The sequence below is a fragment of the Xiphophorus maculatus genome, chromosome 2, assembly GCF_002775205.1.
Source record: "Xiphophorus maculatus strain JP 163 A chromosome 2, X_maculatus-5.0-male, whole genome shotgun sequence".
NCBI lineage: Eukaryota > Metazoa > Chordata > Actinopteri > Cyprinodontiformes > Poeciliidae > Xiphophorus > Xiphophorus maculatus.
Window position 1 is genome coordinate 6,009,225 of NC_036444.1, and position 121,896 is coordinate 6,131,120.

The 121,896-nt window shown below is 38.2% G+C and overlaps 2 protein-coding genes across 2 annotated transcripts; one reads left to right on the forward strand and one right to left on the reverse strand.

Annotated features, from left to right (window-relative positions):
- Positions 1 to 9,856: 9,856 nt before the first annotated feature.
- Positions 9,857 to 72,027, forward strand: tspan18 (tetraspanin 18). Its single transcript, XM_005795827.3, has 9 exons — positions 9,857 to 10,068; positions 44,060 to 44,148; positions 60,128 to 60,223; positions 62,785 to 62,979; positions 63,230 to 63,304; positions 67,138 to 67,236; positions 67,444 to 67,620; positions 68,316 to 68,399; positions 70,345 to 72,027. Exons 2-9 carry the CDS (start codon positions 44,146 to 44,148, stop codon positions 70,390 to 70,392), a joined length of 777 nt encoding a protein of 258 aa, XP_005795884.1. The 5' UTR covers positions 9,857 to 10,068; positions 44,060 to 44,145; the 3' UTR covers positions 70,393 to 72,027.
- A 15,548-nt stretch (positions 72,028 to 87,575) lies between these two features.
- alx4 (ALX homeobox 4) lies at positions 87,576 to 120,664 on the reverse strand. The gene is made up of 4 exons (XM_005795828.2): positions 120,033 to 120,664; positions 103,631 to 103,944; positions 90,626 to 90,754; positions 87,576 to 88,564 (listed from the first exon to the last, which is right to left on the reverse strand). The coding sequence occupies exons 1-4, from the start codon at positions 120,355 to 120,357 to the stop codon at positions 88,244 to 88,246; spliced, it is 1,089 nt and encodes a 362-aa protein (XP_005795885.1). The 5' UTR covers positions 120,358 to 120,664; the 3' UTR covers positions 87,576 to 88,243.
- Positions 120,665 to 121,896: the final 1,232 nt, after the last annotated feature.

Below are 121,896 nucleotides of genomic sequence, written 5' to 3' on the forward strand. Positions count from 1 at the left end.
GGATAGGTAATGAATTCATCCTTCAGATATATTGTTAAATTGATTACGCTCCTGATTATCAATTCATGTTAATGCAATTTAATGCATGACACCAGCTGGAGTTAATCTGGGAGGTTTTGTTTTTCTTACAGTCTCATAAATTTATTTCTATCTAGTAGCTTTGACTTGATTGTCTTTTCCGGAAAGGAGAGACATCCAAAAAAACAAAACCAAACATGTTGAGACGTATCATTTAGCAGGATTTTATTTTTTCCCATTTCAGAGATTTTATTTATGCATACAGAAACAAAACCAACACGGAGTGGCTGAGCTTCGGCACGCATCAGGTATAATAGGTATTTGTGCCTGAAGTTTCTCAGCATGTCGAAACATCGCAGCAAACACAGCCATCATAAGATGGGGGTCCTAATTTGTGTTTTATGATCTCAAATAAAATTATGCATGCAAGTTCTGGCGCTTTGAACATGTCTAAGCGGTTTCCCTCTGGGAGGCGTGTTTACAGACGTATCTGATGACATCTGGAGTGTTAACTGAGGAAAAAAAGCTCTGTGTGTCAGCTCAAATTTCTGCTCAGAGGACCCGACAGGTGTCTCCGAGCTGCACGCCTGTTCTCCTTCTTGGCCATGCTGTGCAAACACATGCGTAATTCTCTGATGGCTGCCCCGTGTCCTGGTAAATCTCACATAGAGCAGGCAGTAATGAGAAAAAGGATAACTGTGTTCCATCAACAGCTGAGCCCTGCTGTTCCCGTCAGCATTTAATGCACACGTATAGCTGCTGGCATGGCAGTTGCTACGGAAATGATGGTATCCAAGCAGAAGTTGGCAGGAAAACACTGCTAAAGTTGATTCAATGGATCGGATGCCGCTGGAGTTGATTTCAGGCTACATCTATAGTTCATTTGTCCGTAATAGTTTTCTGAGTGGAGATGGAAAATTGGCTTGATGTCTGTCAAAATGTTGCAGGGTTGAAGGTTGCAGATCCAAAGTGGAGTCTGGGAATGTCATTTATGGTTCACGGGACATGAGGAAAGACCTGGAGGACAGCAGAAAAGAGTTATGGTCTCTGGCTTTGATTCATACATGATTAAAAGGGAACATATGATGGAAAATTCACATTCGGCACATTTTTGTGTTTCCATTTGGGTCTCATCTGCTTCTAAAAAATAAAATAAAATAAAAAAAACACCCAAATTTGGCAATAAGTTAATATTTTTTTGTTTTTTTAAATCTTGGACAGGTTAGGATAACTCTATTGGTTATACAAAAACATGTCCTTTACATTTTCTTTTTGCACAAATTCTTTGTCAGATAATGAGATTTCAGTCTGGTCACTTCTGCCTATTTTGAGCTCCTTTCAGATAGTGAGCAAGTGGTTTTTCCAGCAGCCATTGTACAGCACATATAGCGGTAATGTTCACTCTGAACGTGATTTGAGCATCAAGAGCGCCTGGTTTAAATCCAAAGCCTACGTGGACGCGCGTCCAGGGTGTGTCGCCATGCAGTCTTGAGCGTTTGAAGCGTGTCCAGCGCTGGAGTTGGAAAATCTGAACCACTAGATGCGGAATGTCAACCAATCAGAGCGACTTTGCTACATGACATATTGGCACCCATGCGGGTTAGCAGATCATCAAACTGGGCTGGGTTGAGATGAAAGCAGATCTGATGGCCACCCTTGTTAGTGCCCAGCTACTTTGTGAAACTCACAACATCTCTGAATTATCTGGTGAATTCAAACACACGTCCGACGGCAACATTCTGTTGATTTCAGTAAACAAAACCAAGACACTCAGTATTTCGTCTGGCGTTGTTCAAAGTAACTGGGAGAGGAAAAGAAGGCAAGAAGCTCCGAAGCACGTCGGGCCGTTATCAGCTGTCGGCGTTGAATGTTCAATAGAAACTGAACACAAATTATTCAGCAAAGACATCTGAGCCTCCATTATGATTGCAGAAGCTTTCACCACATAATATTTTAGTGTCACTTTCTCAATTTCATCCGCCATAGTACAAAGAGACAGGCAACGGAAAACAATGGCTCATCCCGACGCTCGCATAGAACGATTTTGACGCATCTGACGCATGTCAAGCTTCTGACTTCAGAGTGCGCTTTTGAAACGCGTTTGGTGTAAACGCAGCATAAAACCAGCTGGCCAAATGTGCTGGAACTCTGTTTGGGTTGCTAGGTAACGGACTTGGCCTCCCTGGGGTTGCCAGGTAACGGGCAGTTCCTGCTTTTTTCTGACTCATTTTCCAGACACCTAAAAACCTAAATTTAGAGCCAAAATTGCCAAGATATTTGTTTTGAGCAAATGGAAGTACAAAAACATCCAAAATGTGAATTTTGCATAGTAAAATTACAGTTATTTTTAAATTAAAACAATTTTAAGCAAATATCCTCAAATTAATGGCTGGATTTTTTTCTAAAATCTTTAAATGTGCAACTCCAATGAATGAAGCTTTATTTTTTTATACTTGTTTTAGTAGCATCTGTCAAAAACACAGAATATGAGGAGGAGAGTTTGTTCTGAGTCAGTTCCAAGATAAACAAAATCACTTTAGGAAAACAATGAAACTGGAATATTTCGCTGGACATGCAAATAGATTGTTGGCTCCCAGTGAACCAAATTTCTAGATATGAAGGAGAAGGAGAGGAGGAAGAGGAGGAGGAGGAGGAGGGGACGCAGTGGTGAATTTCCTGGCCTACTTTCCTCCATTCATCAGCGAGTTTCTTCCTCCTGGGAACTCTGGGATGTACAGTATGCAGAGAGAGTTCAGCCACGCTTGGCCAGCCACCATAAGACAAAACCCTGAAATGGCTGCACCCTCTGTGGGTTGGGGGGTTGGTGGAGAATCAGCAGATGACGATTGGTCCAGGTCCAGTCATTCCTCGTTTCCATCTTCGCACTCTATTTCCTCTCCTCTTGCTCCCCCGGTGCATTGTGTGTGACTCGGTGCATGTGTGTGTTTGCGCTTGGTTAAGATTAGACCTTGCAGATGTTTCTGCTGTGTGGATTCCTGACAGAGGCGGTGTATAATATATCTGGAAAGATTGACACTCAGTTCACCCCCTCCTGCTGCCTCTCCCTCACTCGTACCCGTATCCCCGGGCTGCTGTCACTGAGCTGCAGCAGGTAGACATCTGTAATTATTAAGGTGGAGGAAAAGATCGCCCTGGATTGCCTACAGGTGTTTTGTTTTTAATGCCTAGGAATGCACACAAAAACAGAGCGAAAACAAGCCGCCTTATTGCAGCTTTCTAATTCCATTTTAAATCTATGTTTTTATTTTCCTGCAGATTTGCCTGATTATTCCTCTAAAAAGTGCTTGAGGCTCATTGCTAGGTTACAGACAGGTAGCGCTGCTGCAAATCTGTTTAAGTCGAGGTGTTTCCGAGTAAAGATGACTTGTTAGCTGCTGGCTGAAGAGTGAAAATATCACGCTGTAGTGTCACCGCTGCCTGGCTCTCCTCTCGGTTAAAATGACAGATGCAGACAGGCTCTGTAAGCCAGATGGAGCTGCATGAATTCACACATCACTTCCAGTGAAAGCTCACTGATTTTAAATAGTGTCTTAACAAAAGTCTTTGAGGGGTTTGGGGTGTTGGTTCACCAGAAACTACATGAAAACACCAAAATATCACACAAAAGTTTCCCCCTCAAGACAAAGACATGGGCGACGTCAAAGTCTGGAAAACTGGATTATGACTCATGCTTTACAGTGGAAAATTAAAACAGCAGCTCTTATTCAGAGGCAATGTCTCTGTACGGGTGTTACAGGCTCCCCACAAGGTATTTAGAGAACAACTAATGCCAACATGCAACCCCGTTTTTACGGATTGATCTTCCAGTTGTGGAGTCACAGAGGGGGCCGGGTGCACGGCGCGTCTCCTCCGGGCGCCGGATGATGTCCCCTGACAGATTGAGGCTGCAAGCTCGTCTTTACCGCCTATCTGTAGGTTCATGTTTGAGGATTTTATGAGAATCAAAATAATGGGGAAACGAAGTGCAGAGCTCTGGAGACACACGCTTCAGCTTCATTTGTTTGTTCAAGCAAAAAAAAAAAAAAAGCCAAGAAAACAAGTTCCATAAACCAGATCATCATTTTGTGAGATTTTATTTATTTTTACTGCAAAGCCACAAAATCTGACCGAGTATTTTTGGTCTAGTTTCTGGTGCAAATATCTCAGTACACTTGAAATGAGACAAAACTAACTCACAATTAACTTTTCAGCAAGATATTATTGTTTTAAGTATATAATTTCTTATTATTGATGAAAAGTACTGGTTCTATTGGCAGATTATTTCATCTATAACAAAATGTTATAATTGAAATAATCTGCCTTTGGAACTAGTACTTCTCATCAATGTTAAGAAATATCTTGCTGAAGTTTAGTTTTGTCTTATTTCAAGTGTGCTGAGATATTTGCACCAGACACTAGACCAAAAAGGCTTCACTGTTTTTGCAGTGAAGCTTTTGCAAAGGTTTCACATTTTGTTAAATTTCATGGCAACACTTTATTTGACGTGTTGTGAATAAAACTGTCATGACGCCGTCATAAACACGACATAACACCTGTCATGAACATGAGTAAGTCTTCATGAATATTTATGACTGTTGTCATAAAAAGTATTAATCAGTAATACTTTTACAACAAATTTATGTCAGATCATGATGTCTTGGTTAATGTCAAGTTGTCATAACGAAGACATTTTAAATAATGTCAACTTTGTATTAAAAGTGTCATGATTTACCTAATGACACTTTATGACAACAGTCATAAATATTCATGAAGACTTACTCATGTTCATGACAGGCGTTATGTCGTGTTTATGACGGTGTCATGACTGTCTTATTCACAACCCGTCAAATAAAATGTTACCAATTTCAAACAGAATCTTTAATGAATTTTATTGGGATTTTATGTGATATATATAGGTGTATCAGGATAACAAATTTTGATGAATGATAAATTGTCCCAGAAGTTACCGCGATAAACGATAATATTGCTGTTTTGAGACCATTTTCCAGTGATATATTGGTAATAATGGCATAAAAATGCAAGAACACATTTCCAGGTCAGTAAGCCTTAAATTCTAACAAACATTTAACACTGGAGCTGTAAGACATTCTAAATATCCAAAATAAACAAAACAACAAATAAAATGAATTATGAAGACTTTGAAAACAAAATTGTCCTTCCAAAAAAAGATAAATAAATGAGGAAACACCTTTTAACACGTCTAAAATCTGAATAAAATACATTAAATGTTGTGATTGGACTTTATCAAAATGTGGAAAAGTTCAAGTTGAATGAAAACTGTAGATGATTTTTGCTGTAGTCTTCAAAGTCACATTAGCTATGGAGTTATTAAAAAGATGAAGGACATTTAATAATTCATAGAACAAGAAAGACTCCAAATTAAATAAATCCAGGCTTGTTTTTCCTGTTTTCACATCCTAAGCATCTCACTAAATTGACACTTTTTGTGGGGTTTTTGAACCTTTCCATCGTTTAAACTTATATCACCAAGGATAAAACATTTATGCTTTTACAAAAAATAAAAAGCATTTAAACATAAAGCAGATCACCATCTCTTTTCCACAGAAATGTTTTGTATTAAAATATTCTGCTGCTCCTGCCAGGGGAAATCTTCATTTGTGTTTCTGTGTGTATTTCTCTCTCTCTTTGTTGGTGTGTGTGTGTGTGTGTGCGTGCGTGTGCGTGCGTGTGTGCACAACAACAAGGAGCACTGTGTGAAAACTTGTGAGGCATGACCATGGCCTATTTAATGAGACAGCATGTGGTCCAATACTGTGTGTGTGAAAATAAAGCGCTCATAGTGCAAATTAAATTAAGCAGGTTAGTGTGCCAGAAGAATGTGAGTCTGAGGAAGACTCTGCGAGAGAGCGTGGGCCGTCTGGGATTGTGTGCATCATGTGGTTAGCGCGGACAAAGAACAAAATGGACATTATACTGACCGCTGCTTTATGGGGGACAAACAAGACGACCACACAGCAGCCGAAAACAGGACACACTGAATCCGATTTAGAGAAGCTGCAGTTCCTCTAAACTTCCTGCCACCTAATTAGATTATTTTCAATTAAAAAAGAAGAATTATGAACAAAGAAACTAGTACATTTATTGAATCTGGGTTTCTGATATGTTAGATTGCGACATTTGAAAACCTTCGCTAACCGTTTCAAGACAACATCTCAAACACGTTCGTTTTAAGACCAAATATCAGGAAGAGACTTTGGATCCCTAGGAGTGTTTTATAGATGCTGGGAAGTGCCACATTTATCTGTTTAAATGATTATTTGCAAGTAGAAACGGCATCAGAAAGGAGATGGCTTCAGTGTCCCAGAGATCAACTGGATTTGGTGAGTCGGAAAAATCGACTCCAGAACTAGAGCAAAACACCTTGAATCTGTTACCAAACAGTGAAATGAAACAGTAAAAAGTTTGCAAATGCACTTATGAAGACATTTATGTTTTTCTGTTCACGTTAAACTTAAGAGGAGAAATGAAAATAAAAAAAACCTGACTTGGTAACAGATGTTCTGACTGGAAGAGAGACAAAATTTTAGCAGACAAATGTCTGAATCTTGTGTCCCTCCAATTTAAAGGCAACCGGTGTTGCTCGATGAGAGGAGTGAGTAAAAACTGTTTGTTTTCTATGGTCTGTAAAGGCAGCATCAGAAACACCAAAATATAATCTACCAGTTATTGACTGGACCAGGTTTCTACAGGTGCACTGCAAAAACACAAAAACTTACCAAGTACTTTTGGTCTAGTTTCTAGTGCAAATATCTTAGTTTACTTGAAATAAGACAAAACTGACTTATAAGTAACTTTTCATCCAGATATAGGAGCTACAATTCCTTAATATTATTTACTCGCAGATTATTTCACTTATGTCACTATGAATGGGCACTTTGTCGTTACCTAGCAACCCCAGCCAAGACCGGGACGTCACCTAGCAACCAAGTAATAGTTCCACTGGCAGATTTGTTAGCTTGTTTTAAGCCAATAATTAGTTAATATTAATTTTAAAAAATACTATTCCCATTGGCAGATTCACTTATGACATTTTTCTCATAAGTGAAATAATCTGCCAATGGAAATAGTATTTTTTCATTAACATAAAAAAAAATATTGACTTAAAACAAGCTCCTATTTCTTGTATTTTCATATTTCTTGCTGAAAAGTTACTTGTCAGTTAGTTTTGTGTCATTTCAAGTCAACTAAGACATTTTCACTAGAAACTAAACCAGAATTACTTGGTAGGATTTTGTGTTTTTGCACTGTGTGCAGTCAGAGCAGAGTATCGCTCTTTGCTGGTTGTTAATAGGTTACATTTCATGAGTTTTGTGTGAAACTGAACTGCATTTTATCTTAACCCAATTTATGTAAAAACCACCACGACTGGAGACAATCTTTTATTTCTGGCTATTAGCACCAGCAGTTTATTTTTTGCCGGTGAAATGTTGGATTTAAAATTGAAAATTAATTCAGATTTTTTTTATATTCTTACCTTGAAATTAATGTGCATTTGTTAAGTCTTAAAAAATTTTGCTATTTTATCAGTGGGTACAAGCTGCATTTGTTGATCAATCACTGATTAGCCAAAGACAACAAACAGTTTCTTTACTTAACAAGAGACTTGGAGAGGTCTCCTCCCCTAACCAGTGATCCATGCGAGCGCTCAGATGGTAGAAGGGGCTTTTTTACTCACCTTTCTTAGCCTTTCTTTACTCTCTAATTCCTCTGAAAATACCCAAGGAGCCAAAAAGAAAACACCTCGCAGCTGTTCCTTCTGCTGCCAACTCACTCCTGTGATACCTCACTTTACTCAGCCGCACTTCTCAATCCTGACAACATTCTCAAACTCTCCAAGCTAATCTTTGTCCAGTTTTGACATCGCATTTTGCTTTCAGAATGCGTTTTAAATCGCAGAGCTCCCAAGGGGCAATAAGGACGAGATGAAAAGAAAACACGAGGAGACGGGGGGTTGAAAGTATCACGTTTGCCAGGGAGAATGTCAGTGTCACGACCTCGGAGGAGAAGGCAAAAAGATCAGCCTCTGGAGCGCTTATCTTGCTCTCCATCTGCAGTAGATTCTGTGACACGAGGAGCACAGAGGGAGAGAAAACACTTCAAGCCCACTCCAAACGTGGAACAAAAGCCCTTCTCCTGTTTTTCTGGCTGGAGCGACAGGCACACAGCATGAATAATTAACAGGGACAAACAACAGCTATCAGGTGGTAGATCTGAAAAGTTGGGGCTGGTCGTCAACAGGGGAACTAATTTGTTTCTTATTTTTGCCACTTTTACGGAAAAATGAACGATATCTACATGCTAAGTATCCATCTTTGCATTTGGCTATGAATGCTGCCTGTGAACATTATGATGTGTGTTATCGGTTTTACTTTTCATTTTGTGTTTGGGTCGGTTCTGGAGTTCAGATGCTGCAGCCCTCTGCAGACGATGAGTAGCTGATTTATACAGTAAGAGCTTCGCTCCGTCCATTACATTATTGGTATAAGGGAGTAAAACATAATATGTTGTCCTTCCACACTGCAAAAACACAAAATATTACCAAGTATTTTTGGTCTAGTAGTGATAGTCAGCTCTACATTATGATGTCACCAGGTGATTCAGAATCCATCCAATCACTGAACAGACTTTTTCCAGCTAAACACAAACGAAACTGAAGTTATTATATTTGGACCTAAGGAGGAGCTTTCTAGGGGCAACACACAGCTTCAGTTATTACAGCTGGAAACTAGAGATCAGACTGAACTCTGACCTGAACCTTCAGAGCCACATAAAGACGGTTACAAAGTCGGCCTTCTATCACCTGAAGAACATTTCCAGGATTAGAGGACTAATGTCCCAGCCAGATCTAGAGAAACTCATCCATGGGTTTCTCTTTAGTCACATTGATTACTGCAACAATGTCTTAACAAGTCTGCCTAAAAAAATCTATCAGATCCAGAACGCTGCTGCTGGAGTTCTGACTAAAACCAGGAAGATAGAGAACATCACCCAGTCCTAAAGTCCTTCCACTGGATCCCTGTAGCTCAGAGGATAGACTTTAAAATTCTGTTGTTAGTTTATAAATCACAGAACGGCTCAGTACCACAATACATTAAAAATCTGCTGTTGTCATAGCAACCTTCCAGTCCTCTCAGGTCTTCTGGTTCTGGTTCTGCTCTGCATCCCCAGAACCAAACATGGAGAAGCAGGATTCAGCTTCTATACACAATAAATCTGGAGCAAACTTCCAGAAAACTGCTAAACATCTGAAACACTTGAGTACTTTTAAATCTACACTAAAAAACCCACCTGGTTGCAGTTGCTTTTGAAACATTATTACCTAAATTACATAATTAGACGTACCAAAATATAAAATTAAGTGAAAAATGTTGGTATTTTAAGGTTGAAATTTGAAATAATTGATAAACTTAATAAAAATAACAAAATCAGGCAAAAGTAATTATTCCAAATCAGTTTCTTTCAATAAAAAAAAATTATGAAACTTTAACAGAAACTGCAGGCTTTTTGTGGCTTTCTGGTTAAAACATGTCTGCTTTTCATTCAGTTGGTATAGAATCTAGTCAAAGTAGAGATACTTTTTATGAAAAGTACTCTAGTAAAAGTACTTCAAAAAAAGTTACATAAGTAAAAGTAGCTAAGTAAATGTAACTGCTAGTCACACCTACCCAGCTCTGCTAACGTAAAGTGTGCGGTTCGGCTGAAGGCGTGTCCGCCGCCGCAGAGTCTCCGCCCTCCGGATCCGGACCGGCTGCTCCTGGATCAGCCGCTCAGCCTCCACTGGCTCCAACAAACTGTTTGCTTCCTCCAGTCGCAGCTCGCAGGAGTGGAGCGGTGGATTTTGGTTTAGCTGGGCGCTGCTGGGCATGACTCTCTCCGGCGGACAGCCACTCTGACCGGCGCTTTGTGTTTGGCGAACAGGAGCATCCAGAACCACGTCGCGTCTTTACTGAGGTTTTCTGAGGAGAAGCGGGTCGCCAGAGATAGACTGAGGTTCGGCTGCGCCTTGAGGTAAGAAACAGCTCCCTGTTTCTGAGTTTAAAGTTTAATGTTTCTGGGGAATCTAAAGGGGATTCTGTCTCATACTTTGTTGGGACAAGTTGCATCTTTCCCCCACCTTTAATGACTTGCTGAAAAAAGTAACGAAATGAATAGTTGGTTAATAAAAAAAAGAAAAAAAAAAGCTCTACATTCATGTTTCGGGTCCGTGCAGACTCAGTTCAAATCGCATTTCTTCTGTTTTTTATTGCGAGTCTTTCCTATTTCCCCGTAAACTCGGTGTTTTTGCGTGGTGAGAAGCCGGGCAGGAGGCGCTCGGTCCGGTCCGGTCCGGAGCGCCGTGCGTCCGTCTCCTCTCCAAGCTGGCACCCTTCCCACGGCGGATCAGCCCCAACCCGAAGAGGCTGTCTGCCGGGACGTGGGGGGTCACCAGATGGATGTCTCTGACGGCACTACCTTTGCTGCAGGGCAGAACTTCACTGTCAGTTTGCATTAATCGGAGAGATGCATCATCCAAAAACCTCCGCAGCCTCTTCCCCTCTGTCTTGTCAGATCTCCGCTGAAGCGAGCGCAATGCGTCCTGTGAGGAAAGAGAGAGAGAAAGTCAATACTTTTAAGGACAGAGTCACTTCTTATACATCAGACATGTGACTTATCCAAGTGTCCGGGCTCAGAAAGCTGCTCTATTGTGAGGAAAAGGGCTAAAGTTCAAATTCAGAATACATTGTATGAATACAAAGTATGAAAATAATTTCAGCATTTTAGCATCCATTAGCTAATGGTTTAGTCAACAATTAGCTATTCTGTGTCTAACAGAGAACATTAAGGGTGGTATGAATCATATCAACTTATTCAGAGTTTATATTTAATTCGGAAAGCTTTTGAATTTAAATTTGTATCATGTTACTTGGACCGAGCTCACTCAAAGCATGTCTATCCCAACACACTTTGATACACAGGTCAATATATGCTAATTTTGGGTTTAGTACCTTAATATCAACATGTCAAGAGAGGAAGCTGGAATCAAACTTACAACCTTCCAATTACACGACCACTATACCACCACTGGTCCACATTCACCACAAGTTTCCACTACTTTAGCAACAATGCTAACACTAATAGTACAGTTTAAATCTGGTTTTCAGGGGATAGAAAAAGTTTAATAACTTGTAAGAATTGATTTAAAAAACTTGCATCCAGCTTGAAGTGGGTTAGCAACAATGCTAACACTAAAGCAAAATATCTAGCCAGCTGTGGTTGTCAACCCTTAGGCAATTATTACCAATGAACAGAATCTAATCTGCTGTTATGTTAGGATAGTTGAAAGGCCTTCATGCCATCTTGTTAAAATAGATTTAATGTATTAGTATTAAGCTTTAACTTGCAGTTAATGACAATGCAAATTCTAACATTAAATTTGCTAGGAACCTTTACATGCCATCTTAGGACAAATTTAGAAACGTTCACCAGCATTTTATGAAATAATCATGGCCCAATTCTTATATACGTTTCTTTTTAAGGTGATGCTGAGTGTAATGATCTTGATAATTACCTACAATTTAACCAGTTTTGTTCAAAATTGGTTGAATTTAATTTATTCAAGTACCTATCAGCTGTTTTATTTTATGTAATTTATGACCAAAATGCTGATCAAAATTCCAACTATTACTCCAATTTTATTGATTAAATTCTCCCTGTTTTCGTCAGGGTAAAAAAGTGATATTTCTATATTCCACTCAAGCATTTATTCTGGTTACAGTAACTGCTAGGAATCTGGATCTAATCACATTTTGCCCCAGGAAATTGTCTCCGAGGGACTCATTAACACACAGCGGTGTCCATGTGAGTGTGCCTGGAGTTGGGGCCCTGCAGCTCCCTGACGTTTGCATGTCAGAGGAGAGGAAAATCACATCACAGCCAGTCAGTTTGGACACGCTGACAGACAGACAGACTGTCAACGCTGCTGCATTATACTGAGAGAAGAGCTCTGCTTCCTTCTGTTCTCTGGTATTCTTTAGTCTAATATCATTACTCCTAACCAAGTACAAAGAGGTTGGTGGAGACAGAAAGAAAACAGAGATCTGTTTGTTCACCATGTTGCTGGAGAACAATTGCTTTGTCAAAAAAAGGCGGAAAAAGATAAAGAAACAGTTGAATTGATGTGTTTGGAGGAGCTGCCAACACAGATGACTAGACTTTGCCTGCAGCTTTTCACTCCTCCGTTTGTTAAAAGAATATATACGGAAAAAGAAATAGTTTTTACACAATAAACATCAACAGCTGCATTAGTGAACTGGTAGTGAAATTTATAAATGCGACAAATTAAACGGTTCAGCATTTCAGTTGATTCCAGTGGGTTTTTTCTCTCCACCCGCCCACACACAACACCTAGGGTGTTAATAGTATCCCTGTTGATATGCTGCTTTTGATTTACCGTCTACATTACAATGAAGCAAAAACGCGCCTCAGGATGTGACGGAGTGATAAGTTCAAAGCTGCCGTTTCATCCAGGTCTTTGCAAAATCTATGAGCTAGCCTGGCAGAATCCGCTGAAAAATAGGTGACACCGCCTGACCTGGCACAGCATTAAAGGCCTGACGTTAATCAGCCACTGGTCTCTCCGTTCTGTCATTTTCCCACTTTTTTCCTTCTTGATCTCAGCTGGCATCATTGCAGATGAGGTGGATCTCTTTTTGGCAGGACATTTAATACGACTTAACCAGATCCTCTCTCAGCTTTTGTTTCCACTTTGTCTTAAACTCCATTGCAAAAACGCAAAATCTTACCAAGTGCTTTTGGTCTACAGTGTAAAGAAAAAAGTCTCTAATTTATAGTAAAATACCGGCAGCTGTGGTTGATGAAATCTTACCGTATTAAAATGGTAAAATTCTGAGAAATTTGGTAAAATTCTCTTCTGTAAAATATACAAAAGAGAGCATTTTACCAAATATAAAATATTTTACCATTTTATATATGGTAAAAATTCTGCCTGTATTTTACCAGCATAAATTAGAGACTAATTTACCATAAATAAACAGTTTTTTTTAACAGTGTAGTTTTTAGTTCAAATATCTTAGTTCACTTGAAATAAGACAACATTCAATGCCTGCTGATTTTGTGACGTTTCACTCAGGAGGTTTTAGAAACGACTCGTTTTCCAGACACCAAAAACATGAACTAATAGCAAAAAACAAGCCTGGTGTTTTTTAAGCTCTTTAAGTAAGTTAGTTTGGCAAACTAAGACATTTGCACTAGAAACTTGCACATCCTCTCTCATCCAACTTGCAGAGCACGTCTATATTTATACCGAAGCCTTTGGAGCACCAGAAATGTGTAGGGAAAACAAGACGGGGTCAGCGCTCTATGTTCGCTTTCTCTTTGAATCATCCTCTCTACTCTACAGCAGCAGTAATCCACAGAGAGCCACAACTAAATGGAGTATATATTGGCTAAATGAGAAAATAGCTTTTTTTTTCTCAATTGCAAGAGGACCCTTCATTTAATGTGTGTGATGCACGCGCCTTGGCCCGTAATGGGTTCAGCATCTTTGTTGTCGAGAGACAGGAGAAAATGAAATTTGCTTTTCAGCTGGCAGAAATAATTTACTCTCTGAAAGGTGTGTTTTTCATCAGCTGTGCAGGAGCCAAGAGATGAGCAAGGTCTGATACTACAGCCTGAGCGCCTCGATGCAGCAGCGCTTTTCTTTATTTATCAAAGCTTTGGCGTTGTCGGGCAACTGCCTAAGAAGTTGATTTAAGTTGTTTGTTTTTGTTCACCCTTTGGTCCAAAGCATGCACACAGCAGAGCTACGCATTAAGGGTTTGTGTCTGAAATAGTCCAAAGAATGTTTTTAGAGGAAAAAACTTTGCTGCTTTGATTTAAATGGTGTCTGTTTTTTATGTTGCATGTTGTCATGCATCTTCCATCAAACAAAAAGGAAACAAGATTTTCAGATCATACAGCAGACTAATAGATCTTGTAAGCACATAAACAATAGCGACAAAACCTCAAATTATAGTAGAAAGGGTAAAAAAATTAATGGAAGAAATTAAATAACGGCAAGTTCAGCTTATTTATTTACACTGGAAGCAGATCTCTATTTTAATGTTGTAGTACTTTAGCAGTTCAAAAGGTTTGAGGGTTTGACAGAAGGTAGGGACTCTAATGAGCTTTTCAGCTCCCCTCACTGTCCCCTGCAGGACCCTCTGGGCTGCCATATTGGAGCCAGAACAGTTTGTCAACATGCTAGAGTTTCCCTGAGAACACTGCAAAAACACCAAATCTTACCTCCCTTAGTTTAGTTTCTAGTGCAAATGTCTTAGTCGACTTGAAGTAAGACAAAACTAACTTACAAGTAACTTTTCAGCAAAATACAGGAGCTTGTTTTAAGTCAATAATTTCTAAATATTGATGACAAAATACTTGTTCCATTGGCAGATTAGTTCACTTATAATAAATGGAAAATGTGGAACTAGTATTTGGTTGCTAGGTGACGTCCTGGGCTTGGCTGGGGTTGCTAGGTAACCACAGCGTGCCCGTTGATAGTAGCATTAGTGAAATAATCTGCAAGTGGAAGTATTTTTTCATCAATATTAAGACGTTATTGACTTAAAACTTGTATTTTGCTGAAAAGTTACTTTGAAGTTAGTTTTGTCCATTAGTTTTTTGTTTTTGCAGTGAAGTCGTCTAGTTACTGGAAAGGTGTGATTTTTAGCTTCATTGACAGACTGAAAACTCAAAAACTTGAGAATACACCACAACTAAACTTCATTAAAATTGTAAGAAGCAATTTACAAGGAAAATGTATTTTTATGACATGTATGCATGTTTGTGGTTGAGAGAAGGCAAGAGAGAACAAGACTGAGTCATAATCACTAGTTAACGGCTCTCCTACTCACACAGTGTGACTTTGCCTCTTCTTCTAGTACAAATTATTACTGATACCTCAAATTAAACACGTTGAACTTTTAAATCTGCATCAACATGTAAAATCATCCACCAAACTCTACCGCTCTGCCACAGTCGCTCTACTGTAAACCAGCCTGTGCGTTTGCCTCCATTACCCTCATTAGCTGACATGCCTGAAATAATAGTCTTCCATAAAACGTGTCAGTGCTTCACTCATGCATTTATCAACCGTGTGAGTATAGATCATTTTCATTGCTGCCTTTGTGTGTTTGGCTGAAATGTGAGCACATCTCAAATGAGATCGACCACAAACGTTATCCTGGCACCATCTTATCTGTAAGCTTTTCATTTACTTGCTTTGGCTCAGAGCTCAGAGAGACTTTCTCCCAGCTCCTGTTCTCCCTCACATGTTTTGTCCTCCGTTCGCAGAAACCTCCTTAAGGTCTTCCTTCCTGTTTTTAACTTCCTCCTAAAATATTTAATTGCAAACTTTGCGGAAGATTTTAATGACAGACTTATTCAAATAATTTTAGGAAGAATGTAAACAGAAGAAAGTCCGTCTACCTAGAGGTTTTACTGGTTAAATGATTCAGATGTTTCTTGTTTTTTTGACATAATTAGGAGGTTACAGAGTGAAAAGTAGCATTTTATTTCCCTATTTTTGGAATCTTATTCCTGGAAATTCATAAACCCTCCCTGTTTGTGAACGATTACTCAGTTAAACAGTCTATGTTTAGCTTGATGCTACTTGGTCAATTTAATTCTGCTGTAACATTAACAGACAGGCAACATTATTAATGTTAGACATGACCTGGTTACCTGTTACCCTGGTTACATCTAAGTTTTCAAAACAACAACAAATTTTAATCAGTCTATACTGAGGCTGGACAATAAACCAATAACAATATGTATCATGATAAACACATGATCAATTGATAACACATTTGTTAGAATATTTAATATATAGAATATTCAATATATAGAATATTCACTGAACTTTGATCCAGAACCGCACAGCATTCTGGGAGATGTAGGCAGAGAAAATAGAAACGCTCAACTTCGCTAAGTAAGGTTGGTGGAATCAACTGACTCACTCACTCTTTGGTTACCTAGCAACTCACTCACTCTTTGGTTACCTAGCAACTCACTCATTCTTTGGTTACCTAGCAACAAACTGTTCCGTAACTTGTGCAGCAGCAGTTTAAGGTTTGTCCACTATGCCTCAGAACTGCTTAAAAATAAAAAAACAGCTTTGAGTGAAAACTGTGGAAAAAACAGGAAAAGTCAGGCCATCAGTTTGTCAGTATTTCAGATGTTTAAAACAAAAAACTAATCAATAACTGAAGATATTGACCTATATGAAACCCATACGTCGTGATATGCTTTTATCTAAACTTTGGACTGCCTTGTTGTTGAAATGTGCTTTCAAATAAACTTGATTGATTAATGAACTGACAAATAATGTGTCAGAGTCACAGGAGTTTTCCCCAGCTGTGCACTGGCAGTTGTAACAAAATATGAAAAAATGCTGCTTTGGCAATTATCAAAAATAAATAAAGTCACGTAAATAGAAAAAAATAAATGCAGCATATAAATATCAGGTTTCATCTGTACATGAAGGATTTTATTTTTGACTTAATGTAATCTAAAGTCCTTATAAGCACCCAAAAACACACCCAGTATTTCTGATTTTGAAGCCTTTCGCAGTTGATATATGAAGCATTTTGAACAAATCTTACACACTGCAGGACTTCTGCTTTTGTAATCTGTTTTAGAATATATCTACGCTTCCACGGAAATCTTTATTCGCTGCTTGTCTCCATGAGGGTCTGGAAGTTGTGAGTGACCCCAACACGGGGCAGCTCCAGAGTTCACAGAGGGCAGGAAGCTGAGGGGCCTCGCTTCCTTTTTATCAGGAGGAAGCAGGATGGCTGTTTGTGCTCAACCCAAGAATTCCTTGTGCTTATCTCGCATTCACGCCTTTTCCCCTTAATAACGGCTGTGCTGAGCAGGTAATGAGGTAAAAGGTATGTATTCGACAAGCTGCGGCGGGAGATAGCGGACCCTCCAATAGGCTTAGGATTCGGCTCCAGTGGGGGGAGGAACTCTCAGCTTCATCTCAGGATGCGACAAATGTTCTCGACGTTTCCCCACAGCCATATTTTCCTTTACGTATTTTTTCCAGAACTAATAAACCAGTTTACACAGGTATCCATTAAAGGCTGAGGTCATTGCACAGAGCGAGCACACTCGGTAAATCTCAGGGTTTTTTCCCCGTAAGGATTCCTCATCACCTCCTGCTCTTTTCATCCCCAAGATGTATTCAAAGCTCTGCGAGGGGCTTAAAGCGGGCCAGCTGTCGGGATTCGTGACACGGGTCTGACGTGTGGGGGGAATTACCTCAGGAGCTCTGATCAGAGAGGGCCCAAAAATTATACTCCAGGAACAATAGCAAACATATTTTTACTCAAGTAAAAAGTAGCTATCCCAAACATTACTCAAAAAGCATTTGGTAAAAAGTCTATTCAAGTACTAAGTAATTAATCAAATTATCAATCATTTAATATTTAAAAATTACATCATCAGATGGGCCAGAATAAAAAGTTAAGTGGAAATTTTGGTATTTTATGGACAAAAATGACAATAATTCTTATAGGTAGCAAAAAATAACAAAATTAAGCAAAATAATTTTTTTTCCAAATCAATTCTTTCCAATAAAAAAACTTAGGAAACTTTAACAAAAACTGCAGGTGTGTGTCTGGTGAATTTTTGCTTAAAACATGTTTGTTTTTCATTCAGTGGGTAGAAAATCCAGAAATTTACTCATAATAAAATTACTCAAGTAAAAGTAAATAGTACATCATGGAAAAAAAAATACTCCTAAAAGTACATCTTGTTTTCAAAAACGTTACTCAGCACTAGTTATGCATTACTATTTTTTAATTATGATTTTTTTCTTCTTTCTGTTTTCACCAACTTAATCTTGTGTGTTTTCCTTTTTGAACTTTGGTGCAGTTTTTAAAGTGGTATATAAATACATTTGACATTCACATTGACTGAAGTAAATGTAACTAGTTGCTACCCAGCTCTGGCTCTGATGCGCTGAATGATGCTGAAGTTTGGGCGCCACAGAGAGCGCCGCATAAACCATGTTCCATCTGGTCACTTCAGTGATTTAAAGCAGTCTTTCTCAAACTGGTCCCTGGACCACTGGTGGTCCGCGAGCTACTGCATGTAAACAACCGTTTGTTTGCCAGGATGTGAGCTCAAAGTGCGACGCTACAGTTGGCTTACCAGAGGACTGTGTTTAAAAATAAAAATGCATAAATAGCTTACTAAAAAGAAAACCTGAAGTGGAAAGTTTCTCAGGGTGAGCTGCAGAATCGTTGTTTTTGAACAGCATTACGATACAAAGCAGACTGCTACGTATCGTAACAGGCTGTGCTGAGTTCAATAGGCGGTGAACAGAGCAGCGCCTCGCGCTGACTAACTGCATCTAAACACCTCAAATAAAATTATTTATGTTGGACTAGCTACGAGCTGAAGGATAATGTTTGTTTTTTCCAAAGCAACTTAAGTCTCTGTTCTTTTTATTATGCTTCTAAATTAAAAATAGCAGTAACAGTTATGGTAAGAAACCTTTTTGATTTCCATGCGTTTTCATCGGAAAGCTTAGAATCCATATTGTGAATAACTCAAAACACTGCATAGACGTGTTCATGGTTTCATTGTGGCTAGTCACGTTTACATAACAGCACCACCCTTCACATTAGGAGGAACAAGACAACACGTTAAGAGACTAATACTTTAATTTGTTGTGTTATTGTTGGGGCAATTTCAAGCTGAGTGTTTGTTAAATGGGGTAAGTTTGAGATTTAAAGGTAGAAACTTGTTTTCATTACAAAATCTTGAATGATTTTGCTAAAGTTTGCATCCTTCTAAACCCAGAGGTGAAATAATGTGCAGGAACTCCATGAAAAAGCTTCTCATCTCATTGTTCTTATTTGTTTTCTGCACTGCTTAACACTCAGCCTTCAATATTCGATGCCCTGTTAGGAGTTGCTTCTTGCTTGTGTTTGTTGCATACATTAACTGGTTTCCATTGTCACATGATTTATTTATTACCCAATATGGAGGCTTGTGCTCTGCTTATGAACTGACTGGGAAGGGGAAAGTCTGTTTGCAGAATGAATAATGTAGTTTCCTGGATTCATCAAGTAAACAGTCTCAATAGATTAGTTCTTGGTTATTAACACATGTCTGTGACTAAGCTAAAACCATTTAGAGCAACTCTGTAAAACACCGCATGCAGATTTTTTCCTTCTATTTTTTGGTGACGGTAAAGAAGATAAATCGTAACTGTTATTTCGTTGGACTCTGGATCTTAGAAAGCCCAGTCCAATGAGATTAAAAAAGAAAAGGCTGGGAGTTGGGTTTTTAGCTTCTTTACTGTGAAATTCTGTATGCACATACCTTTGTTTGGAGTGTTTAAACAAACAATGCAACATAAATAGAGTTTTAAGCTTTTCTGGGCATGAAAATCTCCCTTTTTGGATGTTTTCTTTAGTCTCTTTTCATTGTTGCCCTGCCAAAAAAGAAACGTTAGAAACTGTGATGCTGCATCGATGCTTAACTTGACTGGTTTCCTTCACAAGGCGAGTCTTTGCTGGCATTAATGTGATCTCAAGCTTCTGTTTCCTGTCCAATATGTTTCAAATTTACCCTGCAGCTGAACTCAAGCAGCTAACCGCTAATTCACCATGAAATGATCTCTAACCGTTTATGATTTAAATAGTTTTAATCAGATATTATAAACAGTTTTTCACTTATGGGGTGTTTGCAGCAGTATGTTGGCTAACTTCCTGTCCAACCAGATGCTGCTGCTGGAGAGGCAGCTAGATCTTTGGAAGCTAAATTCAGAGATTTAAGGTGTTGTTTAGCGATCTGGATAAAAAAGTTATCAAAACTTTTATGATGATCCTTGTCATAAATTCATACTGGAAGATTTATGCAATTCATCGCTTCTTTAAGTCCTTATAAACTCGTATCATTTCATATCAGGGTCAAAATCTGCTGACAAGAGCATAGTGTCTGTTGTTGAGAAATATGTCTTAGCACATGCATATATTTGTAAAAAAGTATCGTATTCAGTTTATTTCAATACAAAGATCCTTTATTAATCCAAATTAAGCTCTCTGTACTCAGCTTCTTGTCCGTCTCTGATGACTTTCAGACTCTTATTTTTGTAAACTTCTTGCTTTGAACAAATGAACGTTGCCTTTTTTTGTTTTCTGTTTTGTTGCTTTACAGTCTGTAAATCCCACATTTGGATAAAGAAAATATGGAAAGATCGACTTTATAGTGTATTGTAAATGTAAGCACAAAAACCTGGATCAAAATAATAATCATATATATTATAATTCAATAAGATGGGGATTCTCTGAGGAGGGAAAAGGTTTGTGAGGTTTATGGATGAATAAAATTGATGAAAATTTAGCTCTTTCTTTTGTCACAAGAACAACAACCTTTTGTTGATGCTGTTTGTGAGGGATGACGCCGGCGCGCTGCTTGGCTTTGAGCCGTTTCTACTCTCGCTGTGACTCACCAGGCCCAGAGCTTTTCTCCTCTCCTGACTCAAGCATTTTCCAGATAAATTGGGACTCTCTCCAGTCTTCTGGCTTTTTACGGTTGCATCAGCCGTAACTGGGTCCAACATTTTCTCTTTGTCCCTCCCTGCGCCTGGACTCTCCTCCACATTCCTATCTGAAATAACACTAAATGTGAATACAGAAGTGCTGTAGTAACTATTTACATTTACTTGAGTAACTTTTTGAAAACATTTTCTTTTATGTGTATTTTTGCTACCCTCTACTTTTAATTTTACTTGAGTAATTTTTATTATGAAGTATCTCTACTCTTACTTGAGTAAAAGTTCTGGATTTTCTACCCTCCGAATGAAAAACAAACAAAATTCACCAAAAACAGACACACCTGCAGTTTTGGTTAAAGTTTAATACGTTTTATATCGAAAGAAACAGATTTTGGAAAAACTTTCTTTTGCCTGATTTTGTTATATTTTTGTTACTTTTATGAATTATTTTCACTTTGGTGGTTAAAATACAAAAATTTCCACATAACTTTATATTTTGGTCCATCTGATGATGTAATTTTTAAATATTAAATGATTGATACTTTAATCCGTTACTCAGTACTCAAGTAGATTTTTTTACCAAATACTTTTTACTCTTACTTGAGTACAATTTCTGAATTTTCAATCAAACATGTTTTAACCAAAACTTCACCAAATGCTGTATCTGTGTCTGATTTTGTTAAAGTTTAATAAGTTTTATATTGAAAAAACTGATTTGGAAACATTTTTGTCTTCCTGATTTTATTATTTTTTGTCATTTCTATGAATTATTGCAATTTTGTCTTTAAAATACAAAAATGTCCACATAACTTTATAATTTGGTTCTTCTGATTATGTAACTTTTAAATATTAAATGATTGCTATTTTGGTTAGACTTTTTACTAAATACTTTTTTACTCTTACTTGAGTCACACCTTGGCTACTTTTTACTTTACTCGAGTAGAAATATGTTGAAGTATCGCCACTCTTACAGATTTTGTGTACTCTGTCTGGTCATCAGATAAATTCATAAAATGATGAATTTTACTTCATGTCTCACTTTTTGCTCCAGTTTGGGATCTGGACTCTTTAAAATATCCTGTTGATTTCCATCCACTGACGATCGCGTACTCAGGATGACTCTTGCTCCTGACACAAACTGATTGGGTCATTTGGACTGAACATATTGTCGGGCCGGGTTTACTAATGGTGACACCGGTAATGAGGTCGTTATCTTCGTGTACCAATAAAATGCAGGTTGATGCTGGATGTTTACCCATTATTTTGTTTCTGATATGAATCAGCTGCGGACGTATCGACGCAGGGAGGACAGTCGCTGTGAATAAATGATGCAGCTTTATTAGCTTTCTCCACTTGTCCTTCTGAGGGATTTTTTCCAGGATGACTCGCGGTGCATCCTGCCTGGTTAATAGCACTTTAATGTCTCAGGCAGTGATAATGATCCCCCCCCTGCCTCTCCTTACAGCCTGCGGGTGAAACACAACTGGAACCGGCGTGCTTTTCTATTTAAAACTCCCAATCTATGCTGCATGTTTTAAGACATGATCGTTTTTACTTGAAAGTGAATATTTCAAACCTCAGCAGATGTAATTGGGCTAATTTTATTCTAACTTATTATGTGCGTTTGTGTTTGTGTGTCTTGCCGGTATGTGTTGAAGCCGGTAAGCAGCTATAAAAAGGCTCTGAATTTTCCTTCCTCTAGGCCTGCTGCGTTTTTCTGCTGCCTTTGTAGCCCGCACACCTCGTCCACAGCGCGGCTCCCTGCAGCTCCGCTGGGATCGCAGCAAAGCCGCGGTCCCTCCCACAAAGTGAGACTTGCCACAGGTCTGATGCGCACATGGGCTGCTTTGTTGGATCAACAAAATCAGAGGAAAAGATCAGAGTTGGTCCCTCATCAGATTGCCACCTTGATCTGGAGAATCTGGCGGAGAGAAGGACACTAATGATCCCACTTAGACTTTGTTCAAGAACTTTTGAAGTTGACATTGTTACCTAATACCTTAAAAACAAGCCCTCAGAGTAGATGTGCTCAGAGAATAGACTTTAAATAGTGTTAGTTAACATATTGCTCAATGACTTGGCACCACAACACTTTAAAATCAAACCAGTTTTGTTTGTGTAGCACATTTCAGCAGTAAGGTCTCTCAAAGGGAATAGTTTAAACATTTTGCCTTCGTTGAACATCTGAATGTTGATTGATGTTTCTAAACAGGTGGGTTTTTAGTCTGGATTTAAAGGAACTCAGTGTTTCGGCTGTTTTGCAGTTTTCTGGAGGTCTGTTCCTGATTTCTGGTGCATAGAAGCTGAATGCTGTTTGGTTCTGGTTCTGGGGATGCAGAGCAGAACCAGAAGACCTGAGAGGTTCTGGAAGGTTGATACGACAATCAGTTTAGAGATTATTTTTTTCTCCCCTCCAGGGGGTCTTTTGTGGGCTCTAGTGTCCCTTATATGACAGCAAAGGGGGAAAGACATGCGGTAAATGTTGCCGGGTCCGGGAATCGAACCCGCGACGGCCGCGTCGAGGACTCAAGGCCTCGTGGGTCACGCTATCCCCTACGCCACCACAGCACGCCCCAGTTTAGAGAATATTTTGAATGTTTTTTTAACGTTCCTGTGGAGCCGTAATAGTCTGTAGAATTAGACTTAGTCTCTTTGTGTTGTCTTGTTTTTTCATTTCTGTTCACTTGATTAAGTTAGTAGGAATTGGAGGCTAATGTTGTTTGTAAGAATTCAGTCTTTTATGTACAGTAAATTTGATCAGAGGTAAAAAAAAAGATTTGGATGAGAGTATAAAATGCCTCCTTCTCAGAAATGAAAATGTAAAATGATGAATTCACTGCAAAAACATAAAATGTTACCAAGTATTTTTGGTCTAGTTTCCAGTGCAAATATCTCAGTTCACTTGAAATAAGACAAACTAACTTAAAAGTAACTTAGGCTGGATACATCAGCTTGTTTTTCATCAATGTTAAATTCTTAATATTGATGAAAAAGCACCAGGTCTACAGATTATTTCACTTATAACAATACATTTTCTCCCTGTTTTAAGTAAAAAGTGAAATTAAAATTTTCTTAATTTTAAGACACTGATAAATTTGCGACTTTATTCTTCCTTAGAATAGAAGATTGAAATAAAATAAACTTTTTAAAAAGTCATTTGTAATTTCTTTTTTTAGAAAAGAAATGGAGAAAAATCCTTTGAAATCAGAAATCAGCTCTGGTTTGATCCACACTTATAAATATGTTCAACTTGCTTTTAAAGCTACACCAACGTCTCTCTTCACTGCAAAAACACAAAATCTTACCAAGTATTTTTGGTCTAGTTTCTGGTGTAAATATCTTAGTTCACTTGAAATAAAACAAAACTAACTAACTTCAGCAGATAAATAAACGCATTTTGGGTCAATAATTGCTTAATATTGATTAAAAAATACTAGCTCCACTGGCAGATTACTTCACTTTCAATTATTTAGTTAAAACAAGCTCCTATTTGTTGCTGAAAAGTTACTAATAAGTTAGTTTTGTTTTATTTCAAGTGAACTAAGATATTTGCAGTAGAGATTTTAGATTTTATGTTTTTGCAGTGTTCTTCAGTTAAAACCCTTAAGGATCAGAACTGAGGATTTTTAATGGATATGAACTGGTAGCTGTGCATGTAGGCGTGTGTGTGAAGGGGTGTGTGTGTGTGTGTGTGTGCGTGTGTGTGCGTGCGTGCGTGAATGTCTCCGCTGTTTTCCATTTTTTCCAGCGCTTCGCCTCAGATTGCATGTGATGAGGAACTTGCAGGGTCATGGAGGAGTCAGATGAGACTCCCCATGTGACCCAGCATCCTCCAGTGATGCTGGGAGGTTTTTGTTCAGATTACTGAGAGCATTCTGGGACAAACTCAGGACATGCTTTTAAAAGTTCAAGAATCATTTTATCTGAATAATCTGATTAAATAAGAGCCTTTTAACAAAAGATGCTCTGTTTTATGTTTTTTTTTTGTTTTTTTTCCTCTCCGCTTCTCACAGGGGAAAACAATTCGACAGAAAGACAGAGTGGCACGCTGCTTCATGCTTTTTTGATAGTGGCTTATGAAATTTTTAACCTTCCGCTCGTTCTGAAAGCGTGGCACTCCAGACGGCGTTCGCGGGCCAGCGCACTAAAACACGGCCTCAGTCCTTTGGGCAAACAGTCGGTCAGCGCCAGCCGAAGTGTTACAGCCACAAGCAAACCATGCCATTAGCGTGCAAGGAGGGAGCGTGCTCACATTGTAGCTCCCTCTGTCAAACTTCCTTAAGGAACTGTGGTTTTCCAAGAAGAGATGCAGTTCATTTTCTTTCTTAATAGCTTTTGGAGGAAATGCATTCGAACTGTGAAGTCGGTTCCCTTTTTTCACTTAATCCACAATTCTCTGGGCGCTCTTTCCTTTGAAGTGCGCAGTAAATAGAATCCACTGCACTGGAAACGCATCCAGCCTTTAATAAACCGTTTGATGTTTATTAACGGAGTTTGGTTTTATCACGAAACGCTTTAGAGCCCAGAAATTTGCTCCAGCGCGTGTTTATCAGGGGCTGCACAGCACCGACAGGTGTCCCTACTCGCTGAATTTAATTTGGCTGCCGTGACGATTGATTTAAGTTGATAATAAAAATGAAAGGAAGGTAAAAAAAAAAAAATAACAGCAGAACATCAGGTGATCCTGGCCGCCTTCCTGCTGATTTCTCACCTGCACCAGGTGTCGAGTCGTCCAGCTTCCCGCCGGCGGCCACCTGTCTCCGCTTCTCGGAAGTGTTTCCCGAAGCAAAAGCTCGCTTTGGGAATGCCTCCAAAAGCGTGCGCCTGTAAGAAATGGGCTCAGATTATGTTTCCCAATAACACTTGGCAGGACGCAGATCCCAGATGAAATGCTCGGATGCTGAAGCCAAAGTAATTTTGTTGCTGATTTCTTTTTGAAAACCCACCCCCCTCAGCTGAGTTGATGTTCTTTTGGCTTCACAACTATGAAGAGACGCATTAAAAAAATCATCCAGCTCGTTCATCCAAGCTGCTGTTTGAACGAGACAAATGACAGAACAGACATTTACTCAGATGGATCTGTTTGATTCCTAAACCTGGAGCTGATTTCTTCCACAAAGAGAAACCATAACACAAGGAAACCAATCCAAGCTGGAAACGCAGCTTTACTCCAGTTTGAAAAATGAACACCTCACTATTTATTTAATAAAGAGCACATGTCTGCAGTTTCTGAAGCTGTATCTAGAGGAGCGTCTCAAACATCCGTGCAGTCGGTGCTGTGAGCTTGTTAAAACACCCACTTCAAGTATTCAGCCCGCTCTCCAGTTCTCTGCACTTATTCTGTTGCTTTTGGCTCAAACTGCCGGTCTGTTGTTCTTCCAAGAAGCTGGAGACGTTACTGACAGCTGGAGATTTTAAAAGAAACAAAAGAAAGAAAGACGTATCTCCCACTGCAGTTCTTCAGCCTGTGGTACCAAAAACATACCGGTTTTTATTTAAACATTCATCATCTAGGAGGAAAAATTATCTAACATTTTATATCGTAATCATTTTAACCCTTCCATGCATGAATTATGATTCATTATTTTTTACTAAATGTTTTTGATTTTCATAAGGCATACAAAAAGGTGGAAAAAATATTTTGTAAAATAATTTTTTTTTTCTAGGGGATCGGTTGTAATTTTCTCTAAGCACAAGTAATTTGGAAAATACATCAGTAGTATTAGAGGTTACATGATGTCACGATATTTTTTTACCTGCTACTGTGGAAGGAGGGACTGGATGTTTCTGAGTTGAGTTTGTCTGCCATATTGGATTTAACAAAACTTTTCTTGCACTTGCAGTGGATGGCCAGTTGTTGGCAGTGTATTGTGGTCCGTGTGCATTTATAACACAAAAATCCACAAGAAACACAAGAAAATGTCTTTTAATTAGCTGCACTGCAGTGACCGCTATACGTGAAAGGGTTAAAACTTATTTACAAACTTAAAGCATTATGTTTACATCAACTGAATTATCTAAATTTGTGTGGAGTTGTGGAAAAGTTGCATTTCTTCTGGGAAAATATAAATAGTTTTTGATGTTTGAGACTAAGATTGTTTGTTTTTGTTTTTTCCCCACTTGCGATTGTCGACTCGGAAAAGCAATTTCTTTTCAAATACCAGAAGTCGTGTTCGTTTTTGTTGCCTTTGCATGTGAATACAGATCAGCGGGATCAATTTCATTTTTGCTTTGTCTTTATGGTAATCCGTCTGTTTTCCCTTCCTCTGACATCAATAATACACCCGCTGCATTAGAGTAATGCTCTCCTATAGAATAGCTATAAAACAGTCTGGATGAACGTCTTTTGGGGCTGAAGCTTTACAAGCAGCCTTAAACAATACACCAGGTCAAATTTAAACCTTTACATAAAAACTTACTTCATTATGAAAATCCCAGGTCTTTGTTTTATGGCCATGCGGCGCTACATGGCTTGTTTATTCTGAACTTTATGTTTGTGGTGAGGCTGATTGAATTATTTACCCCCCGAGTAAAGCTGCAGCTCAACCTTTTGGAGCGTTTGCTCACAGTTTCATCACCGGCCCAATAATTACTAAAGTTGTCATCAGCAGGATCTGCTCAGGCAAGAACTGTCATCATTTCCCTCCTATATCTGCTGAGACAACCTCAAGAAAATCAACAGAGATGATCTTGTGTTTATTCTAGTTTATTACACGCTTTTATCGCCTTACTTTAAATCCTAAAGGCACCTTTTTAGACCGTTTTCTCATCGTACTGCCAATGTATCTCTGACCCTCAAACTGCCTCAGATCCATCATGTTTTGTGGCCTGAATCTATTGACTTGTGTTTCTGTAGGGACTTCATTTTGGAGCCGCTCCAAGCAGCTCGGTTTTCATCCTCTCCCCATCGTTTCTCTGGCCCCCGTAAATCAATGTGATGTAATTGTATAAACTCCCTTTTCCCACAGCTCTGAACTGGAGGCACAACGTTCTCAGGGAGAAAGTGATTCAGCGTGACCCGCTAACCTCAGCCTGTTGATTCCCACAGTGTTGTTGTCCCCGTCTTGTGAAACACAGACTTTGCTCTTTAAATATCTGTTTAAGAACAAGTGTGTTTGCTCCAGCGGTGTTTAGCATTTGTTCAGTTTGTCAGGGAGGTCCTCAGGGCCAAGCACGCACCTCATGACATCATGAGGTGCCGTAACAGGATCTGCTCGAACTTTTCACATGTTGTACGCGAGAGGATTAGGAAACACTGACGAAAAAATTATTCTGACTTTAATTTGTCGATATTAAAAGTCAGAATTCTGAGTAAAAAGTTTTAAATTATCGAAAATTTTAGAATTCTAAGAATTCTGACTTTAATCTCAGAATTCTTAAAGTCTGATTAAGAATTCAAAAACATTTTGAAAAATTTTCTGTTTTGTTAGAAAATTCTAACAAAAAGTCAGAATTCTGAGAAAAAATGTGAAATTTAAAAAATTGTAGAATTATGAAATTCTAAAAGTCAGGATTCTGAGGAAAACATCAAAAATGCTAAAAAAAAAAAAAAAAAAAAGTCAATTCTGAGAAAAAGTTTTTGTTTTCCTCAGGGAAAAAATAAAGAAGAGTGGCTGTAATCCACTTCTCTACATTTTTTCCACACTAAAACCAAATTTTATTTTAACAAGATTGTTTGAGGTGAACTAACAGAAATGTTTTCAACAAGGTTAATAAAATCTGACCGGTTTGTATTTACCCACATTTACTCTGATGCCCCTAAACAAAATCCAAAGCAACCAAATACCTTAAACTAAATATTAAATAGATCAGAGTTTTATTTAATTTAACCTTGAGAATAAATATAACCGTTAGTCGTCCACCTGAACTGACAGGTCAGCCAAGCAGAGCGTTCATCACAGAACCATCCAAGAGGCTCATGGGAAATCTGACAGAGCGGCAGGTCATGCTGGAGAAAATGCTAATATGACATCTATTAATCATCCGCTGCACTAATCTGGTCGAAGACGGCTGTTAAAGGAAAGGAGTTCTGCTCAAAACAGAACAAGATTAAATGTTTTTACTGTTTCTAAACTCATGCATTTCTTTTGATTGTTTTTACTCAGGATGCAGTGCGGTGAAATTCACTTCTGCTTTTGGAGCAGACTTTGGTCTGCTTGGCATTCACATATCCATGCGAACTGCATCAGAGTTTGATTAGGGATTCATACCTCCGAAACGAACCGGACTTTGGCGGAAAACAAACTAGAGTTATATTGGTGTGAATTTATCCTTATCGGCCTAGTCAAAGTCCAGCTATAAATCCGTCTAAGAATATGTGCCAAACGTTAAAATGGTCCTCTGTCTTAACTGATGAAGCTTGAGCTGTTTTTAGAAGGTCAGAGGTGATAAATGAACCCTGCAGGATTTGCAGATATAAAAGATTTAAGATGGATGAAAATAAATGGATTTCACACTTTTAGATTATTATGTGTAAAAATGTTAGAAAGCCATTCGTCCTTGATATTTTTGAGATTTGTTTTGCCTTGCTGGTGATTTTCCTGTGAAAATAGTCGTTCAAATCATTGAGCAGCCGTGTTAACGCGCTCCGTTTTTATACGTTGCTTTAAACTGTGTGACTAAAGGAATAATTTACAGTTGTAAACGAGAGGTTTTTTTATTTTTTACCCAGTTTCGTAAACCATGCTGGAGTAAAAACACTCCCACACCTCAGTTCACCGCCAGACAGTCTCCTTTTTATTTATTTATTTTAAAAATGGCTGACAGCTGAGTGACGGGTGGATGGGAGGAAAGTGCAGGTGTGGATCCTCACAGCTCTCCTCTCTCGCTGCCTACCAGCTTTTCCTCAAAAAGATGCTTTTTTTTTTTTTACTTGTTTCTATGACAACATGATCCTGACAACTCATCCCCACTTTAACCACAGGTTTTTGATAAACCAATATTACCTGTTTGCTTTCTGGGAGAGTGTAGCAATTTCCTAAACCTTTAATTCACAAATCGCCTTTTGTCTCCAGATGTTTAAAACTTGATCTTGTTCCCATGGCAACCGTTAAGATAGTAATATTGCCAGTACAATCACCTTTAAATTAAACAATTAGGAAAGCAGGAAAGCAAAGAAAGAAACTGCAGGAACCAAATTTCTGATCTGATAATGAATTTTATTAAACATCCCAATGAATTCAGCTCAGAAACATTTAGTGTGAACAGGACATTATCCTCAAGCTTTGCTAACTGAGAATTGCATTAAAATGAACATTTGCCTTAATAAAACACAAGAGTCAGATCAATGTAACGCACTTCCATCTCAGGAGACAAAAACATGCCGCTAAGCATTCTGGGAAATAGTTCCCACTCCTGTCTTTCTCTTCTTTCAGTTTTTTAAGTGCTAACCTAAAAACTCTAGTTTATTCAACTCTTGGAGGTTTGACTAAATTAATAAAAAGTTAACACAACTTACTGCTGTAAGTTTATCTTTCACAAACTCACATTTAGGTTCAAAGTTTAAAACTGGATAAATTTATTTGACTTGAAGAGTAAAAGATAGTAGACACAACTAAATGCAGCTCAAATGTTTTACAGTGTATTCCAACCGACTTTGTTGCCTTGTGATATTATTTTATATCTTATATCTTATCATTAGGTTTGGGTTTAAATCATTTCCACTGATTCTCTTCTTGGAGTTTAAAATCATCTTATTGAGATGCTTTTTAAAAAATTTGCATTTTACATTTCAAGCCTGCAAAACACAAAATCTTACCAAATATTTTGGGTCTAGTTTTTACAGCAAATATCTAATTTCACTAGAAATTAGACAAAACTAACTTACAACTAACTTTTCAGTAACGAATAGAAGCTTTTTTTTAAATCAATAGTTTTTTAGTATTGATGAAAAAGTACAAGTTCCACTGCCAGATAAATTCACTTATAACATGGGAAAATGTTTTGTTATAAGTATTTATCTGCCAGTGGAACTTTTTAATCAAAATTAATGACCGTTTAACTTAAAACAAGCTCCTGTATTTTGTTGAAAAGTTGCTTGCAAGTTAGTTTTGTCTTATTTAAGGTGTGCACAGATATTTGCTCTAGAAAGTTCACAGAAATACTTGGTAAGATTTTGTGTTTTGCAGTGATTAATCGTTATTAGTCTCATAAAACCTTTTAATCAGCACAACGAAACGATTCATTTAGCAATTTGGAAATATCATTCTGTTGAGGTTTTCGAACTGCTACAGTGGACTCCTGTGGATCACAACAGCCCACAAGCTGCTTGAGATTCCCGTTAAAAAGCACCAAAAGCATCTTAAACCAACGGTGTCCAAACCTTTTGCAACAAGTTCAGGTTTGTGTGTTTGTTGGTCGTCCCTCACTGACTCCATGATATTTTTAGAAGGTCATCATGTTGTTAGATTTGCATAATCACGTTCATCTGTGAAAGTATTTCCTCCTCTGTAAACGGACTGTCTGTGGGTTTTTGTGGCTGCGCTGACTGTGCGCACCAACAGCAACAATAAAAACTCAAACACAAATGTCGGCTCTGTAAATCGGCTGCAATTAGTGACCAAACCAGAAGGTTTTGTCAGCTAGTTTCCTTACATTCTCCAGATGATGTCACATTTTTGCATCCACACACAACGCAGCCCATCCACTTCAATTTAAAACCGCGACACCCCCACGTCCTCGCGTTTCAGATTCCCATTTAACCCCTGATGTTTTATGCATTGTGTTTTTCAGGCAGCACAGCTGAGGAAGTGAACTTTCTCACAGCCAGCACTGACTGTTTACAGGCAGCTAATACGTTCTAAGCTCCGCAGATTAAATCTCATTTCTCTGAGTGCTTTTTGTGTCGAGCCAAGCCTGATTTCTCCTGACGTCTCCTTGCTTGCGGCTCCCTTGGCTGTTTGAACAAATGTTTCTTAAAGTACTCCTGCATTTTCACAAGATTAAAACCCCCACCCTCCCCTCGCTCCTCCAGTTTTCCCCCCATATTTCAGCGTCTTCCTGGCTCGCTCTGGGGACTAACTAGAGGCAGGATATCTCGTCAAAGAAAATCTTTCAACTCTTTCTCCAGTGCGGAGCTTACTGGTAGAGGGAAGGAGTGTATCCTGAGGTTTTGGACTGAGCAAAGTTCATGCTTTCACAGTTTAGAGTACGTCTTTGTCCAGAATTCATTTTTCTTCCTCTCCACATCCTTTCACACCCTGACCAAGTGATAAATCCAGTTTATTCCCTCATGTCGCTGAAGCATATTATTGAATTTTTGGCTATTATTGTACATACATTTGACAGGGTAAGGGACCAAAAAATAAACATTCATTTAGTTCTCCCTTTTTCTGTTAAGTTGAACCTGCAGCCTGTGAACTTTTTCACATTTTATTACCATTTATGATTAACCAACACAAAGTAGTGTGCATGCTTTTGTTTTCAGCCAACTTAAATCCAGTGCAATCAATTCTTTTCATGAAAGTATAACCGTTGTGTGCTTGGGTATTATATTTTCAGTGAAATCAAATAATTATTTTTCTATTTAAATTATTCTAGAGTAAAATAAGTTTTTTTTTTAACTTTATATTGTGAGTAAAATAATAGAGAAATGTGGCTCTTTAACTCGGTGAGGGCAGATTTTTTTTTCTTATTGTGAAATAATTATTTGGTTTAAATTGCAGCATTAAGTTAAAACTCACAATTCAAGATGAATGAACTTAAAGAACAACGTTTAAACAACTTGTCTCTTGTTGTTAAATCAACTTTAATTTCTAAGTTAAAATCAAACAATTTTCTTGTTGACGTAAATTGCATTTTCAAGGCAGCAGGTGGACTTTCATTGTCAACTTAAACCACCTTCAAATGTTTTACCGTGTAAAAAATAATATTTACATACGTACTTAGTTTTTGGCTGTAATTTAACTGTGTCTGCAAGCTGCTGCGTCATCTGACAGCGCTTGCAGATTCTGAGGGATTTTGGGGTTTTAGAAAAGGTGCAGCTTTATGAGGAGGTCCCAGTGTGGCGTCTTTGTGCCGAGGAAATGATCCAGATGCAGAGCTGCTGGCTCTTGTAACCCACTGGGACGTCTGCTCTGCTGCTCCTGTGCTGCCGCAGGATAAATCCACACAGTCAAACACCTTGCTGCTCTCAGCGAGGCGCTCTTAGGTTCAGTTTGATTTTCTGTGAAGCATCTGTGGTGTTTGTGTACCGGCTTTCCTCTTAGCACTGATTGAAGATTTTCAGTAGAACTTAATTACTGCTCAGCGACATAAAGTTTCCATATGTTGTTGTCTTGGCATGTTTTTGGAAACCATCAAGACGTAAACACGCAAATAGTTCTTAGACATCAAGATTATGGAAAGCTGTTGTAAAAACTTTGGAGACCAAAATGTATATTTTGACCAGAAATGTTAACATTTCCTCGTCTTTGTTCCCCTTCCAGTCTTGGGGATGAGGAATGTTGCATGTAAAACTTCCTCTAAACAAACGCTAAGCAATGCTACAGCATTGAACTGAATGAGAGATGAAGTATATATCGGCTGATGTCGGGTGATGTGAGTCAATTTTTAACTCACATTTTGTGTGTGGTTTGGGGGGAGAGAGAGTATTTAAGGCTACGTTCACACTGCAGCCTGAAGTAACCCAATTTCGATATTTTCGCCTTAATCCTCCTTGTATCTGATCTTTCCATGACAGTCTGAACAACACAGATTAGACTTTTTTCAAATATGACCCAGGTCAATTGGACATCCGATACGTATCTGATCTTCATGTGACCCGAATCTGAACGTCCAGAACGTCACCATTCTGCGTCCTGATGGGCGCAAGCGGGAAGAAAAACAACAACTATGGCGGACGATAATGATGATTAAGAGGTTAATGTGTTGTTGGACAACAACTTCAGAATCGTAAGATGTGCTCCACCGTTGGCATCCACGTTTATTTCCGTAAACACTGAGCACTTCTTCTTTATGCACGCTTTCTACTTGTGACGTTGTTGCGCCCTCTGCTGCACATGCGACACACTTCAGGTCGTTTACAGTTCACACTGGATCACAAGTCGCATATATTTGGAAATGTGAACGACCACGCCAAAAAACAGAAAGAAAGAAAAAAAAATTGGATTTGGGTCACTTACGTGTGAACGTAGGATAAGAATGGTTTTGTGCAAAAAATGTCATAAATATGTTTTGTATGAACCTATCCTGACCTGCTCAGGGAAACATAATTGGTCACCTTAAAAACAAACACACACACACCCCCACATACAACCTAACACTGTTTTCTTGTGATGGCAGCCAGTTGTAGCTTCAACCACTGTTTTGAAGTTCTTGTATTTTTTGGCATTTTTAGGATGAATATGGTGTAAAGTTGTTTTGCGTTTCTGTCAGCCACAGCTGTGAGTCGTACTCGTTGCTAACCAGCTGATTTCAGAGGGATTTGTGAACATTGTTGTATCACTGGATGTTCTCGGCAACAAACTCAGAATGTAAACCATTAGGATTTAGACCCCAGCCTGCAATTTGGGCCGGACTCATTCTGTAACCACCGGGCAGCCGTCCAAGTATCTTTATTCCTTTTTTATGTTGAGTCCTTTGTGTCAGGATTTATATTTTATACTCCCCATTCATTCCCTTCATGCACTGTTATTTAATATACAGTCTGTTGGAAAGTGGCCTTGGAGCCTCGGCAATATAAAAACAAATCAAACATCAGAGCTTTGGCTCGTGTTGTTCAGCCCATAAACATTTCAGAGAAACTTATGCAGGAGCCCAGACTCAATGGCTTATAGTAGTTTTTAATAATAAAAAATAGCTTTAATCTGGTGGCATTTTGCTAATTGTCTCTTTCTACTTCTTATGCACACAACTCCACTGTTTATTGTTGTCAGCACACTAAGCAGCTTTGTAGATTGTGTGATGACATAACAGTTGTTTTGCAGTTTAAGTTGCAGACAAAGAACACTTTATTTCCTGCTAAAATGTTTTTCCTTAAAATTTAATGCTACAGTGTTCTTTTTTTTCTAAGCAATCTGATTTCAGCAACTGTACAGGAAACCCAACCGCTCTATGGTATTTTAGCATCATTTAAATGAGAGCTAGAAATTGTTACCAGATGTGCTCTTAACACATGTTTAAGTGGCTGGCACGGCTTACAGAATAGCGCAGACCACATATCTCTACATCTGATGTGTTTGGAAAAATGTCCCATAGTTAGCCATGTCGGTATTTTTGGATTTAATGGCTGCTGGTTTGTGCTAAATCTCTTCATACAATCATCACTTGTGTAAGAGGTAATTTTCTGGAAACTCTTTCATATCTGAGTTGAAAATGACTGATTATTCTGGCAGCTATTTTTTATAAATACATTATTTTGACACTATCTATAAAACCTAAAAGTCTGTCAGCCTTGCAGGTATTCAAACAGCTCTGACTTTCAGACATTTTGATAGTTTGGTTAGATTGTGATTTATTTATTTCAAACCGGGTTTTGAAAACAAACACTCAGTAGGACAGAGAAAACCTAACCAAGAATAAAATAATTTGTCTACCACACCTTTTCTGTTTATGTTCTAACTCATAAACTTTTTATTTCTGATTTAAAATCAAAACAGTTTTCTTGCTGACTTAAATTGCATTTTCAAGGCAGCAGGTGGACTTTCATTTTCAAGTTAAACCACCTTCAAATGTTTTACAGTGCATAGTACTGATTGCAGGGCGTTGAATTGAACAGTTTTCATGTATTTTTGTATGTTAAACAGCACTTATCATTTGCCTTCTGCATACATTTTATGCCTTACTCAACTCTTTAAATAAACGTGGAATTCAGTTCATTTTTCACTGTAAGGTTTAATTTCAAGACATATGTTGACCTACATGATGAATAAGGGATATTTTTTAGGTGGTTTTCTTATTTTCAGGAATACATCACATTTTCTCTTTATTTGCTTATTATTACAGAATACAAAACATTTTGTTGTGTTTGAGATGCAGACAGGCCGGATGGGATCTTTATCCCCGTTGAATTCGCCGGCAGCTCTCAAGCTTTCCTGGCTTCAGGATTTGACAGAGATGGAAATTGTTATCGTGCGTCTGTTGGACAGCTTGCGGGGCGTGTGGGCGGGAGGGAACAAACCAGGTTTAACAGCCCCCTCCGTGTGTGTAGTAATGAACTCTTACCTTGGCTTGGAAGGCAGCGGCGCTGATATCCTCGCTGTGTTTTCGTAACCCTCGCTAAAAAAGGCCTTGCTCTTAATTGCGTCCCTCGGGTTCGGAGCGCTTGGTATTCACAGCCTTTCCTGTCCCTCACGTTGATCCTCCTCCTCTCCCGATCTTAACCCCATCATCCCTATTCGACAGGTCTTTCCTCTTTAATCGCCTGACTTCAAAGCGGCATTGTGATGCCCCCAGGGCGCTGAGCTCTTCAGAGACTCGGGGCGAATCTTACGGGCCTGGGAAGTTGGCTGAAGGTGTGATGCTACATGAGGCCACAGCCAAAGTTATTAGCAGAAAGTTGCTTGGTTGCATCATGTTGTCACAACACTGCAAAAACACAAAATTTACAGAGTAATATCGATCTAGTTTGTTGTGCAAATATCTTAGCTTTATCTTATTTCAAGTGTACTAACATGCAAGTAACTTTTCAGTAAGAAATCTGAGCTTGTTTTAGTTCCAATGGCAGCTTATTTCACTTATAATATGGGAAAAATGTCTCATTTTAAGTGAAACAATCTGCCAGTGGAACTATTACTTGGTTGCTAGGCGATGTCCTGGGCTTGGCTGGGGTTGCTAGGTAACGATGAAGCGCCCGTTGATAGTGACATAAGTGAAATAATCTGCCAGAAAATAATATTAAGGAATTGCACTAAAAACAAGCTCCTATATCTTGCTGAAAAGTTACTTGTAAGTTAGTTCTGTCTTATTTCAAGCATTGTAAGATATTTACACTAGAAACTAGACCAAAAATACTTGGTGAGATTTTGTGTTTTTGCAGTGAAGAGAGACGTTGGTGTAGGTTTAGAAGCAAGTTGAACATATTTACGAGACTCTTTAAGTGTGGATCAAACCAGAGCTGATTTCTGAATTCACTGGATATTTTTTTCTCTATTTCTTTTCAAAAAAAGAAATTACAAATGACAGAAAATATTTTTGAAAAGTGTTTTTATTTCACCCTGTATGATGAAGTGTCAGGGCCAGACTGCAGGAATTTCTCTTTAATTATGAGTCATAATATTAGATGAAAATTTACCTGAACGTCTTAAAGTTGAGACGAAAACAGCTTGGATAATTTTTTTATTTTTATTTTTTGTGTTGGAGTTTTCATAAAATTACTCCTTCATTCTTCTAATATCATATGATTTTAAGACCTTATTCTCATATTGCCACGTCTGTATTAGGTTTTGTTGTAGAGTTGACCTGAATAAGAAATGCTTCTCAAGCAAGATGGCGGCCAGAACAATGGAAACCCAAGGAGTGACTTGATGGGGGGGGGAAAAATCCAGATTTTCCAAAAATAAAATATTCAAAAACCAAAGATTCAATGAGTCGATTAAATTGATTTATCACCCATATCTTCTCTGAGTGCTGGGCTTTAATGAAGGCATCTTTTGCAGAGGTGAGAGACAATCTGCTGCATGAAGAACCTGCCAGCCAGACGAGCGATCTGGCCAACGTTCACCACAAAGGGGTCGACACAACAACGTCCTTTCATTTGCATCACAGTACCTAACTCGCAACACAACCTCCTCAACATTTCATTCAGCCCAATATGATTAATGCCTAGAAAACAGTGGAAACTGCTTAACGAGTCCAACTTCCACCTTTTAGCTGAAGTGATTCTGTATGCTATTTGTGTGGAACCCCCCAGAGTCTGCAGTGGAGCAAAGAACAAAGAAAACAGTGGGGAGCGAAGGCCAGAGAGGGAAGAATGAGTGATTATCAGTGTAGTGCCCTCTGATCAGTGTGGGGATTGTTTCTCCATCGTGGTAGTTTATCTTTATCTCCTGTGGCTGACTTACACTGTTGGATCAATAAATCCAGATGGAGTTGGGCGATAATTCTGCCTCAGCATTGCCCTCATTAAAGCGGACATTCAGGAGATATATAGCTGCCGGCATGTGCCATTTTTCCCATTTCTATAATACAGCAGTTGGATAGATATGAACTGCTGGGGGTTGGTGAGACCAGACTGAAGAAAAATGACATCCAAATGGCTACAGACTCTTTTCTTTGTTGAGGTGTTTAATAAGATTTTATTGAACACTGTAAAACATTTACAGGTGGTTTAACCTGAAAATGAAAGTCCACCTGCTGCCTCGAAAATGCAATTTAAGTCAACAAGAAAATAGTTTTTGTTTTAACTCAGAAATTAAAGTTCATGAAGTTCTTGTTTCAAACTGCAGGAACAAAATTTCTGATCTGATAATGAATTTTATTAAACATCCCAATGAATTCAGCTCAGAAACATTTAGTGTGAACAGGACATTATCCTCAAGCTTTGCTAACTGAGAATTGCATTAAAATGAACATTTGCCTTAATAAAACACAAGAGTCAGATCAATGTAACGCACTTCCATCTCAGGAGACAAAAACATGCCGCTAAGCATTCTGGGAAATAGTTCCCACTCCTGTCTTTCTCCTCTTTCAGTTTTTTAAGTGCTAACCTAAAAACTAGTTTATTCAACTCTTGGAGGTTTGACTAAATTAATAAAAAGTTAACACAACTTACTGCTGTAAGTTTATCTTTCACAAACTCACATTTAGGTTCAAAATCTAAAACTGGATAAATGTATTTGACTTGACTTAAAAGGTAAAAGATGGTAGATGCAACTAAATGCTGCTCAAATGTTTTACAGTGAAGGTGCATTACACCCCAGGGGAAGCGTCTGTTTAGTTTGTATAGAAAGGACAACTTTACCTTGTGTGTAAACAACGTCGGGTTAATTAAATAGATGAAATATAGCCTAATTTTCAACACATTTTTCCAGGCTAGAACTGTTCAGCCTTCAATAACCATAAAAATAAATCCATGGATGTGAAGTGGAAAAATTTAAGAGGTTTGTTTTTGACTAGAGAGAAGCTGATTCCAGACCAAACATCCATCACTTCCTGCCTGTTTCCTTGCCACTTCCTGTCCTCAGAGGAAGAGAACTGACCTAACTACCTGCTGTTGTGTGACCTTTGACATTTCCGACAAAGCTTCCTGCCTGATCAGAGTGAGACCCAGAGAAAATACAACCACTATGAATGGGCACACAGATTTAAATTAACTTCATTCTTTTTGCTAAAAACCGATGTTATAAATGTCTGTTGGAGAATTTCTCAGTGGAAACGATCTGTTAGGTGGCAGCTAATATAAAGACAGAGTGGCAGAATACTGGGTCAACTGGAAATACATCTTCATCTTTAAGTAAGCATTTTTTTTATCTGCTTTTATCAACTGTTGTTATACCTGCAGCTGACAGTTTTGGAAATTGGATGGTCCGAAACTAATGATGACTGGCCACAAATGAAAAGCTCTATCTGAAGCCGAATTGATTTTCTCCTTGTCACGATGTTGTTAATCTTTGGAGGGATCTGGCTGTCTTACTTAGTGATTACAGTGCTGTGTTGTTCCTTCTGCTGTCAAGAATTTATTTTAAATAACTTCGACTGATGAGACTAATGAAACTTTCAAGAAAAACCTCTGTGCTTAAATTAGTTTGAAGTTCTTGGTCCAGTCCCAAAATATACAGAAAAGGTCATGATATGGTTTAAACAACACTTTAATGTAACTATGTTTAATATTTTATAACTTACTACACTCAGCAGCAGAAACATTTTTGTACCTCTTAAGAAAAACTGCAGGTGGTATAAAAAAACCTTTATAGCTTTATAGTATTCATGTTTACTATGTGAAACAAATAGATTTGTTTTACAAATAAAATAAGATTTTATTTGAAGCATAAAAATTGTCTCTCATTGATGTAGTCAGCTGTAGTTGTCATGCCAGGCCACCAGATGGCGCTGTGAGTTTATCAAGTCACTGGCGTCTTTTGACCGTTGGCTTCAACCTCTTTGTAAACAATAACCAGTCGACATGAATACCTTTGCGGAGGATTTATCAGATATGGTGAGGAATTACATTTGTATAATTCTTCATAAAATACCTACAAAGATCGTGAAATGTCTCACCGTGTGAGTGAAAAATGTGTGTGAATACGAACTTCCTGCAACCACGTGATCGATGGCGCATTGACTGTCGGTTTTGGGTGAAGTACAGGAGAACTTTTAGCCGTTAGCATGGAGATGTAAAGTCACAATCACATTCCCTGTCAAACAAAAAGCATGAAGGTCCTTATAATTTCTGTTTTGAGCCAGTAATATGGCGCCCAGGCTGTTAAAGTGAGTGCTATAAGTTTGTAAATATTTTTGAGACTTCTATTTTGAAATACAGACGTAATTTTAGAGTTGTTTCATTAAAAACGGTCTGTTACTATTTGGTCTGGCTGATAATAAGGTGAACAAGCCTCTTTCTCTTTTAAATAGTTTGTGTTGCAGTGTTTTAGTGACCTGGAGGAGAGATTTTAGAGCTTTGTTCCCACAAAACCTCTTATAGGTGAGCACCACTTGGAGTTAGACAAGCATAAAAACATAACATAAAAAGACAAGCATAAAAACATAACACAAAAAACACATAATTTACCTCAAGGTCTGTTGAGCAACTGCTTCAACATTCTGCCTTCAAAAGTATGTTTTTATTATTGACTAGTTTAAAAAAAAAGATGTATCTTCCTATATGAAATATTTCTAAGCGAACAAATAAATTTTTCCTTTAACTAGGAGAAATTCTTATTTCTCCATTTAAAATCAAGGAAAAATCCCAATACATTTCATGACAAAACATATATTTCTGCACAAGTTCTTTAAAAGGAACAATCCTTATTCTTCTTGCCAAAATTGTTAAAGTTTTTTCTAGTTTTACTCAACTGCAACCCCCTGATTACTGCACACATCAGCATGCATCCCTGACCTTCATGCTTGTTAAAGGAGATCAGCAGCAAACATGATACTTATAAAAACAAGCAAAAAATGCAGCTCAACAATAGACTTACTGACTCTCAATCACTTCCAAGACGTCAAACAGGTGGTTGTGCCAAAGAAACTGTTTTTATTGTCTTCATGCTGTTAGATTAGCTCCAGTATAGGGTTTTTATTCCGTAGGGTTTATTATAATAGGGTTTTATAGGCCTGGCCACCAGGCTTTACTTCTGCCCCCACCAGTCTAAGCATTGCTTATTTATTTCAGGTTTTTTTTATGTTTGCATTTTTTGGAGTTTACATTTGGTGTTCTGGTATTAATATTCCAATAAGACATAATTGTCAAGTGATATTTTCAAATTTCCTGTAAACTTTGAACATTTTTAACTCAAAAACACAGTAGGCTGCTGGATGAATGACTGCCTTTGCGTCCCAACCACCGGGGGAAACCCTGCATAATGAAAATTAATGGGATTTTGAGGGCGGCACATATTTTGGTGGGAGAATGGTAGTGGGAGCTAGGATGAATTATTTTAATTTCCAATGTTTTCAGTGGAGAAACAAGATAAAAACTGCTTTAAGCAAATAAAATCTCTATTCAGACGCCACAGCGTAATGATGGCACAGAGGGTTGATCCTGTTTGCTTATAAAGATTGATGGAATATAATCACTACCGTGACAATAAAAGGATATTTTCTTGATTTGTTGGGAATAAAAATATGCGGAAGCTCCTGCTTTTAACCACGTTGACAGACAGACACTAATGATGCAATACTTTTGTCAGAACCTGAAATATCAGCAGACTCTAATCAATTACTGCCTGCCTTGGTGTTTCAATCGCCCACAATACTCCTGAGCTTAAATGTCATTGGCAAATTGGCGAGAGTGATTTGTTCAGAAGCGACGCCATTGGGGTGGATGTAGACGAAACCTTTGTTGGCGCCCCGGGCGGCCTGGCCTTTCCCCCCCCAGAGACTCCGTCCTATTGTTGTGCTTTCTCAGCCGTCTGCGCCGATCTCCGTTCGCACCCCCATAACCGGTTCAATGAGGGCTGCCGCATCTCATCGGCGCTCCTCTTTCATATGAAGGGGTTTCCATGGAAACCGGGAAAATATTGCAGGGCCCTCCGCACTGGTGCTCTCCACCCACTAATAGTCCTCCTAAACAGAGGGTTCAAGAGAGCCTACCTCTGCAACAGGCTTCAGGGTAAAATCTGATCATGCGGTGGCATCAGTGCCATTACAGACCGAGATAATGACAATTACTTACTCATCTGCTGCTTTTGTAATGTCTGAAACAAGCTGGCACTGGGATTACTGCGCTCCACTACCTGGGGATATGATAGCTGGGCCATATGGTGATTTAAAGACAGTTGTTTTTTTGTAAATGACTCTTTCAGCGTACAGAGTACATCCTCACCCTCCCTGCATGTGTGAAGCCGGTGTTATTGATTCTCTCAGCGTGGGCGCTTTCAAGCTCCCACGATAAGAGACTGTATCATTCCAGTGCATCTCCCCACTTCTGAGATTTGTCCCTCTTCGTCACTCTCGCTTTGATTGCCTCTTCCAGATGCAATCAGAGTCACATATTCTACATGGGAGGAGAGGACGTGATGCTTTCACTGTCGCTCGGGTTTAGTGTCCTGCCGAATATGATGTCAGCTGGAAATGGACCCTTGGAGAGAAACGTCAAGCGAGCACCTCCCTGCTGGAGGACAAAAAGCTGCTGGCTACCAATGATTAGCATTGGTTTTAGCTGTCAAGTTGTCAATATAAAGTGCTAAATCTTAAATGTACGCCTGATATATAAAAGAAAAAGGGACACAGTGCTGCTTTGCAACTAATTGTCAACACTAAGATTACTAGATAACGTCAGTATAAAATTTTAATTTAAAAAAATTGTGAGGAAGAGGGAAGTAGTTCAGTTAGGCTAGCTTGACTTTAACAATCATATCATGTAGATGTGATGTGGAATTCGGTGTGTTTAGGTTTAGATAACAGATTTAAAAAAAGATGATCTAAACAACAACTCTGATGTATCATCAGTAGAGCAGGCGTTTAAGTTAGCTAACCAACCACCGCAGTGTTAGCTTAGCTAATAGCACCGGAAGCTAATCTGCCACAACGTTCACTTTTTAATAATCGCAAAATAAACACAAAGCCTAAAAATATAAAACTAACGGACTTAATGTTCTGTTCTTTGTGTGAGAAACGTCTGAGTGTTTTTTGGTGTCTTCCTGATCTGTAGAGTGGCGTTGCTGTCAGTTGCTATGACAACAAACCTGCGTGCAGCGTAAAGAGCGAGAAAAAAGTGGTTTTGAGTTGTTCTTTAACGGTTTTTCTTCATTATTTTCCCTTTGCTGTCTCACTGTGATAAATTAATAATACCAATATCTCCAGGTTTCATTTAGTTAACGGAGCTTTTCTAACCTGGCAGCGCGGCTATGGACAGCATATGTAAGAGAATCGTCTCTTTGCCCTCTGGCGTTGTGCGCATGTGCGACATTTCCAGATGTAAACAATAACTCCATCTGCAGGAATACTCCAGGGATCTTCTCCCGTCCTGTTCCTCGTCAGGATGAAAATGCCCTGCCAGCTGGTTGCACCAGCTAACTGCGCGCTGCTTCGTGTCTTTCAGAAAGACAGGCAGCACTCTCCATTATTGGGTACCAGCTTGTCAGTGCCAGCGCTTTGAAACTGGCTCCAAAGAGTACTCAGTCAAAAAATCGGGCTGCCGACTATTTTTGCACACAGAGGCTGGAGGAGCAGCGGTTTAATTGGCGCTCATTGCCGTATCGTTATTTTCAGCTGGGAGACAGTTGTGGCAAAAAAAAGCAATTTAAAGACAAGAAAAAGTTTAAAGCGTTTATGCTCATTAGACACACATGGCTGGAGACACTTGCATTGACAGTTAAAGTCAGCAACGTGTGCTTAGGAAGGAAAGTGAATAATGCATGAGTTCAGACGCTCCTCAAGGTCAAGCCAGAAGCTGCATGGCGATAGTTTGGTGTGCTGGGTTTACTAATAATGGACAATTAACCTTACCCTTACTTTAGTACCGCAAAACCGTTAATAGCCTTTTATTTGGAAGCAACATTAGTCTGAACTGTTGCTATTAAAGTTGTCTTTTATTCCTTCTAATGCTGTTAACATTGGTGAGTAGTGAAGTATTCACACAGATGAAGCACTTCTGCCTCATATTAGAGCAGCGCTCGGGTCTAAAGCTTCATACATAATAAATGCAAACTCTGTCATTTTAAGTGGCCCAGAATTTCCCTTTCTGTGTTTTTTTTCTCTCCCACTTTCATTCTGCTCAGATCGATTATAAGAAAGAATTACCACATTTATTTCTGCTTTCCACCCCTTTGCTATTTATTCACCTCGTTAGCTCGGTCCTAACCTGTGGTTCTTTTTTTTTTTTTGTCTTGTGTTTCTGTTCTACAGCCCATGAAAACGGGAGCTGGGGGAGAAAAGCAGGACAAGTCACAATCAGTTTCACCTGAACAAAGACGAGCAACAAAGGGATCCGCATGGTATGGCTGAGTTTCATCTTCAAATGCTGCGCATGTGACGTTTAAAAAAAAGAAAATCCACCACTTTCATCTCCAACACACATTTGTGTTTCAAACATACTGGTGCCCTTTGGTTTTCTGCAGTAATGCATAGCTGCTGCCTTGAGGGATTCCAGCCTCTGCACACATGTGTAAAATCAGTGAGAATCACAGCAGAAAGAGCTTGTTGACAGACTCTTTTCAGCAAGATGCTGACAGCACAAGCGAAAAGCCATTGTTACCAACGACAGGAGGCAGAGCGCCGGAGCGAGAGCTGCTGCTGCGGCTGCAAAACAGACAGAAAGGCTTTCGTCCTTTAACCATCACAGCAGGCTTGTGCTGCTTTATTGTTAGGCTCTGATTTGCATTGACATTTGCAACATTAGTATTCCAGGCATGGCTGAGCAGCAGACATGTAAAGACTGAGAGGTTAAAGGGGAGTTCAGGTCCGGATGGATCAGCTGTTAACAGCCGTAAGACATAACAGACAAATGCTACATGCATTAAGGCATGTAAATTTATTGACATTATTCAGCTGATGATAATATAAACTACAAACAATGCTGGTCTTTTCAATGTTTACTTTTGTTACAGACGCCTGACTAAACATTGACTTTTCACACCTGACAATCTGGTGGACTCAGTTTAATTGGGGACCAAAATTGCAACATCTGTTAAATTTTTAGCTGGTGTGGTTTGGATTCACACTGCACTGTCAAACAAACTAAACAAATTTAAAATCTGTTCCCCTCCTCGCCTGTGGTGGCGCTGCACCAAGAACCACTGAAGGAAATGAGACAAAAACACCTGAAGAAGACATGGGACCAACCTCCTTCTTTATGAAATGTAACCAAAAATGGAGTAGTGTCAGATTTTGGCGGTTGTAGGATTTCTTTTTTGTTTTCGGTAAAAAGTGACGAGCCATTTCTCTTACTAACTCTAGACTCTTGCATTTGTTTTTACCCAGAATGCCCTGCACTGTAGTCCACTTCCTGCTTTTAGAGTGGTGTCCGATCCACTTGGTGTTCACATATGCAGTCGAACCGCACCAGAATTTACTTCCAACTGAATCGAAACCTACGTTTGTAGCTTTTTTTGGTTTGCATCAGAGTTTGATTGTGGATTCACACCTTCCCAAACAAATCAGACTTTCTATGAAGAAACTAAAGTTTGATCAAAACGGACTAAACGGGGACGGTGAAAATGCATTAAAGTTAAAACATTAAAGTTCTGTTGAATTATTGATGGTTTTTTGTCATTTAGCTCTCAGGAATCCTTTTAAAAGGTTTTCTTTTATTTAATGTCATTTTTTTTCTTAAAATTGCAATGTATAATCCATGATTTACTGATTCGTGAAAATATAAGTAGATATGATTAGTGCGGTTTTTCAGAATTAACCCAAAAACTTACAAAGCTGTGGTCTAGTGGTGTCCAAAATCAGTGCTCAAGGGCTGATTTCCTGCAGACTTTAGTTATTTTCTGGTTCAACACACCTGTATCAAATGACGGTTCATTACTTGGCCTCTGCAGAACCTTAACATGCTCAGATCGTAGTTGGACCATTTAAATCAGCTGGGTTGGAGCAGAGATGCATCTAAAATTGGCAAGACACCGGCCTTCGAGGACTGGAGCTGGACACCCATCCATCCCTTTCGACTGCATCTCAACATCTGGAACGCCATGAGATAAATTCTTTTTTTGGATTTTAAAATCTCTGGATAACTTGACACTGGAAACCCACTTGTGGATTTTCCAGTTCAGCACTTCTCTCCTGCACTTTCTGGTCTCTCATTAGATAGAAATCATTAACATACTGCGGCACTAAAGTTTTAGCAGTTTTGAAACTGCAACTTTTTAAAAACTGGTAAAAGCGGTAACCTTGTTCTAAAAGATTGGATCTTCAGACTGTTTCTGTCTAAATCAGCTGGATTTTCGTTATTTAAACGTCCCTTTGCTGCTTTTAAAGTTTTAGCCATCACTTGTTGGCGTACTGGGAACCTTCAGGGATCCAGTCCCAGGTGGTGGATCGGGTTTTATGTCACTGTTCTGGTTTTGAAAACTACAAGCAGAACACACACTACAAACAGTGTACTGGACAATAAATCCTTACCATTAAAACTTAATTGAGCGATTGTCATTTTCTTTGAAATTAATACATTCAGACTTGCTTTGAAATTCCAATAAAACACTGAATTAAAGCCTAAATTACCACCTAAGATTCAAAAGAACAAGCTTCACTCGACACAGATAAATCAGGTTGGAGTTGGCTTCTCTTTGACGCAGTTCATCATTTCCCCTCAGTCAGTGCCTTTCTTGACACGTTTGAAGTTTAATATATTCAAAGTGTGAAAAAAGTGAGAGAAGTGGAAGGGAATCATAATGACAGCTCCGCTGTTCTGATGATTTCATGCAGAAAGTAAAAGGAAGCACTCAGGAGGAAGGTCGCTCCTTCAGGGATTTAAATGAGTATTTGTTTGTCATTTCTATAGGAATACACTGTTAACGCTACAAAAACACAGAATCTTACCAAGTAATTTTGGTCGAGTTTCCTCTGCAATATCCTGGCACCTGAAATAAGATGAAAGTAACTTACAAGTAACTTCAACAAGAAACGGTGGTTTGTTTTAAGTCAATAATTAAAAAAAAATACGAGATCCACTCGCAGATTATTTATTTAACTTATAATACAGGATAAATGTCTTTTTCAGTTTAACCAGTACTTTTTGTCAATATTAAGGAATTGTTGACTTAAAACAAGCTCTTATTTCTTGTTAAAAAGTTAGTTGTGGGCGTACTGAGATATTTGCACCAGACTTTATAATTCATTTTATTTGTTCTTTCTTTTGTTTAGTTTATTTTGGATATTTAAAATGTCTTAGTTCCAGTGTTAAAAGTTAGTTAGAATTTAAAGTTTATTGGTGTTTGAGAATGTGTTCTTGCATTATTATGCCCTTACCATTATATCACTTGAAAATGGTCTCAAAACAATATCATCATTTATCACGATAACTTCTGGGACAATTTATCGTCCAGTAAAATTTGTAATCATGACAGACCTAATTACGTCCCCGTCTTTGAAGCTGCCAAGCTTGTTGTCGTAGGTAGACACCAGACATCTGCGTAACCACAAAGGCATCTGAAACTTCTCCTGTCATTTCCATATTCTATGAGGCTTAATCAGCGGCAGCAGAACCGCCCCGTGCAACAATATGGACCTATAATCACACGGGGCAGAGAAATGTCTGATACAGTGCTGAGAGACGCGTTAATGCTCCAGGCTTCAGACCAGTGGGTCGAACATAAGGAATAAAACTGTGAACATAAAATGCACAAACCAACAAACTTGAATTATTCATCAAATGCTGTTATACAGGAAATAATAATTACCCCAACCAGTTGCTCTGTTATCACACTGTCTCAGCATTATAGTAATAAGCACTGACAGTACAAGCTGTCAGTGCTTATTAACCCACCCAGAGACATTAACCCACTTTGTTTTCTTCTGCAAACATTAGCAGCAGAGACTGGTTTTTATACGGTTATCTCTTTCATCTCCCACTAAACCACATTCAGAACCGTTACCCTCCAGGCTTTGTTTTGATCGCTTTAAACTCCAACTCGTATCAGAAACTGGGTTACGTCGTTGCTCTATTCCCCTCTCCCTTATCTTGTTGAACCTTCACTAACTTTCATTCTCAAGGTTTTGGATATGTGTGCGCGGCACGCAGCCATCTGTGAGTGATGAAACAGGTTTCAGTCTCTCTACACAAGGGAGCAAGCTGTATCCAAACTAACATATGGCCTTGTACCAAAGTGTGACTGATTGTTCATTAGACAAATGGCGGGCCAAACTGTGCTCCCCCCCACTGTTGTAAAGTGCTCCCCTGTGCTCCCTTTTGTTTTCTAACAGGAACTAGCGTTAGGAGGAGATGCCAAACACAGTCCTGCAGACAAAGGCCACTTTAACAGCATGACTGGGTGGCCTTAGAGATTACTTTTTATAGAGAGCAACATGGAAGTTGAGAAAGCAAGCATTTGAAGGTGAGCAAATGTTGCCAGGGAAGTGATAGCTACAGTTTTTAGAGGACTTGGTTGCATGATACAGCAACTCAGGTTGAGAAAAAGGAGAAAATTTCAAATATTGAAGCGTTGAGGAGGAAGAGGAGCAACTCACTCACAATCATTTGGCAACATCTTGAGTCCAGCAAAGATGTTGGAAGTTGGGTTAGCTTGCACTTCTAAAATCTTATCGTATCTTATGATACACTTTTCTGTATTTCTTAGTATGGGTGTTACTCAGGTGGTTTCTGTAATATGGGTAATTAATATAATACAAGTTCCACCTGCAATCATCCACACTCTGCCAGTGATCTTATAATGGTAGACTGGGAAAAACTGAAGTGGCAGCACTTTTCCTCAGCCATTCACTAGATAATGAGAGCCTGCATTGTGTTGTTGCAGAGCTCAGCTATCAGAAGCCTTCCCTGCTTGTGAGAAAGTCGGTCTGCTGTGAGGATATGCTCACCAGCCACTTTTATTGCTGGTATCGTGTTAAACCCCCTGTTGCTTTCAGAACTGCCTCTGTTTTTCAGAGGCAGTTCTGAACAACATGTCAGAAACATTCCTCCAGAGGTTTTGTTTCATATCGACATGATGGCAACACAGTTGCTGCTGTTGGCTCATGGTGAAGCTATTATCATGTTCGAAAGCCAGTGTTGGATGATTTGAGCTTCGTGACATGGTGGATTGTTCTGCTGGTAGAAGATGTGCTCAAAGATGGTCTGTTCAGAAATGACTCTGACGTCACCGGATCATTTTATTCTCACAAATGTTGCTTATTGGATATTTTCTCTTTTCTTGCACCAATCTTTGCAAACCTGAGAGTTTTTTTTTTTATTTTTTGTTTTTTTGCGGAAGTCCCTTTAGATTAGAGTTGGGTAATTACTAATTGCATTTACTCAAATGCATTTACTTGCGTATTTTTTTTTTAAAAAAAAGCGTACTCTAAGGAGAATTTATTATGTTTTACTTTTATTTGATTAATTTTATCATGATGTATCTTTACTCTTACTTGAGTAAAATTTCTGTATTTTCTACCCACTGAATGAAAAACAAACCAAAAAAAATAAATCAACAAATACAGACACACACGTCCAGTTTTTGTCAACTTTTCATGTCTTTTTAGTTAAAGAAACTTATTTGGAAACATTTTCTTTTACATGATTTTGTTATTTTTATGAATTATTGTCATCTTCATTTTTAAAATACCAAAAATTCCACTTAACTTTACATTTTGGTCCATTTCATAATGTAATATTGAAATATTAAATTATTGATAATTTCATTAGTCAGTCAGTACTTCAGTAGACTTTTTACCAAATACATTTTTACTTTTACTTCAGTAATAATATTTTTACAAAGTGCTACTCTGACGTGAGTTCAATTTGTCGGTAAGATTAGCAGTTTCTGAAAGAGGACATATGCAAAATAGTTACAGTCCATTATCAGTTTAGCGAGTAACAAAAAGTCACAATTAACATCATACATAAGTGGAAATATTACAAAGTTCCTTGCAAGTATTTCTGAAGTAGCACCACAAAAAAATGTAAAAATAATCACAAGATCCTGTGAACAGATGTTCAATACTAATTATAAGAAGCGCTTATCGAATCCAGAGACAGCTATTTATTAATATTTGAACTGGTTGTTAATGGGTTCATCAATACATTCTGGCACAATCGACATTTGATAGCATTGGTGATCTTGACGTGCTTGATATGGAGGGGAAAAATGCATAATACCAGGAACTCGAAGAATAAGCTACTGAAAGTAGTATTTGGCAAAAAAGAAAGAGCAGATCTGCAGAGAAATAATTCCCATGTTGTGTAATTATGAATCACTTCATTTTGAATTGAGTTATAACCCAGTTTTCTGGAAATCCCCCAGGATCATGTGTCATCCTCCCCCTCTATTAAAAAAGGAAAAAAAAACTGTAAAAGCGTTCAGAAGTGTCAGAGTGGAAGTGTTTATGTGGAGCATTACATGCCCTCACTGCTGCAGGACCAGCGGACGACTCGGAGCTGCAGCTCCAGGCGATCAATGCATCAATGACCAGCTGTTATCGATCCCAGCTTGTGTCTTCACTCACCCAGATAGAGGCGGTGAAGCAATTAAATAAAAGTCTTTGGTAAGACAAAGTGAGGATCACAAACACATGTTCAGTGCAGACGAAAAAATCAGTTTGTTTACCTCACAAATCAACCACTTATGTTAAATATCAAGAAGAAATCAATGTCTTTTACGTTGGCCCTATCTTTCTAATCCAAGGATCTGGGAAATCGATTCGCTGAGTCTTAGCAACAGCTTGGCCTGCACTAACAGCTGGATCCGCGCCCAGTTGGGATGTCAGGAATGTGGCCGGCGGTAATGTTGACTTCCGTGGCCCTTCTGTTTCTGCCTGTGCATTTGTTCGTTCTGAATGTGCTTTCTGGTTAATCAGCCGGTAATTCAGGAGAGCATCAGCTGCCTGGTCAGAGGACTTCAGCCCTCAGGGTTTCTATAACATCATTCCCATGTGAATGGATGGGGTGTGTGCCGCTCAGCTCTTACAGGAGCAACAGTATTAAATAATAAATGATCTGGTGGATTGGAGCTAATTCATTATAGCCAATTAGTTACACTACTCTTATATTATGCATACTGTAAAAAGACTCATTAGGCAAAGGTTCACTGAGAATGAACTATTGATATGTGTCCCTTAGCTGTTAATCAGCATAAGAAATATTCATATAGCCTGGCAGATTCCTGAACTCTCAGACCCAAGGGTGGTTCTTTTGTGGTATTTGCTTGTCAATTATGCTAAATAACAAAGACAGAAAAGCAAAGCCTACCCGTGTGATCCACAGAGGAGGATGGAGATTCTCAGATTCAGGTGGTGTGTCTGAAATCCAGAGGAGGAGAAGGTGAAGCAACAGTATTTGCTTTTTCTACTCTCTTGGCAAACATTTTGACTAGATCTAACAGTTTAACCCGCACTATTAGCGCGACGCTCATAGAAGAGTGCGGCAGATGTCACGGTCGACCAACTGGGTGACCCATCAGCTCTTCAGTTTGCGAAACCACAAAAAAAAAAGTTCATAAACCGGCGACCCGCTCAGGCGGGATCCAAACAACCCTCTTAGAACTACGGGAGGGATCAAACCCCAGTTATTCATTTTTAGCTCACAGAAAACTCTCACAGCTGCTTTACCTTCAGTGAACTTCAAAGCACTTCGGTGCGACGGCCCCGCCCAGGGCTCATTCCCTCCTAATTGGAGGTTCATTAAGGGACATGCTGGTCCTTAGGGAAGCTCGTTGCTAGAGGATTTCGGGTGTTTACTTGTGGATGATTTAGGAAGTCACGGAGAAATGGGAAAATGGGTTTTTAATTGAGATAAAGGGTGATGCGGCATGCGTGCGGTCCCTCAGTGTCGTCTGAGGGTATTAGCGCAGGGAGCATTAGCGTGCCCCGCCACATCGAGGCGCCTGGGACCCCAGGGCGGACCCCAGGGTTCAATTACAGGTGATCATTTAGAGGGTCAATGGAATTAGAGCAGGTCAAGTTTTCCTCTTACATTTTCAAGAGGGTTTCATTGTTAATGATTATCTGTTATGCAGACCTGCGCCCAAGATGAAGTAGACTGGCTGAACATGTGGTTGGTGGAGGTGCAGACAGGATGTCCTTGTCAATGTAATCCATTTATCCAGGGGGGAGCCTGCTGGAGCAGAGGCATATGGATTCAGCTTATTAATTGTACCAAATGAGACATTTGTGACCATTTTTAAGGTTTTGACCTGCAAATGGCTGATTAAGCCAGGTGTGATTTCTCTTTAAAACCTATTACGGCTTTCAGAATATTTTTTTTCCAGCTCTTTTCTGTGAGCAGACATTAAATTATTTATGTCAGGCGCTCAGGTGACCGCACACTATGTGAGAGAGGGAGCAGTCACTGTAAAACAGAGAATTGGTCTTTAAACAAAGACAAAATTATTTGTAATTTTAAAGTCGATTAACCATCTTATGTTAGCAATTAGCACAATTATTGCAGCTTGCATTAAACCTTGGTTTTTATGTTTGGTCGCCATGGATCTCAAAGGTGCCGCATTTATTATACTCAGAAGAAATCTTGGTTTTATTTGCACCTAAATAAAAACAAATTGCAGCTCTGGAGGCTCCATTTATTGTATTTGATTAAAATTTGGATCTTGGATCTGCAAATGAGCTCAAACCCAATTGAACAGAAATCATTTGGATCTTCTAAATCTACTCTGCAACATCTAAGCTTATTATTGTTAGCAATAATTAACAGTAATTAAACTAATGCAGTATTTCTGTACGTTGCGTTTGAGCAACATACTAAATATACTCTGAAAAATTTACTGTAGTGACATACAAATCATTAAAAATGCATGTAAACTATTATTTAATGCAGGCATCCCTACATTTTTAAGCAAGGCAGCCATATTGGATGTTGTGGACGGTATTAGTGAGAAGCCTTTGACGATTATAGATTTTTCTCAATTTCAATCTTGAAAATGTTATCTCTGAGTAAAGACGTAAGTCATTGCTACATTGCAATCAGTACCAATATTTTCCATTTTCTAATTCCTCTTGTGTTTGTGTTTTTGAAATGTCAGACAGTATTGTTGTGTTTGAAAAATTCAGTATTTACCCAGGTGATACTTCATGTAAAAAGTTTATGAAACATTACCCTAATGAATATAAACCCTTACTTAGACACAGACATTTCGAAAAGAGTGCCAATTTTTCCCAAATCCTGCATATTTCATGACAGATAAAGACTAGAAACAAAAAAATAAATAAATAAACCAGAAAATTTTTCCATGTACACTTAATTTCAACATGAGTTAATAACAAAGAATTGTGTTTTTTGTTTATGTTTAAACCAACTAGTGCCTGGTCTAAAAGTCTAAAAAATGTCAAAAACAATGAACCAAAATTAATTTAGGTTATTTTTTTCAGTTGTAATATTGCAGTAATATTTAAAATGTGTATTTGAGTGGAATAATGTATTAAAAATGGGTAAATATGATTAGATATTTAATATTTCTTGCTGTGGGTGGCATATTTAAAAAAGACATACTTTATATCTAATCTAATCAGATTTTCTAGTAATCTCAGCAAGATACTTCCTGGGTACCACCAGAGGCAACACTCAGATTGTTTGCATAAAATATAAATGAATAATGCTACTCAATTGAAAAAACACTGGATTTGTAATCTAGAGGTCTTAAGTTCTAGACCAGTGTTTTCCAATGTCTGCTTAAAAACATCTTTGTTTTGACTTGTAACAAAACTCCAGTTTTAAACATAAAAAATGTTTAACGTTTAAACCAAATTTGCTGTAAAAGTAGCCTAGAGATCTATTCACCACCAGACAATCTTTTCACGTTTTCTTGTTGAAACGTTACTTTTACGTTCGCTTGTCTCGTTTCCAGTGTAATAAGATATTTGCACCAGAAACTAGACCACAGATTTTGAGATTTTGTGTTTTTGCAGTGTACGCTTAACTGCATCCATAAAGGGATTGTCAAGATAAACAACCAACCACCTTTTATGTGTTTTTCCTGTCGTCATAGATTTTTTTTTATCTTTGTCTTTTTCAGCCATAGTTGTTGATCTTGTGGGTGCAAAGAAAATGGAGCTCTTGGTATCTAAGATCGGCTTGGAAAAACGCTCAAGGCATCGCTTCAAAACGCTCCCACTGGGAGGAATGTAGGTCGGATGGGTTTGTCCTCATTACAGAGCACTGGCTTCTGCTGGTATCATAAAGTTGATTTGGGTTTCGGATCTCATTAATCCGCCATCAAACACCACCATTCTGAGGTCCGCAGCCGGGGATCTCCAGGAGTAAACAAAGGGATTCTTCGAGCCGCGCGGCATTTAATGATGTCAGTAACGTAAGAAGCAGTTGATGTAAATTGAGTTGGGTTGTGCAGGATACCTCAGGGCATAGACTGTTGTTACATTGTCACATCAATGACATGCAGTGTTTCTCTCTAAGAAAATATTTCTCTAATCTCATCAGCACAGCATTTCTTTCTGCATCTGTGTTGGTTAATTATAATATCTGCGTTTTGTCATACCAACATAAATTCATGCATTTTTGCAAAGCAGCACAAACTTTGGCTGCGTTCACTCTGCAGCCTGAAGTGACTACATTTTTTTTTTACCTTTATTTGACCTATATCTGATCTTTTCATTACAGTCTGAACAACACAGATCAAACTTTTATTCACTTGGATATCCGACACGTATCTGATCTTTACAAATGTGACCTGAGTCTGAACGGCTTGAATGGTTCATCTGACCTGAACATCATTGATGCTAAACAAACGTCACTGTTCTGCGTCCTGATAAACGCAAGCGAGGAGAAAAACAGCAACCATGGTGGACAGAAATGAGGAATAAGTTGTTAGTGTGCTGGCTCCGCTTGGAGATAACATCTTTAAAATCGTAAAATATGCTCTACTGTTAGTATCCATGTTTACTTGCGCAAACACTGAGCGCTGCTTCTTCTTTTTTACGATGCGTTCACACCAAACGCTTTTGCATGTCAGACGCGTCTGGTTTACATTCAAAGTCTGTGTTGAGGGCCCATCGCGCCGCGTATCGCATGTCTAGCGCAGTGCGATTTGGAGCACTTTCAGTGTTTGACGTTTTAAGTGCGTCCAACGTGTCCGACAAATAGGCCGGCAGCAGAAAACAATGGCAGAGCGATTTTGATGCATCTGACGCGCCTCCGCATAGACTCTGAATGTAAACCGGATGTGTGAAGTGCTAAGGGTGGAGCAAAAGGTCAAGCGTCTGCATTCAAAGTGCTTCCAAATGGAAGCATCGGACGCATTTTTGATGGGCATAATGCGTTTGGTGTGAACGCACCATGATGGCGGTTGGCTAAACACTGAGCACCTTCTCTGTGTGACATTATTGCGCCCCCTACTGTGCATGTGGGATACTTTCAGTTTCTTTGCAGTGCACACTGGAGATCACATACAAGCCACATATTTGGAAGTATGAATGACGATGCCAAAAAGATCCGATTTGAAAAAAAATCCAAATTGCATCTCTTCAGGCTGCAGTGTGAACATAGCCTCTGTGTTGTTGCCCTTTTCCAGATAACAGAATCTGCAGACTTGGGTGTCTGATCTGTGAGGCTGAACTGTGATCGATGAGGGCCAGCAGTCTTATGGGAGTCATGGGAAAGGCCAGTTTGTTTACTCTGCACTTTCGCTGTGGCAGTTTGATTTATACGGTGCTGGTTTCCACCTTTTTCTGGGAGCCTCGCTAGGCAAATACAGTAAAAGCGAACTTAAGCAATGAATTTTAATGCACAGAAGAGAACTGGCCCCACATCTGACAGCTGGGCCGACCCTGAGATGGGAGAGCAGAGAGAAAGGGTGAGGCTGGAAAAGAGATCAGACATTTTTGTTTGTGGTTATAAAAACTGAGAGGTTTTCCAGCAGCCCGTCTCCTCATCCCCTGCTGTGGAAAATACTGTTTGCTCTCTTAAGGCCCAGGGATTGACAGAACGGACCGTTTCACTTGCTTTTCTGCGAGACAGTAATTTATGCAGATCTCAATTAAAACCTACTGTGACCTCATTAGGCCTTTCAGTTGGATCTAGGAAAGGATGGAGTTAATTAAAACCCCTCTCAGGCAATGAGGTGGTTGGTAGCTCAGAGTACCACTCCGAGGGTAATCAATACGAAAGCATATTATTATGATTTACAGAAAGTATTTAACCGTCACTCTAAGTCAGTTTCCTAAATCATGGAAAAAACATAATACACCCTCTGGCTGCTGAGGAAAGTAATAGTTCTCATTATATTTTAAATCATCCCCAAACCCGACAGAGACACGCAGTATCTTTAGATTGGTTCAATTTGATTGTCACAGCAACTTACACAAGCTGGCAGTGAGACAAAGAAAAAGCTTTCTCTGTGGCTCAAAACACATCAATACTCTGCAGCAAGTTAAAAACAAACCAACACAAGCATGCAATATTAAAAGACAAAAAGATAAGGCTTTTGTTCTGCTTAATTATTCATGCAGTTTCGATTCTCCGTGAGTGCTGGACTTGAGGCAAATGTTTGGCAAATGTTTTTGGTTTGTATCACCTCAAAGGTGAATTTCTGTGTGTAAAGTGAGATCATATTTGACAGGAATCAGACCAGCATTGATCATAACCCAGGTGTCGGTTCTGCAGAGAGATTTAGCCAGAGCAGTGGAAAGCCTGCCCAACAAAAGGGAATGAAAGAAGACGTGTTTTGTTTTCTTTCTTCTGCTGAGAGGCTTCCAATGGGTGGTTATTAAATCTATTACAACTCCTTTGAGAAGCTGCTTTTTGATCTGGTTGTCACCAAGTTTAAACCCCAACAAAACAACAGATTAATAAAGCAGGGAGTCGTTTAGATTCTGACAAATTATTAATTGTGTTCCCTTAAAGTCACAGCAATTACAGCTGCCCCACAGATCGCTTCTCATCCAGTCCTAGCAGAATACATAGAGAGAAATCCTTGGAGGAGAAGAAAATACGTTTGTTTAATTGCTAAAATTTAGCATCAATAAAATGTACTGGAGTTACTCAGAAACACAAATCTAATTCAACCTCAGATGGAAAGTGGTTTAAAATGAAACTAATTGTTATTTTCACACACTATATTTAACTCCAACATCAGCGCAGGAACTGGAAGCTAACACTCCCCCTAGTGGTGGCTGCATTCAAGCATTGTTTGATTATTTTCACACCATGCACAAAGAAAAACAAGTAATATAGATTTCTGCTTTTATTTTTAATCATGTCAGTTTTGTTCCTCCAAACTTTGGCGAGGTAACGCAAAATGAATTTATAGCCCATGACTCCTATGGGACTCCGTACAAATTAACTCAACACATGGAATCACAAAGACGTTTTTTCACATTTAGGGATGCTGACCAAATGAAATAAACTTTTATAAACAACTTGCAGAGACCGTTTTCTGTGGGCTCATTTGAATGCCGTTTTGTGCCAAACAAATTCGCGGATGCTGCTTTCTTTAGGCTTAATTGCAGATGGACGAACAGCGCAGATCAAAAGGCAGCATCTGGGACGCTGGTGTGAGGCGTGACGGGAGCATTAGAGCACACACGGTGTGAAACCCACTCAGATGTGAAGATGTAATTAACACTGACTGACACATGCAGGGTTTGAAGCAAATTGTTCTGTCATTCGGACAACAACCACTTCAATTAAGATTTGTTTATTTCAGCAAGACGAACTCATTTAGCTCATGTTGGAAACAGCAAGATTAAGCTGTAAAAGAAGCTTACAGATTTATGACTAACAATACTAGATGTGTTCTGGTAGTATAGTAAAAAACTGAATTAGTGAGATAAATAAACTTAATTAGTTGATTTCTATTTATAAAGATCATTTTTACCCATCTAGTTGTCACTCATATTTTTAAAGAAACTAAATAGAAACAGTATTTTTGACTAAAGCATAGAACATTGCTGAAATGTACTGATAACTTATCAATATATTGCAACAGGATGTAATATAAACCTTTTCCCTGATAACCAAAGTTATCAGGGAATAACAGGGAATATCAGGGATAACCGGTTCTGTTGTAGCATCAGTTATATTACAAAATTATCCACTTTACTGAAACAAATGTCTTAAATTTATGCAAGCAAGATGATGATGAACATTATTTCATGTTAATCAAAACTAAAATTTCCCATTTCCCCAGCAACAACTTACTTCATGTATTTATTTATGTTGTAAAGCGGCTTGTCGGTTTCAAGAACATCCACATCAACGTGGGACTGATTCCAGAAATTATTTCAAAAACATCTGAACACAGGATGGACCGAAATGCTGTTTTTACTCCCCCAAACCTGTAAGTGGCGCTGTTGCTAAAGTAGTTAAACCAGAATACAAACCAATTTCTGCTCCAACACAGAAATTTCCTCAACCTCGTCTATGATAGTTCTTACTTTCAACAACTTTACTTGCTTGGTAAATATCTTACTGCACAGTTACCAATGTGTAGTAAGATATTTCTAGTGCAAATATCTTACTACGCATGAAATAAGACAAAACTAACTTACTAGTAATGTTTCAGCAAAATATAGGATCTTGTTTTAAGTCAGTAATTCCTTAATATTGATTTTAAAAAGTTCTAGTTCCTTTGGCAAATTATTTAACTTATAACAAGACATTTTTTCCATGTTGTAAGTGAATTTATCTGCCGAAAGAACAGGAACTTTTTCATCAATATCAAGGAATTATTGACTTATAACAAGCTCACATATCTTGCTGATAAGTTACTTTTAAATTAATTTTGTATTTTTTCAAGTGTACTGGATATTTGCACTAGAAACTAGACCAAACTTACTTGGTAAGATTTTGTATTTTTGCAGTGAATGTCAATTGAATTTTTCAATCATAACATTATTCTCCATTCTAAGAAATTTCAAGTAGTTCCTCTGCTGTAGGAAGTTAGTGGCTGACTTTATGTGTGGGGTCAGGGATAGAGACACCGCCATGTCGTCCCTTAATGCACAAGAGGGGCTCTTCATTATCTAGGAGTGCTTTGAGGAAGGACCTTCATCAAGTAAAGTGTGTTTATGTCAGGTAGAGGGTGAGCTGACGGGTGCACAGGAGCTTCTGCCTTTCATTACATTAACAAAAAGATGCTCTGAAGTAAAGACCATCCCCTTTGGGTTAATGCACAAGGAGACTCGGTCAGGAATTACGTCCTTAAAACGCACAGCAATTGACTAGGATAACACCATATGTCAAGTGCTGATAGGGAAGCCGGTCATCTGACTCTGAAAATGAATTTTAAAGCTTAATTCACTTTTATATTCTTGGAAAAGATAAGAATCATGACATCGCCAAATAGTTTAATTCCTTTAGAAAACGTTTGGTGATTAAATCTGGCAAAGAAAGACCTGAATTTAAAGCAACCCGGCTGACGCACTGTAAAACATTTGAAGGTGGTTTAACTTGAAAATGAAAGTTCACCAGCTGCCTTGAAAATGCAATTTAAGTCAACAAGAAAATTGTTTTGGTTTTAACTCGGAAATTAAAGTTCATCAAGTCGATTTAACAACAAGAGACAAGTTGTCTAAACATTGTTTTTTAACTTCATTAATCTTAAATTGTGAGTTTTATCTTAATTCTGCAATTTAAACCAAATAATTATTTCACAATATGCAATAAAAAAACTGCCCTCACTGAGTTAAAGAGCCACATTTCTCTATTATTTTACTCACAATATCAAGTTAAAATAACAACTTATTTTACTTTAGAATAATTTAAATTCTTGTTTCAAACTGCAGGAACCAAATTTCTGATCTGATAATGAATTTTATTAAACATCCCAATGAATTCAGCTCAGAAACATTTAGTGTGAACAGGACATTATCCTCAAGCTTTGCTAACTGAGAATTGCATTGAAATGAACATTTGCCTTAATAAAACACAAGAGTCAGATCAATGTAACGCACTTCCATCTCAGGAGACAAAACCATGCCGCTAAGCATTCTGGGAAATAGTTCCCACTCCTGTCTTTCTCCTCTTTCAGTTTTTTAAGTGCTAACCTAAAAACTCTAGTTTATTCAACTCTTGAAGGTTTGACTAAATTAATAAAAAGTTAACACAACTTACTGCTGTAAGTTTATCTTTCACAAACTCACATTTAGGTTCAAAATCTAAAACTGGATAAATTTATTTGACTTAAAGAGTAAAAGATAGTAGACACAACTAAATGCTGCTCAAATGTTTTACCATTGTGTTCGGTGTTTTGTTGAACTCATGAAAATGCGAACAGGTCCAACCGGAGCGTCATCAGCCTAATAACCGTCCAATATGGAGGATTTATGAGTCGCGTTTTCTGCTTTTCCCTGCAGGGTCAGGGAGAGGCTTCAGCTCGGGGGACGACCATGGAGGGCGACTGCCTCAGCTGCATCAAGTACCTCATGTTTGTCTTCAATTTTCTCATCTTTGTAAGTACTTTTCATCTCTTTCTCAAAGTGGCTACCTTTGAAGTTAATGATTTAAGATGGGCCTCTGACTAATGGAGCCGCATTTGCATTTCATTAGACAAAGCAATCTTGATTCCATCAAATTCTCTTTTGATTAAATTTTAGTGTGCTGACGCACATCTGAGGCTCACTGTGCCATATGGAGCTGGTGACTGACACCTGAGTTTATCAGACTTGATAAGACAATCAGGGGTAATCCCGTTAGCCGCGTGGGGGTGGGGGGGTCAGAGTGGGGAAGGTTTGTGTCTTTTCCTGCTTTATTAGGCGCATCCAAACCATTTAGAGACTCCACTCACATGTGATTGTTCTGGGCTGATGATGCAGCCAGTAGAGCAGAGAAGGGGAATGTTTTCTGTTTCTTTTTTTTTTATTTTGCTTTATTTTTATTTTTTTACCTCCAAAGCTTTGAAAATGACTCCCAGTTTTCATTAATTCCCCAGTATATTTGAGCTAAGCAAGGTTATTTCAGTTAACTAAATCCAACAGAATTACAAAAACTGAAATCGAGGAAACATATTTTGTTAACTTAAATAAATAATGGGAAGAAACTATAACTACCTGGAACTATATGATGCGTTTATCTGATGTGAAGTCAATCAATCAGTCAATCAAGTTTATTTGTGTAGCACGTTTCATCGACCAGGCAGTTCAAAGTGCTTTACATCATAAAAAGTAATGGAAGAACAATTGAAATGTTACATTTTGTCTGGTGACATTATTACACAATGTGAAATTTTATTATATTTTTTTTCTCAATCAAGCAGTTTAAATTATGATGCTCCATAATCCTCCTGTCGCAAATTGACGACAGCAGAAGTTGTTATAAAACGCCAGAGTCAGTTGGTCGTTCAACAATAATTAAATTTATTTTTCTTAATGGTTTTCTTCTGATGAGCATTACCCAATCACATAATCTCAAAACAATACTTTTATCTTTTTAATTCTGCACCAAAACTTTACCAAAATATGATCTACTGCGATAGCCAATAAAAACTAAACTGAAACTAAACGTTTAGTTAATGATGGCTAATAAAAACGAATTTAACTCAACTGAATTAGACAAACAAGAAATTAAATGAAACTAAACTGTAATGGAAAAACTGTTCTAACAGCCAGGTTTCATAAAACGCTGCAGGAAGAAGAGGATTGCAGGAGAAATGCTGGAGGCTCTGATCTTTCCCCACCTCAGAATCTACTTTTCTTAATCACATGAGGGGTTAGCCTGTGGTGGAGGTGGATGGGGTTTTGGAGAGACGGAGGATGGTGGAGGATGGGAGCTTTAGCAGGTTGGGGGGGGTTTGAAGCAGGGCTGATATCTCTACACTCCCCCCTCTAAGCCATAGTGACTGGAGAAACTAAACCTTTGCTCTTTCACCCTGAACTCTTCTTTAGCCCTGGAAGACATTTATATTACTGAGCTGTAAGTCAGTGACTCAGTTCAAGCTGCTGGGTTTCCTTACATAGAAAGTTTATAACTACTCTGAATGACTAACTGTACTGCTGAGAACTGGTGCAATATAAATAAAATGAACTGGGTTTTTACCGCTCTACAATGGCTGCTGGAAAAGAAAAGTATTTTGTCGTTGAGTTTCTATTCAGAAACAACTCACTACATTCTTGCTGGTTGTTCAGGAGGCTCCACCTCTGCTTTTCAAAGATGTATGGTCGTATAAATGTTCTCCTGTTTGCATTTTTACATGAAAGTGTAAACGTTGAGTTAGGATTCAAAGTGACAAGACGGCCTGAAGCAGCTCGTTCTGGCAGACGATAGGCAGAACTGGGCAGACTGAAATCTTATCAAAGAAGAATTTGTGCAAAAAATGTAATGAACCAGTTTTATTTTGGGCCAAATCAAAAATCTGAATGTTGTTGAAGGGCCGGTTGTGCCAGAATGTATCGATAAAACCCATTAATTTGCTAAAATATCAGTAAATAGCTGTTTCATCATTCAATAAGTGTTTCTTAAAATAAAATAATATTGAACATCTTTTCACACTGATCAGTCCAGCCAGGATTTTTATTGTTTTTGTGTTTTTTTCTTTTATTATCATTATTATTTGTGTTTTTTGCCATCAAAAACACAAATAAAATTGTGGTGCTAATTTTGAAATATTTGTAAGGAATTTTTACGATATTTACGCTAATATGTGATGTTAAATATGACCTTTTATTACTCACCATATCTATCACAGACTGTAATTTGACATAAAGTAAGGCATAAGCAGTAGATACTTCAACCCAAAGTTTTTGACCAATTTTGAGAAAAAATGTCAATAAAATCAGCAAAACTTTTGTGGATTTGTGAAAAACTTCTTGATGTAATTTTTTAAAGGGCCACAAAAACTACGGTGTACCCAATTTGGCCCCCGCACCCTGAGTTTGACACCTATGCCATAGTCCTATCCTAATTTGTTCAGTGAAGCATAATAGATCACCTTTGACCTCACTAACCAGCCCATGGCTAATATTTTGTTTGCATTTTAGTTTTTTAATGAAGTGACCTCTTTTCTCGTCTCCTGCAGCTGGGCGGCTCGTTCCTCCTGGGCGTGGGCGTGTGGGTTCTGGTGGACCCAACTGGGTTCAGGGAAATTGTAGCGGCTAACCCTTTGCTGTTCACCGGCGTCTACATCATCCTGGGGATGGGAGGCATGCTGTTCCTGCTGGGCTTCCTGGGCTGCTGCGGAGCCATTCGGGAGAACAAGTGTCTGCTTCTCTTCGTGAGTTCACGCAAACATGTGCAACTCTGGTCTTTTTTTTGGGGGGTGGTTCCAATTTTTGGAGTTTGAAACAACCAAAAGCGAAACCATCTGTGCGCTTTCGTACATCGTGATGCTTTAACGATGACTTCAGAGGGCACAGACGGCGTGTAATTTGTTTTTTTACAAGAACCTGGAGTGCAGTTTTCCTGACTCACCTAGCTTGTAATTTTCACACTATCTGGTTTTGTGTTGTTTAACTTTATTGCAGTTCTTCATGCTCATCCTGCTCATCTTCCTGGCAGAGCTGGCCGCTGCCATCCTCGCCTTCATATTCCGGGAACACGTAAGTCGCTTTAGGGAACTTATTATCTTCAATCACGAGTCCAAACGAGCTTGAAGTCGAAGCTCTTCTCACTTCTTTTTGACTTTGAACCATTTCTGCATTCAGGAAATACATCAGTGATTACTCAGGGAGAGAGATCGCAGTTTCAATCCCTGGACTCCTTTTTCTTCTCTAAACCAGGGATATTTTGTTACCTTTGATGCTGAGTCCATCGGCTCTGTGGGACAAAGCAGAGTAGCGATTTGTCGAATAACTCACTTTCCTCCATTAAATGTTTTTTGTTCCCAGCTGATGTTGCACCAGCTTGCATCATTTTTACTTCTTCATTAGACTCCTCACATCTTTCTTAGGGAGGATTTTCACAGCTGCGGCTTCCTCACTGATATTAGGCCTCGTTCAAACAAATGTTGTCAAAAGAAGAAGCATTCATCGTCCTACACTGAAAAAAGAAATTAGTTGAATCAACTTAAATTAATTGCTTCAATTGGTAACAAGTAATTCAATTAAGTTGATTCTATTAGATTTTTTTCAGTGTACAGGATCTCTGAAAATAACATGTTAAAACATACATTTAAAATAATTTTAATTCTAGCTGTATTTTAGTTCTTTAGTTTGGAAGAACGTAAAAATTTGAGTTGACTTTCTGTAGAATTAAGTCAAAGAGATTTTAATTATTTATTAGGAAAAAATTAATAATTTGAGTAAGAGTGACTTAAATTTGTCATATTAAACACACTTAATGAATTAAGTTATAAAAACATAATAAATTAAGTTGGTCAGACAGGATATGAAACTCATTGACCTCAATTGTTTCAAGCAAAAGTAAAAGTAAAAAGTTCCTTTAAGTTGAAGAAGTTGTCATCACTAAACCAAATGAATTAAGTGAGATTAATGTAAATAAGACCATAAACTGAAATATACTTTGAATTCAGTCATTTCATTTCCTGGGAAATGTAACCTTTAATTTCACTCTGTGACAAAAAGAAAATCCTGTGTTAGGAAATAACAGTTTTTAACTAAATTACCAGTTAGGGCCGCGCCGCCAACAGGAGAGCATTTAATCTTCTGCTGTACCAACTGACAGAGACAAATCTATGATTATACATCTACATTTCTTTAATTATCCTGGTGTGTTGTTCTTTCAGCTCAACCTACAGGTTTTAAATGAATGAAGGACTGCTACTGTATACTGCAATAGATTTTTACTTTAAAATCTGGTATATAAAAGAGTTAATTCTGACGTCCTGTCCAACAAGATTCAGGAGCTTTTAGAAGAAAACCAGACAGACCTGCAGATCCTCCACTTTAGTTAACAGGATCTGCATTTCTATTAACAATATAATGGAATTACAAAAATAAATTTGTTAAATGGAACCATTCCGATTTAAGAAAAACTTACTTGATTAAAGTTTTTGCGCTAAGTTGATTTGGGTTTTCAACTTTACCAAAATCAGTGTGTTTCACAAAACAGTTTTTGATCACACAAGTCGAGATCATCGACCGGATGTTAAAATATCGGCAAAAAAGATGACAGGTAAAACATTTGAGCCACATTTAGTTGTCTACTATCTTCTACTCACTAAGTCAAATAAATTGATCCAGTTTTAGATTTTGAACCTAAATGTGAGTTTGTGAAAGATAAACTTACAGCAGTAAGTTGTGTTAACTTTTTATTCATTTAGTCAAACCTTCAAGAGTTGAATAAACTAGAGATTTTAGGTTAGCACTTAAAAAACTGGAAGAAGAAAAATACAGGAGTGGGAACTATTTCCCAGAATGCTTAGCGGCATGGTTTTGTCTCCTGAGATGGAAGTGCGTTACATTGATCTGACTCTTGTGTTTTATTAAGGCAAATGTTCATTTTAATGCAATTCTCAGTTAGCAAAGCTTGAGGATAATGTCCTGTTCACACTAAATGTTTCTGAGCTGAATTCATTGGGATGTTTAATAAAATTCATTATCAGATCAGAAATTTGGTTCCTGCAGTTTGAAACAAGAATTTAAATTATTCTAAAGTAAAATAAGTATTTATTTTAACTTGATATTGTGAGTAAAATAATAGAGAAATGTGGCTCTTTAACTGGGTGAGGACAGTTTTTTTTTCTTGCATATTGTGAAATAATTATTTGGATTGCAAAATAGTTTTTCTTACATTAGCAAAATAACAACAAATTTTTACGCACAGCTGTAATGAAAATGCAGCTGCTGCTGGAAACGAGGAGTTTCTCACATATTCCTGCTGTTTTTAATTCCAGCCTCACCTGGTTATTTTTTGGTTCAAAGAGCCTTAATCCTCTTCCTTTCTGAAACTTTTCAATCATAAAGTTGTGAAGCTCCTACCAACAATTCACAGATCCCAGAGTGGAGACAGAAATTTCCTGCACAGCTGTGAAACTTTTAGAAACGATGCTGGCAGTTTGGGGGGAACGGGAGGTTTGGTGCGGCATTAATGTCAGCTCTACACTTAAATCTGTGATGGATGTCTCCCTGTCAACATCTAAAAAAAACAAAACACAACAGTAATGGTGTGATCAATAAAATTCTTCAAATTTGAATTATAAATCTTTAGTTTTCTTGATGAAATTACTTCTGAGTCTTTTTTTGGTTTGAAATCCTGCTGCTGGCTGGTCACACAAATCAAGCATCATAACTACCCCACTCCGGCGGAGTAGTCAGCTTTTGCTGAACGTAATCAGCTGTGACATGGCATGTCAGGGCTGTAACAGAGGTGGGCTGATTTCTACCCCCGGCAGAACAACACTCAGAGACAGAAAAAGAAAAGAGTGCTTCATCTTGTGTTGACGTGTTGGTGAAAGGCACAAAGTTCCTGTTTGGTTTGCTTTAATCAAAATGTGGATCATTTTCCCAGAAGGTCAGGTTTGTTTTTGGAGGTCTGAATCGAACTCTGATGCCGACCAAAAAAATTAACTCTGGTTCCCCTACAAATCTAAGGCTACGTTCACACTGCAGCCTGAAGCGACAGATATTCTGATTTTTTTGTTTTGTCAAGTCAGTTTTTTTTTTTTTTGCCGTGGTCGTTCACATTTCCAAATATACCTCTATAGGACTTGTATGCGATCTCCACTACAAACGACCTGAAAGTGTCCCGCATGCGCAGTAGGGGGCGCAATAACGTCACACAGAGAGCGCGCTCTGTGTTTTGCCAACCGCCATAAAGAAAAAGAAGTGCTCAGGGTTTGCAAAAGTAAACATGGATGCTAATGGTGGAGCATAGCTTATGATTTTAAAGGTTTTATCCAACCAGAGCCAACACTTTAACAACTTAATCCTCATAACATTCATCATTGTTGTTGTTTTTCTTCCCGCTTGGGCGTATCAGGACACAGAATAGTGACGTTGGTCGAGTATCGATTGTCCACTTCCTTCCTTTGTAGCGTTCTCTGGTTCTCCAAGCGGCCAGGTTGGATGAACGCGTTCAGACTCAGGTCACATTTGAAAAGATCAGATACTTATGATGAAGGAAGTTGATCTCAGTATCTTCTTCAGAGATTTTTGTGTTGTTTCCGTCAGTGGTTCTTGTTACAGCGCCCCCACAGGCCAGGAGGGGAACAGGTTTTTTAAAGGGTTTAGTTTGTTTGATTCAGTGCTGTGTGAAAGCAAACCTCACCAGCTGAAAATTTAACAAATGTTCCAGTTTTGGTCCCCAGTTGGTAGTTTTCCCAGATAATCAAAGTGAAAACACTCAAAGTCACAGTAGCATGTAATAAACTCAGAATGGAGTTTATTGAGCTCATTTGGACTCATCATGCGTTCTTGCTTCAGGCTTCATCTTTAGTGGCGTTGATTAACCTCTGCTCTTACTGCTTATTTAGCTGACCAGAGAGTACTTCACCAAGGAGCTGAAGAGTCATTATCAGGGCTACAACAACAGCGATGTCTTCACCTCCACATGGAACGCCATCATGATCACAGTGAGTAACACTCATCAGCGTTTCTCCCACCTGACACTCTGCTGACAGTCCATGGAAACACAGACTCAGAGCTAGCCGGCTATTTTAAAGACGAACCCTTTATATTTAGGTCAATATTTCTGCTCGGTCGGCGCCCACACACAGCCGACCGCAGGTCACTGCACAAATAGGCGCTCGGCAAATGCAACTTCTTCTTCTCCCTTTCAGTTTGACTGCTGTGGAGTGAACAGCCCAGAGGATTTTAAGGACAGCCTGTTCAGGCTCAACAACCAGAATCACATGGTGCCAGAAGCCTGCTGCCAGCGCATTCTTCAGAGCGAAGAGAGGGTCTACTCCGGCCAGGAGCAGTGCCTATCAGGCAATATGATGTTCCGCAACAACAAGGTAACTTTTGGCACCACTTTTCCCCTCTCAACCTCATTCTAGACCTCCTCCAGGCCTAATTAGAGCATAAAACAGTAGATAAATGCACTCGGGGACTGCCTGACTCTGCCATGTCTTATTAGTGCTGTTCTGTCTGGGTGTCACGGTGGGTCATGTGCAGCACGCAGATGGCAGCTTTCAGATGAGCCTGTGCATACATGCTTAAATTGGAGGGTTTTGTGGAGGATATATCTGCCCAAAAATAAAGCCTGTTAAGAATATAAGAATAAAGCGTGCTGAGAATTAAAAATATGTGAGAATTCACTCCTAAATCTGTTATTTCATGTGTGCAAGAGCGAGCTTTGCGTGTAGTTACAGTGATAACAGGTAGGGAGGTTTTAAACAGCAGCCTTTTCCCTACACCTGTTGGTTTCCATGCCATCATGATAAAGAGATGTTCAGAGTGTGTGTGTGTGTGTGTGTGTGTGTGTGTGTGTGTGTGTGTGTGTGTGTGTGTGTTCGGCTCGTTCTGCTTATTCACACAAAGAGCCCTCATTAAAAGGCTGCAGGCCCCGCTTCCCACTCGTTCAGCAAGGCCTTTGTTCCGATCCTCGCTCTATTGAAGCCGTGATGTCGCCTTAACTATCTCTGTAATTGTGCAAATTTATAGCCTGTTGATTCACTGCGGAGCATGTCGTCCACATGTGTGTCCTTAGGGCTGCTATTCTGCCGTGGTCGACTACTTCGAGCTGTACATCTACGTCGCCGGAGCGCTGGCTATTGTGGTGTTAACGATCGAGGTAGGAGGGACTTTTGAAATGTTTTCCTGCTGCCCAAATGATCAGGATGTCTATTTGTGAACGACATCACTGTGCTTTTAAATTTAAGACGCCTAGCCTGTCAAGAGAACGATCTGGCTGTGGAAAGAGCGCCATCTTGTGGTGATGTTCAGTATCACAGGAAGACGTACCACTCTGGAAAAAACTAAGAGCTCACTGCACTGAACCCCACTGAAAACCTCCTGGTTATTCCACCAAATATTGATTCCTGAACTCTTCCTGAGTTAAAACATTAGTATTGTTGTTTCTAAATGAATATAAACTTGTTTTCGTTGCATGAAAGCACAGCATCTTTTTTTGTTATTTTGAACATTTTCTGCTAATAAATACCAAATTTTTGCTTGGAATGTCAGAGACATGTTGTCAGTAGTTCATAGAGTAAAACAATATTCATTTTTACTCAAACATAAACCTATAAAAAGAAGTAAAATTTGAGAAACTGGTCATTTAAAAGTGGCCTCTTCATTTTGTCCAGAGCTGCATTTTAAAGATGATATAAATTTTTCAAAATTCAAAAATACTCTATTGATCCCAAAGGAAAATCAAATCCTACCCTGTTGCTATGGTTACGTATCACAACAAAATGGAAAAGTATAAAAAATATTGACAAAATCAGTCCAACTGCACATCATCCAAAACAAGAAGCAACAGTTATCCAAGAAAAAAAAACAGTTTTCCCCCAAAAGAGGGAAGAAATGAAAGTTTGAAAAAGAGGAAAACTCTCAATTAAAGTGTTAAAAGTATAAAACTATGTTTGATTACAGTCGGGTTTGAATCTGTCATGCAGCATCATAAGATGGGAAATGTCTCTTGACATCAATTTTAGCACAGATTGATGCTTGAAGTTACGTGTGGACTTTGACTGGACCATTCTAATATGTGACTAACCATCAATAATGTGTATAAAAAGCAGAAACCCAAACATTGTACTCAAGTAAGAGTAGCACTACTTCAAGTAAAAGTAGAAATATTTGGTAAAAAGTCAACCAAGTCCTGAGTAACTGATCAAATTATCATCATTTAATGTTTAAAAATTACACAGAAAAACCAAAATATAAAGTTTCTGGACATTTTGGTATTTTAAGGACGAAAGTGACAATAATTCATACAAGTAACAAAAAATAACAAACAAAAGAATATTGTTCCAAATCAGTTTCTTTCAATAAAAAAATCTTATGAAATTTTAACAGAGATTGCAGGTTTGGTAAATTTTTGGTTAAAACAAATGTTTTTCATTCAGTGGGGAGAAAATCCAGAAATTTTACTCAAGTAAAAGTAAAAAGTACAGCGAAGTAATAAACTAATAAAAATACTAATAAAAGTCAATTTTTTCAAAAAGGTTGCTAAAGTAAATGTAACTACTTACTACCCAACTCCGATTAAAATGTTATTTCTGTTTTTTGTGTTTATGTGTATTAAGCTCTGATGTTTTGGTTATAGAGTAAATTTGTATTTGATGGTACATTGATGTATATGTAGGTTTATGTAAGTTTATATTCTTATATCTGTGCACGTATGCAGAACTTATATGAAGACTTAGGGACATAAAATTTTATGTTATTAATGTTTTTTTGCAATTAGTTAAATTTACTAGATATGTGATTTTTATAAACAGTTGGTGTCATTATTTTTATTTAGGGGCTGAATACAATGCATGTCACCCTATACAAGTTTTTATTTTCACAGTATGTGCTACTTTGAGTTGTTTTAAAGTCGCCTCTTCATAACTTTGGACAAAAATCTTTTTTCTGTCAAAGCAGCAATGAAGACCAAAGACAAAAAAAAACCTCTACAAATATGTTCCAGAAGGAATATTGAGATTTGATTACTGATAAATTGACTTAATCTGGGTTATTTTGGTTGAAATAATGGCATCTTGTGACTGTTTGCTTTGTTTTCCTTCCAGCTCTTCGCCATGGTCTTTGCCATGTGTCTCTTCCGGGGAATCCAGTAGAAGTGCTTCATTTGCAAATCACTTTTTTTTTTTAACAAAAAGGGAATTCAGGAGAAAACAACAAAACGGACATTTGTAAATTTGTGGATCTCCTTTTTTTTAATTGTCCAATTGGTTTAAAAAACAAGAAGAAGAAGAAGAAAAAAAGGCAAACTCTCGTACTTCACAGCTGGACTTTTGAGGTACTGGGTGATTAAAAAAAAAAAGAAGAAAACCAGACACGGAAACCGCTGAGAAAGTTTAAAAATCAAAGATAAAAAAAAAATGATTTGTGCGTAAAGTGGAAGCAGTAATTAGTGGACCAGGTCTAGCACAGACTGGGTGTAAAGCCTGAGCAGAAGGCACTGCACTGACTTTTGGATGAAGAATATTTATATAGAGTTATGTTGGCTCAACTGTAAAAACCCTGTTTCATGTACACTCTGAATGGCAACCTGTCCCCGTTTTCTTACTGTAAGCAGCCTCCTTCCTCCACATGCCCTTTTTTACTGCCACCTCTCAAATACTGTATCGTGTCGGCTCGTTATTATTGACCCTTTCCACGTGACGTCACGCTCTCCAGAACTCCGCCCACTCCGCCATGACGGACGTCAAAACAACCAGTTCGCTCCTTTAAAGCCAGTCTAAAAACAGACATCTGTAATCTAATATATCGCTTTTATTTAGTTGATTTCAATTTAAAAATGGTCACAGGATGCTGCGCGGTCGGCTGCACAAACAGAGAAGGATAGAAACCAAACTTACTTTTTTATTATATAACTTTTAATGAGGAAAATACGGCAGCAGCCGTTGATCATAATGACTTGCAGCCCTCGTCGGTGTAACCGCGGATTTGCAGCGAACAATTTTACAAGGCAAGGACGTTGATATACTTTGAGTAAATGTGATTAGAAAGATACTTGGAGAAGGTTCGGTCTAACCACTAGTAACCATGGAAACAGTGCCGCGCCGTCATGTAGCCTAGCATGTATGGAAAAAAACTGGTTAGCATCTGGTCTTTCGTACGTTTTTAATGCTCCGGTGTAAAGGAGAAACGCCGTTTATGACATAGTGATTTAAATCATGTGGTGTGAATTCAGACAAAGTGGTAATTAGATCAACACGTCAGGAAGGATGGATGCGGTACGGGTCGGTTTCTAAGCTAGCTGTTTCCAACTCTTGTAAATATCGCCGTCTATGAGCCCCAACCAGGTGTGTTACGTTCAGACAAATTAGCTCAACGCTAACAAATAGAAACCATGAATAAACTGGCGAAAACAATTTCAGTCGCTCTGTTCAAGACTCCCGTCCCTCACTTCCGACGTCCGTCATGGCGCCTTGAAGTGACATAGTTGCAAAGGGTCATATTGACTGTGTGTGTGTGTGTGTGTGTGTGTGTGTGTGTGTGTGTGTGTGTGTGTGTGTGTGTGTGTGTGTGTGTGTGTGTGTGTGTGTGCGTGCGTGTGTGTGTGTGTGCTGGATGTTTGTGAGCATGTGGTTTTCTCCATAATCCCTCCCAAGCCAACAACTCTTTTTTTCTGTTTGTATGGTGACTGTTATTTGCATTAGAAATGTGCTTTTAGGTGGTGACATGTATGTGTATAAATTTGTATTAGATTGTTGAAAAGTCTGTGACATAAATGGCATTTTAAATGACTGGTTTTGTCTGTTTCTTGTTCAGTTTGCACAATCCCACAGCTAACCGACCTATTTTAAGAAAATTATTAATTTATTGCCTCTTCAGCTTAGATGTTTTGTTATCCATCATTAATACAAAAAGGTAAAAATGAGATTTTTTTCTCTCAAACTTAATAGTAAAATCTATTTTCACGCCAGTGAAGGAGACATTTCTCAAACATGACAGTTATATTATTTTTCCCTGCATGGATGATTTGCCCGTTTTCCTCATCAAGTAATTCCTCTCTCAGGCACTCTGGTGACATCCGAGGGACTGAAACACAAATGATGGGCCGTGATATTTGTTAATGGGCCAAATAATGGAAAAATCCCAGCACTGTGCTCAATTTGCTCTTGGGTTCACTGTAAAAAAATCAATTTAACTTTGATTATCTTAGTGGTTTGATTCGCTCCTTTTCTTCGTGTGAGAAAAGCGGGAAGATAACGGCAACAAAACGAAGAAGCAATTTCAAAAACCCTGTGGAAATCAAACCAACAGAGCAAATTCAGAACAATATGGAAAAGCAGCAAAAACTTTTAGATTCTGCAAACATTAATTTATTTCAGTATTTCACAATACGATTTTGCTAGAAAGTACTGAAAACCTGATAAGGAAATGGTTAGAACCGTCTCTGCATTTGATAAGTTCTTCTTAAAATTAAACCATATTTAAGTTTTTCACATCGATCAATCCATTCAGGATGTCTTTTTTTTATTTATTTTGTCATAAATTGCAAATATATTTGCAAGGAAGTTAGCAATATTTGCGATTTGTTGATTTTGCCACATAAAAAGCAACGGCGGGCCAGATTTGTCCCCCGGGCTTTGTGTTTAACGTGTATTTTAAAAGGTCACTTTTGATATTTTGCCAATATTTTGGCTTTATTTTGACTAACACTAGCTGTAGATGCTGCAAAGTGGAATCATAGTGATATAATTTAGATATTTTTGAAATAGCTGTTGCTTTAAAACGTCCTGCCTCAGATGAATGCGATGCACTTTAGTCGTTTTGTGTTTTCGCTGCATCTTAAATTTATTTATGAAATATGTTACTTTTACTGCCCACCTGAGGTGTTTTTATCCATCTTATTTTATCCACCTCTGTGAAAAACAAATATGTTCGTTATTGTAAGCGTTTCCGTTTAGGAGGATGGATGTCAGTTATGCACAAATCTGGAGTCCATGGAGAGGAAATCAAGAAGAAAACTAATGCTGAAAGGAGTCAAATTTGTAGTTCGCAGCTAAACATCTAGGGGGCGCAGCGGAGAAGATCCTCTGATCAGAAGAGACCAAAATGTCACTTTTTGTCCTTAGTGGTGAGAAACCAACACTTTGCATCGTCATCACATCATTTTCACAGTAAGTATAGAAATGCTGCATCATGATGTGGAGAAGTTTTTCCTTCGGAAGTTCGGAAGTTCGGAAGTTCGGAAGGAAGGAAGGAAGGAAGGAAGGAAGGAAGGAAGGAAGGAAGGAAGGAAGGAAGGAAGGAAGGAAGGAAGGAAGGAAGGAAGGAAGGAAGGAAGGAAGGAAGGAAGGAAGGAAGGAAGGAAGGAAGGAAGGAAGGAAGGAAGGAAGGAAGGAAGGAAGGAAGGAAGGAAGGAAGGAAGGAAGGAAGGATCCATGATTTCAAAATCAACCTAGTTTAAAAATCATGGTTCAATTTTATTTTACCTAATCATTTACTACTTTCTTAGTCACAATTAAACATATTAAATATTTTGGTTTTAATTTATTAAATATGCACATGTTCAAAATGAAATTAAAAATCCCGCTTTTTTGGGAGGAAAGGACCCTTAGCTTAAAGCACAGGTGTCAAACTGAAGGCTCGAGGGCCAAATCTGGCCCACCGCTGATTTTTATGTGGCCCTCTAGACTTTTTCACAAATCTGCAAAATTCACACAAAATCAACAGATTTCCAAATTTTTTCTGATTTTACTGCAAATTTTTCTCAAAATTTGTGAAAAACTTTGAGTTTAAGTGTCTGCTGCCTCAACCTTACTAGATGCCAGGTTACAGTCGGTGATCGATACGGCGATGAATAAAAAGTCACATTTAATATCACACATTAACTCAAATATTATACAAATTTCTTCGAAATATTTCTAAGTTAGTGCCACAAAATATGTGATTTTGATTGCAAAAAACCAAAAACAATCAAAATCCTGGATGGAAAAGATGTTCTATATAAGAAACATTTATTAAATGCTGAAACAAACAGTTATTTATTGATAATTTATGAATTTAATGGGTTTTATGGATACATTCTGGCACAACCGGCCCTTTAACAACATGCAGATTTTTGATATGACCCAAAATGAAGATGAGTTTGACACCCCAGGTTGTAGATTTGAATTAATTTCTGCCTGGGATCTAAATATCACCTAAACAGCCACAAATGATTGTTGGAATGAAACATTTTGTACTTAAATTTAGTCTTTGAACAAAAACATCCAAGCAAGATGAAGCGAGTTACTAAGTTATGTTTCCTCTCTTTGTTTGGAAAACATTCGCACTTATTTTTTAGATTATGATTATGAATGCCTCAGAAAACCTAAAATTGATTCAGCCTGAGTTTGTATTTTCCACAACTGGGCCAAACTGGGAAGAATGGTAAACATACATCAGCAAACTTAAGTGTTGCACAAAAGATGTTCATTAATTGTTGTTTTTTTTTTTTCATCCAAACAAAAGGAAAAACATTAATTTGCAAATAGATGCCACTTCTTATGAGGTGTTACATTCTTCACGGTTCCAACTTAATTTGTTTCAATAATACTCTGTTAAAGGTTATGCAGTGTACTTTTATTGCATCTACTTTATCCTGTATTACATGAACAGGTTTGTGTTCGGGCCTTTTGATCAGCCCCGTGACGGGAGAAAGAAAGTGCGAGAAAAGTCGACACAGCAAAACATGTGATCACAATTTTCTTAACGAGCCTTTCCAGAAACTCTCCTCCGTTCTGCTGTGGATCCTTGTTGCGGTCAAAGTGAAGTGAACAATGTGGCAGCTGACTTTTTTTTTAGTTTTTCCTGCCTCATTACCATATACTGGAGCTCATTAGAGTAACTCTGAACAAGAAGGAGCCGAGCAGCTTTGTTTCTGGTGCTCTGTACACACGCAGCAACGGAGAAATGGCAATAAACGGAGGTGTTGGCTGAGATGCTGCTCTACTGAGGATGCAGTAGATCCATGAGAGCCAAGGTTCATGAGAAATCACCTCACAAAGACCCTACTGTTCTCAAATTAAAGAGATTTTATTCTGCCTTTTTTGTATTACTTCTGTGTGTGCGTTTTGAATAAACTGCATTGTACTTCTTGCCCAATATAGTAGCAATTAAATTTAAATGGAAGATGTATTTCATTTAACTTCCACAAGAGGGCGGCAGCATCCCAGTCTTCAGTCTTAACCTGATTTTAGTGTCAACGTGCAACAGGAAGAGATTTTTTTTTAACCAGAAATCGGACATTTATCTAAGCAGTACAAAGTAGAAAAGTTTCCATCATTACAGTCTTTATAAAATATGAGTTAATATAGAAACGTTACCTTTAAACCACATAGACAGGATTCCCTGTGCAACCCTGCAAGAATTAAAAAGCATGTATTTTCCTTTTATGAGTAGGTAGTTTCAAAATTGTAATGAAAAATAAAAATAATTTTACTAAAATGGTCTGAAGTTAAAAGAACAAGAACAATCAGTAATGCAGAAGAATGTTGGAAGGGAGGAGATGATGTTACGTTTGGTGAAGTTCTCTCAAATTTCAGTTCAGTGAAGATTATTTGGTGAATTCACATACAGTGACATGACAGACAGCAACTGCAAGGAATTAAAAGTGCTCTGCCATTAGTCCAGTCTGCCCATAATTCACCAGTGCTCAATGGTCTCTTGTTAAAAACTCTCAGCATTTTAATTTCTGCTCCAGTTCTGACCAGCATTATTAATGTGATGTCCATTAGCACTTTAATGTCTTCTTGTACAGTACTTGCTTCGTACAGAGGGTCTGCTGAGAAACCATTTCTAGCGCCAGTTCAATGCTATGAAACTTACTGGAAATTGCCAGCGCTGTACACCGCAAAAACACAAAGTCTTACCAAGTATTTGTCCAGTTTCTAGTACAAATATATTAAAACATTTGAAATAAGACAAAGTAACTTTTCAGAAAGAAACAGACGCTTGCTGTAAGTCAATAATTCCTTAATAATGATGAAAACTGGTAGATTATTTCACTTATAAGACTGCTTCTGAACTTAGGTTTTCTCACGCTAACATTGATATTCCTCTCTCCTGCCGTAGCCTGGATCACATGACTAAATATGCAAATTAGACGGTGACGTCATGTAGCAACATTCAGGAGAGCTGAGGAGTTGGCAGCAGTGGGATTGTCTGGAAAGAGTTGTTACAGATTTCACATAATCTGTGGCCATCATCAGATGTTTTGCACTAATGCTAAACACATAAAAAAAAAAAAAAAGTAAAATAAGTTTTCTTACGTGATGAATCTTTGCCCTGTTTACAGCTAAGGACAGGCTTCCACACAGTCCCTCATATCTGGTTCTGAAATCAAATCATTATGCAAACACACCCTTGTGGGTTGAATTTGACAGTTACATCATAAAACGGCTGGATAAAAAAAAAAACGCCACCAAAAACACAAAACATCTGTAATTCAAAGTCTGGTAAATATCAACCTGACCAAAATAATAAGCTTGTCAAACGTTACTTTTACTCAATAACTGATAGAAAAACAAATTACGGTCATTTTCTTTGAGCAGTTGAATTAATTTGACAGTTTATTGTAAAACTCCTTTCAGCAAGTATTTCATTATTTATGTCACAGTAACTGTTGCAGCCAAGACAAACAGTTGAAAACTTTGTAGATTACCTTTAAACTGACAGAAAAATCATTAGTAAAAGATGAACAAGCCCCCGTATGTTATGACTTATCTGGTTTGTGATTGTTGTCTTTTACCAAAGTTTTTATTTTTATTTATTGAGAACATATTAAAGCCAAGCAAAGTTGTTCCTTTTTGTGATCAAAGTTCTTTTTTTTTTTTCTTTTTTTTTTTACTGTTTTGCATTTTCATGCAGTTGAACTTACGTTTCTTACCTCATAAAAATTCCTACCGGGAAAAAAGGAAGGAGTAGTGATGGATGGCGAAGATGTGAGACTCGTGGGGGTTCCGTGTTGAGTTTGTTTTAGGCCTCTGTTTGGAGAGGAGACTTTCATTGCTTAATGATTTATGAGTGGTCAGCCTCCCAGGGGAATCAGAGTGAGTTCTTTTTCCTGCTTTTAATAACCCTCCGTCCATCCGTCTAACATAAAACCTAGGCTTCTCCTTTGTGTTATGTTTTTCCAGCATGAAAGGTGTTAGGTCCGGTAGGGAGCCATAGCGCACAGAGAAGCTCTCTGTCTGATCCACCCCCAGCAGAGGCAGATTTACATCAAAACTAAGAGCTACGAACATACGAGAATCTAAAATAAGCCTAAAAAGATTTCCACAGACTGTAAATAAGGCTGCGTTCACACTGCAGCCCGAAGTGAGCCAATTCTGACATTTTTCTCTTAATGCAACCTGTATCGGATCTTTTCATGACAGTCTGAACAGTCAGATTTTTTTTCTCGAATGGGACCCAGACCGCTTGGATGTCCGATACGTATCTGATCTTTATGTGACCTGAATCTGAACGTCCAGGTCAGGTTCATCCCACCTGAACGTCGTTGATACCGACAAACGTCACTATTCTGCGCTCTGATGCGCAGAAGCAAGAAAAACAGCAACCATGGCGGACTATAGTGAGGATTAAGTTGTTAATATGCTGGCTCCGGTTGGATAACAACTTTAAAATCATAAGCTGTGCTCCAACGTTAGCATCTACTTTTACTTCCGCAAACACCGAGCGCGCTCTCTGTGGTGTTATTGCGCCCTCTACTGCGCATGCGTGACACTTTCTGGTCGTTTGCAGTTTACGCTGGAGAGGTCACATACAGGTCGCACATATTTGGAAATGTGAACGACCACGACAAAAAAATCCGATTTGGCAAAAAATCTGGATTGGCTCAGTTCGGGCTGCAGTGTGAATGCAGCCTTATTCATACCCTGCTTGCATAGGTCCGATTTATCTTTATTAAAATAAACAAATGGTAAATAGTAAAGCAGAAATTCATAAACAGACTGAAACTGACACTGACATTCATAGAAAAACTAAAAACTCCTAAAGAACTAGATGAAGACCTTCTTAAAATATTGCAAGAAAGTCTGACTCACTCATTCCAGAAAACATCTGTGCAGTTTTAAATCCAGAGTATAAATACTGCAGTGAATAAACTAAGTCGGATCAGAACATGCCGTAATTGCAGGTATTACAGCTTTTATCATGTGACCATGGATATTTGCCTTTAAAGGAAGATAAACCCACCTACTCTCCATTCAGACATTGTTCCTTTCATATCCCATCTCTGATGGTCTCTCATTGTCATTCTACCATCGTGTCGTAATTGTTGCCCTGCTTTCCGTTCTGCCACGTCAAATGACTGAATTTGCTCATTAGTGTTCAGACATGTATGTATCCAGTCCTTTTGTAATCCCGTTTCCTTTCCAATTCTGCATTTAAAAGGGAACTATTACACAAAATTCACTCTTTACACATTTTTATTACTTCTATTTGGGTCTCAACTCTTTTTAAAATCAACTTAAGCTCTAAAAATAAACAAAAAAACTACCCCGCTGTTTTTGGCAATAAGCTAATGTTTTTTGGTGTCTGGAAAATGAGCCATTTCAAAAACTTCCCGAGGAGGACTGCACTGTTACTTAGCAACCCCAGCTGAGAAAAGCCCGTCACCTAGCAACCCAAAGGACATTTGGTCAGCTGGTTGCTGTATGCGCTGTACAATGGCTGCTGGAAATGACAAAGGTTTTGTTGTTGACTTATTTGGGTTTAAAGTGACAAGAGGTCCTGAAACAGCTCTCTCTCAAAAAAGCTAAATGAACAAACCAAAATAAAGTTTTCTAAGAGTGATTTTATGCAAGAAAAGTACATGAAGATGTTTTCATGGCCCGTAGAAACTTAGACTTACCTTAACCTGCTGAAGGAAACATAAGGTCACAGTTAGCGCTCTGGGTCTTTCTCATTGAGCTCGTCTCCAGTTTTATTTTACAGCGTTTGGTTCTAAGTCACCATGCAACACGGCGCATCTATCTTAGTATTTGTGCATCTCATCTCCTCAACAACAACAGTTTCTCATTCTGTTGACTAACAAACAGACTGGAGTCTCCATTTGCTTGACAGTTTTGCTCAATTGCTTTGCACCTTATTATCCATGCTTTGGATTATGTTTCAAATTTTTTGCCTGTGTGCATTTTTTGTTCATTTTCTGTTTCTTCAAAATGTAGTTCTTCAATCTAAATCTTTCATTTTGTTTGTTTGAAATTTTTATGTTTACTTGGTTAAACATGAGTGTCATTTTACATCATTTTGTTTGTTTTGTGTTTTCCAAGTAGTTTCTCTTATTCTTTTTTGCACAAGAATACGTACAACGCAAAAATTGTTACCAAATTGTCAATACCTATGTAGGAAAAACTTTAACCAATGTAATGCGGCTTTAAATGGCATCCTGTTGTGGTGCAGAACATCATAAAATGTCCCGCGAGTACCGAGTTCCACAGATCCAGTGGTTTTTGACCCAACCAGACAATTTCTGTGACTCAGAACGAGGTGGTCTCAAGTAAAACAGGAAGTGAACTGAACACAAAACTGGTCTGCAGGGACGAGCTGTTTCTCAGGCCGAGCAGCTCTGCTGTCTGAGAAGCTCTCTTGTGCCTGGTGACTCACTTGTTGAGCATGTGTTTTCAGTCCCCAGGACTTGAGTATAGCTAATGAACGTCACTAAATAGCTGAGGCTGTCCCATGTGAAAAGACCACAAAGTAATCTTTGGTCACAATAAAGATGAGTTGTGTAAAAAGTCAGCGATGAGCCCAATGATTTTTTGAGTCACTTTATTTCCCTTCTTTTCGATCTGCGATGCAGTTTCCCAGTTGGAGGCTAACCCACGGCGTAGCTGAAACTTTACTTACGTTAAAGTTTGGACTCGAGCCGTCGTCTCTGCCTGTCAATCTCTTCCAGAGTGACATGGTGCACCGTCATCCGCCGGAGGTCAACTGTAGTGCTTGTCTGACCTTTGTGCTCTGCCGCAGGAGGTCTTCATGTGCGACCGCACTGAGCAAGACTGGACTTCAATGAGCAATAAATCACAAGCGTGCTTTACCATCCCCATTTTCACGAGATTCATAATTGGAAGCATATTGTCAAAGAGGAGGGCCGAAAATTGCATCACAGCCCCAAATTTAAAGATTTCATCTGAAATTTCAACACCAAGCAGGGGAAGAAAGGAAAATGATACGTGATAAATGTTTTTGTTACAAATAAAAATCGGTAAAGTGAGAACTTTTTAAGCAATTATCTGAAAAATAGAGCATGGTACAACTGCAACTGTTGGATTCACTCTTACCATTCCACTAGGGGGCTCTGCAGTTTATTTACTTTAGTTTAAGTGACTTGACGCGGACCGGAAGTAGATTTATTTAGTCATTTAGTTTATTTTAGCCAGAAATGGTTTATGTCACCGTCAGCGGAAGCGCTTAACTAACCTTAAAACTACGTATTTCTTGCGGTTTTGATTGTTGCCCAACTTGGTGAGTGTATATTGAATGTATTAAGCTATTGAGAGATATGTTTTGTTATTTTATATGCCGGTTTTGGCAAAGTAGCTTTAAGTTCATGAAAATGCTAGTGGTTAGCAGCTAATTAGCACAATGCTAACTCGAGTAGGTTTTAATGCTGAGTGGTGTTTATTATACTGCAAAGTGTTCAAAGAGGAAAGTTTGTACTTAATTATTTGTTGGTTAAATTAAGCATAATTATTGATAATATGCTCATGGTTTACATTAAATATTTTAATTTGTTTTTTTTAAAGTTTTTGTTTATTTTAATATTATGCAGACTAAGTATCGCAAATTTAGTTTTTACTTTATTTACAGTTTAACCGGCATGTCTGCGTAAATCACCATGAAATAAATAACAGTAACAACAACCAACTTATGTTCTTTCACCAGCCGTCTTGCCGAGACATGGCCGTTCTTCTGGAGGAAATCATTCATCAGAGAGAAACCCAAAAGGTAAATCTGTAAATAAGACAGTCACTAGTTTTCTTCACCACAAATCTGTTTTTTATGTAAGGGACGAGAAGGAAGTCAAAGTCCTGTTTAAAATGTTCCACAAGGCATGTAGGGAAAACACCAAAGGTGAGACCAAAATGTAATTTTCTTGTTGCCAACATTATATGTGGTGGAAAACTGTCACTGAAAATCCCCATGAAAACAAATTTATTATTTTTCCTCACATTCTCTTATTACCTTCTGACTCTTTGTAGGAGGTAATAAATATTTACTTTTGTTTCGCTTAAAACTTTTGTAACATTTGTCATCATTGTGTCATTTTTATTATGTAAATGGAAGAAGAAAAAGCAATACCAATATTTACGAACCGATTCAAGAATCGGCTCGTAAATATCGGCAGCACATATGGAGGATTGCTCAGACTGATGTAAAAATAACTGGCATCAGCATTAAAATTACCTGCTTTGGTCGAACTGAAGATTCTCATGTTATGGATGTGAGAATCTACACCACCATGCGACCTTTGACCTGTTAGCATACGCTCAGTGTTGCAATTATAAACCTTGTTAGCATACGCTGACTGTTGCGGTTAGCACACTTCTGAAATTGGCTTGCATCTGTATAGAGAAAACCTTTCTGTAATATTCCTACATAAAATCCAGTGCGACCAGTTGCTTTCAGAAGTAAACAGTCAACCCTGGTGTAATTAAATCTCAGTATAAATTCCTAATTTTGGTGCTGATACTGTGCCATAATAAGATCATTAATTGGATCTTCAGTTGCCTCCAGAGTTTTGCCCCATTGTAGCTCTGGAGGAGCTGCAGAGATTTAAGTGGGAAAAACTGTTAACTTTCAGACCTGCGCTCTGCAAATCTGGCCATTATGCAAGACTGGTAAGAAGACCGCTATGTTGAAAGAAATAAAAAGTGCTATTTACAGTTTGGCATGTTGGGAATTCAGCTAGCAGAAAGAGCTCTGGTTAGATGAAATCAACATTTTCTTGTTTGAAAGTTTGAAAATCATGTATAATTTTCCTTCTGCTTGGCAGTTAGGCACCACTTTGTGTTACTTAAATGCATAAAATCCAAGTAAATTGCAGTGAAGGCTTTTCTAAAGCACAGTACTGTAGGCCTACTCTTCCATAACACGCCTCTGTTCAAGGATCGGTCATCATTCTTGTTCTGTGTGATTGATTTCTTATGCATGTCAAAAGCGAGTGCTAAATATGAATTGTTTTCTGGCAGTCTAGCCCTGTAATGAGGAACGTTTTGACTGAGCAAAGATCTATGTGCGCCTTCATCTTCAGCCACCCACTCCTCTGCATGTGGCCAAACAGAAGGGCTGTGGTGTTTGTCCACGACCGCAACAGGAGGACGCTCCTCCTTGGACGTCTCACTGGACAGCACCACCGTGTCAGATGGATTTTTGATTTATGAGCTCATGTCACTGGGGAATGTTTGAATGAGGAGCCGGTTGGTTTCATCAAGGCCAGTGCCAATTCATTTATGTCACTTCACTTCGCCGCCAGTCCTTTAATGTTTTAGGAGTCTTTTCATTAGAATAAAGAATCTGATTTACAGTGCAAGCACCAGCGTTCCTCTGAGGGATCATTTAACACTGGAAGCTGGAGTGCAAGCCCCAAAAATATGACCTAGAAGACATTTCTGCTGAAAGCTGATATCAGGGCAGATTTACACCATAGGTCTTGCTAACGATGGCCCTTAACGAGCAGCTCAGACTGACTGACGGGTCAACTGATGGGAAAATAAGGCAGTAAATGAGGAATCGGATATTTCCCCTCTTTGCTATATCAGTCTGGCCCTAATGCAGAGGGGTGAACTTTGAAGTACCCTAATGGTCTTCATGGTCTTTTAACCGAGCAGCCCTATATTATAGGGTTGCCAATGGAGCCTGGCTGGAGCAGCGTGACCCGTCAGCTTTAACGAGTCCTTCTCAGGGCACAGTAGTTTGCTCTTCTTCCTTATTCTAGGCGCTTATTTATCATTTAGCTGTGAAATAGAAAAGTTACAGGGTTTGGGGAGAGTCACTTTAATAAGCATTGCCTTCTTTTGATCAGATCAGAGGAAGAGGTCAGGATCTATAACACGGTTACTAAAGTAGTCAATGGTGCATGCTTTATTTTTTATTAGCAAAAAGTAACCCTGAACTTGACATTTTTTTTAGACGTTAATATTTTACTTTCCCATAAACCTATATAGTAAATATTTGTGATATTTTTTAAGATGTTGAGGTCACACAATACAATTCTGACACATTCAGGATGATGCTACGAAAATTTAAAAAAATATATGAAATTACAAAAATAGTCATAAAATTCCGAAAATAAAGACAAAATATTACAAGAATAAAATTGTAGTAGGCTACTGCAAGAATAAAGACTTAACATTGCGACTTTGTTCTTAAAATGTGACTTTATTCTTGAAATATTATTAATTTATTCTTGGAATTAAAAAAAAAAATCTTACAATGGCCCCATTACGCTACCATACAAACTAACACATAAAAATTTTATTTATTGTTTATTTTATTTGTTTTAATTTGATAAAAATTAACATTTAAAAATGTTATAAAATAAACAACTTCATTGTATATTTTGTTGTTTATTGTATTATTATTATTTTGGTTGACATAGTTTATTTGTTTAGCAATAATTCCCTCTTGTCCCTAATGCCAAGTTCAAAATGTAAACTCTTTTGGACTAAATTTGTTCTCAATTTCAGGTTAGATAACTTTTTCTGAATAAATATTTCAGTTTATTTTTGAATTAATAACCCATGTTATTTTTTTTATGTTTCAGAGATTAAGGCAACCTTTACTAAAACAATTTATTTTTTCCAGCTTTGACAGAACTTGGACCGATCTACTTAGTGTAGAAAAAAAATTAACCCTTTAAAGAAAAAATTCTTCAATCTTTAATTCTTTAAAGCACAATTTATTTCAAAGTTCCAACCAACATTGACAGAAAAACAAAGTATTAATTCTGTACAAAGTCCTGCACCATGAGGACTGCACTCTGATCCTGTTTTTGTTACTATGGACGGGCTTAAAACTGGAACAAAAAGCTGCTCAACTTTTGACTTGAGGTTGGAGAGAACTGCCCCAGCAACACTTTTTAAAAAAGCACAGTAAGTGCAATAACTTATTGCATAATGAAGACCATCAAAAGTAAAAATTTATGATTAATATACAAAAAAAGCTGCTTAAAACCACAGAAAACAAAAGCATTTTTCAGAATAACAAAAACAATGTGGCACATTTAGCATTATTCCTTATACTTCATTGGTTTAGAACTGGATGTCCAATATTTGAAAGAGAAGCAAAAACACATGAACACATAAACGAACAATAATATTTATACTGTTCACATTCAAACAATATGGCGTCATTAACTTGAATTTCATTGCATTAATTCAGTAGTATCAACATAGATGGAGCGGCAGTGGAGAGGAGCACTGAGGAAAAACGTCAAAATGACAAATAAAAAATGAATTGGTGTCATGGATTCATTTTGGCTGTATGTCAAACACCAGAGACATTAATGGGAGACAAAAGATGACTAATTTGAACTAAAGCTGGTTTTGCAGACTGCATGCTACACTTTATTTGCAATATTTTCCTTCATACATGCACAATTTTATGTTGGTTGGTTAGATGAAATCCTCATAAAATACATTGACGTTTGTACACTGCAAAAACATCAAGTCTTGCTAAGTATTTTTGTCTAGTTTTTCTGCAAATATTTTAATACAATTGAAATAAGACATAACTAGCATAAAAGAACATTTTCAGACAGATATAAGAGACTGTTTTAAGTCAATAAATCCTTCATATTTATCTTTTAAAAGCTGCTAATTCAACTAGTACTTATTTTATCAATATTTTTGAGTCTAAAGGTGACTTGGAGCACAGCTTTGGTTGCTAGGTAATGAGCTGAGCTTTGCTGGCGTTGCTAGGTAACGGGCAGTGCCTGCTGATATGTGACGATACACTCCAGAGGATTTTGAAATGGGTCATTTTCCAGATACCAAAACATATTAACTTATTGCCTAAACCAGCTGTATGTCTTTTTTTTTTTTTAAGCGCTTTGGCTGTTTTTTTTAGAAACAGAAACCCAAACACTGAACTATTTCTTCTCCTGTGTCGTGTTGAAAAGTTATTTGTAAGTTAGTTTTGTCTTATGTCAAGTGTAGTAAAATATTTACACTAGAAACGAGTCAAAAAATACTTTGTCAGATTTCTTGTTTTTGCAGTGTACTTGTAAAGAGTGAATGTGGCTCAGCTCATGTCATGAGAGAGATCATTTAAAACTCTCATCCTGGAGCCCAGCTCCGCTTATAACCTCTGTTGGCATGACAACACAAACCGGTCCACGCTATCGATCTGGGAATCCCAGCGTTACAGAAAACCGTTCAGGAGCGCCACGGCGGCAGGCTCTGAAGAACCAACATTTAATGATAAATTGAGCATTTAAGAACGTTTGCAGGCCTGCAGGCTGTCTCTTAGCCTGGTGTTTACAGGGTGGGACAACGCCGGCTGACGCTAATTAAGTTTGTCTCTTCCTGTTGGTTGCTGATTGAAGCTGGCATGGCAGGCTGGTGTTGACGGTTGCTGCAGCGTGTCTGCCAGCAGGCACTCTGTTTCCTGAAACTGGAGGCCTGAGCCCCGTGGAGGCGACCCTGGGAGAGGAAACGACAGCTTGGTTTGAAATTACTGCCAGCCTACAAAGCCAGACTCGATTGACGCACCATTTCTGTTTCTAGTTTGATTAGCTTCACCGTACAGCGCTAAACCTTTGCCCTTCTCTGCAGGGAGATGAACTCCCAGCAACAGGTTTGGGCTAAATGATTGTTTTCTGTCATAATTGTAGTTTGCAATGGAAAGTGACAGGAGGTAAACTGTCCACCCAGTGTGTGCGTCTGGGAATGCTCACAGTGAGCGGACTTGTTCTCAGACAGCTTACTAAATGACAACTTTGTTTAGAAACACACTTAAACAAGCTTATGCAGTCTGAGGAGAGAGTCTGAAGAGGCATCCATTATGAGTGCAGCAGGATGGCTGCAGTGAAAATATAGTAAAGGAAAAAAGCTACATGAATCTTAAATGGCTGTAGTGTGTGATCTGATATTTTATTATGGTTTGAAGGGAGTAAAACAGAGAGATCAAGGAATTATGTGCTTCTGTAAAGATGTACTTAAGTCTTAAAATGAATTCATTTTCACTGCGGTAGCACGATCTCACACTGAAAAATCCATGTTAGGAAAAAACATTTATTCTTTTATTTACATTCGCAAGGTTGGAGCATAAGATTTTCTTTAACTCACTCTAAAGTTTTCCTTTATGATTTAGTTCATATTAGGTGGTTGATTCTGTCTATGTGAACTGACCTCTGGTTATGGATCATTATCTTGTTAAAAGGTCCAGTCATGACCCAGTTGGTGTTTTCTGGTGGACAATATCAGATTTCAAAGAGTTTGTGATACTTGAACAGAAATACACAGCATCACAGATCTTATGCCGCACTTAATAATAGGCATGAGACACTTTTATTCTCATATTCATTCTTGTTTTACACCAAATCTACCTGCAGTGATTCCATCATCTACTGTCATCTACAATCAGAATCCCAGTAGTAGTTCTATTACACGTATTTTAATGGGTGGATGTTATGTATTTTCCAGGCAATTATATAGCACAATCAATGAACTATGTTTCTTTGAGTTGTAATAAAAATACTGTATGTAAAATTGGGCCTCTGTCTCTTTAAGAAGCTCCTGCTCTTCCCAACACTCTGCCTTCAGCAGGTCATCACAATGCTACTCCATTATGCCGTTTACCGCACTTCTTAGAAGCTTTGGGCTGAGAAGTAGCTCCTATGATGAGCTCAGCAGACCGGCTGTTTGTTGATTGCCGCTGCCGCTAGTCTGGAGGAGCTGAGAAGAGATGGCCGGGTGCTCAAGCTTTGTGTAAATAGTTGCCACTTTGTGAGAGCAAGCGGTTAGGCAACTTCAAATGGCTGTAGCATAACATAAAACTCAAACATGATTTTCACACACTTTAAAGGGGCACACAATCAAGTTACTATGTTAGCTTCAGTTGTTAGAAAAATGCTGTATATATAAAAAATGATTCAAAGGAAATTTTACCTTGTTATTTAACACCTTGAAATTGGGCTCCTGTCTCTTTAAAAAGCTCCTGCTCTTTCTGAAACTCCGCCTTCAAGAAGTTATCACGACATGGCTCCTCTATTAACCCTACAACGTTTTTATCAGTGTTTCACTGAGAAGTAGCTCCTACAATGAGTTCAGCAGATGCTCAGTTCCACCAGGTGTTTGCTAATTGCTGCTGGCTAGTCTGAAGGAGCTGAGTGGGGGAGGGCTGCTCTGTGAGGCGGAAGCTCTGAAACAACTGCAGCTCAAAGGAGGAGCTTTGTTCTCGTGGGTGGAGATTAGTCCACCCAGACTTTTTGTACAGCTGAATGGTTGCCATGGAGATTAAAGGATTTCTCAAACATGCATGGAAAAATCAAGTCAACACTCCAGGTATGTTTCTGATGAGGGGATAACATTATAACATGATGTAAAGCTCGATTTTACGCAGTAGTGCTGCTTTAAAAGGAATTGATGATTTTGGTTAAAGCTTGTTTCTTAACATTTGCCTAAATGAAATGTTGGGTCTTCAGTGTGAGATTATGACACTACAGTGAGAAATGTTATTCTAAGGCACTTTATGCATCTTTATCAGGAATGTGAATAATTGCTGTTTTTTGTCTCTAAAGTCACACAGCTATATTTCTGTCTAAATGCAGAATATTCCTTGTCACAGTTATCTGGCTTGCTTTAGCTGCTGTTCTGGCCCCTCTTATCTCCTCTGTCTCCCCCTCTTCATCTGACTTGTGTTATCATTAGTGCTCTCAGGAAAACCCCCTCTCCTCCTTCTCAGTGCTCACTGACGGCGGCTCCGGAGATGAGGCCATCGCGGGGACCGGGGCGGGTCCCATCATGTCGCCCAGGAGATGGCCGCGCTGTGTTCCTTGGCCTTCATCCGCAGCGCAGCTATGCTGGACGACTTGCGATCGGGATCAACGTTGAGGTCATAGCCGTTGATTCCCCCGCCGATCCCGGCGCCCCCAAACAGGCTGCCCATGTGTGTCTGTCCCATGTGGCTGCTGCCTGGACTGGGCACGCCCAGGAAGTCGGAGACGCCTCCGGGAGCGTGAGGGTGAGGCGCCATGCAGGACGGGACGGAGTCGCATGGCACCACGCAGCCTGGCACCGGGGAGGCTGCACTGCTGCTCCCGATCCACGAAGGGTTCTGGATCTGGAGGGAAAAGGCTGGGATTATGGTCTGGTATTACTGGTCATATATTCAGACAACAATCTACAAACATGGGGTGGCACAAACCTGTTTAATCTGATTTGTTGCTTGGCTTTTTTATCCTCATTGTGGTAGCAGAACCAGACCCTAAACTCATTTAGAGAACCAAACTCGTAACTTACTTGTAGTATTCGGGCTGATCAACACAGCTGGGTTTTTACAACTTCTGTCACCTACTGAATTCATTTCTTATAGTTCAGCTTCAACCGTGATTCAGGAAACTGGACTTTGAGGGTGTTTTCCCACCTAATAGTCTGGTAGACTCGGTTTGATTGGGAACCAAAATTGCAACATTTGTTATATTTTCAGCTTTACGATCTAAACTAATTGAAAAAACTGTTCACCTCCTCATCTGTGGGGGCGCTGCACCACTTCCACTGAAGGAAACGACACAAAATCCTCCGAAGGAGATACAAGCGCAACTTCATTCTTCACAAAATGTAAACAAAAATGGAGTAGCGTCAGATTTTAGCGGTTGTAGGATTTCTTTTTTGTCTTAAAAGACCATGCGCATGAGCTTGCTCTCGCGTGCGGTAGAGTCTCGCTTTTGGTTTTTTGTATTTACCCAGAATGCCCTTTGCTGTAGTCGCTCTCTGCTTTTGGAACGGTCTCCGGTCAACTTTGATCCACATATGAAAACAAGCCAAGACCTTCACATGCACCACCAGAGTTAGCTTTCTTGGTCCGCATCAAAGTGCGATTGCTCATTTACAGTTCCCCAAACAAACCGGACTCTACAGACAAAAGAACTGGAGTTCGATTAAAGTGGACTAACATGGCTGGCATGAATTAGGAATGAAATATATAAATAAATATAGTCTCTAGGGTAAAAACTGACTAATAAACTTTTGCTACTAACCACACAATAAAGCTCTAATTCCTAGAAAAAAAATCTTTCATTAAGGTGATATTTCTGAACTCTTTGCCCGTCCAGATAGATTAAAAATGAGAACAGTTTGGGCTCCATTACTTTCTTTTTTTCTGTTCTGGATTCACAAAGCGGATTTCACTAAATATCTGCAGGAGCAAATGGCAGAAAAGTCCAGGAGATGGAAACAATTTGGTTGGCAGTCAGCTTCAATTGAGCCACAAACACAGCAGAAAGGGTTATGATCAAAGAGATAGAGGTTTGTTTTAACATTAATCATATTTTATTCTTTAAATGCTTAAGAATAACACCGGATCTGACAAATAATGTCAGAAAGGACTTTCTAAATAATTTTGTTGCTGCAGGATTCATCTCTTGAAGATTGTTTTAAACTAAAAACATGACAGATTATTTATTTTTTTGTAAATACACTATACTAGCTATAAGTTATATCAATGTTTAAAATTAACTGATTGCATTCAGCTAATTTCACCTGTGAAATAATAAAATGTTTGGTTTCCACTGTTCTTACTTGCCAAAACCTTATAAACAACCTTCCTTTATTTTTTAGAGGATTGTTTATTGACCTGAGTTTGTGAAGCTTGTTGCTTTTTCCCCACTTTTTCTTCATGTTTTCAACAAACATCATTTATAGATGCATAAGGAAGACAGTTTGGTCTTTTTAAATACAAAGCTATTTGCTCTGCCTGTTATTTACATAAATATACAGAAATATGGTCAGGATTTAAATGTGGGCAAACTGCTTCAGTAAAGAGAGAGGCGCTATATTTGTCTCTGTCAGTTTTTAGTCAATGAATGCTGCTGAATTCAGATGAAAGCATCTGATTCACTTGGAGCCAGAAAGAGTTTGTCCGCAAGAGTTAAAAACAAACCAGATATTGTAACACAGACGCAGTAAAATCAAAAAATATTGTGGGGATCTGTTGATTTTGCAGATTTGTGAAATTTGGAGGGACTTATTGATTCTGCCGTTTATGATTCTGATGAGGCCCAACATGAAAATGAGTTTCACACCCCTGCATATACAGTAGCACTCTCACATGTGGGTCTAAAGCATGCTTCAGTAGAGATATCTTAGTAATCTTTGATTGTAACTTCACCTTGGAGATCCTTACCTGTGCATAGTTTTCTGGTCGAGTGAGAAGTGGGAGTTCGTAAGCAGTGGAAAAGTGTGTGCGCACTTGTTGCATCTGGCCAAAACGTTCTCTCTTCCTCCACTTAGCTCTGCGATTCTGAAACCACACCTGCGAAGAAAGCAATCCATCAGAACAGCGGATGTCAATTAAGAACAAATTGACAACTGTTTTACACGTATCTACTAAAGTCTCCAAGTTATTGTTAAAAACTGGGCTATTTTGTTCATCTAGTCAGAGTATTAAAAAAACCTGAGTGTATTGAACATGGTAAAGAAAATAAATTGCGCTACACATGAAAGTCTTTTTGGGTCTTGACATGTCTTTAAAGTTCTGTCCACACTGGACTATTGATGTGAAAATGGTGAGTCTCCCCCGGTGCAGCGCGTTTCAGCTCCTCCCTTTGATACAAAGCCGTCTGCCTCCCTTCATGCTGCCAGCGTCGACAGATCCACATCTGGGGCTGCAGCTGTTCATAAATCACTCTCAGAAAGGTGTGCTCTCTCCCACATGTCAGCACAGGGAATCCCTTGGTACAGCCCATGAAACAAGTACTGAACTTTTGACCAACATGGTCAAAAGTTGGCCCAGAGATACATTAACTAATAATCTCTGGGTTTAAGTGTTTAGGCAGGTTTGATCTTGTCTTCTGGATCAATAGATTTTAAAAAGGTTGCTTTCAGCAACACGCTGACAAATGCCTTGTATTCAAGCATAACTACAGCGTTTAGGAAAAATTTGTTGTGCTCCAAAATATATATAAAAATATCGACAGGTTGAGGTAATTCCTCAGAAAGACTCTTAAATGTTTCAGTTTGATGTGTTCACTGCAAAAACACAAAATCTTACCAATACATTTTGGTCTAGTTTCAAGTGCAAATTTCTCACTCCACAAAACTAACTTACAACTAACATTTCATTAAGATTTCGGACCTTATTTGAGGTCAATAATTCCTTAATATGGATGAAAAAGTACTAGTTCCATTAGGATACATTAGCTAATTATCTTTGGATTTAAGTTATTCTGCTCTAGGTATGTTTGATCTTGTCTTCTGGATCAGTAGATTTTAAAAAGTTTTATATCAGTAACTTGCAAATTATTTCACTTACAAGTGAAATAATTTGCTAATGGAACAAGTACTTTTTAAAATCAATAGTAAGGAAGTATTGACTTTAAAAAAAAGCTTTTATACATTTCTGAAAAGTTGCTTCAGAAGGCAACTTTTCTGAAGACAAGTTAGTTTTGTCTTATTTGAAATGTACTAATATATTTGCAGAAACTGGACCAAAAATACGTGATAAGATTTTGTGTTCCTGCAGTATGACATGGCTTACCGCCCCAGGTGAGGATTCTCTAAGCATTTGCTACTTTTTATGGCAGAAAGGACGTAAACATTTACATGAGATACATCTATAATTCAGCCATGGCACTAGCGCTCATCATCCATTGGCCATGAGATGAGACGTCGGTGTCTTTTTTTTATGCATTGGGGCTAAAAGCCTTTTACACCTGGGAGTGGCTACTTATGCGACTTTTTGGGGAACAACAAAGTCAGTGATTTTACAGAAGAGCTATGGATTCAACACGTTCAAATGTCAATTTTTTATGAACTGTGCGATGCCCTGGAGGACAGCGCTTCTTATTGTCCAAAAAGAAAACAAACAAACCATCATCCTCCTACTTCCTGTTGTCTTCTTCCTTGTTTCCAGCAGTAGTAACATCCAGTTGTTGATTATGTGATGTAAAAAAAAAGTGTTTCCATTGCAGTTTTGCAAAATACATGTACTTCAATTCAACTGAGAAACCACCCCATCTTAGCGCAAAGATTTTTTTATAAAAAGATTTTTAAATGGTGCTTGGTTTCCATTAAGCAAATTTTATTTCATAATTTCAATTTGCACAGTTCTATGGTTAATGAAAACACAGCTACTGTGACTGAGTCTGTCAGAAATGTGCCTAATAAATAAATACTGGGGTCAGTTAACGGTGCGTGCTAAAAAGTGTGAATATAACATTTATGTTATAGAGATAAATTGAAGAATGTGTCTGTGGTTGTACTGTTGGCTTAAAATCCAGTGCTATTTATTTTGAGCGTGTAAATCAAGCAGTGAAGAGTTGCAAAATAAAAAGCCTGAGAAATTCTGCTTTGTGCATCTGTGGAAAGGAATGTATTTATGTAAAAAATTTTGTGATTGTAAATCAGAATGTGTGGTTGTAGAAACACTTTGCCAACTTGTAAAGTAAAATGTTTGCTTTGTGCACCCATAGATAAGAATTTATGTGTATAAAAACAAGCTAGAAATGGTCTTATGGAAAAGTCTGTTTACAAAAGACAACATATAAAACTCTTCACTCAAGTTCTGTTATTTGGGTTACAGTTTAAATTTGCACGTATGAATTATGGCGGGGAGTTTCTTCATCTCAGCTGATTGGTTACTGTCACTTCATATCACAAATTTAACAGTCCATTCAGAGAACAGATGGGTTTGGTTATCAGAATGGAGTTTTGCTGTGCAACAGGTCCTTGAAAAGCAGCACATTTTGAAGTTTGAGGACAGCACTAACATTTTCTGGTTCAGATGGGCATCCCTTTAATATAGATATTTATATATAAATATATCTGAGTCTGCTCATTCTCCTCTCATCTGTGACTTTACCAAGAAATGTCATCTACACAATGGCTGCTCATGGGAAACTTTGGACCATTATCCACAAACTTAAGAAAAGCTTCTTTTCTTTTTTTAACAAAGGCTTCAACCTATGCAAGTTAAGACCCTTAATGCATTGAGTTGCTGATTTGGTTGAAAAGCATTTGACCTGTTTAGCTAGTAAAGTGGCTGATGGGAGCATTGACCCTTCGCACGTGACGTCACATTCTCTAGAACTCCGCCATGTTGGACGTCAAAAAACAGACATCTGGTAGCCTATTATAAGTTTTGTTTATTTGATTTCACTTTAAAAATGCTCATAGGGTGCTGCACGGTCGGCTGCACAGACAGACAAGGGTAGAAACCAAACGTGTCATTTTATTGTATAACTTTTAATGAGAAAAGTTATGGTGGCGATGGATATCAGCCATTAATCATAATGACAGCCGTCGGTGTAACCGCGGATTTGCAGCGAACACTTTTTACAAGGTAAGATTAACGTTCATATACTTATAAAGTATATGAACGTTCAGGCAAAGTTAGTATTTTGATCAACAAGTCAGGAGGGAGGAGATATGGGTCGGTTTCTATGCTAGCGGTTTCCAACCCTTGTAAATACCGCCGTCTATGAGCCCCAACCAGGTGTGTTACGTTCACAGACAAATTAGCTCGACGCTAACAAGTAGAAACCATGAATAAACTGTCAAAAACAACTTTGGAAAACAATTTAAGTCGTTCTATTTAATACTAGCATCCTTCACCTTCGAGGTCCATCATGGCGCCTTGAATGATTAAGTGACGTAGTTGTAAAGAGTTAATATGTTGATGATGTCATGAATTTCTGATTTAAACTGTGATGCAGTGAAGAGACAGGAGCTACCAACTCCCATTGATCAGTACAACAGCTGTTACCATGGAGACTGAGTGCAGAGTAGTGCTGATCGAACTGTCGGTTATTCTTCTAACTTATAAAGAAAACCCGTACTTCCTGGATGCCCTCTCTAAAAAGGAAGCACAATTTTATTTCATCGCATTTGGGGTTTGCATAGTGAAGCATTTGTTAGTGCTGTTAGTGCAAGAATGTTCTTGAATTCAATATTGACCTGGAGTGCAGGTTTTCTCCATCTTTGCATTGATTCTCTGAGTGCTACAGCTTCGTCCCACAGTCAAACAACATGTATGTTAGGTGGATTTTTGTCTAAGTTGCACTTAGAATAGGGTTGCTTAGCCTGGTGGTTGGGGAGCTCGACTGTCATTTATCCAGCGGCCCATTGTGTTTTTGAGTTAAAAAATGTTTAAAGTTGACAGAAAATTTGAAAATATCCCTTTATAAGTATGTGTTATTGGAAGATTAATATCTGAACACCAACTATAAAGTCCTACAAAATGCAAACATAAAAAAAAACTTAAATAAACAAGCAATGCTAAGCCTGGTGGGGGCAAAAGTAAAGCCTGGTCGCTCGCCAGGCTTATTATACACTGGGGGAAACACTGATCTATAATAAATAGTAAAAAAAAGATGTACACAGTTATTTTTGAAGCTTCATTTGATAAACATCATGAGATTTTTTTTCCATTTCATTGAACTCGAGCTGAATTGAAGAGAAGGCAGTACGAGTCTCCACATGTTTGTTTGCATCTATTTGTTGGTTGTCTGAATCGAATCGTCCCGAGAGAAAAGTGGAAACATCTTCAAAGACTCGAAAGAGAGAAAGAGAGAGAGAGTAATCTCGCTCCGGCGCGGGGGCTTGAACTCGTATTGTGGGTTGATTCCCAGCCCAATCAGCTTGTGGTTTTCAGAGTCCCTGACATGCAATTTTCCCTCAGTTATTCCCTTTATATGCCACCACTCCCCACCCAGCCACCCATGTTTTTCTCACTGTCATCATTTCTCTTAGTAAAGAAATGCACATTAGGGTTAAGAGGCAAAGCTGAGCTGTGAATTTGCAGGATGTGAACTGTTGGAGAACCACATTTTGATTTGCAAATCAAAATGTGTGCAAAAACACAAAATACTACCAAGTATTTTTGGTCTAGTTTCTGGTGCAAATATCTTGCTATTTTTGAAATAAGACTAAACTAACTTACAAGTAACTATTTTAGCAAGACACTTATAACAATACATTTTTTCCATAAGTTAATTTATCTGCTAATGGAACCAGTACATTTTTTTAGTCAATATTGAGGAATTATTCACTTACAAGTCTCTGTATCTTGCTGAAATGTTAATTTAACTTATTCCAAGTTTACTAAGATATTTGCACAAGAAACTAGACCAAAATTACTTGGTAAAATTTAGTTTTTTGCAGTGTGCAAAGGGGTTTCTGATGAGTTGAAACTACATTAACCAGAGGAACCCCAACATGTGCAAAATATCTTTTTCTTTAGGGAGTTTAAACAGATAAGACCACATATGGCTGATATAACGCGTTTTTATATTTGTGACAGATATGAATGGCATTGAATTATAACATTTCTCAGTTCAGCTGGTAAGATTAGTCGACTGCAACAGGGAAGCTGATTTCTTCTCTGGTTACTAAAAAGTCAGGCTGCAGGAAAAAAAGTCAAGGATGCAAACCAAACTTGCCACTTAATTTTATAATTTTTAATAAGGAAAGTTACGGCAGTGACGGATAGCAGCTGTTAATCATAATGACTGATCAGCTGTTATTCATAATGTAATCACGGATTTGCAGCAAACACTTTTTACAAGGTAAGAAGATTGTTTATTTTCTTTACAAGTAAGTATGATTAGAAAGATATCAAATATTTTTATGGAGACGGTAGGCGTCTAACCGTTGGTAACCATGGAGACAATGGCGCACCGTCATGTAGCCTAGCATGGAAAAACTGGTTAGCATCTCTCGTTTTGTACGTTTTTAATGCCTCTCCGGTGTAAAGGGAAACGCTGTTTATGATATAGTGACTTAAATCCTGTGGTGTGAATTCAGGGAAAGTCGGTAATTTAATCAACACTTCAGGAGAGAGGAGGTATGGGTCGGTTTCTAAGCTAGCTAGAAGCCTAGCTAGCTTAGAAACTAACTAGTTTAAACCTAGCTTCGAAATTAGGTTTTTGTAAATACCGCCGTCTATGAGCCCCAACCAGATGTGTTACGTTCACAGACAAATAGGCTCGATGCTAACAAGTAGAAACCATGAATAAACTGTCAAAAACAACTTGGAGAAACAATTTTCGGTCTCATGAAGAGGATGGTCAGGGTTGTCCATTCTTCATAGGATCGTGAACAACCCTGACCATCCTCTTGTCTTGGGAAGGCAAAACATCTTCAGATTCAGTGCACTACTTTCATCACCATCTTCAATAACTCATTGAAGAATCTAAATGAATGAGTAATTAATAATTAATGGTAACAACACTTAATTTTCATTTGGGATTAATAAAGTATTTTTGAATTCTAAGGGTTGTTGCTCTTTGTATTATGTAATTTGTTTGAAAGGGTCTCTGCCTTTATGTTCCCTCTGTAGGTTTGGAGTCTGTTATTGTTTTCCATGTCTTCCTTTTGGTGAAACTTGAATTACATGAGCTTATTATGTCACAGGTTTCCATATGAGCGCTCACACATGACGGCAGCTCACAGTGGATTTATATTCAGAGATGTAGGAGAAAAACTGAGAAAAGGTACATATTTATCAAATTTATTGCTCTCTTTTCTTAGCCAAGTTCCATATCAACAATGTTTTTTTAACCTTAAGTGTTAATGTTGCATTGAGCATCCCTTGGGTCAGAACATGCAGGCTGCATTTCATTTGCACTGAGAAAACATGATGCCTTTCAAAGATTAATATCTCAAATGTCAAGATTTGAAATGCTCTACTTTCCTCTCAAGAGATAAACCATTCTTAGTTTATTGAGCCGTCATCTTAATTGTAACAAATCAAGATAAAGCCGCTCCTTTTTTCATCCTAATCTCTTTGCAGCGCTCCCCCTCCTCTGCTGAAGCTCATCCTCTTCTGTCCCTCAACACCCCGGCCCCCGTAACACTGACCTCGTCCCTCTCTCCAAATGTCGCTTTCCTCCCACCTCCCTTTTAAGTCGACCAAGGGAAGTGGGGATATTGGAAAGTGAGATGGGAGAATGTTCAAACTGGGGCTTGTTTTCATTTCATGTTTAATTTCCTGACGCCTAAGCCCTCGGCTTCTCCACGCCTAACCTTCTCGACCTCTGGGAAGCGTGCAGACGAGAGCTGCAGACTGGGGCGCTCTCGTCTGCACATACACACACAAAGCAAAGTCCCCTTCCTACCGACTCTTAAACACTGTTGGCAACAAATATTTTAAAGCTGGACTTTCTAAGAACGCTTTTAGAAACTATTTTTTGAACTTTAGAGTGAAATCAGTCATTGTTTCCTTTGCTTGTCATTGTCTCCTAGATTTATGATCCTTTAGTCTGATCATGTCACCGTTGAAGGGGAAAGTTTACACATTTTTAGGGAAGGTTTTATTGAAAAGTTATAGTAGTTAATATAATACCTGCAGAAGATAATTACCTTGGTGTTTTCATTGGGAATAAATCCAGATTAGTTGGTCTAAAGCTAAGCAAACCTTTACAATCTTAAAGCAATACCAGTCTCAAAAATATTATACCATTTTTTTGGTGAATGATATTTTCTTTGAACGTCGGGTTTGCAGCAGGTTGGATTTCAGACCACAGCAAGTGTCTTTCTTTCCCATGTTCAGTTGTCTTGGTTCTGGTGTTGAATACTAACAAATTGAATTTCTCTTTGCATATTAACGTTAAATCTCTGGAAGATCGATTAACTCTTGTTAACTTACACTTAAAGCTATTTTTTAAACATTTTCATTTTTAATCTTGCTTCTTTAATTATAAACCTTAACTCTGAATGAACAATTAATGTGTCATTGAGATTGTTTGGTTTGGGTGTCTATTTCAACTTAAAACATGAGTTCCTATTTTGATAAACAATAACTCAAATAAATCCCTGATTACAGTTGTTTTTCTTTTATTCCCTTGTTTAAGAGCAAATATACTTGGCTGATCTGAAATATATTTAGTTTAGGAAATGTGTAAAAATCCTTTAATTATTTTTTATACAGCTTGCTGAGTTTCAAGGAAAACAGTAAATCCTACAAACTGAAACTGATTTTTGAAAGATTTATTTCTGTACAATAACATGATGCAACACACTGATGTGATCTTATAGATTTCTTTATATATATATATATATATATATATATATACAGTATATAGTTGGACTTGCTGGTGTGCTTTGCATTATTGACCTGCTGCAGAACCCAAATGTACTTGAGATTAAAGTCACAAACTGATTGCCGTACATTTTCCTTTTCAGGATTGTTCCAACAACTGCAGTTAGTTGCCAGATCTTGAAGAAGCTCAGCGGCTCCAGACCGTAACACGACAAAAACCACGTTTGACTTTAGGTATGAGGCATTTTTCTGAACGTTTTTGTTTAGTTTTACAACTAATATAACAAGATCGAGACCTTCCAGGTTTGTCTTATCCACAGAATGGCATCATCAGGATGTTTCTTGACAAACATCAGATGCACCATTTTGTTCATTTTGTGCCAGCAGAGGTTTTCACCTTGAAACTCTCTCCAGGATGCAATTTTTTCCCCATTTCTTTCTTATTGCTGAACCGTGGGCTTTTATTGGTGAACCATGGACTCTGGTTAGTGAGTCCTACAGTGCTTCAGACGTGGATCTGGGTTCATCAGTGAACTCCTGGAGGAGTCGTCAATGTGGTTTTTCTAGAGTCCCAATGCTTTAAAATGACTTTAACCTTTTTTAGGTTGATAGTTAGTGTCTTTGCTTTTAGTTTATTTTTAAATCGTTGATTCTGAGATTTTTCACCAATTTTATGTCAGACATTTTACTGTAAACAGTGAAACAGAAGTTAGCTTCTTACACATTTGGTAGCTCATGCTTAATTAATTTTAAGACAGGGGGGGAATTACTTTTTCCACAATGATCCAGGTTGGCTTAGAAGGTTTTTCCCCTTTTAATAATTAAAATCATAACTAAAAACAGCATTTTGTATTTGTTTAGGTTATCTTTGTCTAACACTAAGATATGTTTTGGTGATTTGAAACATTTCAGTGTAATAAAATCAAAAATATTTAAAATCTGTTCAGAGACAAATAATCTTTTGCTATAGCTTGACAACATTTTGAGAGTTTCCATTCAGAGTAAAAATATGATTCTATCTGATTAAAATGTTTCACATTGTGATGCTATACCCTTATCAATGAGTAAATTTAACAACAGCTTAAAGGCTATTGGAATAGCATTTTCCCAAAACTGCTGACAGTTTTGAGTTCAGAGTTTTCTACTAAGGTAAGATTTTCGCTGCTTATAACTCAACAACTCCCAAATCCCCGCCCTTTACCTCATGCAGTTGTTTAAACGTACAACACTTCAGTACCTCTGTCCTAAACAACATGCCCACGAGGATGAAACCTACCGACTGCAAACACTTACTACTTTTGTTTGTATTATTTAGCAGACATCTGCAAGGAAGGTGGCTCGGTATTCTTGGAGCTCAAAGTGCTTGGCGGTGATACAGTAATTGCTAAAGACGCTGACAGCAAAATGCAGCTTACAGAGCCATTATGGAGCTTTATTTATGCTCCAGAGCCAGCAGGCAGGGAACGAGAGCGAGAGAGGAAGACGGAGAAATGGAGGGCAGAGTCTCGAGCTATAAAAACAGCTTTGAAGTCCAGCCGTCTCACCTCATCTCTGTCATCCAGGTCCACTGGAATTGATAGAGTGCCTCGCTCACTTACTCTCACACACACACACACACACACGTGCACACACACATTCGGCCCCCTTGTTCCATTAAAACATGGGCAGCAGGGGTGAAGTCCAAGACCGAGGCTCTGAGCCAATTGTACCAAACTGGTGGCAGCAAAAAGTCACATGAGTGATTACAGAGAGCTGCAGCAGGACTTTATGAAGACATTCATCACCAAACTGAGGATGAAACCGAAGGACTCTAATGGTGGCGTTTAGGCTCCGAACATCTGTAGTGTTCGTTTCAATTGCAGTTCTGCTGGAGATGAAACAGATTCTCCAGTTGCTTGGCGCGCTCCGAGTGCCCCACAGTCCTCAACGATTCAACATCCCTGGACTTTGTCTCTGTGGACCTTCAGTGAAAATTGTGGCATTTTAGTCTTGATTGCATGCATTTCTGGGGCCTGACTTTCTTTAATTTTTTTTTTTTTAGAAGTTTGGGTCAAACCTCACAGCAACTCTGCTGCATAAGATGAAAAACTTAATCATATTCATCTGGGGAACGGACAGGCCTGTGTGAACGCTACGAAAATGTGCTTATTTTACTGTACCACCGCGAGGACCAGGCCAGGTTCCTCCGTCCCTGACTGTGTCTCAGGCTGTGTGTGGAAATTGAAACTGGCATCTGAGAGTGTCTTTTATATCCATGCCAAACGGCTTTGATGACTTTCCATGTGTTTTCCTTGCGTGCCTCCAGAGTGGAGCGGTGAAGTGGTTTGAACGTGGTAGTTGCTGCAGAGAAACCCTTGGCCTCTGACCTTCATGTGAAGTCTGCACCGTGTAAGTGCAATGAGCAGAGTCTTCCCCCGGTCCCACCCACCCGATGCTCTGATCTAAAACTGGCAGGGGGAAAGAGAGATTTAAAACAATAGGCCTCGCTGTTCTGCTGATCAAAACAATCTCTGTCAACGTGCCAGAGTTGAGTCTCTCAGCGTTTTCTATCAGATCAGGAGTGATTATCAGCATTCAAACAACAACTATGCAGCAAGAGACGCTTCAGCATTCAAGGGACAATCTTCTCTGGACAGGAGCAAAACCATCAACCAATTTTAAGACTTGCACTGCAAATACACAAAATTTTACCAAGTATTTTTGGTCTAGATTCTGGTGCAAATGTCTTAGGAAATAAGTAAGTACATTTTTAGCAAGATATGGGAGCTTAATTAGAGTCAATTATTAATATTGATTTTTTTTTAAAGTGCTAGTTTTACTGGCAGATTATTTCACTTATAACATGAGGAGAATGTCTTGTTATAAATGAAATAATCTACCAGCAGAACTAGAACTTTTTCATCAATATTAAAAAAGTATTGACTTAAAACAAGCTCCCATATCTTTCTGAAAAGTTACTTGTAAGTTAGTTTTTGCTTTATTTCAGTATACTAAGATATTTGCATTAGAAACTACAAAAATACTTGACAAAAATAAAATTTTGTGTTTTTACAGTGTGGTCCTCCTTCTATGACCACCTATTATTGTTCCTGCTATGACAAACAGTCATATTTAAACTTAGCGTCAAAAAGGATAAAACTGTTTCATGTAATATAAAATCTACATGCCAAAACCGAGCTGACCTGGTAATACAGCAGCCCTTTTGTCCAGATATATATATAACCTAAACATAGTGGTTAGTTTGTTCTTTTCTGTTACATGAAACCATCCTGACATTTTCAATTAGCAAACAGGCGCATATTTAAAGTTTGCTGGTCTGGTGCTTGTTTTGGTCATCTGAGGCTCCAGAGTCCTGTAAGATTTTAGAAAGGTTGCCTCAAGGTGTTCTCTCTTAGCTTAATCTATTTAATACGGAGGCCCCTAGGGGACATAGGGAAAAGTTTCTTTTGCATTCCCTCACAATACGTTTTATGTTCCCTCGCAATAAGCAAATACATCCTGGTCTATTTTGTAGACAACCACAAATGTCAATTTAAAATTGCAAATATATACACAATGTGAAAACATGTCTATATATTCTTAATTTTTTGGTGCAAAAACCTGATTGAAAATGGATTTATTCACTGCATGTTTGTGTAAGGTTGCGATGGAACTGCACATGAAAACGGCTCTTTATTAACCACTCAGACAAAAAGACACGATCAAAACTGAAATAGTCCAAATAGTTTCCTCCTAATGGAAAGTTTCTGTTTCCATCCCTTCTAAGACAGAAAGAGCCCATGTTTGGGCTGTTTTATTTTTGAATTTTGCACATAGGTTTGTGGTGCAGTTCTCTCCTAAAGAAAAATATATAAAACTTCAGAAATGAGGTGCATGGAAAAACCTTATGAAAACCTCCTAATGTAGCAGAAAGTACCGTGGCCACAGGAAGAAAGACTTTCAGTATTCAGTTATGCTGCATGAACTGATCAGTACATTATTGTGAAGGAACGCAAAAGTTTTGTGAGGTAACGCAAAAGAAAAAAAATCCCCCATGTCCGTAGTTTAAAGCTGATCAGGCTTTGACAACAAAACAATCTGGTTGGGTTTGAAAACATGATTTTTATGTAAACCACAGTTTTTTCACAAGTTTGAAAGTCAGAGATGGGTCAAGATCCTACATACTTATTGGCACCCCTGGGAAGAAAACATGTTTACTTTCAGATAAACTGTTGCTAAGAAGATTTTAAGCTGAAGTTTGGTAACAGATTTTAAAAAGACTTTTACCCTTTAAAATCCAACAGATATCATTGTCCGGGCTTATTTTCCACATTTCCAAAAGGTTTAAATGTTTTGATTATTTCTCGGAAAAATTTAGCTAACTATCTATTTCCTTGTCTAACATGAATGGCATGTTCTTTTTGAGAATGTTGTTAAATTCCTAAATTTGTCTCTTTTTGTGTATTCCACTGGAAGATAAATTATATATGTGATAAATGGTTCCTACACTTTTAAAAAGTATTTATTTTAAGTGAAAGGTATAATACTTAATTTCCATTTTATTTCAAGAATTACTCAACATGCTTACAACATTGGTACAGTTGATACCATTAAAACATTTTTTGCATATTTTTTTCCATCTGAAAACAAACGTCGCCCACAAAAAGTTTAAAAATCTCATGATTTTGCAAGACTGTAGCACTGCAGTAAAAATGTTGGTAACAATAAATAACACAACTCACAGGTAATACTGGTACTTTTCCAGTAACTAGGATAGTAATTTTTGAAACTTAACGAAACGTACATAATTTCCTGGAACTTTCAAAGACTTTCCTGATTGTCTTAATCATGATAAACTAAAATACCTACTTAATTCTGAAAAGCTGCAGAAAAAGAAGTTAGTAGGTTCGATGAAGTACCTGATACGCTTCTGGAAAATACCTCATCAGTTTCTGGAAATATCCTTGCAAATATTTGCAAAGTACCTGCCAAATTTCTATGAGGTAGTCATACAAATTTATGGTAAAGTCTGTTATAAGTTCTGCAAGGTGCCAAGTTCTGGGAAAATATGGTCTGTACCGAGTGTTACCAAGGCATTTTGGAAACACAGAATGGTGACTTCAGTCCAGGGAGACTGAAATTACGTGGGGAATATTTCTTTTTTACTCTCACCTGAACCCGAGCCTCTGTCAGGTCCGTCCTCAGCGCCAGTTGCTCGCGAGCGTAAACGTCTGGGTAGTGCGTCTTCTGGAAAACTTTCTCCAGCTCTTCCAGCTGGTAGCTGGTGAATGTCGTGCGGTTGCGTCTCTTTTTGCCTTTGTTGCTCTCCGCCTCGCTTTTCTCCAGCGGGCTGGATAGGTCGGACCCTGAACGCTCGCTTGGCCCCTTCACAACGGGCTCCTTCAGGTTCAGGTAGCTGCCCTCCATCCCAGGAGGATCAACACTTGGCGGAAGCTCAGACTCTGTCAGGCCGCTGTGGTCTTTTCCTGTATGTGTAGGGACAGGATGGGGAAGAGAAATTTATGAGGCTATTACCAACATTTAAAGGGAAGTTGCAAAAATGTGACCTTTAGATATTTGGGAATAAAATCTGGACTGCAAATTGAATAGTCTCCACTGGAACAGTTGAGTTTTCTAAAAACGTCTGCAAAAGAAGGAGAGTCGACACTTGGCAGATGCTAAAGGGCATAAGTCAGAATACGTCACATGAGTTTGGACTGTTGTATTTTTTTGGTCCTACTAGAAATATGAACAGATACAGATTTTAAAAACATCAGGTTATTGTATAGCAGCTATCGACTTAGCTTGTTAGCTAGAAACATAATCATGTTTCTAGCTAACAAGCTAGAAACATAATTATGTTTCTAGCTACTACTTTCCTGCAAATAAACAAAATTATGTTTCTAGCTAACATGTTGGAAAAATGAACATTTTGTCTGGAAGATAAAATTTTTAATTTCTTGGAAAAATAAATGGCTGCTTAAAATGATTTGTGCTTAAGAGATGACTTTTATTTTGAGTTTTTGTCCACATTTTTGTCCACATTTTCTCTGATATTTTTTTATTTTTGACTCACAAATTCAACAGACACATTTGAAAAATGAAGATCTGTTTATTTCTATGATGTCTGATGCTTTTTATTTCATCTTTATACAATTACGCTATTATGGATTCTTTAATATTGGATGATATTGACCACATTTTTCAATATTATAGAGTTTTTACTCATCCAAATGCCCAAAAATCTTTTATGAAACTGTCCCCTTCCCTTTAACACAGTTCCAAATCTGAGACACCTTGTAGTTTCAGGACTTGTGGGAAAATAATAAAACCTACTTACATAAACATATTTATCCTTGATTAAATAGTTATCCCTCGCAATAAAAAATTTAAAACTGATTCTGGAAAAGGTTAGATATGAACGGAAATCCTGTGGGAACCATGTGCATTGTCTCACTCATGTTTTATTTAGAGACCTAAAGAAATGTAGTATAAATCTCAATTGCTGAGAAGAAGTGCCTTCTTTTTTTCTTGTTTGAATGGTTTGTCACAACACATTGGTAGTGACCTGTGACATGACCTACAAAGTCCCCTCCCTATCACCTCTCCATCATGTTACGTGAAATCCGAGCTACGTGAAATCTGCTCCATCTTGAGATCTGTTTGGTGCAGAGTGCCGACGTGGAGGGGGGAGAATCGCTCTAACTACTACCACAACCAGTCTTACCCTGTCAGATGTAAACAACATTGTGTTTGTCGCCTTCGATTTCTCGAGCGTCCATTTTGGGACAGAACTCGCTCTGTTCCCGTCGCCGCCTTTTTCTGTGTCTTTCTGAGGAGATGAAGAAAGCTGTGCCTTCTGCTTCAATAAACAAACAGCCATGTGAATAAATAAGCCAAGGGGCTCTGGTTGCAGACCAGCGAGAACACTGAGCTCGGTCAGCCTCTGTTTGCCTTTCCTGCGATGGGGAAAGGGAGCACCTCATCCTAAATGCACTGGGCGTTTAACTTCTCATCATAGAAACACATCTGTGGCTCTTATGCATCCAATTTTATTTGCCCGTGTGCATGTATTTTAGTTTGTCACTTTGTATTTCAGTTTGGAACAATGAAACTACTCCTTACCAGCTGTCGAGGGAAGCAAAATTATAATTTCTGGCAGTTGTGAATCTTTTTTTTTTTTTTTTTTTCTTGTTGATGACTAAATATCTTTGGACTGATGAAGCTAGGCGGAGGCTGTCAGCAACATCCATGTTTGTTTTCACAGATTAGCTCTGCTTTGGCGAGAGCCTCCTTCAATGAAATGTCAATATCTATTGGCCGAAAGCTGCAGCAGCCCTCCCCCGGACTCTGTCTCCAACCTGTCCCAGCTGAGACGCTAATGGAACAGCACAGCTCTCCCAGCTGGAGTTCATGACCTCAGATCATCACGATCTACCTGTCAGACCTTTTTATGGTCTTCCCGCAAGCAGATGTTCTGACATCACCAACCCCTTGAATTTGGCCTCTTCTCCTCATGCACTGTGCAATATTTTTGTTTCTCCCCCCTCGAGGAGGAAGCATAGCTGCCATGTTTGTGAAGAAAGACAGGTCAAGTCCAAGTTCCTGCCTGGCATTCGTGTCCGTGAGGGGAAAATACAGCTATTCCCCGTGAGCAAGGCCCATATCCTGTCAGGCTGAAGGGGCACATGGGTGCACTGAGCACGGGAGCAGGAAGGTGTCCGGAAATATTTAGGATTCTCATTTCGTTTTATCTCCATTTTGGAATAAATTTATATTTACTTTTCTCATAAAGAAATAGTTCAATGTTTATATATGTATATAAAAAAAACACTATGAACAGCAGCTTGCTTTCAAGGGGACGTATTATGCTAAATTATAAATTATTAAATTATACTTGCATTTTGGTTTCTTCTGCTTCTAAAAATCAACCAAAATGCTTTAAAAAAACCACACAGTTAGTTTTAGGCAATAAGTTAATATTTTTTGGTCTCTGGAAAATGACCCGTTTCAAAAACCTCTGGAGTGTTACAGAGGCACTTCCCGTTACCTAGCAACCCAAACTGAGCTCCAGGAGTTTGATCAACTGGTTTATCCGCTGTATCCACTGTACAAGTATGTTATTTTTGGCTAGCTATTCAGAAACTTGCTGCATTTTTGTTGGTTGTGCAGGAGGCTCCACTAATGCTGTTCAAAGATGTACGGTTGTATAATTGCGTATCTGCTTGCAGCCATTTTCATTTGTGAATGTAAACGTTGAGTTGTGGGGCGTGACCAGCAGAGGCCATAAAACAGCTAATTCTGAAAGGAGATCAAAATGGGCAGAACTGAGCAGACTGAAATCTCTTTGTGCAAGAAAATGTAATGAATATGTTTTGTGTAGCCCATAGACCTATCCTAATCTGTGCAAGGAAGCATAAAAGGTCACCCTTTAAACTCGAAATGCAATAAACATAACAAATAAGACAATATTTTACCATTAAAATGTTGCTGTGTTTGCTGAGACACTGAAAATCGTGTCGCATGAGGATAAAAGAGGAAAATTAAAGAGCATTTTGTGGAATATCAAGTCCTTTTATGGCTTTCAGAAACTTGCGTTTCTTTTGCTGTCTCTCCCTGAATAGTACACCATAATTGGGATCAAATGTGTAGAATTCACCATTTTGTACTATGTGAGGACAGATAAGGTTTCCTTTAATGTAATCGTAGTGTATTGTCTTATTTTATGTTTAACAGCTGAATAAATCCAATGCTTATTCTGGTGTCAGTTAAACAGATTAACATTTAAAAGTGAGTTGATCTTCCTCAGTGCAGACTGAGAATCTGCATAGAAAGGCAAGAAGTTAAGCAACATTTATAGGGCCACTGTTCATCAGCTATGTAGCACCTACGTAAGTAAGTCGCAGTAGAGCATATGTGAATTATATATGCTTTCTCAAAGAAGCAAAAATAATGTTCGAATTCTAAATATCGCGGCAGGCTGTTTTAGTCGGAGATCAAACTGCATGCTACAAGGTCAATGCACAGGAATTCGTAAGGCAATAGTGGAAAGTTATTTACTTAAAGCTGGTATGTACTTACCTGTAAAACAGCTGCATATCAGAGGAAGCAGAGAATCAGGAAATGTCTTTTTTCTACATCCTCATGCTTAAGTTTTACACCCTGTTGCTAATGGTAATCATTAGCAGCAAGCTAATGGTTACTTGCTGCTAACCAGCAAGTAGCCAGCTAATGGTTGTTGCCTAATGGCTGCCAAGCTGCCATTAGCCTGTAACCATTAGCAAATTTACTTTAATGGAGTAGAACATGAGATAAAGGTTTTACAGATTGTAGGAATAGTTCATAAAGTCATGTTTTAGCTTATTTAAATAAAAAAACGACTGCATTCCAGTTTCGATTTCATGCTACCAGTTCATTCGCTGTTGCCTTCCAGCATTAAGGCCTTAAATTTGGGAGCAGTTCACTTTCTGTGTGTCCAGTCAAGGCTTTCATAGAACAAGAGCCTAGAATGGTCACAAAATGCTTGGTCTGTTTTAGAAGTACAAAAACTTGCAAAATGTGAATTTTGCACACTGTGCCCCCTTTAAATGAAGTGTTACCATCTAATATCCTCAGGGGACTGCTAATGACACAATCATTTCCATTGGGTGTATTGTTGCAAAAAAAAAAAGAAAAACAACAACATGGGAAACAACCCTGAACTTCTCCATTGTTAGATGATTACAGGTGGTGCATCATCATCTACCCTCATTTCCTGTGTCAATAATCATCAAATTATGTAAACATGATGACCGTATAAAAGATCATAAAATAGATTTTTAAATAAACCACTATAGTGTTTTATTAAGGCAAGAGAAATATTTTTTTTTCTCGACCTCTCTTGGATTATGCATTAGCTTCATCCTGCAGGCTTAGACAAATCTTTTACTTAATGACGATCCCAGGAGGTAGACTGTTTGCTTATCAGACACTGCCTGTTTTAACAGAACCTTCCTTTAAAAATCCTGAACTAACCCTTAAATACAACCTTCCAAACACAAGACGTTTATCGACATCTTTTTTATGGCTTCTTCAAGACAGCCAGTTCTTCTCTTTATATGATCCCTAAAATATGCTAGAAACGTCCCATTTTAGCCAGTACATCCTGTTCAGATTTAGTCAGAACAAAGACATCAAACGTTAAGCCTTTTGTACCACTTCGGATCAACGCTGACAACCTCATTTAAATATGAATTAGACGGAGAAAAGTATGCTGAATGTAAATCTGACCAAATTGAAAAACCAGACATGTGTAATACATTTAACAAAAAGCACATTTTCTGTCACATTACTTCAATAAATTTGTGTAAAATGCTGGTCATGTAAAAAAAAAAAAAAAAGTTAGAATGCCATTATCAGATAACAAGACATAGACTATTCAGACTCACCACTGAAATCCCATCTTATTAGAAAATAATGCTACTAAAAATACAGATTCAGGAAGTGTGAAAGTGTTCCACTGAGTTAGGAGCTTTGCTCAGAAATAAACAATATCCTAGGGATGAAAATCTGGCATCCAAGCAGGCACCTTTCAAACGCGTAAGATGGAGATTATAATGTTATTCAGACAGTCTACCTGCAGTGGGAAAGTCAAGCTGTTCAACTTTAACAGATCTTGAGCTTCAACAAAAATTAAATGACACCTTTAGCAAGTTTTGCATGTATAAAGTCCTGACATTTATCTCCACAAAACTCTGCACTAATCAACATATTTTCCCTGTTATCATCTCGTCTCTGTTGCGCTAACCACACAGAGGCATTTGCCACAAGCATTTTCAAGTTTTCCCCCGCATGCTGAGCTGTCTCTTCTGGAAAACACAGCCATCAGACAGGGCTTTCTTTGGGAAGCCAAAATTCCTCTACATTGGCTTTGAATTTTTTTGGCATTCGAAGGAATGTGTTTTTTTTGACAGCGGTTCTCTTTGCAGCGCTCGTCAACATGCCGTTTACACACATGCATGTATGCGAACGCGCTGAACTTCGCCAGCTTGTCCCTGTTCTGTGACAAGCTGCAGACCGCTTCAGTTAGCCGGGGTCAGATGTTTACTAGGGTCAGCAATTTAATCACTGCTGAACACAGAGAGAAAACATCAAAGTGTAATTTAACTGGTTGTAAAGCAACAGGGCACCCTCTTAGTTTTTATGGAATGGGACAGGGAGGGTCAAGTGAAGCCAAATAAAAGAAACACTATAAATTAGTAACCTGGGGAAGGGTTAATGACAAAACACTAAATAGGGGAAGGGAATGCTTTTAAATGGAGTGCTCTAAAACAAAAAAGCTCCCTCTGAACACTTAAAGTTGATTGCTGTTTGCTGCAATGGCTCTCCATGTATCACACCTTATATGAAGTAAATACAAAGCAAATATCCCATTAGGTTTGGCTGTCAACAGGTGACAATGAATTTATGTCTGCCGACGTGTTTCATGCTGGATTTTTGTTTTCCGCTGCTCAGGGTAAAGCCTGATGCTGAGCGTTGTTTCCTCAGTGGAAGGGAGGCTCCCAGATGTTCCTAAGGAGAGATCTACGCGGCTCAGAGAAGAATGCAGATTCCCTGGGAACCGGAGGAATCATTCTGCTAAGCCTTGAGAAAAACTGGCTTCCATACCGTCACTGCTGGCCCAGTAGAGCACAAAGTTAATTCAGGTTAGGTTATAGTTTTGGAAGGAGGGGGATTACAAATTTACAGTGCATGATTGACAGCGCTATGACCCTCCTCCTCTGATTGCTCTGATTGGTTGTTCCTGACAGACCTGTGTATTTCTGCAGCAAGCACTGGGAGAAGGCAGGTAATTAAAAAAATTACCTCTCATGTACCATAAGGTCACGACATGTTGACAGTTTTAACAAATATATAAAAAACATTTTTTAATAAAGTTACACACCCCAGGTTTAGCTTAGGATGTTAAGGCAACAATTGTTCTCTCTATTCAGTAAAATATAACATTAATATGTTTGGATCTGCTGCATTATTAATGAATACAGTAACGTAGTAAAAGGTAAGAACTGTCATAAGTCTTGTTGGTGGGAAAAGACACATGTTGGTGCAACTTTGCTTCCATTTTTAAATAGATCAGCAAAGATGCTAAAGCTAACCTTCTGAACTTGTCAGTTTTAACAAATATGTAAAAACAACAAAAACATTTTTAATAAGTTACATTCCCCAGGTTTAGCTCAAGATGTTAAGTCAACAATTGTTCTCTCTATTCACTAAAACATAACACTGATATGTTTGGATTTCTGGATTTTTATTGTTGGATTTTTATCAATGAATATATTCATTTAGTAAAAGGTAAGAACAGTCATAAGTCTTGTTGGTGGGAAAAGACTCCTGTTGTTGCAAGTTTGCTTCCATTTTTAAACAGATCAGCGAAGATGCTAATGCTAACTTGCTGGTCAGCTAACCTACTGAACCTTGTATCAGCAGTGGAGCCATTTGTAACTCAGAGAAGCAGCACAAACCTGTTGATTCAGTTTTTGGCACAGATAAACAACCAACAGATTTTCACCACAGTCTCTTACAGGCGATAAAATGTACCTGAGCCTTTTCACAGTTCAGTGTTTGCAGATTTAACTACTTACAGATTATACATATATTAAATATTTAAAGCTGAGATTCCTGTGCAACGGTACTTGACATGCTATTGGCTAGCTTATATGCAAACCAGCAGCATCAATTTTCCTTGCTATTGATTGGCTCCACCCTGGTTCTCAATTCGTGGCTGATTTACAGACTTTACCTGAACGTTGGAGGAATTCAGGTGTGTCGGCAGCAAAGTGACAGAATATTGAATCATTTAGATTTACACAGAGATAACCTAATTAATTAATTTGAATAATTTTGAATTTGAGTAAAATGATGGCATACAGAAATCAAGCGTTTAGACATTGGAGATGTGAACTTAAAGTTTTATCACAATATTCTCTGATATTTTTGTGATGACAATAAAAGTGCCGTTAAAAACTTTTATTCATTTTTAGGTAATCGTACGGCTGTGATTACAAGGCACAGTAATAATAGCCCCCAAAAACATGCACTGTAAAATATTTGAGCCGCATTTAGTTGTCTATTATCTTTTACTCTTTAAGTCAAATAAATTTATCCAGTTTTAGATTTTGAACCTAAATGTGAGTTTGTGAAAGAGAAACGTACAGCAGTAAGTTGTGTTAACTTTTTATTAATTTAGTCAAACCTCCAAGAGTTGAATAAACTAGAGTTTTTAGGTTAGCACTTAAAAAATTGAAAGAAGAAAAAGACAGGAGTGGGAACTATTTCCCAGAATGCTTAGCGGCATGGTTTTGTCTCCTGAGATGGAAGTGCGTTACATTGATCTGACTCTTGTGTTTTATTAAGGCAAATGTTCATTTTAATGCAATTCTCAGTTAGCAAAGCTTGAGGATAATGTCCTGTTCACACTAAATGTTTCTGAGCTGAATTCATTGGGATGTTTAATAAAATTCATTATCAGATCAGAAATTTTGTTCCTGCAGTTTGAAACAAGAATTTAAATTATTCTAAAGTAAAATAAGTATTTATTTTAACTTGATATTGTGAGTAAAATAATAGAGAAATGTGGCTCTTTAACTGGATGAGGGCAGATTTTTAGTTAAAACTCACAATTCAAGATTAATGAAGTTAAAAAACAATGTTTAGACAACTTGTCTCTTGTTAAATCAACTTGATGAACTTAAATTTCTGAGTTAAAACCAAAACAATTTTTTTGTTGACTTAAATTGCATTTTCAAGCTAGCAGGTGGACTTTCATTTTCAACTTAAACCTCCTATAAATGTTTTATTCTGCTCTTGATAAATACCTCCATTTCTAATGCACTTCTTTAGGATACCAGCCACATATAAAAGTGTGATTTGTATCACTAAGCTACACACAGTAACTGCATTTAATCATATTTTCCAATATATTGATACATATTGATCCTCTCATTGAACAGTGGATAAAAATAACAATCCCAACAAAACAGGGAATTTTAGAGGTTTTTAAACATCATTAATTGAAATTTGGAAATAAAAATTCTCATCATGATTAGAAATTTATCATGATAAACGATACAACAAATGCCCACCCCTATCAGATTTAACTAATTTACCCCAAAGTCTTCTAGCTAAGAGAAATGTTAATTAAAATGTAATCAAATACAATGTCTGCAAATTGTCTCACCGATGTTATCGGTTAAATTGTAAATTGTTCCAAAGCCGGTCCAGATCGGTTTGAGTCCCTTAGCAGAATTTAACTTTCTGGCCTTCAAACCAACACGTCTCACCTCATAAACAAGTGGAGGATAAAATCAGCTGCACAACAACAAAGTACTTTACTCAGATACAAGGTCTTAAGTGTGCAGTTACTCTTAGTTACGTTTGACTTTTAAGCTTTCAAGTATCACAGGTTAGGGTTTACACAATTACCGGTCACATGTGCAAAACGCTTGTGCCTTCAGAAATCTTATAAGTGGTGACCAGATGGGGATATTTATAACCTCTGGTTGAGGCAACGGCACCGAGATCAGAACCTCGGGAGATTCATTTAGATGTTCATATCAAAGTTTGATTTAAAACAAAAAAATATCTTCATCCTTTTGTTTAAAAAATAGTGTATATGTTCAGGATTTGAAGGATTTGAATGTAACAAACAAAACAAAACAAAAAAACCATCTGATTTGATTGATTAGCACATAGTTTTTCAAACTTGGGAAGAAGTTTGTATGATTTAAAAAATACTACAACTCATAATGCAAAAACATTTAAAAACTTAACAGGTAAATGTTATATTTCATCTATTGTCCTTTATCCCAAATTTATGCATAAAAAATAATTAACAGGATGTCACATTATGTCTACAAGTTTGGGGGGAAAGGTCATTTATTGGTTCCCTGGAGAAAAATGTACATTTTAAAACTCAATTTGTGTCAATTTCTAAATTTACTAACACCTTGTATCATCCTCTATATCACATGTTGTCAAACTCAAGGCCCGTGGGCCAGAAATGGCCCGCCATAAAATTTCACGTGGCCCTTTAGACTGAAGAAACAAAATCTTTACGATAACAGTTGTGCTTTTAAATATGATTTTATCAGTCAAATCAACAGTTTTATCTGCATTATGCCAAATTAGACAAAGGTGAAAATATGTTAAATATTATTAAATAATTTCAAAAACTTCTCATTGAATGCAGAAACAGATATTTATTAATATTTTAACTGTCTTTTAAGAAGTCGTTTTATCAACACATTCCACCACAAACGGCCCTATAAAGACATTTTTGATCTTGATGTGACCCAAAATAAAAACTAGTTTGACAACTTTGCTCTTTATGCTTCCTAAGATGAATTCAGGCAACTTGTCCATATTCAAAACTTTAACTTTGCAGTTTCAGAAAAAGACACTTTCTAATCTAGCAGAATTATTTACAGATAAGTAAGACATGTAGAAACTCTGCAGCGTGTTGAGATTTTACCCCTGCGTAACATAACAACCATATATTAGCTGTCTATAAATTAATATATTTATTTGGATGTGCAGTAGTTTTACATCTAAATGTTGCACTTTGTGGCCATGTGATTGCACAGTTTAGAAGCTCCTCCATTGTTAAAATGAGCAAATATTGACGGATGAATTCATATTTGTGCCAAGTGAGTCAGTTTAGTGATTCAAGATTTGATTTTGCAGATAAATTGAAGAGTTATTTCTTTAGTATCTGACTATCTTATCCTCAAAAAGTGAAATACTTTGAGTATAAAATTAATTATTGTAGCCTGATATTTCTAAAATCTTTATTTTATTTATTGCATCACAAAATTAATCTTCATTTTCCAATATTTCTTTCCCTAGGGTCTGCCTTTGATTTACACAAGCGCAAAAATCATTCATAAACCCAACAGATTAAGATTTAAAGTACAGTTAAAATTAGTTTTACCAATTGTTTCTTTTGAATCAAATACTATGAACGTCTTAGAGCAGTCCATCCTAAGTTCTTACATGATTGACAGAAAATATGAGAGAGTAAAGATTAGGGTGATGGTAAGGAGCCTCTCCACCAAACAATAATGAAGATACCAGCATTAACAAGAAAAAATGTTTTTAAGTCAAAACTAAACACCAGTTTGTTAGTCTGGTATAAAAGCTATGTAAATGTTGCCCTGCCTTCTTAATGCTGCATTTAAATTGTTTTGTTTTTAAAGTTGGCTCCTCTGGTCTTTATTACAGTAATTTCTAACACTTCAGACGCCTGTTTTTATTTTATTTGTAGCTTTTGTAGTGATTTTCCTGCTTGATGGGATTTTTAGTTTTTACTCCTCGATTAAAAGTGCTTTCTTTTACTTTTATTCATAGAAGCTGGTTAGGTTACATAAGAGCAGCGTAAACATTTATGGCGTTTTTATTAGAATGTAAATAAAAACTCATTTAAACTTTTTCATTGTTTCGTTCGTCTTTTGGAAGACGCTTGTGTCCTTTGATCTCAGGGACAAATTTATTAAAACTATTTTTATAGTTTTAAACCCAAATTTGCCAGTTTTGAGTTTGAAACTTTGACCCTGCACTGTAAAACATTTGAGCTGTATTAAGTTGTGTCTACTATCTTCTATTCTTTAAGTCAAATAAATGTATCCAGTTTTAGATTTTGAACCTAAATGTGAGTTTGTGAAAGATAAACTTACAGCAGTAAGTTGTGTTAACTTTTTATTAATTTAGTCAAACCTCCAAGAGTTGAATAAACTAGAGTTTTTAGGTTAGCACTTAAAAAACTGGAAGAGGAGAAAGACAGGAGTGGGAACTATTTCCCAGAATGCTTAGCGGCATGTTTTTGTCTCCTGAGATGGAAGTGCGTTACATTGATCTGACTCTTGTGTTTTATTAAGGCAAATGTTCATTTTAATGCAATTCTCAGTTAGCAAAGCTTGAGGATAATATCCTGTTCACACTAAATGTTTCTGAGCTGAATTCATTGGGATGTTTAATAAAATTCATTATCAGATCAGAAATTTTGTTCCTGCAGTTTGAAACAAGAATTTACATTATTATAAAGTAAAATAAATATTTATTTTAATTTGATATTGTGAGTAAAATAATAGAGAAATGTGGCTCTTTAAGTGGGTGAGGACAGTTTTTTTTATTGTATATTGTGAAATAATTACTTGGTTTAAATTGCAGCATTAAGTTAAAATTCACAATTCAAGATTAATGAAGTTAAAAAACAATGTTTAGACAACTTGTCTCTTGTTAAATCAACTTGATGAACTTAAATTTCTGAGTTGAAACCAAAACAGTTTTCTTGTTGAATTAAATTTCATTTTCAAGGCAGCAGGTGGGCTTTCATTATCAAGTTAAACCACATTTAAAAGTTTATTCTGCTCTTGACAAATACCTCCATTTGTAATGCGCTTCTTTAGGATACCAGCCACATATAAAAGTGTGATTTGTATCACTAAGCTACACACAGTAACTGCTTTTAATCATATTTTCAAATATATTGATACATATTGATCCTCTTAAATGTTTTAGTTTTACAGTGCAGTGCGAAAACGTTATTTTACTTTCTGCAGGCAGAAATTTACCTTCCCAAACGTTCGTTTATTACATATTCAAATTTATTCTGGTGCACAGAACCACATGGCCGAGACTCTGGGTGTCACCTCGTTGCTTTTGTTAACCACACAATGTGTTAGCCATCAGTAGATGCATATCCTGTGACATCACCTCCACTAGCCTTTTTAAACATGGATTCTGACTGCTATATTTTGACAAGATTCCTTTCTGAAGCACCGCCAGGGCTTTTCCAAGGTTGTGTTTTGGTTTTCGAATCTTTTACACATCGCAGGATGCGCAGTGTCCCACGAAAGTTTGACTCGATGGTTGTGTTTCCTGAATGTAAATTTCAAAAGGACACATTTGAGGATCACGGAGGTGCTAGAATATTCGCCGTAGAGGAAAGAGTTTTCAAACTGCAGCAATTATTGGCAGCCGCAGCTTAAAAGTAAAACCCAAGATTCAGCAGTGAGTTCACTTGCATGTAAACAGCCTCTGAAGCACAAAGTGAGGCTTTCCCAGAAACAATCTCATTTCTCCAGAGCCTCTCAAATCATTACCCAATCTCCGTGTCCGTTTCTGACTCTCTGCTTATTTGCACAAAGTATTGTTGAGACAAGGTTATGTAAACCAGTCCCACTTTGTCATCTCGGGGACTCTGTAGCTTTGGAGATCTGATGTTTTGGGGGAGTATGAATAATAACCGTAAGGAGTCAGTAATGCACATCTGCCTTACATTAATCCAGACCTCTCCTGCGGAGCTGACCTGCATTCCTGAGCTCTCCATCAGCTCCAGGGGCATTTATTTCATTCAGCCCTCCGCCAGCAGGTAAAGCGGCCCCGTCTCCGTCCACACATGGTTGGACGGATTAACGGCCTTTTAAAGGAACTTCCCCCACCGACCTGGTCATCCAGAAACAGCTTGCAGAAATATTCATGCACCGTTATCTTTTTCCTTACAACCGTCACATTACGTCCACAAAAGTGCATTTTATGTGAACGATTAGAAAAGTTGCACATGAATAGGAAGATTTTTTTTGTAAGAAATTAATCTGCAACATGTAGTCGGCACGTCCACAGCATGATGCTGCCACCACCACGTTTCACAGTGGACATAAAGAAGTGGGTAGAGGCAGCAAACAGATCAAATTGATCTTATTTAGTGTGTTTATTGAGCTTTCTGCTAGAGATGCACAGTATTATCGGCATTGTATCGGTATCGGCCAATATCAGCTGTAAAATTTAATATCAAACATTCCTTCAAAATTACCGTTATAAAAGATGTTTTTATATAACAATGATGCCTGCAGCACAGCTCAACGTCATGACAGCAGGAGAGCCGGACCAAGTGAAAATGTCAGTGATGTGAAAGTTTTTTTAAAGTGTTGGAAACTGATAGCAGAGCTGCTATTTGCAATGACTGCTCAGCATCAGTGATGCGAGGAGGAGCGACAACAAAGTCCTCGAACCTAATGAACCATCTCAGGAACCGCCATCACGATGAGTTCATGGTGGCCAAACGGAAAAGAACCACGGAGAAACCCCCCCACCAGCAGTCCATCCTACAAGCTATGGATAAACATCGGTATTTGTATCGGTTATCGGCCAATTTTAGTACATCGGATATCAACCAAAAATCCAATATTGTGAATCTCTACGTAACATGTGAACAACAAATTAAGCTTTTAGTTTTCCTGACAAGATGATTGACATTTGAGCTGTTAACAGATTGTCCCACATGAGCTGAGGACCTCTGCAGCTCCTCCAGAGTTACCATGCCCGCCTCTTTAAATAACACTCTCCTAGCAAGACGACTCTTAAAACCAATTCTGTGATTTCTGAATGAAATTTGTTTCAAAGGATTTCATTGTAGGGCCTCTGAGTAAAGGGGGGCTGAATACATTATTATTGACATTTCGCACTTTCCAGATTTTTGTTTGCAAAAAAGTTAGAGAAACATGCATCTTTTTCTGTGTACTTCCACAAAACTTTAAGAGTTTAAATACTTTAGCATTATCAACAATGTAAATGCTGCAAATATTCCTATCGTCACTTTAGCTCACATCTTCTTTGGAAAAAAATCGGATTATAGCCTATATGCCCAATTAAAATCTTAATAGATTGTTAAATTTTCTCTTATGGAGAGTTATTTTATGGTTTTTAGCGCCTTTTAATGTGAAATCGCAGACACAACCCGTCTGGATCACCATGCCAGCAGCACCAGCCGCCGCAGTAAACTCCCCTCAGCGCATCATGAGGTGACTTTTGTCACCACGTCGCAGATAAAGCACCAACCAGCGTTGAGTAATATATCTCCCGTCGAGGACCACACATAACAGCACAACCCTGTTGACGCCTGAGGCTTTGGCAGGCGCCCCGGAGCATCCTCCCCAGAGCCACGACGCCTTCATCTGGCTGCAACATTTTCAATAATAACATTGCGCAGCGCGTCCTCGAGGGACGCGTGTTGGGTTTTAATGGCGGCGTTTAAACGAGCCTGTCAGTGCACTTGCCAAATCTACTCGCTTTCAGCGCAGGCAGGGATTCTCAGGCTGGAGAAGTGACAGGCCAGGCCGAGACTGAGACGGGATCTGGTTGGTTCTTATGGGGAAGGAGAGAGGAGTAGATTGGACTTCATTCAGGCAAACTATGTGAAAGAAAGAATCAAAGAAGGAGAGAAAGAAAGAAAGAAAGAAGGAGCACGGCTGGCTGAGAACGGCTGCAGACTACAGGGAGCCATCAGGTTTCTAAAAGAAAAGTAGTAACACACAACCATAATAATAATAATAATCAAGCTTAGATGTTTATTTATTTCCCATGTTTTTTTTAATTTTAAAAAAAAGCTTTGATAAATGTAATTTAATAATGTCTTCCTGCAGCATCACGATGAACATCTGGAGTCTAATTAAGATCTAAAGGCGCCAACCAGTCTAAGGCTCGATGCTGAATGAATGACGAACTGTGGATGCTGTAAATATGAGCAGATCTCCTCTCGTAATGGGGTTTTTAAAAATGTTTCTGCAAATAATAACGCAGATCGATTTAAATTTGAAATCACGTTTAAAGGGTTTGTTGTCTTTGCTCGGCTTTTGGAAGCAGAATCAGTTTAAAGATTTATTTTTAAACGTAACTTTCTTAGAACAAAAATGTCAGAAACTAATATTTTATATTTGGTAGGAAGCCTGTTTAACTGATCATCTGGGACTTTTGTGGCCCATAAATCGACCTCTATATTTTGGCTTGCGAAGCTTCTTGTAATAAATTCCCCCTCCCATATTTTTTTAATTTCATATCAATTTCCAATTATAAAGGCTCTTCCTATTTAATATTTATATTATCTTACCAAATTAATTCCATTTGGGGATTTTATATACTAAAATATGCTGGGATAGAGTCTGAATTTGTCCATATGTCTCATTTACCCATTTTTTAAATTTATTAATTTTATTGGTTGGTTAACGATAATCCACAAAATCTGTCAGTAAAATTTAAAGGCAATAAAACCAATCTTTAGTTCAGTTTATCTCCTGTGGCGAAGCTGTTATAATTATTACTGTTGTTTTATTATAAACTTTTTATTCCATTTTATTTAATGAACTTCTGCTGTTGCAAAATGCTGCGGCTCCATAAAACAGAAAAAAGAACCAAAAACCGCTAAAAAAAAATAAAAAATGGAAAATCAGAGTCAGTGAACGCAACACGCATAGAAATAATAGACATGGCCTGAATAAAACAAACGAAAAAAATGTCCTTAAACGATTAAGTTTCACTTGATATCCTGTGTGCATTTGTGCAAATCTTTTATGTAACAGTGCAGTAAAATCAGAGAACAGCGCAATGTTTGAAATTATTTTCCTCCATAACCTAATTAGGAGTTTCCGACCCAAACAGACCAACTAAAGCTTCTTCTGGAGAGGCCCCGGTGAGTTTCTCATCATGAATCTGTTCACCTGCCATCAGAGCTGCTGTGTTTTGTGCAAGTCTGAAGCGAACCCACCGTAGCAGGGGATGAGCGTCCCGTTGTGTCCGCTGTCCGGGTGCAGCTTGCCGCCTTCGGGTGGAGTCTTGCAGGTCGGCCGCTGCATGAAGAGCTGGTATTTGTTAAAGTTGCTCTCCTCGGTTCCGTCCAGTGACTGGCACTCTGTCTGGAAAGGGCTCCGGGAGCCTTTACCCGGAATGAACGTGGGGCTGTATTTGGTTTCGGTGGTCTGGAAAGTCCTGAAAGGATTCGCCTGGTGGTCTCTGCTCTGCGCAGTAGACGCGCTGTAATAAGAGTCCATGGATGTCATGTCGCAGTATGAGACGCACGTATCTGCGTTCATACCGAAAAGGTTACAGTCAGGGGGAAGAAACAAGTCCAGACGCTTCTTCTTCTTCTTTCTCTTCTTCTCTTGCCCTCCCCTGCAGACCTTCTCTCCTAATTCTCATGCGCTGACAAAACTCACACTGACGCGCTCAGACGCGCTCGCTCTCACGCTGCATGGCGCATCTGGGTCTGGTTAGAAAAAAAGCGAATCAGATGTTTTCCAGAGACCTCAGACCGAACAAATGCTAAAAGCTCCCTGAAGGTTTTGTCGGCTGGATGGGTGGAGGGTTGGGATGGGGGGGGGGCATTGAGAGAAAGAGAAACTCTGAAGCTGAAGCGGATTCCGCCGCATGCGGTAGCCCTGACGCAGCGCAGCGCTCCGACCTGCAGGCGGGTCTGAATGAGGCCCGAACCGACCCGCAGCCCGCCTGATGCGTTATTATGCAGCCAGTAGGGATGGGAGGTCAGGCTCCGGAGGGGGGAGCAGAGCAGGGGGGCTTTTTTGGTAAACACGCGGGAGACACAACACATGACATTAATGTAATTAGAAAATGAATATAACAGCTTTGATTCCTGTGCCGCGGCGCAGGACCTCCATAACCTCTGGCTTTTTAAAAAAAAAAATTATGTGTGTGCAGATATTTATATACGTCAGACATTTTGACTTAACTACTTTATTTAAGTCATAAAAGATGTGAAAGATTGACCCAAAATCATAATTGTTTTCACCTGCAAAATTGCGACAGTGAGGAATAAAATGGCTGCGTTGGATGTGACTGGAACCTGCAGTGAGAAACGTGTCGGTTTGGATTTCAGAGGAGAACCATCTCAGCTTTCACTCCTTCCGCTGTAAAACAGGGAACCCTCAACATGGACTCAATAATAAGTGATTAAAACCTATTTTGCTCGCCCATAAACCGCCTGCATTGTAAACCGTTTATTGTTAAAATAACTGCAACACGCTTTTATTGCAAAAAAACACCAGTTATTTGTGCAAACTTCTAATATTGCGCTACGATTCTGTGCACAAAAATTGATTTTAATCTTAAAAAAAGTAAACTTAAAAATATTCCGCTTAATTTGGAACCGATTTTATTTCACAACAGTTGTTTCTCCTGTTAATGTGACTAAAATGTCAATATAAGTGTACGTTTACAGTAACACAGCACTGCTCAGAATACAGTTTGTGGCACACATAATCATTGTTTAAACTGTAAAAACTGTTAACATTTTACTGTTAAAACAACAAACATATTTACAGTGTGCGCTGTCGCAAGTTGACCGAAAGACGCAGCGGGAGAAATTTGCGCCCTTTTATTTTTTTAACAGTAAACAGCCGGAGAACAAGATGGGCCTCTAAGATGCTTCAAACAACTTCCCTGCAGGCAAGAGAGGCGTTCCTGCGGTAGCATAGTCTAACAGCACGAATCTATAATAATAATAATAATAATAATAATAGTTGAGGTTGTTCATCCAAATAAGTCTGCGTAAATAAATGTGCGTAAATTAAAGAATTTTCCCTCTTATATCTCTTATTGCTATATTATTAATTCTC

Bases quoted from the DNA above. Each gene is read 5' to 3' on its own strand.
- tspan18 (XM_005795827.3), top strand. The intron at 67,237-67,443 runs GTGAGTAACACT...TCTCCCTTTCAG, and splicing joins GGAACGCCATCATGATCACA to TTTGACTGCTGTGGAGTGAA. The intron at 67,621-68,315 runs GTAACTTTTGGC...GTGTGTCCTTAG, and splicing joins TGATGTTCCGCAACAACAAG to GGCTGCTATTCTGCCGTGGT.
- alx4 (XM_005795828.2), bottom strand. From the start codon at position 120,357: ATGAACGCAGATACGTGCGTCTCATACTGCGACATGACATCCATGGAC. The intron at 103,945-120,032 runs GTGGGTTCGCTT...CTACACATACAG, and splicing joins GACGCTCATCCCCTGCTACG to GAAAAGACCACAGCGGCCTG. The intron at 90,755-103,630 runs GTGAGAGTAAAA...CTTTCTTCGCAG, and splicing joins TGACAGAGGCTCGGGTTCAG to GTGTGGTTTCAGAATCGCAG.